This window comes from Mustela putorius, unplaced genomic scaffold, assembly GCF_011764305.1.
Source record: "Mustela putorius furo isolate JIRA1106 unplaced genomic scaffold, ASM1176430v1.1 tig00000992_pilon_pilon_pilon, whole genome shotgun sequence".
Classification (NCBI taxonomy): Eukaryota; Metazoa; Chordata; class Mammalia; order Carnivora; family Mustelidae; genus Mustela; species Mustela putorius.
Window position 1 is genome coordinate 3,241,306 of NW_025421526.1, and position 143,794 is coordinate 3,385,099.

Consider the following 143,794-nt stretch of genomic DNA (forward strand, 5'->3'; position numbering starts at 1 on the left):
CTGGGAAGAGTTCTCTCCTCCTTGGTTTCTGGAAGTAACTGTATAGAAGTGGTATTATTTCTTAGCTAGAAGTTTGGTAGAACTTAATCAGTCAAGCCATCAGGTCTAGAATTCCCTTTGTAGAAAAGTGTTAAAGTACAAATTCAATTTTGTAATAGATATTTGCCTATTTATGTTTATCTATTTCTTCAAGTAGATTTGATAGTTTGTCTTTGAAGAAATTTACGTGTTTCATCTAAGTTGAAAAATTTACACATAAAATTGTTCATAATATTATTTCTTTTTAATAGGATTGGTAATGATATCTTCTTTCCTTTTTTTTTTTTTGTATTGGTAACTTGTATTTTCTCTTTTTATTTCCTGTTCAATCTGGTTTGAAGTTTATCAGTTTCATTGACCTTTCCAAAGAACCAATCTTTAATTTTATTGATTTGGCAAAAATCTTTTAGATATGATACCAAAAGTATAATCCATAAAATTTAAAAAATTTGGTAAACTGGATTTTATTAAAATTAAAAACTTTGCCCCAACAAAAGGCACTGTTAAGAGAATGAAAAGACAAGCTAGGGACTTGGAGTAACATTTATAAATCATGTATGTGGTAGAAGACTTATATCCAGAGTATATAAGGAACTCTCAAAACTCAGTAAGAATATAAACAACCCAATAAAGATGGGTAAAAGAAAGTGTCTCCCAACAGATGAATGGGTAACGATATGATATACATATATATATAATATAATAATATATTATATATATAATGAAATATTAGCCATAAAAAAGAATGAAATCTTGGCGCTCCTGGGTGGCTCAGCTGTTTAGATATCTGACTCTTGATCGCAGTTCAGGTTTTGATCTCAGAGTTATAAGTTCAAGCCATGCTCTGGGCTCCAAAAAAATAAAAAATAAATAAATAAAAATGAAATCTTACCATTTATGATAACATGGATGGACCTAGAGGATACTATGTTATGAATTAAGTGAGACAGAGAACGACAAATACTGTGTGACTTCACTTATATGTAGAATTCTAAAAAAGAAAGGAACAAAACAAAACGGAAACAGACTCATAGATACAGAAGCACAGCTACTGTTGGTTACCAGAGGGGAAAGGAATGAGATAGTAAAAGGGATTAAGAAGTAGAAACTTCTAGTTACAAAATAAATTATCATGAGATGTAAGTCACAGCATAGAGAATATAGTTATAATATTGTAGTAACTTTGTATGGTAGCAGATGTTCACTAAACTTATCCCAGGGATCATTTTAGAATGTATAAAAACATAGAATCAGTAGGATATACACCTAAAACTAGTAGGATATTGTATGCCAATTGTACTTCAATTATAAAAAGAAATACTTATTCCTTCTAAATAAACTTTCTAACAGAAATGTTTCTAAGCCTTGAAAGAAATCTAACAAGGCCTAATGGATAATATAGTCTCGTCAATCTAGCTACGTGACCTTAGTGAGATGAAGATGTGTGACCTCATGTTTTTCCTCTGCAAAATAGGAATACTAATACTACCTTGGAATGCTGTAAAACTTAGAGTTTGTGCATATTAATCAGCACTGGTATATGTCACCTGTCTGGCATAGGTCCAGGTTCATAGTAAGTATTCAATCGGTGGGAGCCATCAGGAGTTTCCTATGCTCCTCATCACTGTGATTCCTTTATCCGCATACGCCTCCCTCATGAGACAACTGGCTCCTCTTCCTTAGAGGTAGACCCCATGCCTTTAAATTAATTTCTGTGTCCTTATCCCCACTCCAAGTTTACCTTGTACTATGCTTTTTTCTTGTCATTTCAATAATGAAATCATTTTTTCTTTTTTCATTTCTTTTCTCATTTCAATAAAATTTTCAATAAAATTCAATAAAATTTTCAATTCAATAAAATACTCATTTCTTTTTTCATTTCAATAAAAGTTGCCTAAACTTACTCAATTAAAAAAAAAAACCGGCAAATGATCTGACAGACACTTTACCAAAGAAGAGATATATAAGCATATGTAAAGATGCTCAATATTTTTAGTCTTAAGGAAAGGCAAATGAAAACCACAATGATAAGCCACAGCCCACCAAAGAGAGGGTTCGAATGAAAACAGCCACAGTAACAAGGGCGGGGGAGGGGGACCCTCTCTGGCGGGGAGAAGGCAGCCTTGCAGCCACACTGAGGAGCTTGGCCCTTTCTTACAAGGTTAAACATACAGGGACACCTCCTGCCCCAGCAATCCCACAGTCAACGTCTTTACTCAAGGGAACCGAAAACTTTTTTTTACACAAGATTTGTATACAAACACTGACAGAAGTCTTACTAATAATAGCCAATAACTGGAAACAGCCCAGACAGCCTTCGATCAGTGCGTGGGCGAAAAACCGTGCTGTGCGTCTGGGACCGGCCACCGCTCAGCAGTAGGAGGAGGAAACCACTGACTCGTGCGGGACCCGAGGATCTTAAGCAGATGCCGCCAAGTGAAAACCGTCAGACCTAATAGGCTACATTTTCCAGGACTCCCTTTCTGTGACGTTCTGGGAAGGCAGACTCTAGGCCCTGATGTGATGAGGGGTTGGCAGGAACTGGAAGTCAATGATAAGGGACACAGCACAAGGGAATTCTTCAGGGGAGGGAACTGTTCTTATGTTGCTGAACTGACAGGTACACGACCTTATGCAGCTTCTAGAAACCCACAGAACAATACACCCCAATCAGAGAATCCTGTTGTATGTGGGAAGACAACTCAAGATAAAATGCAAAATGTTGGCAAGTGATTTGAATTGCAGCACAAATTAATCTAATTCATTACACATGAGTGACCACATTGAAGGGTCGGGTGAGAAAGGAGCTGACCAAAGCAGCTTTGGAAAACAGTGTTTAAAATGGTTTTTTTTGTTTTTTTTTTTTTAATTATATTTTCAATTCATTAGTCTTTATTTGGGGGAACTTAATTTATCTATTTTTAATTTAAATTCAATTAATTAATATATACTGTATTATTGGTTTCTGAGGTAGAGGCCAGTGATCCATCAGTCATGTAATACCCAGAGCTCATTACATACACTGTCCTTCATGTCCATCACCCAGTTACCCCATCCCCCACCCCTACCACTCCAGCAACCCTCAATTTGTTTCCTATGATTAAGAGTCTCTTATGATTTGCCTCCCTCTCTGGTTTCATTTTGTTTTATTTTTTCCTCTTTTCCCCTATGATCCTCTGTTTTGTTCTTAAACTCGACATATTAGTGAGCTCATAGGATAATTGTCTGAAAAACAGTGTTTTGACTGGATATTGTAAGGCTAAACAAAAAAATTTCCCAAACACTATACTCTAGTTGGTAAACTTGTTTCTGTGCGGTATTACTGAAATGACTTAGACTACTGGACAGCCATCCTGGTTTTGAACAAGTGAGTACCTTGTAGATAAAGCCAGCCGGGCTTCTCACTGGTCCAGAAAAGTTATAAATAAGCAAAGGGTAATGCTAGAAGGAAACCCATAATGCTGGCTTGGAGTGGAGCATATCAATATGAACTTGTGTTTGTTTTGTTTTTCATTTTACACACAGTTAGGTAGGGGTGGAAATAAACATAGATCCATGTGGATAAATGGGTTAATAAACATACATACATTTCCTACTCTGTCCGCTGATAGGACCTAGAAGCAGTGACATCCCAGTATCAATGAGCACAATCACTTGGTTTCTAAATACCATCCTTGCATGAAAAGAACCACAGCTCTTTGCAGAAGGAGTTGATCCTAGTGTCAGGATATTTAAGACAAGCCTAGAGCATCTTATAATGCCAAAGCTCCTAAAAATACATAAGTAAAAAGGCCCAGAATAAACACAATGTGGTATATCCCTATACTGGAATATTACTCAACCGTACAGAGGAAAGAAACTCTGATGCACACTGCAACATGGAAGAACCCTGAGAACATCACGCCGATTGAACCAAGCCAGGCACAAAAGGACAAACTGAGTGATTTCACTTATATGGCGTACCTAGAGGAGTCAGTTTCAGAGAGAAACCAGAATGGTGGTCCCAGCGCTTGCCAGTGGAGAAATCTAGGGAAGGTGGGTCTTACTGTTTAATGTGCATGTAGTTTCCGTTTGGGAAGATGAAATCGTTACAAAGATGGACGAAGATGACAGCTGCACAACATACTTCATGCTACTGAACTAGACAGTTAAAAATGGTTACAATAGTAAATTTTATGTTATGTATTACAATTTTTAAAAATGAGTTTATGAAGCAACTAACGTGAGGAGTGACTTTAGAAAACATTTTGCCAAAGCTTATGGCAAAATTGTACTGATTATATATTTAAAATTCTACTAAAAATAATAAATAATACTCAAATTCCAGCCTGAAAAAAGAAAAGATACAGAAGTCAATCTGAAAAGAATACCCAATGGCTAAATATGGAGCAATTTGAGAAAGGAGATAAGTAATGAAAAGACTGAATTTTATTTTATTTTCTTAAAGGATTTATTTATTTAATTGAGAGACAGAGAGGCAGAGAGGAACTCCCAAGGGGGCTGCATGCCCAGTGTGGAGACCAAGTCGGGGTTTGATCTCAGCACCCCGAGATGATCTGAGCTGAAATCAAAAGTCAGACACTTTACCGACTGAGGCACCCAGGCAGCCCGTTTTTTAAAAAGATGTATTTGAGAGAAAGAGACTGAATTTTAAGTCACAGAATAGAATAAATATCCATGAATCAATACTGATATAAAAAATTGATTAAATAGTAAATAAGTGGCAAAGAGGGTGCCTGGTGGCTCAGTCAGTTAAGTGTCTGCCTCCAGCTCAGGTGATGATCTCAGGCCCCGGGACCGAGGCCTGCATCGGGCTCTCTGCTCAGCGGGGGGCTGCTTCTCCTTCTCTCTCTGCCCTTCCCCTGCTTGTTCTCTCTCTTGCTCTCTCTCAAATAAATAAATGCAAAGAATAGAGTAAACATCCATGAGGCAATACTGATATAAATAATTGATTAAATAAGTAATTAAGGGGAGAAGAAGGGAAGATTTTTCTCTACAAAAGAATTCCGGTTAATCAATGTATAAGTAATAAGGACACTGTAAAATGTCCATTAGCGCATCACAGTAATAATAGCTTCCAGCGAGAACCACCGACGAATGTTAAATTAGTGGATAAAGGTTCGAGGGAAACGGCATATATATACAAAGTATCAGTGTGTCCTTCCAGACGCTGTTAATCAGAAAGGGAACGAGCGGGACTTGACAGTGGAGAAATCTAGTAGACATGACCTTTCTCAAGGGATCAGAACTAACACTACAAGCAGTGGGACATGGGACGTGTGTGCGCCTGTGTGCTGAGGGAAGGGCGCGCACCTCAAGGACATTCTTCCCACAAAGATTCAGCCTCACTCTAGCCACGCGAAAGTATCAGTAAAACGACATGGAGCCATTCTATTAACCACCGACTAGTATCTGAGGACGCGTAGCGAGGTTAAAGAAAGGGACAGGGAAGACTAAGGAGCAGTCACAGATCGAAGGAGAAACTAGAGAGACACAAGTGTTGGGTGAAATCCTGGATCAGACCCTGAAACGGAAAAAGGATGTTGGCGGAAAGACTGGTGAGACGCCACTGGGAGCTGTATCCGGGTTTAGCAAGGCCAGCGTCTGCGGTTCGATCGTTTACTGTGACTCTGCAGGATGTGACTGACACGCGGGAAGCTGGGTGACGGACCTCTCTGCTCTATCTTCACAACTTCTCTGTAAGTAATAACTTATCTCAAAATAAAAGATAAAAAAAAAAAAAAGAAGACTGAAAATACCAAGTCAGGGCAAGGATGTGGAGCAAGGAAGGAATATAAATACAGCCCCCTTGGGAACTTGTTTGGTGCTAATGAAGGTGAAATCCTGCACAGCCTACGGTTTAGCAGTTATACTCCTAGGTATGTAGGATAGAAATTCATCCATCTGTGCACCAAAAGACAGGAATGGTCACAGCAGCATTATTGTAATTGCCAAGAATATAAATAATCCAAATGCCCATCAGCAGAAGAAAACAAAACAACGTGTCCTCATATGTCGGAAGTGAAATAAGTAGACACACAATGTAATCTTGAGCAAAAGAAATCAAGTATAAAAGGCTATATACTTTTAATTCCTTTTACATAAAGCTTAAAAACAGGCAAAACTAATATATACTAAGTCTGAAACCAAAGAGTTTACAAACCGGAATGATGGTTACCTTTGGGGAGAAGGGAGGAGTAGTAACTTGTAAGGGTCACAAGGGAATCTTTCGGGGGGCTGCTCATATTCAGTTTCTTGGTATTGTGATGATGACACAGTGTTGTTATTAAATTTATTATGACTTTGAATTTTACCCTTTGATTTGTATACTGTCCTACATATCATACTTTCAGAAAAAGTTTTAAAGATGAAGAAGCAAGTATATTGTTAAAAATTAAACAACTATGATGCATATTGAGTGCCTTCATTTGTACTGAAGAGATTTGCAAGACTGGAGACAGGGAAACCAATCTGGACACCTTTTCATGCAGTGTAGGGACGGGTAAGATGAAATAGCTTCGGAAATGCCACGGAGATAAAATTGCCAAGATTTAGTGTTTGAAGGTGGCTAAGAATCTGGAAATTTGGGGTCGCCTGGGTGGCTCAGTGGGTTAAAGCCTCTGCCTTCGGCTCAGGTCATGATCTCAGGGTCCTGGGATCCAGCCCCACGTCGGGTTCTCTGCTCAGTGGGGAGCCTGCTTCCTCCTCTTTCTCTGCCTGCCTCTCTGCCTACTTGTGATCTCTGTCTGTCAAATAAATAATTAAAATATTTAAAAAAAAAAGAATTTGGAAATTTGGGCACCAAGCCATAAAAAGCTAGTGAATTTTTTGTTTTTGTTTTTGTTTTTTTTTTAAAGATTTTAATTATTTATGAGAGAGAGAGAGCACGAGAGGAGGGAGTGTCAGAGGAAGAAGCAGACTCCCCACTTAGCAGGGAGCACACTGTGGGGCTTGATCCTGGGACGCCAGGATCAGGACCTGAGCCCAAGACAGACGCCTAACTGTCCAAGCCACCCAGGTGCCCCTGAATTATTCTAAATAGGGGAAGAACATGGTGGAAGTGATATTTCTGAAAAGAGTCTGTGTGCCACTCGCAGCATATGCTACCTTCTGTTATAACCAACCTATTTATAACCATGCCTCAGCCAGTAAGTAAACCACAGGCCTTCTGATGGGAAGGACCTGATTCCATACTTCCTTATATATCTGGGGCGTAACTCCACGCCACACTTCCGTTGACTTATTGTCATCTGAGAAACAGTACGATGATGAGATGGTACTAGACAAGAAAACATTTTAGAAAGTATGTGAAGAAAATTATGTTAAAACTCTTACTCTTGGGGGCAACTGGGTGGCTCAGTTGTTAAGCATCTGTCTTGGGCTCAGGCCATGATCCCAGGCTCCTGGGATCGAGCCCACATCGGGCTCCCTGCTCAGCGGGGAGCTTCTGCTTCTGCTTCTCCCTCCCACTCCCCCTGCTTGTGTTCCCTCTCTCACTGTGTCTTTCTCTGTCAAATAAATCACAAAGTCTTTAAAAAGAAACAAAACTTACTATTAATTTTTAAAACTCTTATTACATTAAAAACTCTTATTTACAAGAAATATATAAAGAGATATTTATTTTTTTTAAGGATTTTATTTATTTGACACAGAGAGAGTGAGCACAAGCAGGGGGAGCAGCGGGCAGAGGCAGAGGGAGAAGCAGGCTCCCCGTGAGCAAGGAGCCCATGAGGGGTCAATCCCCAGATGCCAGGGATCATGAGTTGAGCCCAAGGCAGCTGCTTAGTGGCTGAGCCAGGCAGGACCCCACGCAGCGATATGTCAGTGACCTAGTGAAGAACTATCCACTGCGCAGTGCTAGCTCGTCTTATTGTCTGTGGTGAAGCACGAGGGACACTCAGAAATAAAAAAAAAAAAAGAAAAAGTAATGACACAAGGGAACAACTAACTCTTGGCCATCATGAATATTTATAATTGTTTTGTCAACGTAATCCTATTTTCAGATATGCCTGTAGAAAGACTGAACGGAGACAGCAGGATTATTATCTACAGATTGAGCAGCTCACCCGGCCGGCCAGCTTCAGAGGTGCGAGCGCAAAGACCCCAGCGTGGAGGATGTCTCGGAGCCTCCTTCCTTCCGAGTTACATTTCACGCCTGCTTTTGAGTCCAGTGTAAGTCGCACTTTCTCCACGAAGCCGACGCCAGGAAAGAAGGCCGGATGGTGGCGGGAGCGAGAAGGCACGAGCTGGCGACACTTGTCACCTGGCATTTAGCCATTTATTCAACAAATACTCATCAGGTCTCTCTCCGCGTCCTTCCATGTCCTCCAGGCCGAGGCAATCAGCCTCAAGGGCGCGGGGTCAATCTCCCCCACCTTTCCGGCAGGGCACACAAGCCAGGTCAAGGTCAGGCTCAGCGGCAAGTGACAGTGAATGGCACGGGGTGGGGGGGGGGCTGCTGGCTGCGTCTGGTGTCTGTCCTGTCTACCTCCCGCGGTGACCTGTGCCTGCGCACGGGCCACTTGGGACCGCGGCTGCCGCTGGGTGCGGCCGGAGGCGGTGCTCTGCCCCCGGAATCCAGGCGTGAGGAACGAGCAACTTCTGGTCGTGTCCCTGAGAGAAGGAACATGCCTTCCTCTTCTTCTCTTTCCCAGTGACTGGGATGTGAATGTGACAGGTGATGGTGCCAAAGCCAGGTTGGGTTTTGAGACAGAAATTTTATTGAAAGTGACAGAACAGTGAGGTCAGAGGAGCATAAATCTGGTGCCCGGCACCCCTGAGCCTCCCAGGGCAGAACCCTGCATGTGGGGGAGAAACAGGTTTATCTTGCTTCAAGCACCGCCTGTGAGCGGTTACGTGCGCACGAGTGCAAGTGATATGAATCTCGAACACGACAAGCTGTCCCTGTCTGTAGGGAGCTCGCGGCCCAGCGTGAAACTGTCGTCTGATGGGCGCCAGGGGAGAGCTGGCCCCCCGGGCGTGTCGCCCTTGAGGGACAGCCTGGTCTATAGGGACATCCTGTTTTATGTGGCATGGGAAGGAAGCCGGGTGATGTGCTGTCTGCTCAATCGTGCTTTGGAAAAGCTCTTCTCAGGCGCCTGCGGGGCTCAGTGGGTAAGCGTCTGCCCAGGGTCCTGGGATCAAGTCCCGCCTGAGGCTCCTGCTCACTGGGGAGTCGGCTTCGCCTTCCATCCTTCCCCCATTCATGATCTTTCTCTCTCTCTCTCTCTCTCTCAAATAAATAAAAAATCTTTAAAAAACCCCATTCTTCTCTAGGCGTCAGTGACAACACCTTCCCGACATTCCTCCTTCCATGGCGAACCCTTCTTCATCCTACCTCCCATGCCAGCTGGTGACGGTTGGCCTTCCCCGGGACTCTGGTATCTTCTCTCCCCCGGTGGTCCCCTTCGTTCCCCTCTGCCCGCCGGCCTCCCGGGGCCACCTGCGCGTCTCACAGTCCTCTCAGGCGGATGATGCCCAAACGTGAGCTCTTCTTTCTCACTCCAGCCTGCCCCTCCCACAGGCTTCTCCCCTTCAGTGATGGTGACCTGCATCCAGCCGGCTCGTGCCTCCTCAGCTCACTGCCTCCTTCCCGCGGCCGCCCATACCCAACAGATCCCGGAGCGAGCGGGTGTCTCCAAACCCTCAGCTCCCCCCGCTTCTCTCCGGCCCCACTGCTGCCACGGCTCCGCGCCCCTGTGAACGTCTCTGCTCCTGGACGGGGCTTTCCAAGGGAGCCTCACCCCCTTCCTTCTCCCTCTGCGCCAGTCTCCACGCAGCGGCCACGGCCGTCCTCTAAAGGCACCAGTTATACCGCTTCAGCGTCCTTCTGGGGACCATACCCAGTGTCATGGAATCCCAAATGCCTAACATGAGCCTCCGGCCGACTTACCCAATCTCATCTCTCGACAGTCACCCTTCGCTCCCCATAGCTCAGCTCCTTTTGGCCTCACAGCTGCCACCGCTGGGGGGAATGGGGTGGCCCAAGCTTTCCCGGGCCATCGCCCACTTACCTCTCACTACTGCCTCCAAGGCCCTCTGCACCCTCCAATCTAACTTAGGCCCCTCCGTCTCTCTAGAGCTCTTTGGTTCCCCCCCTGAAGACTGCTGTTCGTTCCCCAAACCCACTCACCCGGTTCTCCCGCTGTAACTGAACTGGGCTGGGCGTACAGCTGCTCAGTGGAACTGTCTTCCTCCGTTGCATCCAGACGTAGACATGGGACCGTTTTAGCCAAGGGGATGTGAGTGGACGTGCTGCGTACGAACTAGGACTTCCCTTTAGGTAACTGGGCATGTACGTCCCCATCCCATATACTGGGACTGGTGGGGTCTGAAGTGTTCATCTGGGACCAGAACTGGAATCCATGTGTTGTACGGCTGGTGGGACTCAATAACAGATGAGCCACATGTGGCTTTATGTGGCCAAAAGGACTCTGCAGATGTGGTTAGGTTAAGGCTCTCCAGAGGAGATCATCCCGGATGATCAGGATGAGCCCAGGATCACCACCAGGGTCACCACCAGGGTCCTTACAAGGGGAGGCACAGGAGCGCTGAGCTAGGAAGGCAAGAAGCAAACCGAAGCGGCAGGGAGATTGGTGCCCTCTGAAGCTGAGGGTAGGGTCTGTGAGCCAGGGACGCCGGAGCGGCCCCCAGAAGGGGGAGAGATGAGGGGCTTCTCTCCTCAACGGCAGATGCAAGATAGCTGCAGATGCCCGGATTTTAGTCTAACGACGCCCATTGTGGACTTCAGACTTCTGGGTAGTAAGTTTGTGTTGTTTTGATCTGCTAAGTGTATAGCAACTTGGTGGAACGGCCAAGAGAAGCTGATGGGGGCACAGGGAGGGGCATCAACTCGGTGCACGACCCCCTGGGAACCCAGAAGGAAGGCCCAGTGGCGGAGATGCGGAAGGCGAGGAAGGGCCGGTGCAAGCCTCAGGGCTTGAGATGACCGACTGGATGACGGCTCTTATGCAGGCGGCACTCGAGGGAGACATGGCCCCGAGACAGGGATTTGGAGGAATCCTCAGCATTCTGTGACTGAGCGAAGGGACGAGGTGAGCAGGCACAGAAACAACACGTGAGAAGAGAAGGGCCTAGAACAAGACGCAAGTGGAGCACAGAAAGGCGCAGAGGAGGACGCGAGCGTCAGCCCAGCAGCCCCACCCACCGGGGGACACCCGAGCCCGAGCGCGCGCCTGAAACTGCGGACAGCACCAAACCCTACAACACGACAACACACATTTAGGATGAAGTTTAATTCGTGAACTAGGCCGGGCTGAGAGCTCGCCCACACTGACCAGCACTAACGCAGAGTGATCGCGACGACAGCACCGTACGAAGGTCACGGGAGCGTGGTTTCTCCTCCAAAATACCCCACTGCGTGGTACTGGCCCTTCTTCTTGTGATGACGGGAGACGAGGAAACGTCTCGGGTCGAGATGCGGCGAGGGGACAGCCCGGCCCGGGTCGTAGCTCAGGCTCCCAGGAAGGAGAAGCCTCGGCTTCCAGACCTCGGGTGGCCTCCGCAGCAGACACTCGGGGGAGCAACGCTGCCGCCGCTAAGGGGGACTGTTGTGCCCAGCGTCGCTAGCGGGTGGACGGAGAAACGCACATGACACCGTGTGCATAGAAGGGAACTCCTCGGCCCTCCGCATGGGAGCAGAGATGTTTCCCAGTGTCTCCGACCCAGGAGGAAGGTCCGACCCAGGAGGAAGGGCCGGCCCCGAGCCAGAGCCCTGACGCTAGACGACGCTGGCTCGAGCGCGGACGCTTCCCCTGAGCCGTGCGATGTCCGCCAGGTCACTTAACCTTGCTGCGCGCCGGGTTCCTGGCCGTGACCCGGGAGCGGAGCCGCAGCTCCTGGCGGCTGCCCGCGGGGACGACGGAGCGAACGCGCGAGCGCCCGAAGGCCCGGCCGGGGAGTCCTACGAGCGTTGCCATTACACGTGCCGGTCGGTCTCGGTGTTTTAGAACAATAAAGTCTGCAAAGGCCACGAGGGCCACAAGCGCTCTACGGAGGAAACACAGACCCGCGGGGGAGCGGGCAGTGGGAGGGCGGCGCGGGCCGGGCGCGGAGGACGGGCCGGCGGGCCGGGCGTGCAGCGGCCGCGCTCGGGGCGCCGGCACTCAGGGAGCGCACGAGGCACTGCGCGGTAGGATCGTAAAACGGCTGAAGGGTTCCCCTGGCTACTCGCCGGTGACCCCGCGCAGCCCCCATTGTTCTTCGCCGGAGAAACGCGGAGGAAACGCGCGGCTGCCGCGCGGCCTGACCGCTGAGCCGGACGAGGAGCCGGGGGTGCTCGTGCCCGCGTCCCGGCAGACGGTGCCTGCGTGGGCTCCGGTACCCGCGGCGCCTGCCGGCCGAGCCCCCTGGTTCCGCCTCGGTTCTGGCCCTTGTCCCCACACCAACACCACGCGGAAGGCGGAGTCACGGAGAGGGGCCGAGGGCGAGGCCCGGGCTGGACTCGGGTCTGAGCAGCGACGGCCGCGCGCGCCCGGCCCACGTGCGTCCGTCTGCGCGCTCTTCCCGCCCGCCGCCCGCCGCGTACCGCGCGCTCATTGCGCCGCACGTGACTCAGCCTCCGTGCCCCGCCTCTCTGCGGCGACCTCTGGGACAGCCTGCCGGGCCGGGCGGTGGGAAGCGCACAGCACACCCACCTCAGGGCGGCAGGGAGCGGCCGACCAGTGCTCGTGGGTGCACGTGCGCCTCTTCTCCCTCGTAAAAGGCGAGGCGCGGCCAGGAAGAGTTCCCGCCCTAACGCGGCCAATGAAAACAACATGCTCTGCTGTGCTGACCCCTGCGGCCACCCTGTCCTTTCCGAAGCAGAAACACCGGCGCAAATCTCTGGATGAGTCGGCTTCACTGTCCCCATGAGGCCACCCCCGAGCCCCTGCGGTCTAAGAGCTGCCCTTTCTTCCTCCAGTTTCTCGCTGGTCTCCATCCCTCCTAGTACACGCAGGAGAGAATCGGAGCCATGGCAGACCATGTGTTTTGTTTTGTTTTTTGTTTTAAGATTCCTTCTTTAAGAGCCGGACAGAAAAGAATGATATTCTGTTATCATCGCTACCAGCTGGGTACCTTGGGAGCTGTCCGTTCCAATGAGGCAGTAGGAGGTCACACTAGGCCAAAATGTCTCCTTCTCCAACAACCCACCTTCGTCTCCTGCATTTGAAATTGCAGCATTTACTGCCTTCAATCGTTTCTGCTTTTCCGCAGAAATATTGCAACTGGATTTGGCCTGAAGCTAATGTAATCCAAGCTTCTGGGACCCTTCCTGGCCTCCAGGACTTCGCATTTGTAATTTGGTTAATTTTTCCTCAAGAGGGACCTCAAATTCTAAGGCTTCGGGGCCTGTGGAATTCTCATCAATATGATTTCATGGCTAAGAGCCTTAAATCCTAGAAATAAAAGACTTCCCTTCCTTTTATTATTTAGTAATTTGGGGTAGGTCACTTTAAGCTTCAGCCTCGGTTTTAGAGTTGCGGAATGGGAATTGGGAATATGATCTGTATCTTTAGGATTACGGTAACGTTAGATGCCCGGAAGCAGTTTCTCATGCATAAGAAACGTTCCGAAATGTTGGCTGTCATCATTGTTGTTGTTGTCGCCTGAACAGGACCGTAAGCTCCCCGAGAGCAGGGTGCGGCACCCTGGAGCCCATCACAGGCTGGTGGCCGAGGGATGCGGCCTTCCAGCGCCGGCGCCCGCGTCCCCACCTTCTCACCGCGTCTAACCAGAAATGCAACTTTGGTTACGTTCTCGGTGCGACACACACGGTTACCTCCTCGGCGACGCGCCGGACACTCAGTGGCCCCTTCCCACCTGGAGAGGCTGATGTAGCCCCGCTGCGTCCCTGCCCGGTGAGTCCCGGAACCCGCTGTGAGCCCGGCGCGCCGGCCCCTTCCCTCTCCGGGGTCGGCCGGGGCCAAGGTCGGGCGCGCGGCGCCGAGGGCTCGGGCGTGCGTCAGCGCGTGTTTGCGCCTCACGAGCGCCCGGCGAGCGGCGGCGATGCTGCTTCCCGGTCGGCGACCATCTCCGCCCGCCGGTCCGCGCGGGAGCCGGGTGCGCGGGAGCCGGGTGCGGGGACGGAGCCGCCCGCGCCCTCCCCTCCGCCGCGCGCTGCGCCCGCAGGCCGGGGCCGGGGGTCCCCCGGGGCGCGGGGCGGGCGGGAGGCCGGGAGGAGCGGCCCCGACGCATCCGCCGGCGCCGCAGGAGGCGGAGCGCTGCACCTGGCGGCGGGTTCTCGGGCCTGACGCGGGTCCGGCCGGCCGCGAGCTGCGCGCCCCGGGCCGCGGGGAAGGAAGCCGGAGTCCGCGCCGGCGCTGCGCCCTGCTGGCCGCTGCGGGTCGCCCCTCCGCACGCGCCCCTCGGCCGCGCCCCGCCCGCCGCAGCCCCCGAGCAACCCCCGCCCGCCCGCGATGGCGCGCGCCGCCCCGACAGCCGCCGCCCCGGCGCCCCGAGCCGCCGCCCCGCGCCGGGGGGAGAAGGCCCCCAGCGTCCCGCGCCTCTGAGCGCCGGCGCCGCCCGCAGCAGGTGAGTCCGGGCGCCGCGCGGGGAGGGGGCGCTGGGCCGGGGAGGGGGACGCGCAGCCCCGCGGGAGCTTCCCCCGCGGGGGCGGCCGGCTCGGAGGGCGGGGGCTCCCCTGCCGCGCGAGCACCTGCTGCGGGGGGTCTCGGAGGCGCGGCTCCGGGCGGGCGGGCGGGCGTGGGCGGCTCTGCTCCCGGCTCGCCCGCCCTCCCCCTCCTTCTCCACCCCCTGGCTTCTGGGTCGCTTGTCATCCCCATGGGGCGCTGGGGGGGCTGCGGCGGGCACCCCGGGCCCCGGCGCGGGCGGCACTTCCGCAAACGTAACTGCGGCAGGAAAACAAAGGCGCTGGCGGAGGGGCCCCGCCCGGCGCCGGCAGCTGCGGGGGTGCGGGCGCGGGTGCGGGGACAGGGCCGGGCCCCCCGTGCAGGCCCTTCTCCTCCGCGCTCGCCTGGCGCCCTCGCGGGCAACACCCTCAGGGAAGGGGGAGCGAGAGTCTCGGGACAGACCCAGTGACAGGCCCGGGACCGCCTGTGCGCCGGGAGGACTGAGGGCGCCGGATCCCGCAGGTGAATAAACAGGAAAACTGCCTCCACCCTCAGCCCCGGGCCGCGCGGGCCTCCGCGCTTAACCGAATCCTGCTGTGCTCTGACATGTCCCCAGAGCCCTTTGCGGATACTAATGGGGGCTACCGGCCTTTTGGGGTCCTAGTTATTCCCCACCCCCCTGTAATTTTAAGTGGGAAGGTGAAAAATTGGAAACGCAACTTACGCCTCATTTCTCTTCCTCGGAGACAGACAGACGGATTAATTCTGCTTACAGCAGGAACACGGTGCATTTTGCTTCTCCCACACACATTCAGGACCACAGGCATTTCCTTTTCGACCAAAAATATTTAATAAACACCTTACAGAGCTCCTGGAACAGATAAAACCTCGCCTGATAGTTGTAGGAAAGAACCTTAAAGTGTTGAGGTTCTGGTAACAATTGCTGTCTAGATGCGTGCGTCCTTGGGTATGTCACATCTGCCCCGGCCTCAGTTTCCTCGCATGTAAAAGGAGATGGTTGGATAGTATGGTGGCCGGGTTTCCCCTTCGCTGTTCTAGAAGTTAAGGATTTTGTGGAAATCTAACCTCTTCAATATAGAGGACTACAAGGGATGGGGGGACAGACAGTGGGCCGACAGAGCTGTATTTAGTAGACTTCTGGGGTCGGCAGAGCATCCCTTCCCCAGGGACACGGAGAGCTGGCCCGCTGAAGGCGGGTGCATCATTGATGGCCTCGCTGAGTAAAGGGAAAGGACAGGAACCCTAGTCATTGTTAAGACTGGCTTTTGACACTTTGAGCAGCCGGCCATTAGCAGACGTCAAGACATTCTCAGTTATTTCGGTAGCCAGATGGCCTGTGTTTATCACAGGTTGGAAGTAGAATTTAGGACTGCTTAAAAGCAGGCTGGGACGTTGCTGTTGAGCCCAGAGCAAGACACACAGTGAGTAGGAGAGAGGATCACGTTTCCATAATGCATTAAAGCTACTAAGCATGTTCCAGTAATTTATTTCTAAGGCCCTTTGTGTTTCTGTATGGATGAGGCCAACTAAACCGTAAAGTAGAACAGCAGCAAGGTTTGCACGTTCGGTGGAAGGAGGCCTGGGACCCCCTAGTCTGCCTGGATTGCTGACAGTAAGAAGGCACTTTCTGAGCACTTACTATGTCCAAAACACCATCTTACACACTTAATTTCTCAGTCTCTGTGAGAGAAGTCTTTTCCCCAGCACTGAAAATGATGAAAAGGAAGCAGAGAAGAGTTAAAGAATTTACACAGACCACATCATCAGTGAGAGTTAGATGGGACCCCATGTCTCTGGCTCCAAAGCCTAGGAAATTTCCACACGGTGTTCCTCCTTCTTCAGGACCCATTGGGCCTCACTACCCAGGCAGATTCCCTCCTTCACTTTTTGACTTTGATAGTTAACCACCTTTCAGGGTCCATATACTCCATATGTTCATATCCATGTCAGATGATCTGTAATGTGCATTGCACGCATTTTCATGCATATATACCTCTTTGTTCTCACCATTTTTAGGTTGAAGGCAAGTGTGAGAAAAATGAAAATAGCCAAAGATATGTTTAGTACTAGGCCAACAGGTTTTTTTGGCTTTCTTTTTTTGATATCCAGGAAATCTTGATTTAGCAAGTTGTCGGTGAAAGGGAGATATGCAATAAATGTAAATATGTCTGTTAGCCACCTTGACGCATTGTCTTGGGAAAAGTCAAGACACAGTAAGTGAAAAGAGGAAACAGAAAAAGATATTTAGATGCATGTACTTAAACATGCACGCAGGCCCTTGTACAGCTCGTTGTCCCGAAACCGTTGACATCGACGGCGTGAAGGGAGCAGGTGGGCTGCGGTGGAAGGAGAATGCTTTTACTTTTTTCCTCATGAAGTTATGTTTGGACTGTTTTTTAAGGGTCTGCCTTAGCCTGATTTGTTGCCCTAAATCCCAAATGACACATTTATGTAGTCATTAGCCTTGTTGTTGATTTCAGTAACATTTCTTTCCTAGCTGCTTGTCCCTCTCTATATTTAGAAGACGGTTATTTACTATTTTGTAAAATTGCACTGTCTTAATTTAGATGACCGGGGAGCTTTAGGAAACTCTCAGAGTCCTTTGTTAAAGCAGTGATTTCCTGGTATAGAGCCCCAAGGAGAAAACCAAACCCAAACAAAATAACCTAAATGTGAAACACCTATACCTCGAGCCTATATATCATATGTATTTGCTATAGATGCTGCAACTCGTCTTGCTAGTTTCTGGGCCTAAGTAGGTCCCAAGCAGACCCACAACCCTACCTCAGCACCGACAAAAACCACGCAGAGTGTTGTATTAAAAGTAGCCTCCATCTGCCTTGGTCCAAGGTAATGTAAATGCGGCTGAGTCGAGGAAGTGCAGAGGGGTGTCTGAGGCTTGGAAATGTGAATGAGAACCTGCATTGCCCTAGGACCTGGCGGTCCTGCTGCATTTGAGGCTGGGGGGAGGGTGGGACAGATGGAATGAAACTTAGGCTCAGAGCGAACCCCATATCCCCGAGGGAAGAAAAGGGATTGGGTAAAGGAGTGCTGAGACACCTTTTTTGACATTTGTTCTCGTGTGTTTGGGAAGGGAAGACAAATCCAGGGAACATGTCACAAATAGGAAACAGGAAAGTCCAACTTTTAATAAAATTCAGGGGAAATCTTTTGATCTGAGACTAAGAGTGGGACTGGGGGAGAGTGGGAGTCTGGCCCTCATGAGTCAGCAGTGGCCAGAGGAGCTGCGCTGTGGCTTTGTGGAGGATAAAAGGAGAACTAGAAAGGGGAACTGGTGTTGTCTCAACAAGCCTGATTTATAGGTTAATCGTGCCAAGGGAAAGTGAGTAAGGAGCCTGGGGTGGTGGTGAGCTGCCTGTGTGGCTATGTAGAGAGACCTCTGCTGCCCAAACAGGGGCCCTCTGCCCTCCTCACGGCGCCTCAGAGTGGGCCCTGCCGCCCGTGGGGTGCTAAGCTGTAGAGGACGTCTGGAATCCAGAACAGTGGAGGAGCGGGTCCCTGGGAGCCGTGTGGCAAATTCTTGTCTCATAACTGCATTAAATGCTTTTAGGGACCAGATTGAGAGAACACGCTTGGGCCCAAGGTAAACAAGGTGTCTCTTAACAGAGCGAAGTCTGGAGCCCTTACCCTAAGCATTAAGCAGAACCATATAAAGGGACACGCACACCGTCCACGATTTAACAGGATGTACTGTTCTCTGGTCCGGCACAGTCAAGCTTCTGTGTGTGGCTGACGGAGCTAACAGGGAGAACCTTCTTGATTCTGTTTCAGAATAAGTTCTGTGGAGCTGGGTTTAAAGAACCAGTGAAACTCAGATTCACCTTTATGAGGGAGTTTGAATAAAATATTTTATTGTTATGCTTTCAGGGGGTAAAAATGACACACGTTTTAACTTACTGTATAATCAGGTTCCTTATGTTTTGAAGGCATGACATCTTTTAAAAATTATTTTTTATTGAGGTATAGTTAACATACAATGTTACATTAGTTTCAGGTGCATAACGTAGTGATTTAACACGTCTATAGTTACACAGTGGTTACTACAATAAGTACTAGTTACCATGTGTCACCCCACAAAGTTGTTGCAATATTACTGACTGTACTCCCCATGCTGTACTTTTCATCCCCTAGTTTCACAGGAATTTATACCTCCCAATCCCTAGCCCTTCAACATGCCTCCCCTGTGGCAACCACCAGTTCTCCGTGCATATAAGTCTGATTCTATTTTTTTGTTTATTCCTTCCTTTTGTGTTTTAGATACCACATGTAAGTGAAATCATATGGTATGTGTCTTCTTGTCGGGCTTACTGCACTTAGCATAATACCCTCTGGGTCCATTCATGTTGTCGCAAATGGCAAGATTTCATTCTTTTCTTGTGGCTGAGTAATGGTCCGTTGTGTGTATGGACACCACCTCTTCCTCATCTGCTCATCAGGTGGTGGACACGCGGTTGCTTCTGCAATTTGGCTATTGTAGGTAATGCTGCAGTAAACAGATGCGTTTATCTTTTCGAATCTGGTTTCATTTTCTTTGGGTAAACACCCAACAATGGAATTACTGGATCCTGTGGTAATTCCATTTTAAATTTTTTGAGGAATCTCCGTAGTGTTTTTCATAGTGTCTGCACCAATTTATAGCTCATCAGCAGTGCACAGGGGCTCTCTCGCTATCATGAAGATACACAGCACTTTAAGGGTATCTCAAAGCCCTTGTAACAGGCCTTTCCTTTGTCTCTCCAAGTAAGTGGGATCAGCCCAAGATAAAGCAGACTTCAATTTAGCAACTCCCCGTGACTTTTCAAGAGCTCCAGGATCAAGGGTGTCCTGATTGTAACTCAAATGCCCTCTTTTTAAAATTTTTTTTTTTAAAGATTTTTATTAATTTATTTGACAGAGAGAAATCACAAGTAGATGGAGAGGCAGGCAGAGAGAGAGAGGGAAGCAGGCTCTCTGCCGAGCAGAGAGCCCGATGCGGGACTCGATCCCAGGACTCTGAGATCATGACCTGAGCCGAAGGCAGCGGCTTAACCCACTGAGCCACCCAGGCGCCCCCTTTTTAAATTTTTTTAAAAGATTTTATTTATTTATTTGAGAGAGAGAACATGAGCAGGGGCAGGAGCAGAGTGAGAGAGGAGCAGGCTCCCCGCTGAGCAGGAGGCTCAGCCCCAGGCTGGATCTCAGGACACTGGAATCATGACCTGAGCTGAAGGCAGAGTCTTACCATTAATGGACTGAGCCACCCAGGCGCCCCATCAAATTCCTCGGTTTTAAAATAATGCCTCTTCTGTATTTTATTTTATTTTTTTCTTAAAGATTTTATTTATTTATTTGACAGACAGAGATCACAAGTAGGCAGAGAGGCAGAGAGAGAGAGAGGAGGAAGCGGGCTCCCTGCTGAGCAGAGAGCTCGATGTGGGGCTCGATCCCAGGACACTGAGATCATGACCTGAGCCGAAGGCAGTGGCTTAACCCACTGAGCCACCCAGGTGCCCCCTCTTCTGTATTTTAAAAGTGATTAATGCTCATTGAAGGAAAATCCAGCAAAGTAAAAGAAAAAACTGAAGTAACGCCTGACTTCTCAGAGATAGACCTACTGGCATGTTGTTCTTATTATCCTCAGGTTTTTTGCCAAACATACTTCATATGAAGTACACAAACTTGCAGGTAGAACTCTTGCAGTACACGGGGGTTTGTGTCCTGCCCCTTTTCACTTAGTGCGATGCAGAGTAGATAGTGAGCATTTCTCCGTATTCTATTAACGTCAGTCTATTGAGTTCTTTTCTGCTCTCGTTGGATGTACCACACTTCATTTAACTTTATTTAACTGCTCCTGTCCCGGACTGCCTCCTGTACTTCAGTTTGGTTATTATGAAAAGTGCTGAAATAAACATCCTTATACTTAAATTGTTGCATTCTAGAAAGGTTTTGCTCTTCTCAGTTAACGAAGTCAGCACTGAATATTTTCATTTTCAAAAGCATTGGTGTAGCGTGTGTGTATTTGTACTTTAATGGGCTCGGCGATCAGTCTTTTTCTGAGAGAAACTGATAGCTTATGTTAGCTGTCTATCGGAGTTCTAACAGCACCAGAAACAAGTTAGGTTACATATACTGGAATGTGCGTAGGATATAAAGTATTGTTTTAGATGCTAGCATGTAGGGGATGTAAATAAAAATCAGAGACGGGAGCCCATGTGCTTAAATGTACTTTAAATCTTGAGATCTATATTTTGATCTAAATTATAAATTCATAAAATATGTGCCTGAGTACTTCTAAATTTCTGTTTAAAATACCTTGTCTTGGGGCGCCTGGGTGGCTCAGTGGGTTAGGCCTCTGCTTTCGGCTCGGGTCATGATCTCAGGGTCCTGGGATCGAGCCCCGAGTTGGGGGGGGTTCTCTGCTCAGCAGGGAGCCTGCTTAGCCCCCGCCTGCCTCTCTGCATACTTGTGATCTCTTTCTCTCTCTGTCAAGTAAATAAGTAGAATCTTAAATAAAACAAAAACAAAAAACTTACCTTAGGGGTGGCTTATACTTTCCTTAGCCTTCTTAACCTCCTCAGTGTCTTAACAGTGTTGGAACAGCCAGGTAAGAACAGCAGTCATTTACTGAACAAGCTTGCATCAAATACCCCTTATAAATATAACATCATTTTTCATCTGTATGCCCACATGCACATAAGAGCTCTAATGTAATGTTTTATTACTAGTACCTGGAGTTGTGTTTTTATTTTTCCTTATAATTCTTATTTTTCCACAATCTCTTTTCCTGTGTTCCTAGTATTTTTAGATCTTGAACCCATACTCCTATGTTAATATATTTAGAGCCAGCTTTTTTCTGAAAAGATTTGGAAAAAGAAAAGTCTGTATGTATAAAACAGATTCACTTAACAAGGTTTAAAAATAAACCAAAAAGCATTTTAATAGAGTTATAATTTGTCTTTTTTTAAACTAATGCATCTTCTCTATAAATTGCTCCTCAAGTGTAGCAAGCAAAGATTTATTGAGAAAAATCTTTCGCTAAAACTGTAAGCAGATCACTTCTTTCAGTATCAACCTTTTAAAAACCTTTTGTTTCATGCTTTGAAAATATGTCTGAGATTTTCCATGTTGGCTTCTTGGCAAAGAAACAAAGGTTGCATTTATATTCATTGAAACAGTAAATCATTTCATAATAGAGATTGATAATAGGGAGGTAAGTGTTGACTTGCTGAGGTGGCCAGGTTCCCTGTGGTCTGGGCTGGGGCTGGCCGGGTTCCACCTGCCCCCTGCGCGCCTCTCTCTCTCTCTCACCCTGTGCCTCTTCTGGTGCCTGGAAGCTGTGTGAAGACTCCGTTCGGTGTCAGTCGATTCTCCAGGCTCTCACATGGGAATAACAGTGCTTGTAGGGTTCCCTGTCGGAGAAAAGCGAAGAAGAATTATATTGACATTTGAAACTGAGCAGGCGGCTTCTGGGTGAATATGTGTTTAGCTTTCAGAGACTTCTGGGAAAGACTGCACGGCCCCCCAGGTGGGAACCCGTGGCCCGGAGGACCTGAGGGGCTGGGACGGCACGCGGGCCGCTGCGGCTGGAGGGGAGTGACAGGAGCGCTCTGGATGGGCCTGTCTGGGGAGACCGTAGTCGGTGTGCCAGACTGCAACACAGGATTCCCTCTGGTTTAGAAGTGATGCACTCGGGGGCTGGGCACCTGCTGGCCCGGCCGATCTCGGGATTGTAAGTTTGAGTCTTATGTTGGGCGTAGAGATTACTTGAAATAAAACCTAAAAAATAAATAAATAAATAAAAGGTAGGTACTCTGTGACACCCCCGGGGCTCCAGCCCTGCTCACGGAGTGGCTCAAAGGGAGCCCTTGCCAGGCTCCAGCGGCTGCTGGCCGGTGAACGCGGGGACCCTCTTCCTCCTGTACTTGTGCTCAGCTTCCTCCACTGCCTTTGCTTTCTGGCTGGTGCCGGTGGCTCAGGGAGGGGCTGTGCGGGGTCCTCGTGCACAGAGCTCCCGGGGCCTGTCCCCACGGGTAAAGCAGCACGAGCTCCTGCACGTCCACTGGCTCCCGCCCGGCTCAAACACCCACTGCTTTCTGCTCCTGCTGGAGAAGCTCACGGGATCGAAGTAGCTTAAAACGAAATTCTGTTCCTGGTGTGATTTGAGCTGCTCACTGACTCCTCACACTGGGCTTATGAATAAAGGCGTGGAAGGAAGCCGGGTTCTGGGCCCGTTTCACATTGGCCCTGCAAGCTCCCGGCCCAGGCCTTCACCAGGAACCCAAAGCAGACAAATAGGAATTTGCCTCCATGATGCTCGCCAAGGTCTAAGGCCACCAATTTTTGAATCATATTTTGTGTGACTTCCACAAAGTGAAAGTGAAAATCCACCCGGCTTACTGCTGAGCCACATTTAGGATTAAAGACTGTTTCCTCCCCCACAACCACACCCTCGAGAGATGAGAGTAACTGGTTCTTTCCTCTCTCTCAGCTGTGGAGGGGAATGCACTGGATTTCAGCTCCTGTCCCTCATGGTTATATAACTGAAATGTTCCTACAGGTGGCTCTATTCTAAATGAATAGGTATTTCTGGCTGGGAGATACCTGATTACCATTCCAGTCCCTAAAGAACACTGTGTCCTCTTGGGAGCCGGTGTGCTGCTCCTCACCTCCACACCCCCACCCCCGGAAGAAACTAGGCTGACGATGCAGAAATCAACAGGAACGTGAATTCATTCTTGCTTTCTCTAAAATAAATTAATAAATCTTTAAGAAAAAACGAAAAATGCTTTTTCACACATTATTTCATTTAAGCCTTGGAAACCCTCTTGGGTTTGTGTTTTGATCCCCATGTTACAGTGAGTAAAGTGAGGCTCAGAGAAGCACAGATCCGTCGAGGCCAGGAGAGCACCCGGAACTTCTCTCTGCACTTCCTAAGTTTAATCTCTGTCACATTAAACTTCAGTAAAACATCCATCAGGCTCCAGTATATGCCATCAGGTGCTTGTCAAAAATAATCTTTATTGTGAGCTTAGAGGAGTAAAGGGAATATGCTTAGTACCAGATCCCTCATTCAAGTAGTTTATAATCTAGTCGGGAAGACAGGAAATACCTATAAAAACAATCAAATCATCCACAAGTCTGCCACAGCTCAGGTGTGAGAGTCATCAAAGGAGTTTCTTTTATTTCCAGATGTTAATAAAAGATTGTGTTAAGTGCAATTCATAGAGACTATCTAAAGCAATTCTAGGGTCACTCGGGTCCCGGGCTTAGTCGGTTAAGTATCTGCCTTTGGCTCAGGTCATGATCTCAGGTCCTGACCCGTCTCTCCTCCTCCGGCCCTCACCGTCCCCACTGGAGCTCTCACTCTCCTTCTCTCAAATAAATAGTCAAATGTTTTTTAAAAAAGTAATTTGATCAGGGCGCCTGGGTGGCTCAGGGGGTTAAGCCTCTGCCTTCGGCTCAGGTCATGATCTCAGGGTCCTGGGATCGAGTCCCGCATTGGGCTCTCTGCTCAGCGGGGAGCCTGCTTCACCCTCTCTCTCTGCCTCTCTGCCTACTTGTGATCTCTCTCTCTCTCTCTCTCTCTCTGTGTCAAATAATAAAAAAAAAGACCAGTACACTAATATAAAAGATCAAATGTTAGGAAATCCTTAGGGGTTTCTGTAGTAAAATACTGCCGTTCTGTTTCCTACTCTAAAGCTATAATGATCTTCATAAAATACAAACATGGCCATTGTATTCTAACTCTCCGGTGGCTCTCTGTCGCGCCCAGAATGAATAACACCAAGAAGTTCCCCCCATAGATCAGGTGCCGTAAGAGTTCCGCGTTACGCTTTTCATCCCCCCCCCCACCCAAATGGAGAAGTATTATTAAATTCCTCATTTTGTAGATGAGGAGACTAAGAGAAGTAGCTTCCTCAAGGCCACAACTAGTCAGTGACAGAACCAGGATCCCAGTCGCTGCCAGTCTCTCATCCCCTACTCAGCCACCCCTTCGGGGCGTGTAAAAGGCCCTTCCGGATCAGGCCCTCCCCTGCGCCTCCTCCTGTGGGCCACTCTCTCATCCTTGGAGACCTCCTCATGGCCCCTTGAGAGATGCCTGTGTTAGCTGTGCTTGCTCCTGCTTTAACAGACAGCATGGCGCCCTGTGGCTGTGGTCGCCCTCTCTTACCACTGGACTGGACAGCAAGGACTTGGTCTTCACCTTTGGAATTACTGATCACCAAACACGCATCCCATCCAGTGGTTGGTGCTAAGTTTATATTTGTTGGGTTAAAGAGCCTCTTTAATTTTCAGTAGAAGTCTCTAACGTGGTAGTCTGTGTTTCCTCCTGTCACCTCTTGGTTGATTTCTAGGGCCTCTGTGATCTGTTCCTGAGTGCTACCCTCAGGTGCCCCTCGGCCCCAGCATCAGCATTTTCAGGCTCTCCTGTGGTCTCTTCTTTTCCTCTATCGTGGAATAGTTTTCCCATTCATCATTGCCCAAGGCAAACCCTACACATCTTTTGGGGTTCAAGTTAAGTTCTTCATTCTCTTGACAACATCTGTGTGAAGTTCGGGCTCTCTGCTCTGCTCGAAGCTCCAGAAGCACCGCATTGTTTGTGACTTTTCCCGTTAATTACTCTGTGCTCTGTAGCTTCCGTTATTCTTGTCACTTGCCATTTAAATCCTCGTGTTTTGGGGTCATCTTGTCAACTGTAAAGCAAGCCTTTGAGGCCCAAGACCATGTTTTGGACGTCCCTGTCCAGTAGCCGCACGGTACCTTAAGACACAGCCCCGCACAAGCTGTCTGGTGTGAGCGTGAGCTCGGCTTCCTGCTCCCTGCTCGCTCGGCTCCCGGCTCCCTGCTCGTGCTGGGCTCCTCATTTTCCTTCTCTGGGGCTCGCTGGCCTCATTGTGAAGTTGGGAAAATAATCTGACCCCAGAGAACTGTTGAGATGATGACATGAGTTAATACATTTTAAACCTATAGCAGCTATTCCTTAAGCCTTGTTGTGTTGTAGTTAGTAGTAACTGTGATGCTAACATAGCCCACTGAGCCCTTATTAAAATACAAATATGTCATCAAGATGGCCAGCCAGGAGGTATATATTCGCCACTGTATGAGTCAGGTTGTTTGTCACCCAGCAGACAGGTTTTGCTATGAGCCTGGGAAAGGTCCACCAAGAATAACTGGGAGGCACTTTCTGGGAGGAGTTTCCTTCCAAGGGGAACCATGCTGGCAGCAGCTGTGTGGAGCAGTGAGTGACTGGAGGGCTCAAGCGGGACCTTGGGGGATCTGGCTGGGCTGACAGGACTAGAACCAGTTTGGCTCTTTTACAACTTGGTTTAGCCGTAGAAGAGCCATGTCAAAGTGCTGCAAAAGGAAGAAGGAATCCAAAATAGTCGTTCACCTCTGTGGACCTTAATGCCCTTGTGGCTTGGGTGACTATTACAAAACCAAACTTGTGTTTCTTTTTCATAACATCGGCTAAAGGTCTAGCAGATGCTCAAGCAATCATTATGGGAAAAAGATCTGTTGGAATTGACATTGAATGCTAAATAAGCCTCTGAGGGAAGCTCTTTCTGGAAAATCTGGGGGGTGAACTCAATGTTCAAGATGCAGTGGCTGAAAACCAGGACTGTCGGTCTCGTTTGGGTGGTTTCTCTGCGTCTGTATCACTAATACAGTGCGGCAGTAGTTAGAGACCTGCCCTGCTGATCACATCGTGTAAAGGCCTAGAGAATGGTCGGTGACAGTTGACAATGTAGAGCCGGGTCTCAGGGTTCCAAGTGTGGATTTTCCCATTTTGCAGCCTCTCTACTGGTCTCTGAGCAACATCGAGCTGTGACAGAAGTGGTGCCGAGAGGGGACTGGCCTTTCTGTGTTAGCCGGTCACTGCTTCCTCTCTGTCACCGAGAGTCATGTTGCTGCTCTGTTATAGTGTTTGTAAATCTGGCCTTTGACAATTGCTACTCCAAGTGAAATATTCAGGTTTAAGGTGTTTTTCCCCCTGAAAAGCTGAGTCCAGTTCCATACTCATGTATTTGTGGATACTCGGTATAGGCTTGAGTGGTATCCAGTTAAACGCAAAATGGTGGTAGCTATCAATTTTAGCAAGAATTATTTCATCACTGTCATCAGTAATTCAGAAATACCTGCTGATTGAATGACTCAGTGTAATTACCAGTGGAACGTGTTTCCACGTTTAGAAGGCTGTGTTCTATTTTCCCAGTGACGGTGTTGGTTACTATCATTAGAGAGTGCTCGGTGAGAAAAATTTTTGGCTTTTCTAATAAATAAAAGCCCTTCTTATCCAAGTAGTATTAACTGTAAGTCTACAGTACAGATTTCCCAGAGAAGTTCATAAATTTAATTCTGTGTCTGAATTGAAATGTCTTCTCTCCTTTTTAGAAGTTGCTTTTTAAAAAAATCTAAAAAAAAAAATGCTCAGAAGTTTAAACAAAAGTGTTAGCTCAATGAGTTCATATTGTTAGACTACTTAATAAACAGTACCTCCCCTTGGGGCAAACAGATAAAGTACTTCATCCAGCATATAAATATTTTTACTGCTCTTTATACTTGCTCTATCAATCCTTATGGCGAATGAAATGTAATCCAAGTCAGCCAAAGCATGCCCTACTTTAGGGCATATTTTAATTTTATTAAAATACAGAGTTTGTTTTGGCTCATTTGCTTCTTTTTGTCCCCGATCCCATGATTGTACAGATGACTGCATGTGAACTGTATTGTGTTACTGTGTTTTTTTAATTAATTAATTAATTAATTTTTTAAAAAAATTTTATTTATTTATCTGACAGACAGAGATCACTAGTAGGCAGAGAGGCAGGCAGAGAGAGAGGGAGAAAGCAGGCTCCCCACTGAGCAGAGAGCCTGATGCAGGGCTCGATCCCAGGACCATGAGATCATGATCTGAGCCGAAGGCAGAGGCTTAATCCACTGAGCCACCCAGGGGCTCCTAATAACTGTGTTTAAATGTGATTGTTTCGGTTCCTTTTCCTCAAAATCAAAATATAACCTGAAAAATATTGAGACTAAACATTAGTGTCCTGAACTGAAACTAAAAGTTTTTGTTTGTATTTTTAGAATTAAAATTCCTTTTTAAAAAAAATTAATTTATTTATTTTCAGCATAACAGTATTCATTATTTTTTCACCACACCCAGTGCTCCATGCAATCCGTGCCCTCTATAATACCCACCACCTGGTACCCCGACCTCCCACCCCCCCCCGCCACTTCAAACCCCTCAGATTACATCCAGTAACTCTTATAAGAATTAAAATTCTTATAAGAGTTACTGGATGTGACATTCATACAAAGGTACTGCCCGTTATAGAAGACATTCCAGTAACTTTGCATTTGTTGGTACTTAGAGAACTACTTAACATCTGCACTCATGGAGTAAGAAATTTTTCATGGTCTTATGATAATAAAAAAATCTTGACTAAGATGGTGAGGAAAGAGTGGTTTGGGAGAAAGTCGTTCATCAAGATTGTAATCGACGGTCGAATGGAAGGTATTTTGCAACTTTGAGTTAGCATTTGGGCATGGGTTCTCAGCATCGCTTGGACAAACCAGAGACTTAACGCCCTTTTAAAAGGACTTGGTGTCCTTCTGTGACCTACTCGTTAAAGACTCAGCAGCTGATCTATGGAGGATAATTAATTAAAGCCCACCTGATTGGAGTTCAGGTCGGAATTCATTGTGTACAATTCTGAAAACTGTTTTTTGTCTGGGGTACAAGGGCATGGTAGCTGCTTTTAACTATTGTCTTCTGTAGAGATAAAGCTTGGAAGACGGCACATTTCCTTTTTAGTCTTGAGTTTTATTTTTTAAAGCAGAGAGGCATGCACCATTTTTTTTTAAAAAAAGAACAAGCTTAAAAAGCTTGTTTAAAAGTAAAACAACAACCAGATTCTACCTTATCGCTGATTTGTCCCCTGTCAGAGGCAACTGCTTCCTCTGCATTTGGGGCTGCTGTTGTGATACTCACCTGTGTATTTTGAAATAGAACGCTTGTATTCTTGAAATCTTCATTTTTGAGTAAAAGCATTAGCTGCTGTCTTCTCACCGTGGAAGCTACGGAGTTAACTCTTCTCTGCTGCCCCAACTCTGGGTACCTGCTCAGCCGTCTCCTTCCGCATCTTCCCAGTGTGCTGATGTGGCAGTTTCGGCAGTTCTGTGAGTTCGGACTGTTTGCATTAGTGTATGACTGTAGTCACAGCTGAGACTTGGAGCAAACTCGGATTATTTTCTTTTCCTGTGCAACCTTTTGTTTTCCTGTGATGTTGTGCTTACTTCGCTTTCCCTGTACTTACACTAATTCACCCCTAAACTCCTCCATCATCTGTGTTTCCTCCTGGGACATTCCGATGTACTGTTCCTGTCGGCGTCATCTCGCTGTCCGAGGCCATCTGCGAGCCTCCCACGCGCCTCCCGCTCCACCTGTGGCCCTGGGGCTCTGGCGCGCGGCTGTCACGCGGGACCTGCAGTCACCAGCGTGCCTGTGTCCCTTTGCCTCTCTCCCATGTCAGGTCTTTTGTGTCCTGTATCCCCGTCTTTCTCTTGATTTCATCCCTTGCTTGGTGGCAACCTGAGAAAGGACAAAGAAGTGGTATGTTCCTTGAGAAATCACATAGGTTAATGTCTTCACTTCACCTACGAACCTGAATACGATTTGGCTGCCCATAGCTCCCACCGTTGTTGTTGAGAAATCTGAAGTCATCTCTGGTTCCCGATCCTCTGAGGTTCCCGATTCTCTGAGGCTTTGTGGGGTCATGTCTGTGTCCCAGGGCTCTGAAATCTCCACCCTGTGCTTCGCCCTGGGTCTGTTTTATTCTCTGTGCTGGGCCCTCAGTGCGTCCTTTCAGTCAGATAATTTATAGCTCTCAGTTCTGAGAAATTTCTTTTGGATTAAAAAAATTTCCTTTTCTTCCTTTTCTCTATTTCCTCTTCTTGGAGTTCCAATTTTTTAGATAGTTGGCCTTCCGGATGACCCTATATTCGCCTTGTCCTTTTTCTCCTACTTTCATCTCTTTTCTTTTTTTTCGTCTTATTTTAAGAAACTTCTTAAGTTTCATTCTTAATTTCATTAAACTTTTCTTTCTTTCCAAAAAAAGAAAAGAAAAAAATGATATACCCATTGAATACGTCCATATGTTAAAGACCCAGATCAAAAAATCATAAAAATTCTTAGTACCCTAGAATACCATGTAGTCACTACTTTCCCCAAGGAGAGCTACTATTTTAAAAATTAAGCTTTTTGTTTTGTGATAACTGTGGATTCACATACAGTTGTAAGAAATAATACTGGCGGCCTATGTATCCTGTGCTCACTTTTCCCAGGGGTAACATCTTGCACACATCTTGTAGTACAACACCACAACCAGGGTACTGACACGAATATGGTCAAGATATAGGATGATGTATCACCTCCTGAGTGTCTCATGTCTCCCTCTTGCGGCTGCCACCGCTTTCCTCCTGCCTCTGCTCTCTACGGACCCCCCCCCCATCCTTTACGCGCTCTCCATTTCAGTAATTTGTCGTTCCAAGATTGATATGTGAATGGAATCATAGTGTGTAATCTTTCAAGATGGGCCTTTTTTCATTCTTCACAGCCCTCTGGAGATCTGTTCAGGTGACTGTATGTACCAGTAGTCTGTTCCCTTTTATTGCTGTGTTGTAGTCCATGGCCTGGATGTGCCACGACTTGTAGAACTGTCTCTCTGCTAAAGGACATCTGGTTATTTCCAGTTTGGGGTATCACAAATAAAGCTGTTAACAGTATTTGTGTCTTGTGTTTTGTGTGAACTGTTTTCATTTCTCAGGTATAAATGCCCAGAAGTGCGATTGCTCAGTCATATGGTCGTCATGGTTTCGATTGTCAAGAAACTGCCAAACTGCTTTCCAGAGTGGCTCTACCATTTTGTGTCCCCACCAGCAATGCATGAGTGAGCTGGTTTCTTCCTCTCCTTTTCAGAATTTGGTCTTGCCACTATTTTTACTTTAGCCTTTGTTACACATGTGTAGTGGTATGTTTTTAATTAAATTTACATTTCCCTAATGGTTAATGACAAGGGACATCTTTTCCTATGTTTATTTGCATCTGTGTATCCTGTATCTCCTCTTTGGTGAAAGGTCTTGTGTCCATTTTCTAATTGGATTGTTTGGATTTTTTTTTTTAACTGTTGAGTTTTGAGAATTCTTTACATGTTCTAGATACTAGTCCTTTGTTGAATGTGTCTTCCAAACATTTTCTCCTATTATAATTTGTCTTTTCATTCTCTTAGTAGAGACTTTTATAGAACAAGATTTTTAATTTTGATGAAGTCTGATTTAACAATTTTTCCTTTTATGAATCATGCATTTGGTGTTAAGTCTAAGAACTCTTTGTCTAGCACTAGAGCCTAAAGATTTTTCTCCTAGTTTTTTTTTCTTAAAGTTATGTGTTTCTACATTTTACATTTAAATCTATGCCCATTTTGAGTTATGTTCATATAATATTCATATAAGGTGTGAGACTTAGATTGATGTTCATATTTTGCTTGTTGATATCTAATTGCTCTGGTACCATTTGTTGAAAAGGTTATCTTCCCTCATTAAATTGTTATTGTGGGTGCCTTGGTGGCTCAGTTGGTTAAGCGACTGCCTTCAACTCAAGTCATTATCCTGGAGTCCCGGGATGAGTCCCACATCCAGCTCCCTGCTTGGAAGGGAGTCTACTTCTCCCACTGACCTTTCTCCACTCATGTTCTCTCTCATTCTCTCTCTCTCTCTCTCTCAAATAAATAAATAAAATCTTTTAAAAAATTAAGTTGTTTTTGCATCTTTGTGAAATATCATCTTGACATATTTATATAGATTTATTCCTGGGCTCTGTGTTCTGTTCCATTAATCAGTGCGTCTGTTCTTCTGCCAGTGCCACATAGTTGTGATTATTCTGTAGCTGAAATAAATCTTTTTTTTCAAAGTTGCTTTAGCTGTTCCTGTTCCCTTTTTTTCTATAGATTATTCATAGGGAATCTTCTCTGTAGCTACAAAAACATCTTGTTCAGATTTGGGTAGGGATTGTGTTAAACCTGTGCATAAATTTAAGGAGAATTGAAATCTTTGCTATGTTGAATGTTCTGATTCATGAACATCATTTGTCTCTCCTTTTTTTTCTTTTAAGTGGGCTCCATGCTGGGCCCAATGCAGGGTTTGAACTCATGACCCTGAGATCAAGACCTGATCTGAGATGAAGAGTCAGATTCTTAACCAACTGAGCCAACCACACGCCCTGTCCATTTATTTAGATTTTTATTTCTTTCATCAGCATGTGTAGTAGCTTTCGGCATGTAGTCCTTTGCATTAACTTATATTTAAATATTTCTTCTTTCTAGTAGATTTTGTAGATTTCCTGGGACTTCCTATGCAGACCATGTCTGCTGCAAATAGATACCATTTCTTTCTTTTTGATTTGTATACCTTTTGTTTTCTTTTTTTTCCTTACTGAAATGGCTAGAGCTTCCAACACTACATTGCATAAGACTCGTAAGACCAGATGGTCTTGCTTGTCTCCTATCTTAGAGAGAAAGCATTAAGTGTAATGTTACCTATAGATTTTTGTAGATGATCTTTATCTAACTGAGGAAGTTTCTCTCTATTCCTATTTTTCTGAGACTTTTCATGAATGAATGTTTAATTTTGTCAAAAACTTTTTCTGTACTAATTAATAGGATCATGATACTTTTTTTTGTTAGTTAATATGGTGGATTTACATTGATTGGTTTTCAAATACTGTAACCAGCTTTGTATCCTTGGAATAGATCTCAGTTGGTCAAAGTGTACCATTCTTTTTATATATTGCTAAATTTTCTTTTCTAATATTTTAGTAAGGATTTTTGTGTCTATGTTTATAAGGAATATTGTTCTGTAGCTCTCTGGTGTTTGGGCTGTTTTTCTTATGGATATAAGATTTTGGGTTGACAATTGTATTATGCCACTTTCTTCTGATGCACACGGTTCTGATGAGAAATTTGCTATCATTTTAATTGTTTTTCCTATATTGGGAAATTGTGAGTCTTGTCTCACTGCTTTCAAGATTTTTTTTCTTTGTCTTTGGTTTCCAAGTTTGACTATGATGTGTCTTGGTGTGGGTTTCTCTTATTTGGAGTGCATTCAGCTTCTTGAATCCGTAGGTCTTTTGCCAATTTGAGAAGTTTTCAGCTTTTATTTCTTTGAGTAATTCAGCCCTGCCCTTTCCTTCTCCTTTCAGGACTCTAATGACATGACTGTTCAATCTTTTGTTATAGTCGCATAGGTCCTTAAGGCTCTGTTAATTTTTTTTTCCAGTCTGTTTTCTTTCTGTTATCAGATTGTGTAATTTCTACATTCTGTCTTTCATTTGGCTCATTTTTCCCTCTCTCCTCCATTCTGCTGTAGAATCCATCTATTGAATTTATTTTATATTTTGGCTATTGTCTTTTCAAGTTCTAAAATTTCCATCTTGTTTCTCTTTACATATTATATCTCTTTCTGAGACTTTCTATTTCTATGCTTCAATTTTCTCCTTTCTTTCTTTTCATTTTTTAAAGCATGTTTTTAATTGCTTTTTGAAGCATTGTTTGAAGTCTAACTGGTTCTTGGTATGCATTATTTTTGTTAAAACTTGGAATTTGGGGTATTATGTTATGAAACTCAGGATCATATTTAAGCCTTCTATTTTAGCTAGATTTTTCTGACATGCTCTAGCAGGTGATTTGGAGATATTGCCTCATTACAGCTCGGTGGATGTTGAAATCCAGGTTCCCCACTCACCATCTTTTGGGTGAAGGAGCTCCTTATTACTGTGAAGTAGAGATGGGTGTTCTGGCTCACCATTAGGTATCCACTGACACTTCCCTGGCTGGGAGAAATAGGAGTGCCTCATTACTGCTTCCTATGTGGTTTCCACTGATACCACAGTGGGGGTGGGGAGAGGAATCTTGTTATTGCTGGGTGGTGGGAAAAGTTATGAGTCTCTACTAGGCCTCTTCTGATACCACCCCGGGTAGAAAAGTAGGGATATCTTGTTACTAGTAGGTGGGGATGTAAGTCCAGGATCCCCCAGTGTTCCCCACTAATGATGTCTTGGGGACATGACCTCATTACCACCTAGCAATGATGAAAGCCCCAGCTCCCTACTTGGTGGTCTCTGATATCACCTCAGTTTAGGGGTTGGGGTGCCCTGTGATAGCTTGGTGGAAATCTAGGCTCCCCCTGTAGCCTTTGCTGGTGGGGGCGGGAGTTAAGACACATTATCCCCCAATCCCAAATCCCACCCTGTGCTATTTGGCTGGAGTAGAGCTGGTATTATCTAAAGTTTTCTGTTTTTCTAGGCTGCAGTTTTCCTCATCCTTTAGCCAGAGAGGACTTCGTGGGGTTTTTGTTTGTTTATTTGTTGTTGTTTTGTTTGGTTGGGGGCTTTATATTGTTTTGTTTTTTGGTTTGCACTCATTGGAATTTCCAAGTCCTTTAGCCCCATTCATCCCCATGTTGTTCTTTGGGTAGAAAGGTCCCTAACTTGTTATAGTTCCATAGGTCCTTGAGTTCTGTTAATTTTTTTTTCCAGTCTGTTTTCCAGCTGATTTTTCCCAGCCTTTTCTGTCTATCTCTCAAAGTCTTCTGTATTTGTTTTCTATATAATGTCCAAGATTTTTAGTTGTACTTAGCAGGAGCAGTAGAAATAGTAGTACTTAATCTCTTTGGAAGCAAAAATCAACCCTGACTTTTAATACCACAAATTAGTTTTGCTTGCTTTTGTAACTCTATATAAATGCAATCATATGGTATATGTTCTTCTGCTTTTTGCTTTTCTCAGTCCATATTATGTTTGCAAGATTTATCTCTATCATTGTGTGAAACTGTAATTGTTCTTCTTTTACTGCTGTACAGTATTTCATTACATGAATATAGCATATTTTATGTATTCTGCTATAGATAGGTTATTCCCAGTTTTGAGCTATTAAAATTGTTCTGCTGTGAACATTTTTTTAGATGTCGTTTGTTGAATATATTACTATTAAATAAACATCGAGGAGTTGTCATCAGGTAAACCTTCAGGTTTGGTAGCTATTTCCAGTTATCAAAGTAGTGTATCAATTTACATTCCTAACAGCAACCTATGAGAGTTCCAGTTGCTCTACATCCTCACCAACACTTGGTATTATCTGTCCTATTATTTTAGCCATTCTGGGAATATGTTGTATTATTGCATTCTGTTTTAATTTGTTTTTACTGCTTGTTTGACTCAAGCTGAGCATGTTTTTACATATTTATTTTCCATTTGCATAAGCTCTTTTGTGAAGTGACTGTTTAAGTCTCTTACTCATTTTCCTATTAGACTACCTGACATCTTTCTATAGATTTTTAAGAATTCTCTATATATCTGGAGACATTCTTTTGTCAGATATATATAATATTCATCCTCACCAGAATACCTTATTTTACTCTTTGGCGTGACTTTTCCATCTCTAATATTGCCTTTTGATGAAAAGAAGTTTTTAATTTTAATGTAGTCCAATTTACTTTTTCTTCCTTAAAACGGAGCAGTCTTACATCCTATTTAGTAAGTCTTCTTCTATGCTAAGATCTTCAAGATATTTTTCTGTTTACAGTCTATCAGGAGTTGATTTTTGTGTATGATGTGAAGTAGAGGATCTGTTTATTGTTGTTGTTGTAAGTAGTCACCTTAAATTCTTCTTTTACATCATCCCTTACTTTATCATTTATGCTTTTTTCCCACAAAAAATTTTCTTTCAAGCATTCCTTTTCTTCCCCTTCATCCTCTTTTTCTTGAAAAATAAGTATTATCTTATTTTTGTTTCATAGTTGCATTTCTTTTCCTATTTCTGAAAATAATATATTTAGGAAATATTTTCCTCCTCACACAGCTCCTATTTTCTCCAGGTTGATTTTTTGTTTTTGTTTTGTTTCTGACTTTCATGGAAGGTACTCTCTTCAGACATCTTACGGTTCTGGATGGCTGCCCATATTTAGTGGCAAAACTCCATGACTCTGAACTTCCACATAAAGTGATTGGGTGGGTGGTTTAGTGGGGGAGGCTTTGGTGTCGAGATCCTCAGAGAACCTTACAGTTTCCTGCCTGGAGGATGATAGCCTTGCCAGCCTCTGGAAACCTTGTGAGGGAAGTGGGATGGGGGTTCGGGGCAGGGCTAAGATTTGGAATCAGTATGTATGTGTTCACTTAATGCCCTGTTTGCAGTACGGTACCCCTGCTCTCAACTCCAGCTGTTTCTGTACGACAGCAGAACCTGTTTTATTCTCTCCAGAGGGAAAAACACTCTAGTTGTCTGGTTTGACATGTGGAGTAGAGAAGGGCACTGAATGATCTTAGCTGGAGTTCAGGCTTTCAGTCAGCTCCATTAGCAGCAGCCTCCCCTTCTTGCCTCTACACACACACACACACACACACACATACTTCAACCTAATGTGACCAACCCATGAGACTTTGAAGGATTCAGAGTAATAAATTCTGTTACTGGCTTTCCCCACTGTCAACCAAGGTTTCAGTTTTCTAAGATCTACTAAGTTATTTACCAACGGTCTAATTATATTCTGGCTTCCAGAATCTTATTGCTCCATTTATGAACTCTTTAATTCTCTTAGCTTGGATTATGACTTTAAAAATGTGTGTGTGTGTGTGTGTGTGTGTGTGTTTATTTTAGTGGAGTTTAGGGAAGAAAGTCAGATGTGCTCCATCTTTCGTCTTCATTCAGACGTGTCATACAACTTTTATACACTGTAAAAACAAATATTTCTTTTAAGTTTGAGCTCAGAAATGAAATTAATTTAGAAAATAAGTCCAAAGGAGAGTTATTGTTCTTTTCAGATGATGAGATGGGATTGGAACTGCTGATGTGGATAGGGAGGGCATGAATGCTGGAAGAAACGTAAGTCTAGAACATTGAAAAAAAATCAGCTGGATAGCAAAAGACAGGATTTTGCTTTTCTTTGAAGTTTTGTGGGGGAAAACAGATTTTCCTTTACACTAAAGAAAACATGACTTGGGAACGAGATGGAGTTGGGGGTGGCACAACTTTCGGAATACACTAACTTCCACTGAATTGTCTACTTAAAATGGTTAATTTTATGTTGTGTGAATTGTACTTCAAATAAAACAACTGGTTAAACCTAAAAATAAGAAACACATGAACATTTTAAAAACTTAAAGCTACATTGACGCTTGTAAAACAACTACGTTGTGTTTCAGTGCCTCCCTAGCGGCAGTTTTTTAAAATGTTTGCAGGCCTGGTTCTGGAAGATTTTCAGCAGGTTAGTCTTTGTTTTGGGAAAAAGGGAGAACAAGATCTGCTCCAAGGGGGTAACAAGTGAAGTTATTCCTCTCTGGTATAGAAGGTGAAGGGAATTTCTATGTATTTAATGTATATACCTCCCACCTCAGAATTTGCTGAGTGCAGCTGGAAAATCTGGATGCCAGCAAGACCTTTGGACTCTTTAATTATCTATATAGTGGAAGAAAGGGAAATTCTGATGGAATGTGGCACAGTTCCTATAAATTTATGCCATTGATATATTGTTTATCTTTCATATGAAACACCCAGTTTTATAAGAAGGTTTAATAGCATTTCATTATCCAGAATGTAGCATTTGGCCATTGATGGTGGTGCATTAGCGTGTGCAGCTTAAAGCCATGATATTAGGGTTTGGACCTTCACTTTGCTACTTCTGAGTTATTGAAGCTCACCATGCCTCATTTTTCTCTTCTGTAACACAAAGAAAATAATAGGGATATTGAGATAAATATGAATTAACACATTTAAAGATTAAGTGTTGCCCTGCACAGAGTAAGCACTTAGTGAATGGTATCTGCTGTTGTTTTCTGATGTTGTCTTAAATTTCAATCCATAAAAGCACACCTAGAGAAACGTATGGAATATATACAACATAGAGAAACGTATGGAATATATACAACATAAAGACTGTTTCCTTACCAGGATACCTTTGTCATGGCTGTGGTGAGCACCTCCAGGTACAAACGTGCAGCTGACTCCCTCTTTCTCATCATATTTGTGGTTGTAGTTGAAAACTTATTTCTACCCTGCTACAGAAGCTGAACGGTTTTAGCTACCTTTATTTTCTAGAAGCTCCACGCTTCAAATGTGCAGTGGATTTGTTTGAAAAGTAAAACCAAGAAACTGTAAATACTATTTATTTTCAATTTTCTATATTTGGTTTAGACATAATCCCTATCATTTGTACACTTTCACCAGGAATCAATGAAAAGATTTGAGAATGAACCTGAGCTATAAACCTGCCATTAGAACATGTTATTAGTCAGTCAGTGGCCACAAAAAGTATTTGATTCTTTGAAAACTGTTTCTCTTTTTTAGTATTGTGTGGCTGTAAGTGATAAATAAGAGAATTTTCTCTCAACATTATTATTTTTAGCTGTAGTTTGAAACTCCTCAGCTTCTTGCAAGATGAAATTCTGGGTTTAAATGTTATTTTCATACTAAGCCATCTTTAAAATTTTACTCTGCAGATCAGCAGTCGAGATTCTGAAGGTCATAAAGTTTCTGATGGTGGTGGTAAGCCATGGCGTCAGATGATAAAGTCGCCATCTTAACCGATGATGAAGAGGAACAGAAGAGAAAGTACGTGCTCGCTGACCCCTTTAATGGTATTTCCAGGGAACCAGAACCACCTTCCAATGAAACGCCCACCTCCACAGAAACCAACGCTCTTCCTGAGGAGGAGATAGACTGGATAGAGAAACATTGTGTCAAAATAAACAATGATCTCCTTATATCCAAGGTCTTCTATTTTTTCTTCTACTCTGCATACGGCTCTCTTTATCCACTCCTGCCGGTGTACTACAAGCAGCTGGGGATGTCACCCAGCCAGAGCGGACTGCTGGTGGGCATCCGGTACTTCATTGAGTTCTGTAGTGCCCCCTTTTGGGGTGTAGTTGCAGATCGCTTTAAAAAAGGCAAAATCGTCCTCCTCTTTTCTCTTTTGTGTTGGGTGTTATTCAACCTGGGCATTGGATTTGTCAAGCCTGCCACCTTGAGGTGTGTACCAAAGATCCCCCCAACATCTCATCCCACTAACTCCAGTCACCTGCTGACCATCCCGCCAACCAACTCTTCCCTTGCCACGTCCCCACGGATGCAGGAGAAGAGGGCCCTGCTCCCTTCCACCTGGCCAGTGAGAGCGGAAACGGAGCCCAATGTCACAGAAACGGTCATCTTTTCGACAGCTCCGAACAAGACCAGTGGGCCCACTCTGCAACCTCAGACAGATGAAATTACGGATCATATTACGGACTTGACCTTGAGTCCAAGCACAACAATGCCTGCCTTCCTGGGAAACACAACCAGAGAGACAACCACCACTGTTGTCACCACCACCAAATCTTTACCGTCCAGTCAAGTCACTCTTGTTTACGATCAGCAGGAAGTGGAGGCTATATTCCTGGTGATCCTGGTCGTCGTCATAATCGGAGAATTTTTCAGCGCCTCTTCGGTCACCATCGTGGACACGGTAACGCTCCAGTACCTGGGCAAGCACAGAGACCGCTACGGGCTGCAGCGAATGTGGGGCTCGCTGGGCTGGGGGCTGGCCATGCTGTCTGTGGGCATCGGGATCGACTACACGCACACTGAGGTGCTCATCGACGGGAAGGGGTGTAGACCCCCCGAGTCCCGGAACTACCAGGTCGTCTTCATCGTCTTCGGGGTTCTCATGACCGTGGCTTTGGTCGTCGCCACGCAGTTCCGGTTCCGCTACAACCACTTCAAGCCCGACGAGAGCCAAGGGAAAGAGGAGATCCCTGCGGCGGACAGGAGCAGCTCCACCGAGTCCTCCGAGGGGACACCCGCCGGCCCGGGCCGCTCGCCGGCCTTCAGCTTCTGGGCCTTGGTGCGGCTGCTGTGCGGCGTGCGCTACGGCTCGGTGCTCTTTGTTGCCTGGTTCATGGGCTTCGGCTACGGCTTCGTGTTCACCTTCCTCTACTGGCACCTGGAGGACCTGAACGGGACCACCACCCTCTTCGGGGTCTGCTCCGTCCTGAGCCACGTGTCTGAGCTGACGGCCTATTTCTTCAGTCACAAGCTCATCGAGCTCATCGGGCACATCAGGTAGGAGCGCGCTTCTCTCGCTGACACCCCCCCCCCGCCCCGCCCCGCGCCCCTGCGGCTGCCCCCGGCCTTCTGCAATGACCGCTCCCGGGAGCGCATCTAGGAAAATCGGTTTGTTTGGGGCCAGGGCTGGAGTGGGAACCTGGCTTGGTGTAGTTCTTCCTCCTTCAAACGGAAACTAAAGGAAGGAAGTAACGAACCTACTTGGGTGACGTGAACCCGACACAAGATGCTGCCTCTGGCTGCGCACAGGAGGCTCGGGTCACTGGCTTTGGTGCAGGAGCCCTAATTCAGGGAGCTGGACTGGCCTCCAGCCTGGAAGGGCCCCTGGTCCCGGGCATCTGTGAAGAAGTTTTTGTTTGTTTGTTTTAAAGATTTTATTTATTTGACAGACAGAGATCACAAGCAGGCAGAGAGGCAGAGAGAGAGAGGAGGAAGCAGGTTCCCCGCTGAGCAGAGAGCCCAATGCGGGGCTTGATCCCAGGACCCTGAGATCATGACCTGAGCCGAAGGCAGAGGCTTATCCCACTGAGCCACCCAGGCACCCCAGTGAAGCAGGTCTTAAGTGGGTAGAGCAGATTCGGTTCTTCCAGCTTCAGTTCTCGTCCGCCTCCCGCCGACGCAGATCGGGCTTGGATCCGTGGTTGATAAGGATGTCAGTCGTGTCTAAGGAGGCCGGAGCCGCCATAATCGCTCAGCCATGATGCTACCCGAGGAGATTCTTTGTTTTTTTCCGACTGTTACATCCATCTCCGCATTTTTGTCTGCCATGAGCACATGGGACATGTGAAAATCTTCCTCTCACCTCAGTTTCCCCTGGCATCTACCAGTGCCCAGTGTTTCTTCTGTGATGTTGCTCACTTAACGTTTGTCTGAAGTTGACCATACAGTACCTTGCTTCCTGTCAGTCCTCCTGCTTTGCGGTCGGCTGGAAGGCTTAGACCCAGCTACCGTTGAGTGCTCTTATCTCAGAGAACAGCACGGCAGGTCTCTCCCTAAATTTGAAATCGCTGTAACTGAAAGAAAGCAACCATGTGTATCTGTGTGTGGTGATGATCAAGTCGGTCTCTGGAAAATTGAAGGAATAGATACGGACAAGATTTAAGAAACAGTGATTTTTCCCCCTTTCCTGTTGACTGAAGATTTTAATTAATTAATAACTTACATCATTTGATTTAATTTAAAGCTTCAGCCTACAATCACTCTTTTTCCTAAACAATCATGAATATTGTTTTCTTGTCTGGTTGGTTTTGCTTCGGGAAGCTGTGTCCTCCTGCTTTTGTTTCTCAAGTCTTTGACCCCTTTGTTGTCACTAAACAAAGTCAAGCATTGTGTGGATGGTTCCCAGACCCACAGGGTCCCCAAGGCACAGTCAGTGGAACCAATGTGAAAAAAGAGTCTTGTAATATCAGGGGCTTGGAATGTCCTTCAACTTTGTCCAGGTCATGTTTACATTCTCTGAGCTTTGTGGATTGACCATGATGCATGTAGACATTTCTCTTCAGTTCAAGTATATGAGGGGCTCCTCTCCTCAATGAAGCAGGTTTTTTAAAATAAATATTTTATTTATGGATTTGTCAGATAGAGAGAGAGAGAGAGAAAGCAAGCAGGGGGAGCAGGAAGCAGAGGGAGAATGGGACTCCATCCTAGGATGCTCTGATCGTGACCCGAGCTGAAGGCAGATGCTTGATCAACTGAGCTACCCAGATGTTCCTCAAATAAGCACCTTTAAAATCAGTCATTTGTTCCCAGAAAGGGACTCAGGTCTCATAAGTGAGCAGAGTTCCTAGATATCATGGTTTAATCAGTCACTAGCATTAATTGAGTACTGACTGTGTACAGAATATGAATATACATTCTATTTTCAAAGAAATAGTTAGGCTCTTCTTGTGCGCTGAGAAAAGGAAGTCTACTTTTTGTCTTTGCCTTTTGTCTGAGGTGTATATTTTCATGATAAAATCCTAGCAGTTTTACTAGTAATTTTGGTAAGTACGTGAAACTTATATTTTTTTTTTCCTTTTTCTCCTGAGCATTGTTAATTACTCATTGTTTAAAAACCTACAGCTCAGGGGCATCTGGATTGTTCAGTTGGTTAGGCGTCTGCCTTCGGCTCAGGTCATGATCTGAGAGTCCTGGGATCAAGGGCCATCACTGGACTCCCTGCTCAGCGGGGGATTCTGTGTCTTCCTCTTCCTGTGCCCCTTCCCCTTGCTCGTGTTCTCTCTCTCAAATAAATAAAATCGTAAAAAACAAACAAAGAAAAAAACCCTACAGCTCATTCTACTTTAATTTTCTGGTTTTATATACAGAAAACATCTTCATTTTGTTACTTAATGATGTGATGGAAGAAAAAGGCTCTGTGGTCACATTGTTGTCCCAAGGGTCTGCTGGGATTCCGTCAAGTTGTGGTCATTTATCTCTTTTGGATTTTAATTCTGTCCATTGAACATATTATCTGAACTACTTTTAAAAGATTCTCTTAGTGGGACGCCTGGGTGGCTCAGTTGGTTAAGCAGCTGCCTTCGGCTCAGGTCATGATCCCAGCATCCTGGGATCGAGTCCCGCATCGGCTCCTTGCCCGGCAGGGAGCCTGCTTCTCCCTCTGCCTCTGCCTGCCATTCTGTCTGCCTGTGCTCGCTCTCTCCCCTTCTCTCTCTCTGATAAATAAAATCTTTTTAAAAAAAAAAAAAAAAGATTCTCTTAGCTGGCCTGTGATTATGCCCACTATTCAAGCAGAACAGGTAGGTTTCTTTTGGTAAGAATTTGGGGAGCCCAGTCAGGTGGTGGCGATTGAGATTTGAGGCTTTGAAGGTGTGATGATGACCATCTGAACTTCTCACTGGAGCACAATCAGACATTAAAGAGTTGACAAAGGGAAATTATCTTTCCATGATTGATAGTCTTTTATGTTTCCCTTATAGACTCATAAGGAGGGATCTGTCTGTGGCTTTTATGTATGCATGGATGGTTTTTCAGTATTCTGTGACTGTTTTATTAGGAGCTTGTTTTCAGGAGTCAGTGCTACCATAAAAATTAGAAATAGCCTCATGTGGTCAGAAGTAGATTTGCCACAACTTTTTAAATATGGATTCATAAGAAAAAATTATACCAGAAAATAGTTTTTTAAAATAGCATGTCCAATTTTGAAGTACTTAGTATTTTAATAGTTACACAGTTGGGGCCCAGTTTTTCAGGGAATAAACTATACACACACACATGCAGAGACACATACACGCACAGAGTAAATGATTTCTGTTTTTGATCTTTGATTTTGTCCTTCTCTGGAAAGTGGCTTTCTCAGGCAAGTAGGATAATGCTCAGTATTTCCACGCAAAAGGTAAATTTCTTTTGATGTGAAATCACGAGACTTTGAAATTTATAGCAAGTATATTTGTAGGCTAATTTATGTAGAGATGATAATTAGACTTATTTAACTAGAAATGTAAGTGTATCTTAAGGGTATATTTATGCTGCTGAATGTTTTAACAGTCATGAGTAGGGTTGTGGTCAAAATGCATTACAGTTAGTCATGTGTAAATTTGTAAATCATTACTATCGAATGTTGCACCATCATCTATTATTTGATTGAAATTTATTTATATTTTAAAGGACACAAAAATCTATTCAGTCAACTTGACTTTGCCCTAAGATTCTTATACTCAAGGTCAGTTTTGCCATGAAGATATTTACTGATGGGGTAATAGATTAACCACTTTTAGCCATTAATTACTTCTTAATAGTAGCTAAGTATCCCAATGAGCTAGCCGGTCAGCTTGGGAAAGAAGGAAATATATGACGCAAATATCAAAAGGAGGAAAACAAGTTTTCCTAGTGTGGGAAGACTGAGAACAGAGAACAAGATACTGGACTACCCGCTGAGGTCACAGGGAAGTGGGACGTGACATTTTGTCACTGGAGGAACAGCAATCGGCATTATAAGGAGGAAGAAATTTTGCTGTTGGCACGTTCAGGGACGGCTTCACAGAGAGGGGGAGTTTGAGCCTGCCACAAGGGATCTGGAAAGATCTTGTTCATTTACTTATGTTTTGCTGATTCGCCTCTCCATGCTCTTACCTTGGTTCCGTGCCATATTAGCTGACTACCACAGGCTCGAAGCTTAAACCCTATGCCCACGGGATAGTGATTTGCGGCAGTTCAGACTGTGAACATGGGTAAGATCAACCAGGAAATTTTGTGGTCAAAGAAGAGAAATGGGCCGAGGAAAATCAGTTATGGCTGTCTCCAGATTGTATTCCAAATATCTGATCTTGCTGATGTGTTGGTCTGTGCTTTATTGCTTGAAGTAGGTATTCTCATGCTTCAGCATGTTTTGTGTTGGGGGAAGGGTGTGGTACGGTCTTTACTGTCACCTTCTGCGCATCTTGCTTCAGGAGGAACTGGCCTCCTGAGCTCCCCTGCGTGCCATCAGCTGGGCCGGTGCCCTCTGTGAGTGCTGATGAAGCCAACCCGAGACTTCAACAGCAAGAGAGGAAAATAGAGGGAGAAGGAATGTAAAGAGCAGAAAGGGAAAGAAAAAGAAAGAAAGAAGGTGCTGCTTCCTCAAGGGGAAGCTTTCTTCTTGCCCTCCCTGCTGAAAGGCTGTGCCGCACAGCGGCTCCGAGTGCAGGCTGCAGGCACATCGCCTGGCTCAGAGCCTGGCTTTGCCTTTTGGAACTGCGGGGCCTTGGGCAAGTTATAGAAGTTTTTGCATCTCTGTTTTTGTCACCTGCAAATACGGAAACTGTTAGTACCTACCTCTTAGTTTTGGGTGTTTTTTTTTTTTTTTAATGAAGATGAATGAGATAAAACATGGCAACAACTTAGTACAGTGAATGGCATATATTAGGAGTTCAGTTGATTTTTTAAAATTATTACTACTTTGTTAATCTTCAGATATATTATGTTGCAGTAAGGGCCACTAAATATGAGAAAAACACAGGGACTTAATACAATATCATAAGTGTACAGACCATTAAGGATGCAAAGTGAAAATGTGATTTTCAGAACTAACATTCTTTGTCAAAGACGACCTGGTCAAATTGAGTTTTTCTCCCCATGTTATGTGACTGTGGATTATTATAGACTCCTTTGTGCCATTTTTTAGAGTTGTGAACGGCCGGCATACAGGGTGGTTACAACTGTTGCTGTCGTTATATGTGATTTCTGTTTTTTCTATTGCTTTCCCTTCAAAGAAAGTGATACCCATTTTTATAAGAAAAGCCTTTAGGGGAACTGTTTCAAACAAATACAGATTCTCACTATTAACAACGTATAAGCCATAGAATCCCAGAAGTAGAGGAATTTATGGTCAAGAGTTGAAAGGCAGTGATTTGGTTCTTACAGTCCCTTGAAAAGAGCAACTTCATAAAGGGAGATGTCAGCACATGACATCTGTCAGGCTGACTTGCTGGTAACCGCGTTACGTTAATCGGCAACTCACAGTTCAGAACAAAAGGCCAGCACTGTGGGGCAGTGCGAGTGAGTGCAGGGCTTCTGGATATTGGTGTCGAATCTGGTTTCTCTTTTCCCTTTGGTTGACGGAGGCACTGAGTGGAAGAGAGCAGCTCTCACTCCGTATAAGCTGCACCCTGGGGTCGCACACAGCCGCCGTCCCCAGCTCACAGGCTGCGGGTTGTTCATTAGGGTGTGCACCGGCGACGGCAGAGACCGCACCCGCAAGTTCATTACCGAGCCAGCACAGTGGAGACGAGGCTGCCGTCTGGGGCGCGCTCAAGTTAGACATTCTCTATGGCCTGAAGATTGCATTATAAAGTATACACCTATCTGGAAAAACACACACATGCAGAAAGACATGTTCGTGGATGTTTACTTGCTTGTCCAGCTTCCTAAGTGGAAAAGAGAGAGTCTAAATGCCCATCAGTTGGAGAAAGAGTGTGTTTGCTACAGTGTAATCCAGAGTTTAAAAGGAAGGGACTAGATCAATATGTCAATATGAAAAGTTCTTAAAAATATGTTGAATAGACAAAAAAGCAAGTTTCAGAATGAGACATAGCTTGGTACATTTATGCACATTTTAACAATGCATATTAAAAGTCATATTTAGGTGGGTACACCTATGTGCATGGAAAGACATTCACATTTGGAGAGGAAAAACTTCATTTCAAATTCATACTAGCTCTTGTTTTCTGGACAGGCTGCAGGAAAGAGGGGACTGGGATTGGGGATGAAGAGGATAAAGAAAACCTCCACTTAAGCTGCAATATTTCATTTTTTTAAGGAAATATGGAAAAGTTCTCATAATTTTCCATTCTTGGCACTGGACATATGTATTGCAGAAGTTTTCTTTTGGATTTCTTATTGGAAAATAACTGAAAGCTTGTCTACTTATAGTGAATCTAATATAATTATCCTCAGATAGAAGAATTGTGTGTGTGTGTGTATGTGTGTGTGTGTGTGTGTAAACTATAGAGACATATATCCAAATACATCAGACATGGAGAATTTGTACCATATCGTACCATACCAATATGGTACAAATTCTCCATATATACACGTGTGTGTGTGTGTGTGTGTGTGTGTGTGTGTATGGCCCATGTGTTTCCCCCTAAGCATAAATATAAATGACTAAAAATCTACTTTACTTAAGTATCGTGGCCTTGTGTTTCTTTAAAATGAGATAGGGTGCGAATTTATAGTATCTTATTGGGAATTAATATCAAAGTGCCCAACATCCCTGATTTGGGCAGTAATTATATTTCTTTATATATAGAAAGAAATTAGGGTACCAGAAAGCCGCATGAGCTCCCAAAGACCGTCCTTCACCGCAGGCGGCGAGTCCAAGTACGGTGTTCGCTCTGGTTGTTTCAGTGTCTGGAGTCATTCAGTGTCCACTTACCGCCTTTTTTGTGTGGACAAGTCAAAAATCAAAGTAATCTTGCTAATTATGTTTCTACTTATCCACGGAAGCATTTGGTGGACTGCAGTTATATGATTGTATGGGGTACTCTGAAGAGTGGATGAGAATGGAGATTCCCTTGGAAGTTTGCCTCATAGCACACCTGTCCACAGCCTTCCCAGCTGGAAGGCGGAACCCCACTAGGTTCTTGTTTCTGATGCATTAAGCATCTTTTCCTCACCTTTTCTCTGCGGAAAACAGCATCTCTGCACAGTAATCTGTAAGCAAACAGTAGCTTGTTAACGTTCCCTGGAAAAGATAACCCGTAGACCGACTCTCAGGCGTGATGAAGAAGAGTGATGTCCCATGCGTCTGGGCACTGTGTCCCCCTGCACCGCGCCATGGGGGGCTGCTGCGGGTTGAGTGTGGCGAGGGGTCCCGTGGACTCATGGCAGCTGGCCATGGGCCTTGCTGGATCCGTGGCATCTTGGCCAGACTTCTCATTCCACTTAGAATGAAAAAGAGATGGGAGCACGTTGGTTCAGCCTCGGCTTCAGCCACCTTCTCAAGGCCTGGTGGGACGGCTGGGTGGTCCGCTTGCTGTCCCATGTCCTTTTACTCCTGTGCCAGTCCGCCTTGAAGGGGCGTGCGTGCGTGAACACGTGCACATTTGATCTAGGTTCGAATCCCACACTTAGCATGCATCTGACCTTGGATAAGTCTTTTAGGTTCTTCGTTTATAAAATGGGGTTGGGGGCGCCTGGGTGGCTCAGTGGGTTAAAGCCTCTGCCCTCGGCTCGGGTCATGATCCCAGGATCCTGGGATCAAGCCCTGCATCGGGCTCTCTGCTCGGCAGGGAGCCTGCTTCCTCCTCTCTCTCTGCCTGCCTCTCTGCCTACTTGTGATCTCTGTCTGTCAAATAAATAAATAAAATCTTTAAAAAAAATAAAATGGGGTTAATAATTGCACTAAGCTTCACAGCAGTAGATTAAATGAAATAATGGCTGGCGACCCTGAGTGCTCAACCATTAGCTGACTCCTCCAGCGACATTTATGAAGCACACACTCGGTGACAGGCACTTCTTCTAGACCCTGGGCAGACAGCAAGTGTGTACTAAGACAGAGGCTCTCCTCGGACTAACAGGCTGTTGGGGAAGACAATAAGCAGTGAACAGGTTATTTTATTCCCAGTGCTGATGAGTGGCGTCAGGCAGAAATGATGCAGGAGGGGGCCTCACGGAGTGACCGAGGAGACACGACTGCTTTAGCCTGGGTGGGCTGGGAGGCTTTCTCTGAGGAAGTGACATTTGAGCAGGGTCCTGACTGGAAGCCAGCAGTAAAGACGTGGGGTACAGGGGACACCACAAGTCTGAATGGTATGAGGCAGGGTGAGGCCTCACGGGAGGTCAGCAAGGTGGCCAGGGCTCCTGCAGTGCCTGAGGCCATGGTAAGAGCTGGCATGGCTATGTGTCCAAGGGAAGTGCGAGCCATTGGTGAGCCTGAGCGGCGGGTGACAGGAACAGATTTTGGCTTTTTGGTGTTTATTTTTTTTTTCTTTTTTCCCCAAATGCCAAATGGGTAGTGAATCTATCATCACTATTTACTTTGCTCTAGTTTAGAATGGACCCATTTTACGTCATTCTCTGAATTACAGAGAAATCGAGTCATTTTCTTCCCGAGCCCAGAGCTGGTGATGACACACCACCTCTGTTGACTTATGCTTTCCAACCATCCAGATGAAGGGCTCAGGGTTTTTAGGTTTTTGTCTTTTAAGCAACTTCACAATTTCAGAAAAGCCAGACAATCTAGAGGATAAACAAAAAAAGAAAATTAAAAATTAAAAAATCTCCAACCTTAACAAGAAATACAATTCCAGCTGGTATGCTGTCATCTGAGGGCTTAGTCCAGAAAAGTGGTTAGAAAGGCGCATACTGATTGCTTTACCTCTGAGCCCTCCTTTAACCCTTTTGATCACCTTCTGGGGCAGGCACTGGTGTGTCTGTGACAGGGAGGAGGGATTCCTAGTGGTTCCTTAAGTTGCGGACTGTGACACTGCTAGTAAATAGCGGAGGTAAGACTTGAACCCAAGCCCCTCAGACTCCAGAGCCTGTGATCTCAGCCACTTTATTTATTTAACTAGTTTTGATCTCAGCTACTTTGTAGATTCATGGGCACAGGGCGGGACAGCAAGTATTTTGTCCCTTGATGCAACCCAATCTCACCTCTTATTCTAGCCTTTTTCTATTCTGAGACACCAGTGTCCAGTACAGCTTTTTCACCTGTCTCAAGCACTTTCCCGTGTCTTGCTCGTAAGATCTCCATTCCTCTAAAATGCCCCATTCTCTCCAATTATTCCTTTCACTCCCCCAATAAAATTCTCATCTCTCCAGACCAGCGGTCTTCCAGTAGTGTGAGGATGAGAGTAATGCAGAACACACACTGAATGCAAGTGGCAAAAACGAACGTTTCTAAAGAAGACTGTATCACATAGAGTTAATTCACGATTAAATATTATGTTTGCACAGTGTTTTCTTGAAGGAAGTCTTTAATAAAGATCAGGTTCTCTTCTAGGATATAGTGTTGAACAAGATACCCAAGGCAACTCTCTCATGAGGATCACATGGCATGGAAGACCACGAAACAAATGAATGAAAATGTTGATTGCTACAGAAATGTCAACTTAGACACTTAAGATGTGGGGAATGGGAAAAGAGTAAAGCAAATGAATGTGAAAGTTCTTTGGGGCAGGTGTCAGTATAGATGGAGCAAGGGAGAAGTTATTTTATGAAACAGATGCCAGATCAGTGGTGGTGCCACTCCCCAAGGGAGGGACCCCAGGGCAGGGGAAGAGGATTCTGAAGTATGGAACTTACAGAAATCTTAAGAGCGGTGGAGATGCCATTGGGAAGTTGCATTTGTAAATCCAGATCTTGGAAGAGGGGACAAGGCTGGAGATGTCTTTTGGGAAACATTGACGTGGCACATAGGACAGCAAACGCCATCCCATGATTTGAAGTTTTCTGCAACCATCTTCCGCCTCTACTTCCTTCCCTTCCCTTCAGCTAGTCAATCCATTTCGGGAAATCATCTACCCCAAACAAGGAAACTGTTACTATCAGTGTTACCTCTGGAAGCGATGTCACAGAGCAGGACTGTTGAAAAGAGACAAGTTCAGTGCTTCTAGGATGGGGATGAAAATTATATCCTGAAGTCAGATCAGTAGTCTTGATAAATATATCCATAATATTCTGTTGAGGTTACTCACTCAGAACTCAAGACTTTCATCCTAGAGTGAGTGTCCATTAGAAGCGGCCCATTTTACATCATTTTCTGAATCACAGAATCCCAGGGGGGGTGGGTGGGAAGGGAAATATTGGCTAGCAACCCTGAGTGCTAGTGGACCCTCCATTTCTGTGTGACTGGAAAAACACACTGCTGGAGGGATGGTGATGTCCAAAATAGCCTCTTGGCTTAGGTGTGATTTTTCTGTGCCTAGGGCTTATTTGATAAGTGCAATGTAAACTAAGACAGCACACCAAGATAAGCAAACAAATCAGTTATTATTTTTCAATACACATGACCGAGCATAGCATTATTTTTTCATTGCCTTCTCTCAGGAATGCTTATAGCTGGAATATACATTATGCAGCAGAGAAGATTCTTCTATCTTTTAGAGGGAACCATTTTCTTCTTTCCTAATTAGGCTAAATCAGAAAATCACTTTTTCCATTTCTAATTTCTAGATCACCAATAAAAATAAAGGGAAACTATATTATTGTAGGCTTTTTAACTTATAGTTTTCATAACTATTTTTATTAGTACAACCACAAAACAGTGAAGTTTTGCTTTTCTCATATTACAGTGGCTGGATAGAGCTGGGTGTCCTCCATTGGTAGAAAGACCATGTTGGCTCCCTGGGGCTCTGGGGCGGAGCACCTGAGAACCTGCAGCCAGGCTTCATGGAGCCCCAGGGTGGGTTCCTAATTGTGTCACAGAGCGTGGGCATTAAGAACAGGGAAGCCTGTTGCTGTGGACTGGATTGTGTCCCCCTGAAATCCATGTGTTGGAGCGTGATGGCATGTGGAGATGGAGCCATCAGGTGGTGACTGAGGTTATGTGAAATCATGAGGGTGGGGCCTTCATGATGGGGTTAGTGCCCTTATGAAAAGAGACACCAGCAAGCTTGCACTGGCTCTTTCTCTCAGCCATGGCAAGACACAGTCAAAACCAGTATTCCTAGAGTAGTTGTCTCCTCATAGCGGCTTCCGGAGAGGTACTTCAGGGATCTAGGAGTGGAACAGATCAGGGATCCTTTCAACCCGTCGGTGGGCTAAGCCCATCTCAGAGATTTCCCAGGCTCGTCTAGAGACCCACAGTGGTCAGACTGACCCAAGGTGGAGACTCTTAGCCCCTGTCTGCCCTCCCCTCATAGTCCTGTTAGGGGTGTGTGGGGGGTGCTGCTCCCTAGTTCCTGTTCCTTGCCCAGCCCAAGCCAGAGAGTCAATTTCTGAGAATTTGACTTCAAAGTCAACTTGCTCGGGGGCAGAAATCCTGGCTCACCTTGTGTCCTACATCAGCAAGACACCTGAGCTCTCTCAGGCTACCACAGTAGAAATGGGCTTTTGTCCCATTTTATCGCATAACAAAATTCTGCTTCTCAGTGAACTTTTCTTTTGTGATCCAGGATATGGGACAGCTGTTGACTGGCATTTACTTTACTGCTTTTGTCTTATGCCTTTTGTCCTCATGACTCATCAAAGTTTAAAATGTTAACCGTCTTCCAAAGCCAACTCAAACATACAACCAACTTCCTTGATCCAAGTGTACAGCTGTCACCAGACACAACCACGCTGACACTGCCAGGCCCTGTCGCTGTCCGTCCAATGCAGAGGTGCTTCTTGGGCCCTTGTCTAGGTCTGACTTCATGCACGAACACAGCCCCTTGTTATTATCGACCAAAAGAGCCATCAAGCAAGGGGCGGGGACCTTGGCCTTACACTGGTCCATGGATGTGGCCCTATTCTGCCTCTCCGAATCTCTGTGTCCTTCTGTCTGTGAAAGGATTGGACTTGATGCCTTGGCTTCTTTGAGATCTGACTTGATGGGTCTTCTTTCTGCTGCGGTTGGTGTTAGTATGTAGAAAACCACGCAGTGGACCTCACTTCTCCTTCCCCACCCCCACCCCCGGGAGGACTCAGACTCCCTATTGGAATGGCCTTTGCTGATAGGTCACAAATGTGCACCAAGCCACTCGTGCACACTCATCCCGGCCACGGCCTGACCACAGACTTTGTCAGAGATGAGCGACGTGGGTTATGAGGAGAGTCACTGGGAACTGGACAGAGGGTTTTCTTTCTGGAAAGCCAGTTGACTTGAATAGAGGTTAGAATCCTCAACCCGGGACATTTTTACGGTCTGGCTCTGAAAGAGGGTGTCTGGGACTCGGATGCCCTTACTGACATATTTGCATTTAGTCAGTGGTAGTTGCCACGTCTGCACCGTGTTACCCGGTTTCTCTTTACACGTTTATCTGGCCTTTTCCGAGCCGCAGAGTGTAAGCGCGGCGGTCCTGCCGGTTCCTGACGGGAGTCTGTCTCCGGGGGTCTGCGCTGCGACTCCCGCGCCTCAGCGCCGTCAGGCCCCGCCGCCATGCAGCCGCCGAGCCGAGGCGCCCGCCCGTGAGCGGTGCCGCCGAGCCCGGGAGGAGTAAACCGCGCCCAGAGGACTCGAGCGAGCGCGGACAGACAGACGGACTGACTCTTTCTGAGGGCGCGGCCTGGCTCTGGCTCTGGAGGCCCAGGGCAGCCGCCCCGCCCTCAGTTCCGCTCTGACGTACGGAGCCCAGCGCTCTCGAGCACGACGTTGGCCTCTTTACCGAATTGTGCTGGAGTTTTTGGTAACCTCGGAGCTGGACGTCATTGTGTGGCCTGAGCTGTGTCCCCCCAAAATGCACAGGTGGAAGACCCGAGCCCCGGGACCTCGGACGGTGGCCGCATTCGGAGGCCGCGTCTGTCAGGGCGGCGGAGTGACGTGTGAGATGACGTTGTGACGTGAAAGGCGGAGTGACGCCGAAGCCGTGGGTGGGTGGGGGGACCCCAGGGAGCGGACAGGTGTCCCCTGGGGGGGGGGAGCCTGGGCCGCGGTCACAGAGTGGGGACATCGCAGGGCTCGGGATGAGGAGCCGCGAGCGGCCGCGGGAGCGACGGTCCAGCCTATGCGGTGACCGCAGGCCGCGGCCCCCGGCGCCGCGAGAAGTCGGTTCTGCTGCGCCGGTCCCGGCTGCGGTGCCGGTCGCGGTGGGACCCGCGGACGGGCCCGTCGCACAGGCCTCGCTCCGACCCCGTACGGCGCCGCCCCGTCACGGCAGGCGGTTGTTGAGCCTTCATGCGGCCGCTTCTGTCGTCGGAAGCTGCTCCTCGCGGGGCGTCAGCGCGGGCTCTCCCGTGGACGCGACAGAAAACCCGCTTGAGCAGCTCAAGCGGCGCCGGGGCCACGCCGTCTCCCTGAGAAGCCCGCGAGCGGCCACGGCCGAGTCTCACCGGGGTCTCGGGTGCGCTCAGAGCCCGGTTGCTTCTCCGCGGGCTTCCCTGACGGGTCCGGCATCAGGGGCGGCCGAGCGGGTCCCCGCAGCTCCCTCAGCGCCGGCTTCGCGGCCGGGAGCGCTCCTGCTGTGGCGACGGCTCGCGGGGGTGACGCGGCCAGTCCCTCCTCAGCCGCGACAGCCTTGGCTCAGCCGAATGTCCCCTCGTTCGGCCTTGCCACCCCGGTTCGCTCCCGGGTGTCCCGCAGAGCGTCGTACGCCTGACGGTTCTTTCCCCTCGTGGTTCTGCTCCTCCTCATCTCCTCGGCGATTCTCTTCCTGGGCGCCGCCTCCTGCTGCACTCGGGCGGAAGCCGGGCGAGACCGTCGCTGTTACAGGAACAGTAACTCCTCCCGGTTGGGTGGTTGGGTCGTGACTCTCCCTCATCCTGGATCTTGATGAACACGTTTAATTCTCTCAAATTGAGCTTGGGGCCCACGAAAACTCTTGAGGCCTTTTTCAAAGGAACAGTTGTACCGAATGTCGGTGACTCTCGTCTGGGAATGACAGGGTTTGTGTTTGACACGTATGTCAGGTCATCCTACTGGAAATGTTTCAACAAAAATTTATACAACACGTGCGCCTGTGTGTGTTTGATCACTGACTGTTACTCAAGCGGAAACTGTAATGAAGCAGCATATTGTGCTTTCCGAGGAGTTGGGTTCCATTAGTTAAGGTTCTGTTTTGTTTTGAACATCCTTATTTTTCTACCTAGAGATACACACAACCTAAGAAAAAGTAGAGAAACTAGAGGAACAGCAGAGAGATGTAAAGAGGGCCAGGACCCGTGCAGTGACCAGACTGATGGCTACCATAGTTAGGCTCTTAGCTTATCAGGCACTAGGAAAGGAAATTTCTGAAGGCAACAAAATAAAGAATAACTTAAGACCAACAGAGGCTCAGACTTCACTTTCACTTTTTTTTTCCTAACAGAAAAAATGGAAGCATTGGTAGCTGCACAAAACATAGGTAAATAAATAGGCTTTTCCTCCATTCACTCTTTGGACACACTATGTGGTTCTTAACACTCTGTTGTACAAGGATGAGCATAAGCCCACTGTACATACTTAATGATGGAAGCTGAGGAGCTTGGTGTCTATTGGTGATCCCCTTGGCGGTGCTGTGGTTGGTATGGGAGTACTGTTGGCTCTTTGAGCTTTGCGGCATGGACGCTCACTCTTAGTCTTCTAGTGAGGTAGGCCGGTGGGTACCCAAGAACACCTCCTTGTGCGCATGTGTTGAAGATCCATTGTGTGATGCTTCAGGAGGCCCCACATAACCAAACCACAGAGAACTAGTCATTGAACTACTACTTGTTCCTACAAATGACTTAATATGTATCTTCAACTATAGCCTAACATTAATCACAAATGGTGCCAAGTATGGGCGTCCTTTTTTTAAAATCCTAGTTCTAGGTCTTTTTTGTAGGTCAATTCATCCTTTCACATGCCCATCTCTTATATACATACACACACACACATAAAATTATAGACATAATACATGCACGGAGCATGTCTCATTCACCACATATCCCTGGCACTTAGCACAGTGTATTCAAATATTTGTTGAGTGGTGTTCTATTTAAAGTATTCATATTTTCACTCTAGTTGAGGAATATTTATTGAGTGCTTCCTGTATGCCAAGCTCTGGGGATCAAATTCAGCCAACATTAAATGGAATTGACTTTACCCTGCACGGAGCATACATGGCTGGAGGACAGAGAGCTGAGCAGAGCACTGTGCCAAATAGGCTACAAAGAAAGATGTTTCCTAATGGAATCTTGTTTCTACTAGAAGCTTTGATTCAGAGGTTCCCATTGTGTTATATATTATACTTTCTGATGAACCAAGTGGCCCTTGAAGCAAATAGGCACTTTTCTTAAGACTCTCTCTACAGAATGCCACTTCCTTTGTCTAGAAAGAATACAATAATGGCGATGCTGATTATTTCATGTGCTTTTCTTAACTATATGTTTATGTGGTTTACTCACACCCCATCTCACAATAAGTTCAAAAGATAAAAATAATACTGAATACTAGCTAGGATGTCATATTGTTTTTAAGCCAAAATAGAGACTCAGATAATATCCCTTCAGGTTGGAGGACTATGGGTCAAACTCCATACATCGTTTAGCGTGGTTATTTATAACTACATGAAACATAGTGACTGATCTCTGTTCATTCTTTGAGAAAGTAGATAGCGCATGGGAAAAAATTCAGGAAGTATTAAAAGATACCCAGTAAAGTCTCTCTCCCACCCATGGGACAGTTTTCCAGTCCTCCTTCCTGGAGACAATCATTGTTACGAGGTTTTAGTGTTATCTTTCCAGAGATATTCTGTTCACATGTAGGTGCATACATGAATGTGAAACGCTCCTTCTCTGACATAAATATTAGAATGCCATACTTAATATTCTGTAGTGGTTTTTAGCTTGCTTTAGATGGCAGTGTCAAGGAGTTAGAGTTGGCAGATTGATAATAAAATGTAACGTATTCAAAATTTAAATATTATAAAACAAAAATACAAAAGAATTTGCTAGTTTTTGATACAGGGTCAGATTTTTTCTTTGAAAACAATGTTGCTGGTTGGGGTTAAACCAAATGTATAATCTATGATTTCTGTTAGTGTTGGTATCTTTTTTATTTAAAAGATTTTAATTTATTTATTTGACAGACAAAGATCACAAGTAGGCAGAGAGGCAGGTGGGTGGGGGGAGGAAGCAGGCTCCTCACTGAGCAGAAAGCCTGATGCGGGGCTCGAGCCCAGGACCCTGGGATCATGACCTGAGCTGAAAGCAGAGGCTTAACTCACTGTGCCCACCCAGACACCCCAGTTTTGGTATCTTTAATGTGGAAAATGAAGTTAAAGGTACTTTCAAAACAACCCGAGAGCTGAATTCTTTTAGTTTTTTATTATTTTAACCCAGATTTTTTATGATCTTTCCTATGTCTAATTTGACAGTTTTACCTTTTAAATCTTGATTATTATATAATTATCAAAAATACATAACTGCCCAGCAAAGGAAGCAATCAACAAAACTCAAGGGCAACATACTGAACGGGAGAAGATATTTATAAATGACATATCCAATAAAGGGTTAGTATCCAAAATATATAAAGAACTTATACAAAATACCAAAAAAAAAAATCACATAATCTAACCAAGAAATAGGCAGAAGTCATGATCAGACATTTGTCCAAGGAAGGCATACTGATGGCCAACCAACACATGAAAAGATGCTCAACACCACTCATCATTAGGAACATGCAGATCACAACCACAGTGTAGTCGCCTCACACTTGTCATGATGGCTAAAATTGAAAACTCAAGAAACAACAAATGTTGGTAAGGAAGTGGAGAAAACAGAACCCTCACATACTGTTGGCAGGAATGCAAACTGGTGCAGCCACTCTGGAAAATAGTATGGAGTTTCCTCAAAAAGTGAAAAGCAGAAGTGCCCTATAATCCAGCAAGAGGAACAGCACTTCTTTTTGCCCCCCCCCCATGTCATTAATTTACTTAAGATTACATCGTGTTACCGTAGGTTCACTGAGCTCTTGAGCAAGGCAGGTTCCTTTTGAGGACAGAGATAAAGACATCTTCCTAGTCTTCCAAGAACTCACAAACTTCTGCGCACAAGGTGTAGACTGTGTCAGATAGTCTAATGGAAACAAATAGTTTAATAGTATTAACGGAAGCACAGAAGGAGATAGGATCAGTTGCTCCTAGAGACATTTGGAGACATTTCTCAGAGGGGATGATCTCTTTCAAGAATGGACTCTTAGAATCACAGATACCAGTGCCCAAAGTTGTGTTGAGGACAGGTGTGTTGTTGCTCTGGCACTTCTAGGTAAGCACTTGGTCTGAGCATGGGGGGTGGGAGCTCCTGCCATATGTTGTTCAGGTCCCCGACTGTGGCCATGTCTTCTTCCCTTTATCTGGTTGCTTTTGCTACGGTTGGGGCATGAGAAGAGTGTACCCTGATGGTGGCTTGGGTCACCTTCTTAGAGTCAGAATTCCAAAGAATGCCAACTATGATCCTTTTTTTTTTTTTACTTTTTTTTTTAATTTTATTTCTTTTCAGCGTAACAGTATTCATTGTTTTTGCACCGCACCCAGTGCTCCATGCAATCCATGCCCTTTCTAATACCCCACCTGATTCCCCCAACCTCCCACCCCGACCCCTTCAAAACCCTCAGATAGGATCCTTTCAAAGCAGTGAGCCATGGGAATGGAACACAGGACAGCAGGAAAGGACATGGAGAGAACAAGAAGAGGGAGGAAGGAGAGGAGAGTCCAGATAGTGATGGTAAAAACCTATTCTGCTAGACAGGGCAGAGAAATCCTGGCAGGATGTCCACAGTAATACTGATGGAGATTGGTTGGGAAGAGGGAGATGGATTTGAAAACACATGAGTTTTCTAGACTGACATTTAACTCTTTGAAGGCCTAAAACTTATCTTCTAATTATTTTCTAGAGAGTTTGGATATATTTTTTCCTACCTTTTTAAAATCAATGACTGTGGGAAACCTCATCATCTTAAGGTCATCAGTATCAGTTGGTGGTCATGCTTGAAATGAGTTTCATTCTTGGGGAGGAAGATAATGCTTCCATGAAGCTCCAAAATCTTGACTGTAATTAGCAGCTTACGTCTGCCTGGTCTAGAAAGACATCAGTAACAGTATCTGAAGGAGTCTTTTTTTTACTGACAAGTTTCTATAGACTGTGAAAGGATGATCTTGCAATAATGGAACCCATATCAGGGTGAGACCATACACTGTTTACCACACAGAAAACTGAAGTCGATTCATACGCGAGGCAGACTGTAGACTCTGCTCCGAGTGTCTGATGTAAATGACCAATTTTGTCTCTTTAGGAACTGCAAAACTCCAGCCAGTGCTTGTCCAAGTGCTTTGTAACCTGTTCGGAATGTTCTCTGAATCTTAATTTGTTGCTCATGTATCTTTGTTGCCCACTGGGCCCATAGGCTACACTTCCTCTGCCCTGGAGTGTGTGCATCCCCTCGGGCCTTGAACACGGCGGCGTGGAACCGCCAGGCTGTCTGCAAATACCCGCCTTCTGATTTTGCTGAAGACAGTCTTCATCCAGAGAATTTTGTCTTATTTACGGGCCTTTCCTTTTTGGGGAGGTTTTACGTTTTTCCAGGAGAGGCTTTGCAAAGGCTTGCTGCCAAGTCATTTAGCTGAGAATGGGATCCCTTTATGTCGTATGGCTCTTTTGTCTCCCAGAGCTGAGCATTGTCTGGTAATCCTGCTTGGATCTTTCTTTGAGGCTCTTAGCCTGTGCTGTCCCTGGAAGAAAGAGTAGTTTCCCGATTGGATCTGAACTGCAGAAGGTCACTCATCTCTTCATAAATCCTGGACTCTGATTCTCCTTGTATCTTTCAGGCACCCTCTGTCAGTTTTTCTCGTTGTTTCTCTGCCTGTGATGTCCTTCCCAGTTACCTCTGTCTAGCTAGTTCCAGCTCGGTGTCCGGGCACCCCCAGGGATAGCTAAGAGTCTCTCCTTTGTGTTCCCTAGTGTTTTGTGAATACCTTTTAGTACTAAATTATCTGCTTACATTTCTCTCTGCTGTACTGTAAGTTCCTTGAAGTCAAGGACGAATTCTCTTCATTTCTTATTCCCCTTGAGTACAGCATCATGTATGATACATAATGGTGTCTCGATAATGTTTACTGAGCAGAAATCACATTCGTTGTGGCTTAGAGAGACTTTTGGGGGGAGGGTATTCAGGCATATTATACAAGGGCTAAAACTAGACAAGTGGCCTCATAACGAATCTACACTTTGTAGGGCATTGCAGAGTGGCTCTCAATGATATCTGCCAATACCATGAATTGTAGTTATGTAAGAAATCAGAATCTCCTTTTGTATTTTTGCTCAAATACAGAATCAAGGTATTTGAAGAGTATTTGACAAGTGATTTGCATTTTCCATGGTGTAGTTGTTTTGTGCTTCTTACAATTGTGTTCCCCCTTTTTATAGTAAGTTCACTTACACCAAAAACCTGTCCTAAAATTGCCTTTATTTCTTGCTTAATTTTATACTTAAGGAATTCCTGTTGTGATATAGGAAAGCAATGATGTCGTCTTTGGACTTCTTTATTTTAGGGGTTCAGTAAGTATCTGTATCTCACTGAGAAGTGTTTTTCAGCCTATTCTTGATATTTCCAGACCTCTCAGTGCTTAGGAATATTCTAGGACTTTCAACAAGTGCTCTATATTCAGTGTAAACACTTTGATTGTCCAGAAAATGATTAGTAAAACATTTTAGATTTCTTTTTATTTGAAAGTCCTTAATTTCATAAGTGTGCATGAATTCATTTTCTAGGGCTGCAGTAACAAAGCACCAACTGGATGGCCTAAAAACCAGAAATTTATTTCCTTACGTACATTCTGGAAGCCACAGTCCAGGATCGAGAGGTCAACAGGTTGTATTCCCTCTGAGGGACTTTCCTCCTGGCTTGCCTTCTTCCCCATCTGCACCTGGTCCTCTCTCTGTGCCTGTCTCTGACCTATTTCCTCTCCTCTGACCAGGACACCAGTCATATTGGATTAGGACCCACACGTACGACATCATTTTACCTTAATTACCCCATTATAGGCCTCATCTCTTTCACAGTCACTCCAGGGTACTGGGGTTTCAGACTTGGGACTTCAACATAGAAATTTCATAGGGACAAAATTTAGCCCATAACAGTGAATAATGTGGCAGTTTAAATATCGTATTCAGGTATTAAAAGAGATTCTTAGGTTGCTTAAATACTTCTAGGTGACTATTTAATAAATACACACCTACCTCTTCCCTTTCCATAGATCAAAATGTTGCTTTCCTTCCTGCTCACAATTTTGCCCTTTCTTGATGCCACTGGCTGCCCCGGAGTGGTTGGTGAGGACGAAATGCTAGTGCTCCTCTCACTCTTGTCAGAAAACAATCTTATTTTAGAAAACTATTTTATTTTAATAATGTAGTATATAATATGTACAACATATAAAATCTTGTGCTCGAATCCTGTTCTTTAAAATGATGATGGTGATGGTGATGATGATGGTGATGATGATGGTGGTGATGGTGGTGATGCCGCCGCCACTGCGATTTACTGAGCACCTGTTTTGAGTGAGTCACTGTATGGGAATCATCACAGCCAGCCTGCAACTAGAAGTGATGATCTCTGCTTGAAACAGGAAGAAACTGAGGCTCAGGGAGAGGAAGTAACTTGTCCTGGAAGCTTCGGTTCCCTTGTCTCCTGTAAGGCATCTGTTTGGTCCTGAAGGACTATCAGTTCTGAGATTAGAAATGCGGTACAGAAGTGAAAGATATCAAGCTGATAGTCACCTGGCTTCTTGGTTGCAATCTGAGACCCAAGGGTCCCAAGTGTTACAGACTCCAGTGACTGAATTCCACATGGTAGCAGTTCGAAGGCACAGCACCACGGACCTCTAGAACGGGGTTGATCGACTTCAGATTACTTTTAGGCTAGGACTTGTGGATTATGGCCTGCAGTTATCAGGATTACTGATTCAGAGGTGGTCTCAAGAGAAAGGTTCAGGATATTCAGTATGAAGGAAGGATATATTATCACAAGGAAGATGTATTATCACATTTTTAAAATAATGGGATTATGGGAAAGTATTAGTGGGAGCTGCTTGGAATGAGCTAGACCCGTGGTTCTTCATCCTGGCTTAGTATCAGAAAACCTGGGAGGCTTTCTAAAGGACAGTGCCTGGGTTCCAAGCACAGAGATTTTTATTGAGACTAGCATGGGCCTGGACATCTGTTATTTTTAATAGTTACCTGAGTAAATCTGACATAAGCCAAAGTTAACAAGAACTAATGAGCTAGATCAGGGGTTAGCAAGGGCCAAATCTGACCTGCTACCTGTTTTTCTATGGCCCAGAATTTTTTTTAAAAAAAGAATGGTTTCTATAATTTTAAGTGGTTGAAAAAAAATCAAAGAAAAATAATATTTTGTGATGCATAGAAATTACAGTTGTCCAGCGAACAACATGGGTTTGAACTGTGCAGATCCACTAATACACAGAATCTTTTTCAACTATAGTACAGTACTGCAAATATATTTTCCTTGTGTTTTTCTTAACATTTTTCTCTATCTTATTTTAATAATGTAGTATATAATATATACAACATATAAAATCTGTGTTAATTGACTTTATGTTATCGGCTGGGTTCCAGTCAATAGTAACTACTTGTAGTTAAATTCTGGGGGTTGTCAAAAGAGAGATGCGGATTTTCTACTGTGCAGGGTGACTGCGTCCCTGACCCCTGCCTTGTTCAGAGGTCAACTATGAGATTAAAAAATTTCAATGTTCATAATTCAGATTTTATTGGAATACAGCCATGCGTGTTCCTTCATGTATACAGTGTCTGTGGCTGCTTTCACGCTACAGTGGAAGGCTGAGTAGTTGCGAGAGACATACAAAGCCTCAACTGCTTATGGCATGATCTGGCCATTCATAGGAAATGTTTATTGACCCCTGAGTTAGGCTATGTCAAGATCATCAACAGAGCTAGATTAGAACTGAAAAAGAAGACATCGGTTTGGGTGACTTGTATGTTTTTGTGTGTGTTTTGCACTTTAACGTCCTGTGGGCTTGTTGTGTTGCTTCTGTTTTCTAGCAGCAGGACCCTTGTTGATGGATCCAAGCTGGTTTGTTCAGAAAGTCTTTTACCAAACAGGGTTGAAATATACACTTTTAAAAAAAAAATTTTTTTTAAATTTTCATAAACATATAATGTATTATTAGCCCTAGGGGTTCAGGTCTGTGAATTGCCAGGTTTACACACTTCACAGCACTCACCATAGCACATACCCTTCCCAATGTCCATAACCCTACCACCCTCTCCCTACCCCCCTTCCCCCAGCAACCCTCTGTTTTGTGAGATGAAGAGGCTCTTATGGTTTGTTTCCCTCCTGATCCCATCTTGTTTCATTTATGCTTTCCTACCCCCCAAGCCCCCCACATTGCAGCTCCACTTCCTCATATCTGGGAGATCATATGATAATTGTCTTTCTCCGATTGACTTATTTCACTAAGCATAATATCCTCTAGTTCCATCCACGTCGTCGCAAATGGCAAGATTTCATTTCTTTTGATGGCTGCATAGTATTCCCTTGTGTGTGTGTGTGTGTGTGTGTGTATATATATATATATATATATATATATATATATATATATATACCACATCTTCTTTATCCATTTATCTGTTGATGGACATCTAGGTTCTTTCCATAGCTGCTATAAACCATTCGGGTTCACGTGCTCCTTTGGACCACTACATTTGCGTCTTTGGAGTAAATACCCAGTAGCACAATTGCTGGGTTGTAGGGTAGCTCTATTTTCAACTTTTTGAGGAACCTCCATGCTGTTTTCCCAAGTGGCTGCACCAGCTTGCATTCCCACCAGCAGTATAGGAACCCTTTCTCTGCATCCTTGCCAGCATCTGTCATTTCCTGATTGGTTAATTTTAGCCATTCTGACTGGTGTGAGGTGGTATCTCATTGTGGTTTTGACTTGTATTTCCCTGATGCCAAGTGATGTTGAGCACTTTGAAATATATACTTTTTTCCTTAAAACATACCAGTAAAAAAAACATAGTGTCCACAGAATATGACAACCCAGAACTTTTCAATACTGAAGTTCCCCTAAATCCTTTAAATACCCATTTCCTCCCCCATCTCTGCCCCTCAACCCTTTTTTCTCTTTCTCCCATCCTTCTGTTCCGTATTTGCAGGTGATACCAGCTGGATGCCTTGAAGCTTTCAAAGTTGGGCAAAGAGAACCATGTTTGCTGGAATAATTTTAATACAAAAATATAGTTGAGCAAGATGAGGAAAATACCACTGACTATCCTATTGGCTTATTTCTTTTATCTTCGAGTTTTCACCCACTTGAACTTAGAAAAACCTTAACCTAACCTTAACGCTTAGGAAGAGTAACAGAAAATGGAAAACAAACCTGAAACAGAAATCCCCACCATCAGGTTGCGTTTTGTGCAAAGACACAGCCACCATTTGCTTCCAAGCCATCTCACTCAGCTCAGAATGGGAGAGACCGTAAGCCTGTGCTTAGAGGCATCACTTAAGGCCTTTTTTTTCTCTCATAATTTTGGTGGTAGTGTTTGTGAGGGAGGAAGCAATGTTGACATATATTCATCGGTTCAGTCAGCATATGGTATCATGGATTTATTTTTAAATAATGAAGATGCATCCGTTGAACTAATAGGAAGAAAGTATTTGATTTCCAGATCGTTTATTATTCATCATTGGATGATAGTTTTTGATGACCTTGAGAGTCTCCTTATAAAACTCCTTGGTGTCTTGGGTATTGCATGTGGGACCATGTTCATGTTCATGTTCATGTTCTCGTTTCTGTCCTGCCCTTCCCCTATCATCATGAAGTAGCTAAAGCCCCTGGCATGTTTCCCCCACGGCCGTCTGGAAGGAAGCCAGTAAAGTCATTACAGATGGCTGTGTGCCCAGACTATCTTAAAAAAGCATCGATTGTGCTGCTAATTCAGTTTCAGGAAGGGTGATGTTCGCTTTTATATTAACGAGTGTTTTGAAAAGACTGAGGGCAGATATGTTGGGAGTAGTTTTCTTCTCCTTGGAGGCCATGGTTAAATTTAGTTGTCCTTTAGCTTCCCGGCTCCCAGGTCCGAGCACTGCTGGCTGACGGAGGATGCGGGTGGGAAATGTATGTAATGTTGGTGTGTTTTATGTCTCATACGGGGTCTCAACTTACTTCCCTTTGCTTGTTTGTGTTCAAGGGTTCTTTACATTGGCCTGGCCTGCAACACGGCGCGCTATATTTACATTTCCTACCTGGAGAATGCCTGGACTGTTCTCCCCATGGAAGTTCTTCAAGGTAAGCTAACAACTGGAATTAGAATTATTTTTCTCCCTGACTGAGCTAGGACTATGTAAACCTTCAGTGACCATGAGCATCTGACTCTGAAAGGAAGGGCAGACCTGCTGTTCTGTATGGTTCCAAAAGGTTCAGGAAGAGGTGACATCAGGGGGCTGGTTCTTCAGTGACTCTGAGTGGCTGTTTGTGCAGCCAAACAAAGCTGGGTTGTCTACGCCCTTGTGATTAAACAAAGAAGGAGGAACTCAAATGAACTCTAGGTACAATTAAGCCTATACGTCCAAAGGTGGTTTAAAGTATAAAAGACTGATCTTTTAAAGACTTTGGTGTTTTGGTGTTTGTAGGTTAACTGTACATGCTGAAAACAGGTTGTCATAATTATTTTGATTCTTCAGCTTCTTTTATCACATCTAGTGATTTACAACTAAAGGTTTATATTCAAGCTGTTATTTTCCCATGAACCTTTTAAATCTTTGCTCAAATGCCCTGACCAGGGTTCTCTTTGCTTCACTGGACTGATTCCCTTCAACAGATAACAGTGAAAAAAAAATTTTCTCGGAGGCTCTTACCATGGGCTTAGGAGCAGTAAAAACTGGGATTTCTATCCAAAGCTCATTGCCATATTAGCTCCTATAATCTTTATACTAATCTTTATACTGAAGACCCTTGTTAAAAGCTTGGCTGAAGCATTTGGTGGTTGGTGTGATGATTACAATGAAAGTTTAGGCCAAGATTATCCGAGTTGAGGCCTTCTGGGACAGCCTAGGCTCCAAATCATTAATTCTCCTGAGTAGTCTCTGATTATATACAGTTTCATTAGCTTTATAGGTTGCCATTCTCACTCTCCCCTAAACCTGAGGAAACAAATATAGCACAATCTACATAATTTCTCATCATGATCTCTAAGAGGACTCATTATTGTACATCTGAACAAAAGGTACAAAATGCAAGCGCATTCATCAAATCCCATTGTGGCAATTAAAAATAATTATCCTTATTGAAAGGAGGTATAATTTTTATTCACATGATAATTATAAAATTAAAATATATGCATATTCTAAAGATGCTATTCTCAGGCCTGATCCAATGGTATAATTGGTGAAAGGAGATTTTGTTTAAAACAGAAAATGGAAATTTGTCTTATAATAAATTATTGTTTATAATGATTAGAACTCTGGAAGAGTCTTGAGGTAGAGCACGTCTCAGCACTGTGTCGCTTAAGAAGAAAAAAGCACTAACTGTGGACCGTAGGAAAGAATTGTGCAGCAACAAGGTCAATGCAACGCAGTTCTCAGCTCTGGTTTTACAAGGCAGGACCCCCCCTTACTTAACTGCTTTACTTTTTGGTGTCCCACAATGTGCAGATTCTAGATTAAAAAACAAACTCACTAACTGGTGCCCACAGAAAAGATATGGTGATAGTATGTGCATATATGTTTTTTCTCCTTTTAATTTAATATAAGTTAGGTGGAAAAGGACATAAATGACTCAAGAAAAGAGAGCAAAAGAGAAGCTTTTTAAATGAAATGCTTAAAGGAACAACAAAGGAATTTTATAAGAGAAAAAGTTGCTATTACGAATAAAAACACTTTTTCCCTGTTAGTTTATCAAAGATCAATTAAATAGCTATAAGAATCAGGTAGCATGCTGGGAATGTCATAAATGTAATAAAATATAATAAGGAATAATATATTAACTTGGGCCCCAAGGCCCCACCATCTGTGTGGAAGCTGGATGTGTGAACACAGAATTAGAGCAGTGTGTTAGAAGGAGCCAGAGAAATGTGCCTGCTCCCAGAGAAGACGCTCTTTGGGACGAGAGGGCATGGAATGATGAAGGTATTATTGAAAGATTCCCCCTGGGAAGTCACATGAGCTGGATTTTGAAGGCAGCATAGGAATCCACTGTGGCGTCGAGAGACAGCCACAGAGCCATGCGCCAGAGCTAAGAAGCGGAAAGCAGAGTGGCCACTTTGGGGAGACAAAGTATATGTCATGGCATCCACTTCAGTATTTCTGGGTGCCTCAGGGGCGTTAGCCTGGCTTTGGGGAGCTCGCCGGGTTTGAAATACAGACGGGCATCCTGCCTCCTGTGGCAGGCTGTGATTTGTACCTCTCTGCTTCGTTTTATTTCCCCTGTGCCAGCAGAGATCTAGTTACTGATCTGAAGCAAGTAAAAAGGAGTATCTGGAAATACATAGAGTCTCCTTGTCTCCCAAAGGGCTCTGTGGCCACTTCTGAGAGCTCTTTGCGTCTGAGACTGGAGGAGACCGTCTCATTCCCTGGCAGAAGTGAGCGCTTCGTATGTTTGGGCTATACAACGAAAACAAAACCCTTTACCTTTGTTAGACCCATACCCACCCCCTCCCCCGAAAATAGTGGAATAAATCCTCATTCCAGAGATACACCTATGACTGAATAGGGTTGTTTTGCCAATCTAGATTCTTCTACCTTTACAGATACTGCCCACATGACTTTAAAGTCTTTGTGTTTGAGGCAGTTCTACTTAGGATGGGGTAAAGGCAAGGGACCATGATGACAGAACACTGGGTTAATTATAGGACAGTCCCATTGTCATGATACAGCTGCTCCTTAATTCCTGGACTGGAATTATTAGCTGAGTCTCCGTGGGGCGGTGGCTGGGAAGGGGACTTTGGCTCTTTTCATTGACGATCTTGACTCGGAACAGTCAGCACTTCCACTCTTCGATTCCCAACCAGTGCCGCAGCAGACGGTCTTCTTAAAAAAATAGAGGCGAGGTGAGGTCTGTCTCTTCATCCTGTCACCCCCTCTTCCCCCAAACACCAGGAGAACTAGTGTCACCTAGTGGGCTCCTGAAGGGGAGGAGACAAGGATGCACTTTACCCCCCGCTGCCCTGCCCATCTCTTACTCTTCTGGGAGGAAGGACTCCGTGTTCTCCCTCCTTCCTTGGAGCGCCTGAGCGTCGTCTCCGCATCTGTCTCCTTGGGTCACGTTGCTAATAATGAGCAAATGAGGTGGGGATGAAGTCAACGTGCTCCCCTCTAGGCACTAGTAAGGAGGCTCTGCAGGCACCCATGCGGGTCGAGGTGAGGCTACCGGAAGCTCCTGGGAATCCCGAGGAAGCTTCCTTCCCACATGGGGTCTCTGTCACCCGTCGCGGCCGGCGTCGCCGGAGCTCATCCTTCGCGCGGCCCGGCCGGCGCCTGCGGCGAACGAGCGGCTCTGCAGGCCGCGGGCAGCGCGGAGAGCGACGCCGAAGACCCGCCTCACGCAGTTTGTTGGAAAAGCCGCAGTGAGTCTCGGTCCGGAAGCGCGGCCAGTGGCGGGGAGGGGCTGCGCCTGCGCCTGCGCCTGCGCCGTGTCTGCCGAGCTCGCTCGCGAGGACCCGCAGGCGGCTTCTCTGTTGCCGTCGTGCGAGCAGCGCTTCCGCGCACGCGGCTGCGGTGGAGCGTGTCCGCCTCACTGTGTGGACGACACGTCGGACCCGGGTCCCTTCCCGTGCCGGTCGCGGCTGTGAGTCCTTGCGGACCTGGAGAGGAACGTGGTCAAAACCGATCTTGCTGCTAAAATGCGTGTAGGAAACGCGGGCCCGGCCGGGCGGCTGTGACGACGGAGACCGTTTCCAGGTGCCTGACTGGCTCGTCCGAGCCCGGGACGGTGAAGGAGTCTGTGTCGGTCCGTCCCTGCAGGACGCTCCAGCGGACGGAGCCGCGGGAAGATTCTCGCGGAAGATGGTTTTTTAGTGTCACCCGTAGGAGAGCTTGAGCGGGTATTTACGAAAATTCCCTTTTTATTTATCCTCTTCAGCAAGTGAGGACCGTGTTTTCCTTCCCGGGGGTTCTGGAAGGCCGTAGAGACAGCACGGGAGGGTCACTGTGCGGCGCTCACCTGGCAGTGGCGTCCCAGGCTGAGTGGGTCTGTGAACACCGGAGCGGGGAGTTTCCGTCGGGCTTAACCCTTGAAACACAAGCTGCCTGCGGGGGGACGGCGCCCTCCGTCCGCATTTCCGCCGTGTGGAAGTCCCTGGTGCCGTCCGAGTCCCGCCCTCCTCAGACCAGTCATGAGTGACCATAGGGCGGCCTTACTCTTCGCTCGGCCTTGGCTGGTTTGCAGTTACATAACCTCCCGCAGAACCGTTTCTTCGCAACTGGCATTAGTTTGTTCCTTTAAAATCCGCTTTAGATGTCTGCCTCAAGAGCCCTGTTCTGGGATCGCACGCCGCACGTCGCTGTCCTTTCCTCAGCTGCCGTGATTCAGGGGCTGCAGCACTTAACGGCTACCCGGTTATCTTACGAACACTCGTTTTACTTCCTCAGTTTTAACTCTTAAATGCAACAAACACGAACATGCTTATGTTGTTTGAAATCGCCAAAGAAACACGCACAGAGGAAGACCTGCTACCTGATTTCATAGTCTCCTGCAAAATGCCCTGTAATTGTGTTTTCTAATTTTTAGAGCTCTCGAGTAATACAGAAAGTTCTATCTCAAAAATTTATAAATATGTGAGGAAAATTTGAAAACTAGATTTAAAAGCTAAACCTTCAATATAATAAACTTTTTCTCTAGGATATCATCCTTTCTCTACTGCACATTAGTTTTTAAAACACTGCCCATTTAGAAAACGTGTGTTTTTAATCATTTATGTTCCCACCTCATTCTATAAATTACATAATAACTTACCAAAATATGCACTAATCTACAAACTATTAAGTTCTTAGGCCTGAATTAGACTGTCTTGCATTCCAGCTCCCTTATCAATAATCTAAGTGTTTGGGGGCAAGATACTTAGCCTCTCTAAGCCTCAGATTGTTACACTATAGAACAGGCTGATAACAGTATTAAATAGCCTAATCCATGCAAAGTGCTCAGCATATTAGCTGGCACATAGTTAGCCTTCAGTAAATGTCAGATATTATAACAATGAAAGTAAAATAAAAATTATAAATCAAAATCAGGACCAAGGGCAATATAATTTAAAATTAAGATTCTACTCTACGAGATTAAATTGCAGTTATGCATTAAAACCTGGCCGTAAATGACTAGTCATGCACACTGTTCTCAGAGTTATCTTTGGGAAGTGAAAGTTTTACTGTCTTTGATATGACAGCAGTTCTCGCATGAGGCTTGATACAGGGAGATACTGAGCCTGGAGCATACATGTTGGCCAGTCTTGATACTAAACAAACTTTGGGCAGCAGTCTCTTAAAACTACTTCTAAGGCATGCTGAGGGTATGGTGCCAGCATGTAAAAATCACAAGGGCCTGTAAAACATTGTATCACTTACACACCTAAAAAAAAAAAAGCAACTCACTTTATTAAATTGTAAAGTGAAAGGAATTTACAGAAGCTTCGTTTCGTCTGTTCATTTTCCCTCATACATGGGATGTGGAACTCTTCTCCAGCCTTTTCCAGGGCACCTTTTCTCTCCAAATGCTCTCTTCCTCACACCGCAGACCACTGCCTGCTTACTTTCAACATTGTTTTGCTCGGCTGCCCGTGTGTGTCAAGGCCCTGCGAATGTTTGTTCTCAAGGAGCACAGTCTCTCTCTCAGAGAAATCCCAGCCCTTTTCACACACCAGACCATAAACTCTGAGGTGGTTTAAGAAGATGTGCATTTCCTCGTCCTCAAAGCAGAGCAGGGGTCTGGCACATGGTCTGGCTGCGCAGTGAGTCCTGCTGAGTGAACTCAACGAGGTTGATTCTTGAGGGGCTCTTCATTGGGGGAATAAGGGAGCTTCGGATTTTCTCACTGATTGTCGCACGCCCCATAAAGTTGCGTTCCCGCAGGTGCTCCATGCCAGTGGCTGTGGGGTCCACAGTTCTGTGGCATATTCTCCACTGTTTGCGGAAGGTCCGTTGCTTTTGGTGGCCCAGACTTTGGCAGAAACACTTGCTGATTACCTGATGTTTCTTGTTCTTCACAGACACACAGACTCTGCTTCCCAGCCTCCCTTGCAGTTATGTATCACCATTTGGCTAATTCTTCTTAGCGGGAGGTGAGCAGAAACGATGGGTGTCACTCCTAACCCCAGACCGTAAAATCTTCCCTGTGCCGTCCTCTCCTCCCCACTCTGCCAGCTGCATATGGGTACCCAGGGTGACCGGATGTTGAAGGGCATGGTGTCTCTGCAGCCTGGTCCCCGAGTGACCCTATGGAGCACAGCCACTACTGCTCTTGACCCCTACCCATTGAACTTCATTTGAGCAGAAAAACAGAAAACAAACAATATCGAATGTATGAAACCACTAAGATTCCAAGGTTTGTCTGTTACAACAGCTGTCATTACCCTAATCAGTATAGACTCTCTTATTGTGAGCCCAATGGAGCTTTTTTTTTTTTTTTTTTTTTTTTTTTTAGAAAGAACAGTCTCTTTTCACTAGGTTGATTTTCAGAGCTTTTTTAAATCCTAGCATTCGAGAGGCACCCTGAAGTAACTGAAATGTATGCTTCGGTCCGCCAGTGTGTAAGGTTTGTCACAACAGATTCAGTGTTCGGGCACTGTGGGGATACTGATGTTTTGTTTCATGAGCATAAGTCAGGGGCAGAGCAAGAAAAACAAAACAGAACATCCTAGTTCTCCAGTACCTTGTCAGTTCTTACCCCTCCCAGCCGTTCTGATGTGATTTCCTCAAGCCAAGCAGCATTTTACATTACAAAGAGCAGCTGCCCATCAGAAGATATGAACAGACACTTCTCCAGTGAAGACATACAAATGGCTATCAGACATATGAAAAAATGTTCATCATCACTAGCCATCAGGGAGATTCAAATTAAAACCACATTGAGATATCACCTTACACCAGCTGGAATGGCCAAAATTAGCAAGACAAGAAACAACATGTGTTGGAGGGGATGTGGAGAAAGGGGAACCCTCTTACACTGTTGGTGGGAATGCAAGTTGGTGCAGCAACTTTGGGGAACAGTGTGGAGATTCCTCAAGAAATTAAAAATACTCCTGGGTATTTACCCCAAAGATACAGATGTAGTTAAAAGAAGGGCCATCTGTCCCCCAATGTTTATAGCAGTAATGGCCACGGTCGCCAAACTGGAAAGAACCAAGATGCCCTTCAACAGACGAATGGATAAGGAAGATGTGGTCCGTATACACTATGAAGTATTATGCCTCCATCAGAAAGGATGAATAACCAACTTTTGTAGCAAATGGACGGGACTGGAAGAGATTATGCTGAGTGAAATAAGTCAAGCAGAGAGAGTCAATTATCATATGGTTTCACTTATTTGTGAAGCATAACAAATAACATGGAGGACAAAGGGAGATGGAGAGGAGAACGGAGTTGAGGGAAATTGGAAGGGGAGGTGAACCATGAGAGGCTATGGATGCTGAAAAATAACCTGAGGGTTTTGAAGGGGCGGGGGTGGGAGGTTGGGGGAACCAGGTTGTGGGTATTAGGGAGGTCACGTATTGCATGGAGCACTGGGTGTGGTACAAAAACAATGAATACTGTTACGCTGAAAAGAAATTAAAAAAAAAAAAAAAAGAGCAGTTGCCTAATTGGGAAGAAAGGATTTTTCTCTTGCCCATTCCTGCATACATTTATTGCAACAGAACATTCTTTTGGGCCCAGACTGAACAGTCTTGAAATTTGTGTTATAGGAAGACACCAGTGTTGAAGATTATAAGGTGAAGAGTTGTTTGGGGCATATAAAAAACGTATGATCTGAGCTCTTTTTAGAGGAGAAGTAGGTAGTAAGAATACACTTTTTTTTCCTTCTTTTTTTGTAGAGAAAGCAGGAATGGGAGAGGCAGAGGGAGGAGAGAAGGAATCCCAAACAGGCTACACACTCATTGCAGAACCCAGTGTGCGGCCTGATCTCATGACCCTGAGCTTGTGACCTGAGCCGAAATCAAGAATTGGAGGCTTAACTGACTGAGCCACCCATGTGCCCTGAATATACATTTTTTTAAATTGACAGATTATTGGACATGCTTGATATTATCAAAAAACCTCGTAAAGTTGATTCCTATAGTTACGTTATAATAACTTTGAATACGGTTCAAATCCTGTTCTCCTACCCTGTTGTCTGTGTGACTTTGGACAAGGCCTTGAATCTCTCTTTCCTTTTTTGGAAAAATTAGAAAAAAAATAATACTTATTACTGGGAGGAATAAATGAGATAATGCATATAAAACAGCCCAATTCCCAGCAAACTCCTATAATATCATTAATGAAAAAATTTAATATTCGTCATTTCTCCTGGTTCTTGGTTCTTCATATGTAGTATATTCCCAGGCAGCTCAGGTCTTGGTTGTAGGTGCTGTGAAGCTATCTCTGTGTTTCTCTTGGGCCTTGTAGGCGATCCTGAGGGACCCCAGTAACGGTAAGGAAAGACTGAGAGGCTGTTTTTGTGACTAATGTGTTTGGTCTTTGAGAGTCAGTTGTCAGGTAACATATGAGGTTGAATTGCACTCAAACATACACAGTAAGCACCTATTAATGTGAGTTGGTGTTTGAATTGCCATTCACAAATATTAATAGTTTCCTGACAAGGAGCCGACGAGGGGTTAACACATATTTCAAGGAGAGTCTGTTCATGTACCTTTGTTACTGTTATCAGTCGAGGCTAACTTCTGTTTTTCTTAGGCTGTGTGAGCCACGAACCTACTTACTTCATACTAAAAGGTTTAAAAAGGTGTAGCTCTAGTGTGAAGACACTTTTCCCTATGCCACTGAATAAGTCTGTTTATTTCATCAGATAGAGAGTAATCATCTACTACTTTTTCACATTCCTTAATAAAAAATAAAGTGGAAAGAAGCATTTTCTCTTCTCAGCTTTTATCTTTTGCTGTCTTAAATCTTACAGGAAAGTTGTTTGGGGCAGCAAAATTATTAAGACTTTCTTTCTTGCCTTACAAATATGAAAAATGATGGAGAGTTTTTAGTTTCTAGATTGCTTTTTTATTATTTTAAAATTAGAAGACCAGAACTGTAGTAAAAACATTGGCAATATTTTCAGGTAACTAATATGATTATTAGAAGTTTAAATATTTAAGAATAAGAACCACAACTGCACAATTGTTTTATTTTATTTTATTTTCCTAAAGATTATTTATTTATTTATTTGACAGAGAGAGAGATCACAAGTAGGCAGAGAGGCAGGCAGAGAGAGAGAGAGAGAGGAGGAAGCAGGCTCCCTGCTGAGCAGAGAGCCCGATGCAGGACTCGATCCCAGGACCCTGAGATCACGACCTGAGCCGAAGGCAGCGGCCCAACCCACTGAGCCACCCAGGCGCCCTGCACAATTGTTTTATATATAAATGTGGTATTATCAAGCCAATCCCATCTTGTAGACTTTTCAGTTTTGTTAGTTTCTTCTCTAGGAAATGGTATGGATTTTTTATTTATATATTTTGAAATAAGGTATCTCAGAGAAACCGGTTTTTAATTCTACATGTGCCCTGGAAAATATTGGAGCATACAGAGACTTTCATTCTTTTGCTCTTGGTACCAAAGAAAATTTTTTACTGTATGCTTTACTGCATTTTCCTTCAGCTAATGCTCGGAGTTGCTTTAAGGAATGTAGTTCCCAGTTATCTAATTAGTCCCAGAAAGCAGTAAGGAAACTTTAGAAATCTTGACTACAGAGAATCTTCTACAACTGCCACATAATACTAGCCCCAAAATTCTAAGAACAGTTTAGAATCTTTAAAAAGAATCTTGACTTAAGTCATCCTTCTGGAAGATGGATCCTTCTTAATCTTAGAAGACTCAATGTTTTAGAAAACCCTTAGAATTTTGAAGAAAAAGAAAGAAAGAAACCCTATTTACTGCTAGAATTGCATTTGACCTGGAATTATAACAAAAATGTATTTGTCCTTGTTTTGGTTACATAGATAAGTAGGGCCATCTTTGTCTACTTGTAAATCCAGCAATGGAGCGGTCACACACAGATGTAACAATAGATTTGGCTTCACTATTCAAGTTAATTTATAATCATCTAATGTGGTTTCAGGTATTTGATGATTCATCTTTAAGAAATGATTTCCACATCCATGTTGGACTTTACCCATAAATCCAATTTGGAATACATTCATCTTATTTCTTAGAATATTTGAGTTTTTTCCTTAGTGTTGTTAATGGAGAAATATGTGTATCTGAAAAGAAGTGAAATTATCAGCAGCATCTTTAATATAAAGGGAAATATTTAAAAATATTTCCATTGTTACTACTTTGTCAGTATTTATAATTAAAACTCTAGAGGTGCCTGGGTGGCTCAGTTTGCTGAGCTTCCAACTCTGGATTTCCACTCAGGTCATGATCTCAGGGTCCTGGAATCATACCACACATCAGGCTCCATGCTCAAGGGGGAGTCTGCTTGGGATTCTCTCTCTCCCTCTCCTTTTCTCCCTGCTCACTCACTCTCTCTAAAATAAATAAATGTCTTAAAAACAACCTACCTAGGAATCATTCAGTTCTGAGAAAACTGGCAGTACCTAAGGTACTTTGGTTATTTAAACAGTCAGATAAAGCAAATACTTTATTTGACTTCTGTGGAAATTAAATACACATACTATCTGTAACCATCTAGTCCATCTTTCTAGTTAAAAAATAACCTAGTTGAAATGATTATTGAAACATATAAACCTCATAAAAATTATTTTTATGATTTAACTATAGGGCATATAACCTAGGTATCCAGTAAAAAGTGTTTATTCCATTATTGGATCCACTTAAGATCATCTCTAGTCATTTAACTGTATGCTAGACATCGTGAATTTTACTTTGCTGGATATATTTGTATTTCTATAAATATACTTGAGATTTGTACTGGGATACAGATAAATTACTTGGAAATAGTATGATCCTTTGGGTTTTGCTTGTGAAGATGACTTAAGTGGGACCAGAGAAGTGTTCAGATAATTCCCATTCCTTCATAATACTAACACAAGGACTTTTTGAGTACTCTCCCAATCCCAGGAATCCTGAGTTTTTCCAGTTAGGGTGGAAACACGTACTCTTCCCGGCCCTGTATGGGTTTGGAGTGCTGTTCTCTGTGATGCTTCTGGGTGGTTCTTTCCCTGGCTGTGGACAGTCTGTACCCTTGCTTTTGCAGCAGCAAAAATCACGCAGCACTGTGCTGAGATGATTTTGCTGAGCTTCCAACATGCAGATAGCTGTGATCTCCCTCTGTAGAGCTCCCTCTCTGGCATCTGCCATCTCTGGGACTCTCGCTGTCCTGGTCTCTCCAGACTGTGGGCTATCTCTCCTCAACCCAGTTGCTCCCACTCTGCACCTTACAGCTTTTAAACTCTAACCAGGCAATAAGCTAGGGTTGCTCATTTGTTTCCCATCAGTCAGAGATCATTGTTTTGACACCCAGTTCCCAGGGTCTCGGGAACTCTTGTGTCCAATTTTTGACTGTTTCAGAAGGAGGGCAAATCCAGTCCATTGTTTCAGTTCAGTCAGAAGCAAACTAATGTCATATTAAATCTTAAATGAATATTAGTCTTTCAGTTTAGTTTTTCAAAACAGAGGTGTAATAAGATGCTATTATCTCCAAATGAGATTATTTTTCAGGGATCAAGCTCATGATTTAATCTAGGCAGAACCAGATGATTTTTTAAACCCTTCTAGCTCTAAAACCTACTGTGGCAGTATCTTTTCATTACATTTAAAGCCGTGCTGTAATAAAGATTCAAGTTCAGACAATGTGCATTTATTATACCAAAATTATCTTTCATCTCTTATCTTTATCCTTCCCTCCCTCCCAACAAATGGTGACAATATAAGGAAACGGGTATTGAGGCACTGTAAATGGTCTCTACGCTCTTTTGGAAAACAAATTGGAACTATATATTAAAGGCATAAAAATCACTATATGCTTTGAATCAGTAACTTTATTTGTAGAATTATAGCCAAATCTCACACATATAATAAGCTGTATCTCTAGAAATGTTAATCATGGTACTAATTATAGTGGAAAAAATTGGAAATAATCTTAAGTCATAATAGGTGTCCAGCGAGGGGTTAAAACCCAAAATATATAAAGAACTAGAACTCAACAGTAAAATCCCCAAACAACCCAGTTCAAAAATGGGCAACAGACCTGTACCCCTGGGGATAAAAATATATGTTTATCAAAAATAAAAAATTAAAAAAAAAAATAAAATAAAATAAGTTAAAAATCGAAAAAAAAAAATGGGCAAAGGACTCAAACAGATATTTCTCCCAATTAGATACACAAATTGCCAGTAAACATATAAAAAGATTTTCAGCATCACTAGCCATTAGGGAATGGAAATCTAAACCACAGTGAGATGACCACTTCATGCCCGTTAGGAATGCTGTCACAAAAAAGAACATGAAAAATGACAAGTGCGGGGAGTGGAGAAACTGGAACTAATTCCTGTTCCTCAGGGAACGTAAAACAGTGCAGGGCTTGTGGACAGCAGGCGGCTCCTCAAAGTGTTGAGCACAGCATGACCCTGTGACCTGGCAATTCCACTGCCGGGAGTACGCCCCGAACCACTGACCGCGCGGGCTAGAGCAGGTTCGAGCCCCCACATTCACAGCGGCAGCATTCACGAGAGCCAAAAGGAGGGAACAGCTAAAAAGTCCAGCAACAGATGAATGGATAAAATGTGTATCTCCGTGCAAGAGAATATAAAAAGGAGGGGAACACTGAAACATGTTACAACTTGGATAAACTCTGCTAAGTGAATCAGCCAGACACAGAGGACAGGTACCAATTCCACTGGGAAAGGAGGCACTCATGGGAGGTGCCCAGAGTAGTCAGACTCAGAAAAGGAAAGTGCGATGGTGGCTTCCAGGGCTGACATGGAGCTATTGTTTAATGGGTACAGAGTTTCAGTTTGGGATGATTAAAAAAAAAAAAAAATTATGGAGATGGATGGTTGCATACGACTTTGAATGCACCTAATGCTACTGAACTATGCACTTAAAAATGGTTAAGCTGAAAAAAAAACGGTTAAACTGGTAAATTTTACGTTATGCATATTTTACACTAGCAATCAAGTCTTCATCTTTAATAAGTGTGTGTGTGTAATGAAGTATTCCGCACTCCAGGAAAGAGTGGCCTACAGAGTGCTCATCAGACCCCCCCTCTCCTGTCCCTCTGCAGGGGTGACGCACGCGGCCATCTGGGCAGCCTGCATCTCTTACCTCAGCGCGGCCGTCCCCCCCGAGCTGAGGACTTCTGCTCAGGGCATCCTACAGGGCCTTCACCTGGGCTTGGGCAGAGGCTGTGGTGCCATGATCGGAGGCGTCTTAGTCAATTACTTTGGTAAGAATGGCTTTTCCCCTTTTCTCTTTCTTTTTGAAAACTTACGATTCTTCAGCAGCACCTCAGCAAACACTCAGATTATTACTAAGATTGCCAGAGGCCAAACTCCCAGATTTGTACAATCTTACTCACTTTCACGGTAGTCGTCACCGTGAAACCAGGTGCTCAAGTCCTTAAGATGGGCAGCGCCAGCCCGTACCCGTGCCCACTTCGATGACAGACTAATGGGGCGCTACACGGATACCTCAAAGGAGCCAAACGATGAGGAAGCGCCTGTGCTTTGGGGTTGGAGCAAAGTACCCTAAACCTGCTGATCATGATGCTGGAGGAAAGAAAATTCATCGTTATTGCAGAAAAAACTAGCTACTTGCTGCCTTTGGTAGGTCACTGCCTCTCTTGACAACATAGTCTGTCCTGTCCGATCTCCCTGTCGGACACCCCGCAGTGGGTTGGAGAAGAGAGGACCCTGTGCGAAGCATCTGCACTGCTCAGCCACCAGGGAAAGCGGCCCAGGGTGCTGGAATTTCTAGCAGTATTAGAGCGTTGCTGTTCCCGCCGCTGATTAATAGGGCTGCTTAGCAGGTGAATGGTCTTTATGAAGAGAGCACTGCGGAGTTTTATGGTAACAGGCACTCAGAGACAATCCTTTATAAGTGTAGTTTTAAAATCTGATGAATGACCAATCCAGTAGCAGCATCTGGGGCTCCTGGCACCTACCAGACCTGTTGTTCCACTGTATGAGGGCAACGGTTAGTCATCTTCTCTGGTTCGTCCCAAGCGCTGCTGCCTCTGGCCTGGGCTTTGGCATCTGGACAGTTTGGGATGAGGGCAGTTCCTGGAATTATATGAGAGTGCACTGCCTGTTTCCACAGGGGCTGCCGCAACCTTTCGAGGAATCGGCATGGCCTGCCTGGTGATCCTCCTGCTTTTTGCCCTGATCCAGTGGCTGGCAGTGCCGGATGAGGAAGAAGGTAAACCTGTCCATTCTCTCTTACTGGGTCCTAAGGCTGAAGCCCTGGAGAATTCTCTATGTAGCCCTCAGAAACCCAGAGGTGCTAACAGACCCGCCTGGCTAGATTTTCTCAGGGGTGTGCATCAGTGAATTTATGTGTACCACTGTGAGGGAGAAGCTATCTCCCATGTTGAAACGGATGCTGGTCATTTTAAGTAGCTTGGGATTTTCTTGTTTTTGTTTTGTTTTGTAGTACAAGGTAGTGTGGGAAGAACTGGTTTTAAATTCCTTTGGCATTCTAAAGGAATATCAACTTTAAATCACATACATTCGACCAATACAGTAATTTTACTCCTAGGGATGGGAGTGGTATTAATTGCTAAACTTTTACATTCATTTGAAAAACAGTATCTTAAAAGTTAAATTTGAAGTTTTCCCTTGCCCAGGCATGACCCTCATTAAAATTGTCTCATACGAAGGAGGTTATATCAAATATAATGTACAAGTTGAATCAACTTTTTTTTTTTTTTTAAATGAAGAAAACCAACCAGTGATGGAAATACTCTTGCTTAGATCTTGGATCCCAGATCAAGGCTCATCTTTGGTGTCCTATTCTTCTTCTTTCCTTTTTAAAGATCTTATTTATTTATTTGAGAGAGAGAGAGAGCATGCGCATGAGCAGGGGGAAGAGGTAGGAGAAGAGGAAGAAGCAGACGCCCTGCTGAAGAGGGAGACTGATGCCAGAACCTTGGGATCGTGACCTGAATCAAAAGCAGACACTTAGCCGACTGAGACACCCCAGTGCCCCTGGAGTCCTATTGTTTAAGAGGAATTTGCCTCAGGCACCTCAAGTGCTTCTGCTTAGGGAAAAACTAGCTTGTTACACAAAACCCCAGAGGCAGATTTTAATGCTAACAGGTTATACGGAAAGACCAATGCTGATTTTTCTTACTTTAAAAAAAAAAAAAAAGGGATTATACAGTGTTAGTCCAGACCTTTAGTAAAAGGCCAATAGAAATAGCTATTACTGTTTAGATGCTTATCTTTAAAAACTCAGTCTTAAAAGTGGCTTAAGACCACATTCACGATAACCCATGCCCACAGATTAAATTATATCTAAGAGTAATGAGCACTAATTCCATAAACAAATAGTGTATCTATCAACACCTGTAAAGAGATCTGGAAGATAAACATCACATCTGTTGTTCAGTACTTGCACCAAGAGGCCCTTGATACACAGCAATTTAGTTACTAATGTCGCCAAGTACTCTGGAATGGGCTTCTGGGATTGTCTGCTTATTTATTTTTATGTTTGTTTAAATATGTAGAAAACTCTGAAAAATGATTTAAACATGATTTTCTCTCCAGACAAGACAATGCTGGCGGAAAGGATTCCCGTCCCCTCTAGTCCGGTTCCCATAGCAACCATCGACTTGGTACAGCAGCAGGCAGAGGACGTCCTGCCACGCGTGGAGTCCAGACTTCCGCCCAAGAAGACCAAACACCAGGAAGAACAGGAGGACGTGAACAAGCCGGCCTGGGGGGTCAGCTCCTCTCCCTGGGTGACCTTCGTCTACGCGCTCTACCAAATTAAAGAGATGGTGCAGCTGATGAGAGACAGCCGCGCCCCCGAGATACAGCCTCTGCAGGTAAAGGTGCTCCCCCAAGGGGGACTCAGCTGTGGTGCTCCCGCAGCAAGGTTTACGGAGCCTGGGGGGCGACACAGGCAGGCAGACAAGTGGTTGTGGTAGTCTGTGACCAGGGCGTTACAGATGTGGACGCACGGTTTGCAGAGGGAAAATTCTGCCTTATGGAGCTCAGGAAGGCTTCCCAGAGAAGATATTTCTTAAAAGAAAGAAAATAAATATAAGAGATTGTACATTTCTTTAAAATTTCAGTGTTGACAGTTCCAGTGACGATATATGGTTCTTGCCATGGGATACCATTACTTGTGACTCTCTTTAATTCTGAAATTATAGTGAGGACATTATATATGCTAGGACTTCAGTAACTATCTGATGAATTCGTACCCTGAGCCACCGTAGGAGGCTGAGGAATCCTCAGCTTGGGGAAGTGTTGTTTGGCTGGTGGCCTCACGTGAAAAAAATTTTTTTTCCCTCATCCCTAGAGATGTGGTCCCTCCTGAGAAAAGTCAGATCATGTTGCTCAAATGGTATGGGTGACTGTTAACTGAATCTATATTCTGCCTTTGGAAACGATCAAGTGTGAATTCTATGAATAGTTCGGCTGAAGTAATGAGTCTCCTTCCCTGTTTACATTAATCACATCCTTTGACTTGATGAGTCATGTCAGCTCTATATCTAGAGCAGCTTCCGAGGACACAGAGGAAAGACAAAAATAAAGAGTAATTGGATAATTTCCCTTTTAGAAAATTTGAACTACCTTAATTAAATTTATCATGACTTTGTAAACCTAACATGTAGTATTTCCATAACGTAAACCAGATCTGATTGCTCACCCATGTCGTAACGCACCCTGGTCCACGCACGATCTTGCTCATTGTCAAGATTATAAACTCACATGAACATGCTGCTCAGTCAGAGAGGAGAGTCTTGGGGGCGGGAGGAGCGTCTAGGGGACGCCAAGCAGAAGAAAGGACAAGATCTGCTGCGCGAAGGGTGGAGTCTTCTTCACTCGGGCACGCGTCCTCCTTTTCACGGAAGCCTGGCGGGCCTCCGTATCATCATCACATTTGGTTCTGTTACGTTAGGATTACGAGAAACTGGCTGGGATGGTTTAGTTTTTCTTACAAGTAAGAAGGCGTATTAAGATTTCTTTACCTTGTAGAATCCATCACAGACTAAATCACAGAAATAAAACATTTTCTTTGCCAGTCAGCTATTTGAAGTGATGTATAATGACTCAGAGGAAAATGTGTTTTTAAGAACACATGTTCCTGGACTGTGGCGAGGGGGCATCTTACAGATGTGCTGGGGGACATGTGCTGGAGCACGTGCCGACTCACATCCCTTACGGCTGCTGACCCGAGGGCTGCTCCTGATACCCTTCCTTGCACAGATTTCCATCTTGTGTAACTTGTAGTGTACACTTTAAATCCCAAATATTTCATCAGGATTCTGAATTTCGGGACACCTTCTGCTGGCTTTGTCTCTGAGGCGGAGGATGCCTCACTTGCATCTGGCAGGTGGTCCCAGCTCTTGAGTTCTGTGGTCTCAGCAAACGGCCCGAGTTTCAATTCCATGCTGCTTGCTCAGTGACTTGTCACCATGGTGGAGGCTCAGTAGATATTTGCTGATGTAAATTGTCTTCCTCATGATACTAGGCATTTTGGTAGTGATGTTCCTTCATGCACAAGATACGTCTGCTTAAAGTGTTTGTGTTTTTCATGCGGCTTTGGCAGTTGCACATAGGAAAGGAGATGAAAGGTAAGACGTTCTGTCTTTATTCCTCTCTTATTTGTTCCCTGAAGTTACTTCGGGATGATCTCCCCATGTTTCTCATATCTGACTTGAAGGCATATAAAAAATGTTGGATTTACTTGCAAGCAGCCCTGACTACAGAACATCTTCTCTTTTTTTCCTTCCAGGGGACCAGTGAGAATCGGGAAAATTCTCTAGCTGGTGGAGTCCGGCCTGTCCCACGTGAGACTCACTCTGACCCATCTAGAAACCAGCCATCTCCTCAAGCAGCAGCATCTCAGACGCGGAGCAGCCCCACTCACCCCAGCGTGGCCCAGCGTGTGGAGGAGAGGGAGGACCAGCAGGCTCAGCCTGCCGCTGGGGGACACTGAGGGCGCCACTCATCTCACACCCTGCATGGAACCGGGCTCCTCTGCCGGGACAGAGGGAGAGGCTCCCCGAACCTAAGACATGCCTCACCGTGAGAAGCATAGCACTGTATACGCTTCTGAACACCTAAACTCATCAACATGGAAACACACACACACACACAGGCGCTACAGTACATACTGGCAGGAACAGGTAAACTCCCATAATCCTGTGGAACTCGCAGAAGGGGAATGGGAGTTCAGTGAAGACGTCCAGCTCCCCGGCTGGTCAGGTTCAGGACTCTAGGACTTCTTTGCCAGTGCAGTAAGGGTTGAAAGCAGCAGTTACACTTAAGTGGAGGGAAAGGAAGTGTTTCATGGTGAATGCTGATACAGTTTCCCTCTTCTGATTATTTATTCTAATTATTTGGTTCTTAATGCAAACTGGGAAGAAATAAAATATAATTTTGAATCTCTTAAAGAGAACTGTTTCAAAAATGACATGACATATTTAAAAAAGTAGCCAGTTAAAAGTTACTAGCTTATATGCTTTTGTTTAAAAAAAAAAAAAAAAGTTTCATTAGAAACTTGGCATATCTCTAGCAAATATATTTTTATATGTATATGGTATATAATGAAAACAGTCAATTCTTTGCAAAAGCCGCATTGACTACTGCAAACTAAGCTGAGCTTTAACATGCCTTTTGTTTTAAATGGGCTTTAAGACCAGAGGAGGGAATATTTCAAATCAACCAACCAATTCAGTATCCTGTGGCTTGACAGACAAGGGTTTACTAAATATTATCGATACTGTAAATAGCCTCTATCACTATTCAATAATTTTATAGTGATTTGGGCTCTGAGTAGCTGAGGGAATTTAAAAAAAAAAAAATCACTGAATTCCTAAGGGTTTCTTTAATTAAACAGTACTATTTACAAATAACAGTATAAGATTTAAGTGCCTGGGAGAGGGATACAATTTTTAAAAATTACACAATGGGTAAGTTTTTGTTTTGTTTTTGGTGAGGGGAAAAGGTGGTGCACAGGAAGCCGGAACGGGAAGGATGAGAATCGGTAACTGTACTGTCCGATGGCTGACAGAACAGATCTCTGTGCGTTCTTTTCCACGAAGACTCTGTCAGACCCTGGACAGATCAGGGAGAGGTGTGCGCCTGTGAACATCACAGCCACGTCAGAACGGGGTGGGTGGCTCGCGGGAAAAGCTGAGGACGGGAGGAAGCCTCGGGGGAGGGCTGCTGCTTTAGCCGAATGAAGGGCAGTACTGGTATGTGTGATACCTGAGTGAGCAGAGTTAAAGATGAGCAACTCACCTCACCTCTTGACCCTGGTTAGACAGGGTGAGTTGTGAACTGAAGGCTTCTCCGTGACACCATACTTCTGCCCAATACTGCAACTGGGAGAAGAAATTCTATACTTGGATGTCTAGCTTTGCCACAAAACACAGCTTAGAAATAAAATAACGGAAAGAAATAGAATTAAGCAAATAGTTATTTTTGCACTTGAACTGAAACGTACTGTACTGTAAATTACCATGACTCATTTTAAGTGACCTTTAAAATCAGATGTATTTATTATGCTTATGTAATTATAGAAATAAAGAAATGGATGACGGGCTGAACCTCACCTATGAATGTACAGTATGTGGATTTGTGAAACTGACTTTAGGAAGTCAAAAACTTATACTGTGTCTTGTGTTTACAGTTCTGATTTATTCATTTGAAAAGCCTGCTGTTTTGGAAATGCACAGTTGACATGTTGAAATAAAAATATCATTTTTAAAATTTTCTTAAATGATAAAGATGTGACCAAATAAAAGCCCTTTACTCTGCAATGACAGAGACCAAGTCCAACAGGCCTTTGTTATGGAACATTTACTGTGCGGGCTGATTTGGTGATTTCTAGCCTTTTAGGGCAGACGCCTTCATGGGTTTGTGGACTTCCTGACTTGTTCTTACTGTTGCCAAAGCACCATTTGCATTTTATTAATTTTTTAATATGCCATTTATTTATTTACTTTTTAAGTGGGCCCACGCACAGTGTAGGGCTTGAACTCAGGAGCCTGAGATCAGGAGTTAGATGCTCTACTGACTGAGCCGGTCAGGCACCCTTTAAAAAATATTAAAATGGATTCAAATTAAAATTTGAGAATTTCATAACCTCCCTTGAGACTCCCTGGAAATCCCCAGAGCTGTCACAAGCCCGGGCTGATGTCATCGCCGTCTTACTGTCGTCCTGCATGCACTCTCGGCCCGCAGAGAGCGTGAGCGACCCGCGTGCCGAGTCCGCACGGATCCAGAGAGGTTCGCTGCTGCTCAACGGTCCCTCAGAACCCGCAGGAGAACCATGGACGAGCCGCCGCGCTGGCCGGGGGCTCGCGGGAACCCTCAGTTCCGGAGAAGAGCGCGCTCCGTCCCGCGCCCATCGTGCCGCGGCCGCAGGAGTGACCGGCTGGCGCCGCCCGAGTCGCCCTGGTCCGGTGCCGGGGCGGGGCCGCTGGGGCCGCGGGGAGCGACACGTCGGCCGCGGTCCGCTGAGCCAGTCGCGTGGAGCCGGGAGTCCTGGACGAGGAGGGCCGCGGGCACAGTGCCGGGCGCGGGGGGTGCCGAGACCGACCTCCCGACCTCCGACCTCCCGTCCCTCCGTCCTTCCGAGGGCCCAGTGGGGCCGGCGCGGCCCGTCCCGTGTCTCACGGGGACCCCGGGGCCGGCGGAGCCGCAGCGGACGGAGCTCGCCTCGCGGACCGACGTCGCTAAGCCGGACCCGAGGGACTCAGACGCGAACCTGCCCGATGGCCGGGACCCAGCGCGGCCGCTCCTGCCCCCACGTGGGGGCCGCCCTGCGCGTGCGGCCGCGCTTCATCCGGATTCCTCCGTCTCCGCAGATCCCAGAAATCCGGCAGCGCCGACCCCAGCGCGCGGTTAGCGGGAGTGTCCGGCCCGACGCACTCCGGGGACCGCGTGCGGGGAGAGCGGCCGGGTCAGCGCGGGCGGCCGGCGGGGCCGCGTCGCAGGAGTCGGGAAGGACCAGCAGACCCGCCGCTCGGCGTCCGGGGGCCCCGTCGGGCGCGGGGAGACGCGGCCGGTGCGTGCGGGAACCGCGTTTCTCGCCGTCCCGTGGGAGCGGCCCCAGCGAACGGCGCGGGCGGAGGAAGATCCCGGGCCTCGGCGTGAGCGACCGGAGCCTGCGATTCTCCGACGCCGCGCACGACGGAAGCCGCGCCGAGCGGGCTGCGGCGGAGCCAAGCGAGTCCCCTTCAAGGAGGCCGTCGGGCCGCCGCCGCCTGCGGACACGGTGCCGCCACGTCGCAAGCCCCGGAACCCGCCCGCGCCGCCTCGGCCGACTCCGGGAGCGCCGGGCTCGGGCACCCCGCGCCGGCTGGACGCGCGGGGACATGGGACGGAAGGACGGCCCGGGGCGCGGGGTCTCGGGCCCGAGGGCGCGGGCCGTGCGCCAGGACGCGCGGCGGCCGCGGGAGCAGCTGGAAGCCGACGGGCGTCTCGACGGGGAGAGGCGAGGCGTCCGGCCCGGTTCCCACGCGGCTCCCACCGCCCCCGCGGCTCTGGGCAGACGTGCGGGGCAGCCGGAGCGGTGCGGGCCGGGGGTGGAGCGCGGGGTCCAGAGACCAAGTCTGGCCCCGGGTCTCCGCTTCGCCGTTGCGAACCCACGGACGCGGCGCCCCGGGGCCCTCCTCCGCCCGCCGCCAGCGATCGCCGCACCCACCTGCCAGGCGGCTGGGAGAAATGAGGTGCTGGTCACACCCGGTACCACGAGCGCCGCAGCCCCGGGCGAGAAGGTGCGGCTCGTTTCCCCACCTGGGGCCTGGTGCTCCGGGAGCGTGTTCACACGGACACCTGCGCCCGTGACCTCCCAGACTTCAGGGCCGCGTTCAGACGTTCGCCCGCACCCAGCAAGCACTCCGTTCCTATGTGCGGTCAGCCGCCTGCGGATCTGAGTTAAGAGACAAAATTAAGCAAAATATAAATTGAAGAGCTGGAAAATGACAAGTAACTAAGGCAATTCTACGGTGTGCAAGAGCCACAGACAGGAAAGGTTTTAAGACATTTATTGCCCAGTTTCTTTCTTTCTCTTCTAAGGCTGTCAAAAAATGTAAGCAAGAATTTTATAAGCATTTAACAAGCTACATACCTTTCTCTTTGCCAGAGAGCTGAGGATATTACTGTAAACTTGCATTTTGAAAAGGTCAGGAACCTTCTGTTCCCTGGAAAGATCAATGGGGGTCTGGAAAAATAACACATAGACCAGTTCTACTCAATTTAATTCTTTGTGGGGGGGGCTTGATGGAAGGCAGGGGAATGGGTTCACTCTGCCAGAGCTGGCCTGCATCTGCCATCAGATGTCGTCATGTCTTCAGCTGATTAGCCATGTGGCCACCAACTTGACTAACTCTATTTTTGAAAGATGGCAGTAAAGGCAACACAAAGGCATGGGCCCAACACACTGAGGCTCATGCTTTGATTCTATCACTTTAGCTACTATGTCTTTGGCGACCTTCTCTGAGTCTCCCCTCAGCTGAAAAATGTAAATGACGCTACAGCATATTACAGAGTGATCAGAACTCTAACTGAAGAGGCATAGGAAGGGCCTAGTGCAGCACATGATACATCGCTACCAAATGCTGGTCCTCCTCCCCTTTCTCCTTTTGATTGCTGCCTTGTTGGAAAATGGACGAAATCTAAAAAGTGTTAAACAGATTCCCCCAAACAATTTAAGTAAGAAACAAAGAGCAGCTACCCAACTGAATATATCTCCCATTTATCCTAGTAAATATACACTCAACACTCAACCCACATCTCCGTGACCTATTAGGATACACACTCAGGGGTCATTGCCAAAGAGACATAGTTTCCTGAAATAGGTAACTAGCCTCCTGCAGACTTCAACAACATATCTGAACAAAGACCATGCCCAGTAGAAGGGGGTGGAGATGCTGGTCAATGACCCAAAGAATACAAAAACAACAATCGCAGAAGGAAAAGCTGGTAGGGCCTGCATAAAGGAAGGGTGGTCTCTGCCAAGAGAGAGTATCTCGTGTCACATTAGCAACGGTAGCCCCACTGAGGGGGTTGCACTGGACTTGTTCTGGTGACATTAAATATGTGAATTATGTACCGAACTCCCTTTGTTCTTTCTGCTCAAGCAACCTTCTTACCACCATTTGACCTTCATAGGGGTCTTCTGGGAGAGAATCTGCTGGTTTCATCAATTCAAGTGTTTTTAATCCTTATGTCGTTTTGTTTGTGGCTGTGAATCACTAAATAGACAATATGAATTGGCTAGTATGAGACAGGTCTTCCTATGGTACAATGACAAAAATCAGGTTCTAAATCAACAAGGTCAAGACTCACACCCACGTGCTTATGTCTCCAATGTTAGTTATATCACCAACCACGGGGTCTTTCAGGAGGCAGCTTACTCCAGGGGCCACCTACAAACACCTCTGGCTTATGGCAGGCTTCTTAAAATTCTTCATCCATTATGTTATCTCTGCATAACAGCTGCACAAAAAAGCTGATTTAAAAAAAAATTCTACTTCTCTAACTGGGAAATAATCACATACAGAATAATCTTTTTTCTTTTCTTGACACAACTGCAGCAGTCTTAATTCTTTCCCATGTTTAGATACACGAATCATCCATCACCTATTCCAGGCCTCTTAAAGTCTGAAATTTCTTAAATTTCTAGATTTAATAAAAAGGGTAATAAATTCAAGTATTATCCTAAACATCAGATGGACACTCCCCTCTAATTCAGCCCTTACTATTATTGGCAAATTGTACATGCAATTCACAAACCATTTTTTTGTGAAATGTAAAATGTGTTTTAAAACCTTTAAAAATAACATTTGAATGATACAATTGTTTCATCATTGCCACCTAAGCTAAATCTCACCCACACATTTTGGTGTCAAATAGTCCCAACTTGCCAACAACAGTAAGCTTTTATGAGGTACCTCGCATAAGCAGTAATACAAAGGTCCAGTTATGGTCCCTAATTGCACACCTATAGCGATAGGAAGCACGAGGCCAACTTTCAACCACCTGTGAAGGGCAGAGCCATTTTACTGACTGATCATTTACACAGTTTAAAGGCCTTTAAATAAATAACAGATGGGGAAGGAGGTAGGGAAGAGAGAAAAAGAGAGGAAGGAAGGGAGGAAGAAGAGAAGGCAGGTCTCCTATGGGAGTCATCGGTATATTGCCTCCTGGGGATAGGAACAGTAATCGGCGCTGTAATAAACCCCAAATCAAATGAACACAACATAACACCACATGTATCACAAGCAACCCTTGTAATGGTTTAGCTTCTCACAGTGCTCACATAACAAACTGACAGATTCCTGATTTCCTCTAAAATTAAACATGGAAAACAGTATCCTGGAAGACTTGTTCTTTTCCTTTCGTTGTGAGGGTGACACCCAGCCTGACCCATGGAGAGCTGCTTCCTTCTGTGGTCAGCACCTCTTCCACCCTGCATAGGTAAGCCCCAGGGGCTCTGCACGGACAGCCCCTGGGAACCCCAGCTGACGGCTCATGTGTTCCTCGCACAGCACACGCATTCGGTCACAAACTGCCCCCGAGGTGAATGTGGTGAGCACAAGCACGGATACATCTGATACATTTATATCAGGAATAAATTTAATTGTAAAAAAATCAAATTAAACTATAACAAAAATGACCTGAGAACCATTTATAGTTATAAAACATCATCATCACAATCATCATAAATTTGAATGGAAGATTCTTTGGTATTTGAAATCAGTCTCTGGAAGCACAGATTGAATTTAGTGCATTTCACAAAAAATTGCCAAGCTCCAATATTAAAAATACCTGGCCAAAGAGAAACTTGTTAAAACACTGACACACTGTTTCAAAGAGGAAATATCACTGAAAATCAACCTAGAAGTTCCAAATGGGAGCCTTGCCCTCATTCAACAATTTAGAAACACTCTGCTGACCGTGCCTCAGGACAGCCGCTTCAAATTCCCTGTACACCCTCCTCCGAAAATGCTTCTTTCAGTAAAAGGGGAGTCCTCATTCTTCATGAACCTGTCACAGCAAAAAAGCCCATGTTTGTTCTTAAAGTTAACCAGTTTAGCCCATCCTAACCCTTGCATTGTTTTGCCCTGCTCACAGCATTTCTCGGCTCTTAAGTGTTGGCCTTCTCACCCCAGGGTTCAAGTTCACAGTCCCTCATTTCACTCTGGAGAATCAAGAAAAAAAAGATGTGTTCTGTGAAGAAAGATCACAAATCTGTTTTGTAGGAAACTCTTACAAATATATATAACTAAATTTTTAAAAATGGACCAGTCAGCTCAAAATGTCACAGGAAGTTAAATGTCTTCAATTTCAACATACAAAATATTACAGAAAATAATTCTCATTTCTGATTTTTACATGTCCGTAAAAATATTATCAAGCTTTAAAATATAATCTTAAGAAATGTTTCTCTATCACAGTTACCAAACAGCTAACTGTCCATTATTTAAAATTTTTTTTAAAAGTCACCAATATGGTAAGACCCAAGGCTCTAGGGAGATGGCCCCTAGGCCCACCTCTTAAAGTCTCTTAACCCTGAGAATTGCAGGAAACACTAGGGCTGCAGTTCTAGTCCCAGTGCTGCCTCTAAATGGTTTTGGACAAGTTATTTAACCTCCTCAAACCTCAATCTTGCTATCATTGGCATTTTCCAAACTGTTCATAGGAATATTAACCTCATGAAAAAGGGATCTGTGGTCAAAAAGGGATCTGTGCAGTCAGAAACTGCTGCACACAACTTCTCTTGAGGAGATTCACGATGTGCATCAGCAGCATTAAAGGCTCTGAGAAATCCTGCAGCATGTTTGTTCAACTTTGTATCAATCTTAGATGACCTCAGATTCCCTTCACTGACTAGCATTTACTAGCATCTTACGGATCATTCTCTGGAGAACACTGGTCCAGCGGCCGCAGGTCTCTGGCAGCACTTTTACAAAGAGCACGTAGGAAGAGCAAGCCAGTCTTCTGTCACGGGTTCTGAAGGTTAAGAGGGTTAAGATATAACGTCCTGGTATTGATGGGGCAGATGTTCGTGTTCAATGGCTCCTTGAAGATCAACATGAGTCCCTGTTCCTGATGACAGTCTTCACTCAGGGAAAGTGGTAACGACTGTCCCAGAATCTTGATGGCCACCTATAGCACAGTAAGTATCAGAACTCACCAGGAATGAAAAGTCATCTTCAATATAGTTCAGTCTTCTTTTCCAGTAGGACTCCTTCCTGTAGTAAATGCTTTTGCCACTGTTCCCTAGAACAGCTCTGGCCAACGTTAATAGGATCCTAGCCCTTAACCCATTTCCTTGTCCAGAACGGAGTGAACGCACAGGCGGCCATCAGGCCGTCCTCAGGTTAAACAGCTGCTCCTCCAAGAAGGCGCCCCCGAGCCCGTACTGCTCTTCATGCAGACTCATTTCTTCAGGTGACAAGTGGCTTCCTCCAAGAACAAAGTCTGCAAATCTGATAAGTATTTATTTGTTTTAAATAAGGTCAATGTCATCACAGAAAGGTTTATTTGGAAGATAACATGTTCTCTTACTATTTATCCTCCTTAATTAAATTGGACTTTATGTCAATAGAGAACAGCAGTTATACGCTGGATGCAAAAATGGCAGCGGCTTCTAGAGAAATTCAGGGAAAGAACAGAGAAGCAGGCACACTTACGAGCACTGACTGCTGCCGAACATACCCACTCCCATTTGCTCATTCCTTGCCTCTTTCTTACTAGGTTCCTTATTCACGGTTATTTTAGCACATCAATACTTTCCCCTTTCAACGTTCAGTCTGAGGGCACTGTTATTTGGATAAGGCTATGAAGAAGGGGAAGCAGTAAGGAAAAAGATGTTGGGGCAAAGATGTCTCTCTTGTTCAACTTTGAAAATGATCTTCCATACCGGGGACCCCCCACATGGACGAGATCTTTCTGCCCTTCCCTCTCGGAACGTCCAGTAAGTGTCTGTCCTGACATTGGCAGTGGGACGCGACCTGCTACCGGCACCTGCTACCGGCAGGTCTGCTCCTGGTCTGAAGCGCACCTAGGGACCCACCGCGGCGCCCGCACACACCTTCTACCCCACGGTGGGCTGGAGCACGGGGCAGGGCTTACTTGTTGGGGGCCCGGAGTCTGGAGACGACCACCCAGGCCGGGAAGTCTGGCCTGCGACAGGCGCGCCGCAGCTCCTCCAGGGCGCCGCTGGTCTCCGTGTCCGCCTGCTCGCGGTACTCGTCCTCGGTGAGGAACCTGCCCGCCGGCTTGACCGCGGCCCGCCACCGCTTCGTCTTCCTGAAACACGCGGCATTTGGTTGCTGGAGTCCTGGTCATAGCTGACTGCTCAGCTCAATCCTTAAGACTTATAAAAACACGTTTCTTAGAAAGGAGCAGTGACACCTGACTTCCTTGATAGGACACTGGAGCTCTGGGTTCTTACCGTGACCGCGGCACACAGAACATGCACAGCTGGGCCTCGCTGGACATTTCCTCTCCTCCTGGACTGTCCTGAATTACGTTTCTAGGAATTTGAGGCTCAATTTCTGACAGACATATTAATTGTATTTTTCATCTCAGTGACCTTTAACTGCACAAGCAGACCATGAAAAGTCTGGCTCTTTTATGCTTGGTTCGCTCACACTCTCAGGCACTAATGGAAGCAATTGTCTGAGATGCCCTTTTAAGGAGACCTGGTAGAATCAATGACCACTTAGTGCACAGGCCCAAAAAGAGAAGGATCTGCGGGATATCGCCTCCACCTAGTGGTGGAGATCCTGACTAATCCTAGAGAGGAATAAATACTGTACGAGGATCATTTATGTACAATAATTTATAATAAGTCCTCCCTTGCCATATGCGGAGGGGATCATGACTGGAATTTTTTTTTTTTCCAATCAGGAAAGTCCTAAAGGAAAGAATCTCATAAAAATGGCAAGATGATAACACATATGTTTAGCACATATGTTACATTTAACAATGAGTTTTTTTTTAATATTCTTGGGTGGCTTAATAATTCAAAAAAATGAACAAATAAAAATATTCTTGGGTGCTTTAAAATTTAATTTAACCAGAGAGTCCCAAATCTGGATGAGTATAAGAATTATCAGGAGGTGGTTTAAACATATATTCTCTTAAGGGTTGGGACCTTTAAACTTTTGAAGACTGTGTGGCAGTGAAGAGTCAATGCGGCTGACATTATTTCCTTCTCTTTTTCTGAATACCAGTCCGGTCTCCCTCGAGGAAAACCTCTGGCCTCTGAGCAGAAGACTAAGGCATGACTCTGGCTTTGAGGTTTATCACGGAGTCAACAGAAGCAATTCCTTAGCCACTCTGAGCCTCGCTTTGCACGGAAGAACAAAGTGAAAGCAGTAACGTCTACCTGACAGGTCACTGTGGGGATGAAAGCAAGTCCTCTGTGTAAAAGGGCTTAGCACAGTGAGTGGCCTCCAGGGAGGTCGACAAGGCTGACTGAGAGAGTAGCAACCCTACACTAGGGCACAGTCACACAGCTCTTCGTACAACTAAACTACTGTACAAATCAAGGTATTATTCCTCTGGTTTGTTAGTTAACCCGTATGTTCCTGTTTTATCCTGTTGTTCCTCACATAATTATTCACTGGCAAAATGAGAAGCTAAGGAAATTACAGAACATCGTTTTAGGTCACGTTAACAGAGTGTGCAAGTGCGCAGGACCATCACGCAGATGACAGAACACACTTCACACTTGGCGTGGCAACCGGATGTTTGAGGGGAAAGAGGCCCAAATTCTGTCTTGGGTTCCTCAAGCCAAAAGCCTGGCAAAGGGCTGGAGGCTGGGGAAGTGGGGATTGGCCAGCCTCCTCCTAGCAGAGGGACCTCTGGTAATCCCAGTCACTGTCAGCCTCTGCGGCAGGCCCAGGAGCAGCAGCCAGCAGCAGCCCCTCCAACCAGGCCCTGCTGCCTTTCAGCCTTGCCAACATTCTCTACTCAAGAGCCCTGTCCTGTCACTGGTATGTGCTTAACACGGTGACACGGCTACATATGCAGTCCCAGATCCGTAAACTACCACTTACCAGAGTCTCCTTCCTCTCGGCTAGGTTTGCCTCATAAATATTTATTAACTCCCTCACTACCTGAGTCTAGGCCCTCATCACCTCTTGCGTGCTTGGCTGTGCTGTCACCGCCTCGGGGCCTCCCGGTTATACACGGCCCCTGAGCCAGAAGGCAGCTGGGCCACATCCCACCACCCTGGGAGGTTCACGGTCTCCGCTTTGATCCTGACTGCTGAATGTATTTTTATTTCCCGATTAGTTGCCAGCATTTAAACATAAGAATTCATATTCAAATCCATATTCCCAGCTTTTCTAAAAAACAAAAAACAGAAGATCTGGCAAGGCAGGGCCCGTACTCCTCCATGGCAACAGTCAGCTCAAGCTGAGTAGTGACTGCCCCCTTTCTGAGGATGCTGCACCGCAGAATTTCCCACAGTCCTCGGGAGTGCCCCAGCGCCTGACCCCTGCTCAGCATCGCCCCCTCGGTTCCAGCCAAAAGCCACTGGATTCATGAATCTGGTCCAAGCGGCAGGCAGAGAGCTTGACTGAAATGCGTGATGGCTTCCGGCCTCCACTACCTCAGACCCAGACGAGATTCCTTAGCACGGCCTGTGATGCCTCCATAGTGTTGCCGATGCCCCCCGCGCTCACCAGCCTCATGGTGCTACCGGACCGGGCCATCTCCCTGTCAGGAAAGTCCTTTCCACATCTACTCACCTCGCTGTTTTAATTCATGAAGATTCAGCCTAGTAATTTCTTCTTCAGACACTCCCTGGAACCTTCTCTATGTGCCGCAGTCCCTGATCAGGTATATCTTAACACTTCAAAGATACAGAACTGTAAGCTGCTGTCTCAACGAACACACCTCAGGGAGAGAAACTGTCCCTCCGTCTGTGTACCTGACTCAAAAAAAGGTGGTTGGACTCGATGACTAAGGACAGACATAATACAGCTGTGGCAGTGAAGTTCCCTCATCGCTCTTTCTGTATTTTTAAAAGGCTTAATCCTTAGCTTCAAACCTAAAAAAAAAAAAATCCTAAGCATAAATAGTACTTTTCAATCATTTTTCTAGCTCTATTTCATAAGCACAACAAATACCTTTAAAGCAAACTTGGGCCCTAATGAAAGGAAATGTAGAATGAAAGTACAAATTTTAGGCAACCCAGAGTGCAAGTAATTTTGCCACTGGTTTTAGTGAATTCTGGGTGAGCTGTAATTACCTAGTAACTGGGGGCACTTCCCTGAAAGACGAATGAAGACGAGAGATGAGATGGAATTCGACACTACGTTCTCTAGCCTCCTCCGCTCTCAAACCCCCAGATCAAATACAGTTAATCATGAGACGAAATACGACACGAGCAAGAAACTTACCACAACAATAAATAAAACTAGAGCTCAAAATGTCCAATTTACAAGGCAAAAAAGATACGCACCACCTCACGTAACTGAAGGCTTTCAGGGGGTAGCGCAGACTCCTGAAGGACAGGATGAGGACCATGACTGCATAAGAGCACTGGGGCACGGTGACCCCGCAGTAGATCAAGACCAGGGCGAGGAGCCGCAGTGTCCACGCCAGGAGATTTACGCTCCTTTCATCGACAAGGGGCCCGTGTTTGTAACAAACAGCAAAGCTGACAAATCCCACCATTAGGACATAGCCTGTAAAAAAGCAGAAGAACTTGAAAATCTGAACTTGAAAAGCTGTATGAAAAATCCTGGCAGAGCCTTGACTTAAGCTAAGAACATATCAGAAAGACTTCATATTTATGATTTCTTTTTCCAAAGAAGTAAGACTGAAAAACACATAGAGGGATGGTTACTCCTTCCATGTGACACTGCCTTTTGTAATGATTAAGGATATGCAATAATAAATTATTACGATATGTATCTGTTTTTTAGTCCAGAGTCCTCGATGGACCAATGTTCTCATGGTTGCTCTGGTTAGGATTTAAGCCTCAGCATAGGTCACAGCTGGCTACAAACTTTATTTTTTATTTTTACTTTCTAGTTAAAAAAGGAAGGTACAATTTTATAACAGATGGACCCTGCTGCACCCCCCGCCCCCCGTGCAGTGCTCAGTTTCTGCACTAACAATGGTGGGACGATGAGACAGTTCGCATCTCCTCCTGGGATCCAACATGAAACATGCATTTCTCGTATATCCCACTGTGTGTTTCACTCATACCTAAGGAAGCCTCAAGATCGACTTTCCAGTTCAGAAAGGGGAGAGAAGAGCAAGTTAAATTACACCACAAAGGAGCCATGAGAGAAACCCAGAAAGTGGGACGCTCGGTAAGGCAAGGAGACTGGGTATCACTATGAGGAGAAAAGGAATTGTTATGGATTTAAAAAGACTTACGAGACATCGCAGATGCAAAATACGGTTCTGGACTATATCTCCCCTTATACAACCAACCATCAAGCGCACTTAGGAAATCTAAACATGACCTGAGTAATTTATGTAATTATTATTTTTTAAATTTAATTGTTATTTAACTACAGAGAAAATGTTCTTGTTTTTTAAAGATGCTTACTGAACTAGTCAGGGGGACATACCATGATATCTATAACTTACTTTAAAAATACTTTATCATGGGGGCGGGGCGCCTGGGTGGCTCAGTGGGTTAGGCCTCTGCCTTCGGCTTAGTTCATGTTCCCAGTGTTCTGGAATCAAACCCATGTCGAGCTCTCTGCTCAGCGGGGAGCCTGCTTCCCCCTCTCTCTCTGCCTGCCTCTGCCTACTTGTGATCTCTGTCTGTCAAATAAATAAATAAAATCTTAAAAAAAAAAGAATACAGATGATATATATATATATATATATATAATATATAATGATATATAATGATAATGATGTAATGATAAAGTTTGCCATACTTTATCATAGTAACTCCTGGGTGGCTCAGTTGTTTAAGCGGGTGACTCTTGATTTTGGCTCAGGACGTGATCTCGGGGTCGAGATGGAACCCCACAGCTGAGTCCCCTGGCCAGCTACATGCTCAGAGTCTACTTAAGGATTTTTCTCCTGCCTCTGCCCAACGCCCTGCACCCATGCACATACTCTTTCTCTCTCAAATAAATGAATAAATAAATCTTAAATTGATTGCTTTTGTTTTGGGTGGGTGGACTTAGGTGAAAAATTTGGTGCTAAGGGGTTAGGAGAAAACTGATCCTCCAATTCTCCATGATTTCCCAAATAGAACAAATAAATAATTTTAAAAAGCTGTTTGGTTTTGGTTACATGAAATAAAAACAAGTGGCTTCCTAATAGCCTCTCTGTTTCTGAAAATTCAAGTTTTCATTAGTCATTTATATTTAGAATTTCTCACCTTTCATGCTGAATACATGAAGAAAAGGAAAGAGCCACATTTCAGAGAAATTTTTTCATTACAAGTTAGATCCGGCTAGAGCTTAACCACAATTCAATGGCATACAAGCAGTCAAAAGAGACAAACTTTTTTTTTTTTTCTCTTTTGATCATTAGTACAGAAAACTAAGATGTCATAGGGGAAAAAAAAACAGTCTAAAATGAGATCTATTGAACTGAAATCATCAACTGTGGGAATAAAATTTAAAAAGACTTTTAACAGCACTTCTCCTTAGTTCAAAAGGAAAATTTAGACTCTGGAAAGAAATGTATTTCCAAAGAAGGACTCCAGTTGTACTTTTCAGCTTTAGTAACAATAGAACATACTTTTAAAAAATTACCTACCTAATACATATACTCTGTTTTCATGCCACAGCCACTTGAGGTCCTCCATCCATCCGCACACAGCATAAACTGAAGCAAACCAACAACTGACCATTAGAGCCCAAAAGGTGCTGTACTGTGTGCAGAAGAAAATAAATGACAGTTTTTGGTTCACTCTCACAAAAATAGGAGTAAACAAATAAACCCTTTCTATTAGAAACGTCTACATCAAATTGCACCGATGTCAATTCGAGATACTCTCTAAAGTCTTGTTGAAGTTATGGTCCATGAACCAGCAGCATCAGCACCACCCAGGAGCCTGCTGGAACGCAGACTCTCGGGCCCCGTGGCAGATTATGAGTCAGAGTCTGCATTTCAACAGCATCCTCAGGATACTGGAAAAGCACTATTTTAAAGAAGAAAGTTATCTCAAAATGATGCTGGTGTTACAAGCTTTAAAGAGAATCTCTGCAACTCTATCATCATGAAGTACTATTTATCCTCAACTAAGTACAAAGCATTCTTTCATGAAAGGTGTTCTGGGAACTAATAATAATGAAGAAAATCCCCAGATAGAGCCATGCAGCTATTCAAGGCCTTGATCGTTCAGCATCACGGCCTTCTTCAGCTCTGCTAAGACAAGACAGGTTTCTACTCAGCACAGGTCAACCCCTGCCACTCATGGGAAAAATTTATTACCTAAAAGTAAAAAGGTCTCAAAAAAAATTATCACCAAAACTTAATACTTACTTTACAGTATATATAGTAACAAATACAAATGGAAACTCTAGAGAAAGATACCTTTTCAAGTCAGTTTATACAATGTAGAAACACAGTTTTAATTAGGAACTGTCACAGTCAATGTGAGTTAACTTTGATCAATTTTTCATGTCTATGAGATCATGGTTTCCCTCTTCTATTCATTTATACACAGTATGCCCACCTTAGGAATAAACCTTTTCACCAGCAGCAGGACAAAGACTAATGTCATCAGAACACCTAGCACGGTCCCAGAAGAGTAAAAGAAAATAGGACTTCTGTCAAAACAAGCAGATAAAAGCCATTTAAATGTTAAGCAGGACTTTCAGTATTAAAACCATGTTTAACCTGATACTAAGAATACTAAGAAGAAAAATTCAGATGGTACCTTTAATTATATCCTATACTCTTAAAAAATGAAGTCTGTACTTGAAATTTATGGTAAATAGCTTGGCACTAACTCAAAACAAAATGTCTGAGTTACCTTCTCTGTTTAGAATCTGATGTAAGAATTACTGAGCACCTCCTATGTAGCAGACGCTGGCCTGTGAGCTTTGCACGCACTCACAACAGCCCCGTGAGGTGGCTAGCCGGGTCTGAACTTCACAGGGGACGAAACAAAGGCACCAACATATTAAAGACCTTCCCCAAGTGAGCATCTGCCAGCTGGGACTCAGGCTTGCAGCCCGGCCTCTCTGAGTTAACTGACTGACATTGGGTTCTAAAGGCCACAGATTACATGAAACGCACTTAATTATACTACGAGAAAGATGAACACTATGGAGAAGAGCAGGCTAAGAAGTAAAATATTACTAGAAAAAGACTCCTTTTTCATGAGAGAAGTGGTAATACGCAAAATATCAGGTTATGTTTCTCCAAGAGTCAGACACTTGTTAAATTCAACTTCTGTATCAGAGCGACAAATCTTGGAGGCAGCTCGACTCTAACAGAGAGAGCAAGGCATCTGGCATCAGAAACCCGAGTAGAAATCTCAGCCCTAGCAAGAGCAGTCATGTGATGATGAATGCTGGCCTTCTCATCTATGAAATGAGACCAATACAGCGCTGACGCAATCCTTAAGAGGATCAGATTTTCAAATGTATATTAATACATAATACAAAGTAATACAAGTAAAAGCACTCTGAAATATACATATCGTGTGCTGTTACTCAGTTTTTAAAGGCCTTTCAAGCACTATCTATTGTTTGTAAAACCACAGCAGGAACTAAAAGCTAGTGTGGAAATATTTAGCATGGGGTCAAAATTGTGCTATCCTCTTTTTAAAAGGATAAAGGATAATTGACAAAATTAACAAAGTAAAATGGATACTTACTGACTCAACGTCTTTGCATAAAAGAAGAGGAAAACGCCTGCCACAAACACAAGGAAGAGTTTGAAATCTACAACTGGAGTAAAAAAGACAGACACACACGACAAAGGTTTTACGTCAATGTAGTTAGTGAAAGAAGAGAAAACTCAATTTATTGGAATGTCACTCCAGAAAAACAAAATCCAGAAAATCAAAAAAGAGACTTACTGTTTCGAGTCACACTAATTGTATAGACAAATATCTTCTTGACAGGTTTCACAGAGAAGCACATGGTCTCTCCATATGGATTGATGATTATGGTTATTTCATTAGACTCCTTTGGTGTCCAAAAATTATGAGTCATACACTTGATATAAGACAGAATGGTTTCTGGATATTGACAATTATGTCTTTCTGTGATATATACAATACTGAACAGGCCTGAACTGGTAATTTTTACCTATAAAATAAGAACAAACAAATCCATAAACACGTAAGCTCCTTCAAATCATGAGCAGAGGAATGAAGAGAGCCCGCGATAACGGAGGAAGAACACAGTCAGATGCACACAGTTCCGGGGATCCCAGCAATGCACCTACAGATCCATGTTTAGTTCGAACATACTGGAGCACAGAGACTTTGCGAGGTGGATGTTTCTTCCCCTGGGTTGTAGGTGATTTAACTCCCTCCTCTAGCAAGTTGTTGTGGCCAAGGGACATGTGAAAAAGGACAGGAGAAAGCAGCAGGTGGCAAACTACTTGGTCTATAAAGGGGTTTCTAGCTCTACCATTGTGTACTGTGTTTGAGGAAAAGCACTTCTTCTGGATCAGCTGCGCATGTGTAATTCAGGCTTCTCTCCCCGTGCCTCCTGAAGAATCCAACCACAGGTCCTAGTCAAGTCTCACAACAAAGCACCTGCTACAGTACCAAGCAGACACTGACAATCTAGCCAGTGATCATTAAATGACAACTGTGCCGCTGCCTCTGTCTGTCCCTCTCTATTCATACTCTTCTTTGTCCAAGAGTAAGGTGAGCCGGCAAAGAGGGAGATCACCAGCTCTCCGTCTCCGGCGTTAGGTGATATAACCCACTACCTACCCTCCTTTCTCTTGGATTTCAGCTCCTGGCTCACTGCTCTATTTCCTGTCATACTTCTCGGGGATTCAATACGCATAATACACATACCAAACTCCTTCCTATGCTCTGACTCTCTGCATCTTGAACTCCTCCCCTCTTGTACTCTTGCCCTCTGCCGGGCCTCAGCTCATCACTCCCAGGGCCACACCCTGGACCCTGTCATTACCAAACTACAGGCCCTCTATAGGTTGTTTTATGCATTCCACTGGCTGACCACCAACTCCTACCTTTCCAGTAAGCCCCTTATAGGACCTTGAACCCAGGAAGCCTTTGACCTCACCACACATCAAGCATTTTCCCCCTGCTCCTCACCCCTTCCTTTCCAGCTAAATTCCAAGGTCAATCATTATAAATCATTCCCTTGCATGTACCCACCTCCTTTGTGGCGCTCTTGCTTTGTCAGCCCTACCTGCAAACTCCAACCCTCCACCCGTTTCACGCTTGGATTCGGACCACCAAATGGCACCAGATAAACCACACAGCAGTCTGACTTCAAGCCCGAGGGTGAACCTGAAGTGGGACGTAAAGCTACAGGTGATCATACCACACATTCCCTACTCTCTTCAACAAAGATGTCACAGCTTTTCCCTTCTCAACACCAACACCTCCTCCTCACCCTCACTCTTGGCTGAAAATGGAAGAAGACGAAGTCCATAGGCTCCCATCCCATTACCCAACCAGCGGTGAGTACCTGCAGGGGCGTGCTCTGCTTCCTGCCTGTGGGGAGGAACTTTCTGCCACAGAGGAGATTTAAAGGAGATTCAAAGGTATCCTTTAGACTATCCTTTGTCTACTCAAGGACATCCTACCAACAGTCCTGCCCTTTCTACTGGACCACCCTACTGATGTGGGAAACAAAGACAGAAAAATTAAATTTCCTTACTATCTATACCCCACTGGTTAAGTCCTTAAAACAGGCAGAATGACATTCCTCTAGAAACTCAGCTGCCTGGATGTTAATACTTTGCTAAGGGCAAAAGGCAATCTTAGCCCAACACCCAGGATCCTGTAAGTCTACTTTACACACAAAAATTCCTTTGGAAACTTCCTTTATCTCTATCTCTCCAAAATACATGTCGGCAATCATCCCCCAAGCATATGACCCACCAATAGACAACTGAAGGGTCTGATGACTAAGGTTTCATTAGGCAGTAATAAATGACTTCTTCCCAACAACAGCTAGCCCCCTCAAGGTTCTGGAAACCTTGCTTCCAAAATTCCTTAGAGACTTACGCTGTCCCTAATTCCCTCCCAACTTAAGAGTATATAATGGGCCACTCCTCGTGACCCCAGGGTAGCTCTTTCTGCCCAAGGGTCCCGTCCCCAGCTTTAATGAAATCACCTTTTGCACCAAAGAGGTCTCAAGAATTCTTTCTTGGCTATTGGCTTCAAACCTTAACAGCTTCCCTACATCACTATTAGCATACAAACATGTTGATACTTTTCCCATGGGGGGGGGAGCCTTCTATGGACTCCACTTTCCCCAGTGCAATCAAATTCTCTTACAAGGTTACCCATACCTGCAGTCTTCAGTTCTTTTCCTCCCATTCTCTCTTTAACCCTTTTCAGTCATGGAGTGTTTCATGCCCTAAAGGCCGTCCCTGACAAGGTCACCAGCAGCCTTCACGTTGTTAGGGCCAATTCATTCTCAGTCACCACATTTGATCCACGAACAGCACTGAGCACTGCTGACCACTCTCTTCTCCTTGTAACACCTTCTCCGTGCAGTGCTCCTTCTCTCTCTCCTCTGCTGGCTCCTTCCTCCTCCCTATGTGTAAGACTGACCAGGCTCAGCTATTGGTCCTCCAGCTAAACTCACTCCTTAGCACTGTCTACAAACACGCACTGCTGCTGACTTTTTCAGAAAGTAACACAGAAAACATACAGAAGCTAGTAAGACTGCTACCCACAAGGGCTAGATAGGAATAGGTAGAGGAATGAGGGGGACTGACACTTCTCTGAGAATACTTCTGCATAGAGTTGCAATTTAAAACCATATTAATTCCATCCCTACTAATACATGTTAATAAGATCAACTAAGATAGGGAAAAAACCTGAAAACAATAAAAACAAATATTCAAATGGAAATGGCAACAAATAAAACAAAATATATCTCAAATGAATAATATAATCATATTAAAGGAGGTGTGTGAGAATGGGTTAACCTAAGTGATTCTGGAGCACAGTATTTAAACTATACACTCTCACACTAGAGGTAAAACACACTCTAAACAAATACTGACAAATAAATTACTATTCTATCATTAGACAAATAAATAAATATATTGAGAATAATGAAAACTAGTTTCTCCCCATCAGAGAAAAAGTTACAAATACGGCAAGGAGATGAGAACGAACCCAGTAGTATGGAAAATACCAGAACTCGTGTTTTTCAACAAATGGAGAGACAGAAATAGAACGTCCACAGGTGTATGGGTGTGTAAGTTTCTGTCTGTACACATATGACAATGGTATCCCAGCACTAATAAATAAATAAATAACGCTGAATGCTCCTTGAAAAAAATGTATGACTCCAGAGTTGGGCTGAAGAAATTGTAAGATAAGCCTGGAACATCTTGCTTACCAGAAGATGCCCAAATGATAGGCACAAAATAAAAGGACACATGAGCTACCTTAAAGGTGCTCTTACTGGCCAAATCTAGGACGATGTGAACGTCAGAGCGAATAATGAGGTAACAGACAATCCACAATCGTGACACTGTGTGGATACAAACAGACTGGAGGAGGAAAACCTCTTCCTGACTGAAGAGCGCTGATGGATGTGGAAAGAATCGTGGAATTAGAAAAGGACCATTTGATAAACATCCTGATAACTGATTCATGCAAGGATCATCAATGAATGATAAAACTAGGAAGGGAAAACCTGATGAGGGAGGAAAAGGACATCTACATAGTTTCAAATTACCTCCTCAAAATACTCATTTATTAAAAGGGCAAAATGGTCACTTTATAGTGGTAAAACTGTAAATTTCCAGAGACCACCTTACCCAGGTGATCCAAGTGGTGTGTATCATCAGTAATGGCACAAACCAACATCATGTGCCTTCTGATACGCTGTCCTATCTTTTCCCTCAGCCTAAAATATACTCTCTTTGTATAGTACCTTGGTAACTCACGAACTTCATTAACATCTTTCTCAAGTATCCCCTTCTCACCAAGAACTACCCTGACCCCACTTTTTATACTGTAACTTACTCCCCACCTCCCTCACTTTACATTTTCTGTTTTCATGGCACTTACTCATTTTACAATTTTCTTCTCTACCTCCTACCCCTAGGAGCCTAAAAATCATAGGAACAGGGATCTGTTTTAGGATCCTACGATACTAATGTATCCTAAGAGCCAGTAATAGTTCCTAGCCCCTAGGTGAGTGCTTAATAAATATGTTAAGTGCTGAATGATGGGAAGTACTAGGCTATTGAGATTAACTATTATCTTGGCCATCCCTGGGATCAGAGAAGGGCTTGGGATAGAAATTATTTTGGAAACTAGGAGAGAGGGTGTTGTCTTGAGTTGTGTCTGAACGGTGACCACACTGTGCTCACTTGGATACCATATTTCTTTGGAATGGTTTGGAGAAGGGCTGATAAAAAGCATGAAGAGTTAATGTTCCCTTCCACATGCCCCTTTCCCTTGGGTCACTCTATGTGGTTCCCCAGTCAGCTTTCATACTGATACGCTGCTCTATGCCATACAAAAGCTTTTTTTTTTATTCTTGAACTAGAACATTTTAATTCTCAGTTCCTAAAACATGATTTAAATGTAGGCTCTTACCTGCCTAGTCGACCACATATATTTCCACTCCATTTGGGAATTTCGATTGTAGCAGTAACAGTCCGAGTCAGATGTTTTAATAAAATCCATTTCCTTCAGAGTTTTACACCTTAGAACTGAGAGATGGAAAAGAGAAATACTTCCTAAAATATTTTATTTCCAAGAATCTTTTCTTTTATTTCTTTCTCTTCATAAGAATAATGTCTCTAACCAATGAACTTTTCTACATGGTAGTTACAGTCCCTCAGTCTTTCCAGCCCACAGGAGACAGACCAAAAAATTACAGTCCAGTGTCAATTCTCTTACGATATATGGGAGGTACTGTAGGAACACAGAGAACTCCAAGAACTTCAGTCTTGGAGCAGAGGGCAAGAATTGGGGGCAGCTTCCTAGAAAGGGGGAAATGAGAGAGAGCACTGAAGGGGGAGCCGGAGGCAGCGAGACAGAGAAGATAGTTCAGAGGGCGGCAAGAGATGAGGGAAATCACGGAAGCAGTTTAGTCATTCACTGAGGACGGTGTATGGGGACTACACGGGGGCCTTCCGACATCTGCAGGGAGACGCAAGCAATGGCCACCACTTCGCGGAGTACAGACAGCGCGCTGAATGCAGAGCGCCGAAGCCTTCTAGGTAAGCATCAAAGTCTCAGCAGGAAACTGCTGACACTCCCCAGGGTTTTACCGAAGAGTTCGGGAGACTGGGGCAGAGTTAAGACATTAACACCGTGAGCTAAGGCACTGGGAGCTTCACATCAACAACAGCAGGAAGCCTGTAACATCCCTAGGCCTGAAATGGCAAAGGTAGGGCTGGATGTTACTGCAGCTTCTCAAGCCAGGAGGACAGTCTAATGGGATGTGATCCCTGCCAGAATGTGGGATGGTGGGACAAGGGGGCACCACGTCAGCCTCTGTCTCCTGCCTTCCTCGCAGGGCCTCTCACTGGCCAAACACTATGGGAACCAAAGGCCCTTTGATACAGCCCAGAGACATCAGCTTCCAGACACTGAGCAGGGGAGGGAAGGACAAACAGAGCATCAGCAGTTGGACCAGGGAAACAACAGGCACCCAGCTGTGTTTCAGAAGAAGCATTCTCTAAGCAACGTGCAAGTTTAGAGGTGAAGACGGAAAGCAGAAGAACCAAGGAGGTTCCTGCAGCAGCCTAAGCAGGGACCGAGCTGGGCAGGAGGGAGACGAACAGATTAGCGATCCCTTATGACCGGGACCAACAGGCTCTGGAGAGTCATTAGATAAGGGAGCACAAGAAAGGGAAGTTCTGTTAAGTGGAGAGATGGCAAGGCCCTTCACGCCAATACGGAACAGCAGAGAGGATGCAAGCTCGGGCAGGGAAAGGGGGAGGAGTTCAGTCTGGGGCAGAACTAAGTTCCGGTTGTGGGACTATGTGAAGATGGACGGGGCTGCAGCACAGGAGAAATCTGGAGACAGAAGTAGATACGGATGTGTGTCTGTGTGCATAAACATAAACATACGTGCATTTGTGTGCTATATGTAACATTAAATAATGTACAACACAACACCATATACCATAATATACAGAGGAGAGACAGGTGCTTTATTAGAGAGAGTAACTAGCATTAAGGAAATTATTAAGTAATGGGGTTCATTTTATTCTGTGGCTGCCTCTGTATCAGAATTTAAAATGAGGTGAGATGCCTTTTATTCCTCAGTCAGGGTTGGAGGCTATGATCTGCCCTTGGGGATCATGGTCAGGGCTGCCACAAGCTGGCAGGCTTGTTTTCCTGCCTCAGACATCTGTGCTTACTGGGAGCCCCCACTTGGTCTACACCAGGCGTGCTGACCCCCCCAGCCAGACTAGGGTCTGAAGTGGCAGCACCGGGCCGTAGGCCCTGGAGCTCTCCTTGGATAGTGCCAGGTTCTCACAAGCCGATCCTGGCCTGTGTTGCCCCCAAAGTAGCTTGGTGCCCGGCCTGCCCCACAGGCAACACCTAACAAACACACCTAAACAGGTAGTCACCTACCACAGAGATGCCTGTGAGGGAGTGGGGCGCTCACCTCCTGCTCTCTTACAAACAACGGCTTTGGCCCCAGGACATAACACTGGGGAGGACAGGGTGTCCAAAAGTGGGGGATTCGGTTGTTGAAGGGGCATCTGAAGCCACCTAGCTCATTCTTCCCTGCCTGGATTAGTTGGTACCAGCCAGGCCTTTCCATCCATCCACTCCGAGTCGCGTCTCCCATATGTGATCCCCTACAGGAAGTGAGGAGCAGGGTGTGAGTGGGTGCTGGAGGAGGAGCTCTGCAGGCGTCTGGGCAAGGAGGTCAGACCTGACACTCAGTACAGCAGCCACAAGCACAAAAGCCCCAGTTCTTTTATTTTTTTTTTTAAGATTTTATTTATTTATTTGACAGACAGAGATCACAAGTAGGCAGAGAGGCAGGCAGAGAGAGAGGAGGAAGCAGGCTCCTCGCTGAGCAGAGAACCTGATGTGGGGCTCGGTCCCAGGACCCTGAGATCATGACCTGAGCCGAAGGCAGAGACTTTAACCCACTGAGCCACCCAGGCACTCCAAAAAGCCCCAGTTCTAAGGGTTCGCCTTCTCCAGTCTGACAGCTCTGGCCTCACACAGTTGCAAGTGGGAAATGTTCTATGCTGAAGAGCCTACTTCCATCAGCTGACAAAATCATGTTTTAGAGAAGTTTTCAAGTTCTGTTTTTCTTCAGAACAAAAGTTCTGAAAGCATCATATTTTGTTCTAAAAGCAATAAACCACTTTCTGCGGGGAAAACAAATAAAGTAACTGAGATGAAAATCCTAAATTCTTCTGGATCCAGGATAAGGTGTCACCACTGGCTCTGTCAACAGGAAACAGAGAACGAACGCTGTGGGCACACAGAGAGAGGGACCTTATGCCCAACCCCCATCTCCTTCAAGGGAAGTGCCAGCGCAACCTGCTACAGCGAAGATGAGCAAGGACAGAGTAACTAGTAACTAGTCGCAATTTCGTCCACTTCAGGAATAATACTGAATGAACCCACACAGGTCCATGTCCTGCTAGAAGCGTCCTAAGCATTCTGCTGGAGAAAGTGCAGACAGACCCGGGGAGAAGACGCAGCGTGCCCACCCATGTGACCACACGAAAGTCACAACAGAATCCAGTATTTTCCACTGGGACACTGTCAAGTCACTTAATCTTTACTCTTAACATGGTGAGGAAATGCATATGTTTTTAAATATACGAACAAATTTGCTGAGTTTGAGAGTCTGAGATGCAAACACAAGAGTCTGAGAGACAGGTCTCAAAGAGGCACGTGAAGGAAGGTCCAGAGGCCCTCGGCATAGAGGATACGAACAATTAGAAACGCATCCCCAGCATGGCCTGTTTATAAACAAGACCAAAAAGAGAATGCAGAACCAGTGCGACCAACACAGAGCACCCCATGCTGAGGCGAATTCTCGGGTATATCTGAGATGCAAGGGACTCCTGGCCACGGCCTACACAGGGGAGAGGGCACTCCTGGCCATCCAAGGGCCGCAGCCAGCTGTAGAAAAGACCATGTCAGAGGCAGAGAGAGATTTGACAGAGAGAGATTACAAGTAGACAGAGAGGTGGAGGGGAAGCAGGCTCCCTGCCCAGTAGAGAGCCCGATGCGGGGCTCGATCCCAGGACCCTGAGACCATGACCGGAGCCGAAGGCAGAGGCTTTAACCCACTGAGCCACCCAGGAGCCCCTGTTAGGCACTTTTCTTAAGGGTGACTCCAGGGCTGCTGCCCGCATTGCCTCTCCCGGTAGGCCCTACTGCTTCAAGGAACCAGCCCTGTAAGAACAGGGAACTACTCCTCTTGTTAGCTGTTTGAGGGAATAGCCTCTTTCTGGGACCTGAACTTGGCAAACAAACACTGCCCTCCATTGAGTTTTTTTCTACTTGGTCCTAAGACCATCTCCTAGATCATGTGACATCTGTAACTTAAGAGCAAGACGGTGTAATACAGTGCGATAATTTGAATATAGAAGTAAATGCTTCTCTGTCATCCAGGCCAGTCTCCTTGCACTTGGATTACTGTAAAAGCCTGGTTTCCCTGCTTCCAGCATCACCCCTATGATGCTCCCCTGCAGCCCATTCTCCAATCGGCATATAGATCATTTAACAACATCAATCAGAGCACATCATTTACCTGCTGAAAACCGAGGACTTCAGGCTGCAGCCTCCCGTCCAAGGACCTAGGACCTCTGACATTCTCTCCTCTGCTCTCTTCTCTCACTGCTCAGGCCACACCAGCCCTCCCGCCCTCAAGATGCTGAGACACTCCTGCCTCGAGTTTTCCTACGTGCTGAGTCCTTGACCTGCAATCCGCTCTCCCCAGCTTTTGGCAGAGCTTGCTTCTCCTGATCAGAGGTTTGCCCGAACGTCACCTTCTCGGGAAGGCCTTCTCAGACCCCACTGTCTAAAATGGCACACTCCAACCCCTTTCACCCACTTTCTTCTCACTCTGCTTTATTTTTTCCTCATACTATTATTAGTTTATACTCTGTCTCTCCATAAAGTTAGGGACAGCATGTTCATTACCGGATCCCCAGCCTTTAAATATCTGCCTTTTGTATGTAGGTTATAATTTGAGAGTGTTGGTGGGTCATTTGGGCATGCATAGCAGAGACAATGAAAGCCTGGCCAATCTTTGTAAAAGGCTGCCCAGTACCAGTCAGCACCATAAAAGGAGGTGCACTCTGGCCTTCCCCTTGAAGCAACCTGATGTAATCAGACACCCCATCCAGCCTGGGTCACATCCCACCTACGGAACCCACAGGCTACAGCTCCCCCTCACCCCACCTCATCATCAATATACCTTAACTACAGGGTTGAGAGCTGTAATCCTTACCATCCCTTGGGCTAGGGACCTTCTTTATCCTTCCCGGACAGAGAAGAACAGAGAGAAGCAAGAAACAAGAAGCTTGGTTTTGTTTTACTCGTATATGGTACATCAGTGTATCCTGCACAAGGGGCCTCTCAGTTAGACCAAAGTAACTTGCTCCGAATTTCTCCTCAGTCCTCTACAGGATTAAGCAAAGTACAGACGGAGGTAGGTTGCTCTGGCAGGGATACCCACAGAAACACTACTAAAGGCATGTTGTGAGGTGCTCCCCTGGAATTCTCCAGAGTGCCTCTGACTTTTGAGGTGAAGCTGATGTCAAATTTACACAACACATGAGACAACAGACGGTCTTAGCATTTCATGGTGTCCTCTGGCTACCCTCATTATTACTAACTCTCTCTTCAGAGATGAACTTCATTCAGTTCACATAAGAGCCCCTAAACATCTAAGGAACTAGAAACAGCTACAAGAAACCACAAATCCAGCTTCATGGCAGTTCATGTAAACCTTAAGCCAAGGGCTAGCTGGGCTAAGCATAAAGCAGTGACTGTGACCTCAACACTGTTTATCTAGGCTTCTTCTAGAGACATTGTACTATTCAGTTTTTACTTCCTCCATCCCCACCTGAGGGAGGGAACAGAAGATGTAGCAGCTGGATGGCTTATCTGAAACCTATCAGCTGCTCGAGCTCTGAAGTCTGGGAAGTGGCCTGCCGTCTGCGGGCATCATTTATTCCGGGGCCTCAGTCTTGGCTCGTTCATTCTGTCAAGATGGAACTTCCTAGAGGCAGATGTAGGCAAACCCAAAGATATCACAATGATACCAACAAAATCCTCTCACAATACAATTCAGAAAACAAAAAGGAATTTCTAGGGATTCAGAAAAATGTAATAATAACCATTCATTTGATCAGACTCAAGAACAATACCTGCCCAGGGACAGCTACTGTTTCCACCTGAGGCTGAGTATGTTTCTACCCCTAGAAGGTGCCCCATAACGCTGGTATTCACAGCCTCAAACCTGATTCCAGATCTAGAGAAAGATCTGCAGGGCCAGTCCTGAATGCCATCCTTCCTACGCCTACCCCCAGCAAGGCTGCGTCTCAGCCATGACATGATCATCACCTTCTGTAACTCCCTGCAGTCCTCAAAAGGTTCTCTCGATTCTGCAATAAAACGGACTTCTGATTTTCTGGACAGTTGTGCCCAGACTGCTAAGACAAAGCACAATTATTTACATTACCAAAGAATTTGAGTCAGGGTGACCTTACCCAGTGAGATTCCTTAGTTCATTTTAAATAGTACTCAATTTATAAATATTCAATTAATCTAATTTAAGACTATATAGCTTATATAAAAAAGGGACAGATGGGTTATCATTGCTTTAATAAATTACATTTTAAATTACTACTTTGTACAGCTTTTGTCATTTATTAGTTTTCCTAAATGTAAAAGAACATATTTAAGTTAAAGAATTTAGTCATACATAAGGTAAAAATATTCAAAACTTCAGAAAAAGGCAGGTAGTACTTAAGCCTACTTATAGAGTATGCTAAAAATAAAAAGCACAAACACTTCTCAAATTTCAGCAGATCTTAAACAACTTCCAACATAAAAATATTCCAGCAATGTTCCTTCGAAAAATTTAACCTTCATATGGCCCTCATATGGGAAGAAAATATCTTCAGATGAAACTATAACAGAATAACAAAATCACTTATTAAATTAGAGAGCCCTTTTCTCCATTTGGCCTATTACTGCTTCTCTTTTGGGACAAGAAGAGGGAAAAAATATAAAAATTTTTAAAAAGCAAAAACCAACAAAACTTAGCTCCTGAAAGCTCAAAGGAAGGATTTTTCTGGGTATTATTTGTGGATTCACATTTTCAAAGGAGTTAGCATGGAGCACCAAAATTAGAAGGTAACTTCTCTATTCTATTAACCCTAGTTTAACCAGAATTGACTATAAATCTTGATTTTTATTTCTCCAAGAATGTGCATAGAAAATAAATCTGAGGGGCGCCTGGGTGGCTCAGTGGGTTAAGCTGCTGCCTTCGGCTCAGGTCATGATCTCGGGGTCCTGGGATTGAGTCCCGCATCGGGCTCTCTGCTCAGCGGGGAGCCTGCTTCCTCCTCTCTCTCTGCCTGCCTCTCTGCCTATTTGTGATCTCTGTCAAATAAAGAAATAAAATCTTAAAAAAAAAAAAAAAGAAAATGAATCTGGAATTAGCACATACTGATGCACATTCAGGCCGATTTTAACTTCAAGGACTGATTTTTCTTCTCCTTAGATGAATTTGAAAGCTGTGGTTTCAAATGGGCCATCACTACATAGCCCAAGCCTGGGAACTCAACACAGTGGCCTGAACTACATCATAAGACAGCACATGGTTTCAAGGGTCCTCAACCTGGGCTGCAAACCATGAGTAAAATCTTTCAGCCAGCCAACTACCTGCCTCTCCTGTCACTTGCCTCCGACCTTCCTCCAAATAGGGTGACAGAAAGCTAGCCTGGCGCTGGATGTTCTCTATTTTATGGAAGTGTGTGTGTGCATTCAAGAGAATTTTACAACAATAAAGTATCATCTGATCCAAGCTTCTCATGTTATAAATGGGCCCTATTATGAAAGGAAGTCCCAGCTGTTTGATCTCAGTTCATAAAATCACTTTTACAGCAGCAATGTTCCTTAGACATAGTCTAGTCCAAGGGTTCCAAAGTGGTGTCACTGGCACACCACAGGATCCAGGATGCTCCACAGCCTGTCCCATATAAAGCGTATCTGGAATGGCAAAAGCTGCTGTAAGTCTTCATTCGTTGCCATTTTTCTTGGCTCTGCGCTAGAATTTTATCAACTCAGTGTACCTCCTGCATGTCTCGGTGGAACAGTAGTTCTGACATGCATCTATGTAGCTCTCTGGCTAACAAAACAGAAGTCATAGTTAACACCAAATGTTGTAACACAAACATGAGAAATAGCGGGTTCACAGAAGGAAATAAAATGGTCAAGAACATGCTGGAAATCATTCCACAATGGAAGAACTTTACCGTATGATGAGAAAACAATGGTCCATAAAGACTATGGGCCCGGACCAAGGTAATTCTAGGAGTGGGTGGGGGCATGGAAGGAAAGTGTAGAAGTGAAGGTTCTGGATGTCGATCCGGGCCTCCTTACAAGTTTCTGGCTGCTGCCATGCTCAGAAACCCTCCGTCTCGGGCGCGTCTGTGATTCATCTGCTCGCCCGTGTCATGGTCACACTGCTTACTACTGAGCCTGCCTTTCCCCATCCATAAAGCGGGTCTCTAACGGTACTTGCTCTCAGAGGACCATCACCCGCACTGGACAAGATAACGCACTCGGAGCACTTTCAACACTGCAGACACCTCGTGAGCACTCAGCCACGGAGTGCTGGATGACCACCGTGCAGAGCAGTCGCCCAAAGTGGAAGTCACTGCGCGAGTCCCTGCGGCTGGCAGCTCCCCAGAATCCGGCCGTCGGCCCCATCCTTAGACAAAGAACCGCGACCTCGCAGGAGCAGGGCCTCTGCCCAGCAGCAAGACCAGGCTTGGCTGCCCCTGCCAACAGAGGTGGCCGAGGACATGAGAAGCTGGTGGACAACAGCGCCAGGAAACCTTGACGGGACGTGGTGCGGGGGTGGGGGAGGGGCTCTGCGCGTGGTGAGCCGCAGCTGCCCCTCCGCGCGGGATCCCGGGAGCTCCCCCGCAGGGACCGCGGCGGCGCCCCAGCTGCCCCCCTCCCTCGTGCCCGCGTCCCACCGCGCGCCGACCTCGCAGCGACGCCGCGGGACACGCAGTATCGGGTCACGCGGGACCGGCCGCGGGTCCCGCTCCAGGCCGCAGGGCCCGTCCGCGGAGGAGTCGCGGCCTCGCCCCGGAGCCGAAGCCATCGCCCGCTCGGCCCGGGTCCGCAGCAGCCGCCCCGGGAGAAGCACGGACGTTCCTCCGCGAGCCTCCGGGGCCGCGCAGCTGCGGGGCCGCACACGAACCACCGCACTTCGGTCGACGGGGGAACCCGGCGAGACGCGGAGCTCCGCCGCTTTGCTTCTGCTAAAACCAGGAGAACGTGCAGGTGCGGGGCGCCCGGGGGCCTCAGGCCATGATCTCAGGGTCCCGGGATCGAGCCCCGCGTCGGGCTCTCCGCTCGGCGGGGCGCCTCCTCCCCGCCCCCGCCCCGCCCGCCGCTCCGCCCGCCGCTCCGCCCGCCTGTGAGCTCGGTCTGTCTCTCTGTCCAGGAAGTAAATAAAATCTGTAAAATGTTTTTAAAAGGCCAGATGCCGCCCGAGACACCGGGGAGCCCGAGCAGGCGGGAGGGGGCGGGCGCCGGCTGCGCCCCGCGGTGAGCCCGGAGGAACGAGGCAGCGCCCGCCGGCTCCCCGTCCTCCGCCCCCACGACGCCGCCGGGCGCGGGCGGAGCAGCTGCGGGGCGCGGGCTGCGCGAGAGCCGGAAGCCGGGAGCCCGCGCCCGCCCGCCCGCCCGCCCGCCCGGTTACCTGAGAGCGCGGCCGCCGCCTCCTCTCCGCGCGCGGCGCCTGCGGGCGGGGCGGACAGCGGCGGCAGCCACAGGAGCAGCCACCAGCGCCCCGGGGGCCGCCGCATCCCGCCCCGGAACCAGGGCGGCGGCGCGGGCCGCGGCGGGCCGGCTGGGCCGTTGGCAGCGGAAACCGCGCGAGGCCCGAGAGACGAGGGGGCGGCGGGGCCCGCACGCGGGAAAGGCCGAGACCCCGCGAAGCTCCCGCGGCCGGGGGTGGGGCGCAGGCCGGAGCCGCCCCCCGCCCCTCCCAGCCCCCGCCTCAGGGCTTCCGGGCCTCGCTGCCCCGGAGGCCGTCGGGCGCGCCGCGGTCCCGGCAGTCTCCGCGCGAGGCGCCGGTCGTGGGGGAGGGGGAGGGGCCCCTCGAGTGTGGGCTCTGCCTCAAACGTCCTCGACCCGTGCGTGAGCTGCGGGGTTTTAGGGCTGAATTCTCGGACTTGAGTGACGCTCTGTGAAGAGGAAGACCGTGGAGGAACCCCCTTTTTGTTTTACCAGTAAGAGTTTATTTTCCCTGTTTCCTTTTCCGTTGCTGTGAGACAGCAGCAGGCGCGCTCGCTGCCCCAGGACGCGTGTCCGAGCGCCGGGGCGCCCCGCGGCAGAGGCTGGGACGTGCCTCGCCCTGCGGCCCCGAAGGCCGCCGCCGCCCGCGAGGATCCGGAAGACGGTGGGCGGTTGCCGCGGGGTCCGGGCGCAGGAAGGGGGGTCGGACGGGCAGAGCGGGTCAGAAAGTCCGGATTTAAAGTCGTAAGTACGCCGCGGTGACGGGACGCGCGGTGTGACACGGTCGCTAACGGTGACGCTCGCCCGAGAGCTGCCGAGGGTAAATCACCGACGTTCTCGTCGCGCGGACGTCCTGGAACCGCGTGAGGTGACGGATCCCGACTTAGTGACGTTCCGCGGCGCGTGTCAGTCACACGGCGCCCCTGCAGCCGACGCAGCGTCCTGTGCCGGTTACGTCGCAGCGAAACTGGAGAAAATACCTGAGCGGCCTGAACGCCGATGATTAGCATAGAATTCGCAGACTTAAGTAGATTATAGTGCATTTCCGTGTTTCTGGAGCACAGATCTTCCTCAGGCCCCGAAAATCCATTCATGTGATTCACTATCTCAGACGAAGCACTGACTGGAACAGAAGTTCCTCTCCTCTCTCCTAACTCTGGTCTGCTTAGGTGCCTTGGAGAAGCCAGTGGTGACAGAAATCATCCCCTAAAAATAACTTCGTTTTCCCCAAAGGTGTAAGCAGGACTCCCGAACCGGGCTTTCCCTGCTTCAGCGTAAGATTTAACCATTTGTCCTCAAATCCCTTGCACCATGTGGACGCCCGTAGTTGGCTTTGGGAGCTCCGAGATCTCTTTGTAAGGAATTCTTGAAGGGGATGAGTTTTACACATAAACCGTTAAACTTCCACCTGTGTGCCCTGAAGACTGTCTCCAGGGAAACAGCTGAGCTCTTGACCCAAGTGTGAGGTGTGCACGTGCCTCTTGCACACAGCTTTTCCCCCTAACCACTTCGATTTTGATTTAGCCTCATTTGAGATGGCATGATGGAAAGTAGCTAAAAGAAACAGGTAGCTCCGTGAAAGACAAACACGCGGTCCTGCAGCGGTATCTGGTAAAGGGCAGGCAGCAGTGTAATGAGTTAATATTTCAATTGCTGGGGCGCCTGGGTGGCTCAGTGGGTTGGGGCCTCTGCCTTGGACTTGGGTCATGGTCCCGGGGTCCTGGGATCGAGCCCCACATCGGGCTCCCTGGAGCTCAGCGGGGCGCCTGCTTCCTCCTCTCTCTCTGCCTCTCTCTCTGCCTACTTGTGATCCCTTTGTCAAATAAATTTTTAAAAAAATTGCTGTTCATGTAGCAGGTCTTTAGTGAGTATCTGTAAAAAAGCTAACTCAAAACACCACATTCCTCTCTATAGGAGAGCAATACATCTTTTTCCAGAGATAACAATCTTGGAAGGTGGTAGTTCTGTCACTGGGGGACAGTCGTGAGACCACATGTAAGGTCCCCCAAACCTTTCTCTGATATGAAGACCTTAAGCTATTGGGGAACGAGCATAAAGCACTACAACCACGGGGCCGTGGCGAAGACTCTTACTTCTGGTGGAGAGAGAGAAGGGCAAACTCTACTCTGCTCCTGGGGGAGCAGCAGGAAGCACTGGGGTTCCGGGGCCTGAACTGAACTGACAGAGTAGAGGTTGGCAACTTCTGGGAAACCCTCTTTCATTGAAGGCATACCAGAGAAACAAGACAGCATTTGTCAGCAATGGTAAAAGGAGGAAAAAATACTGAAAATGCCCCACCTTTACGGCCCAGGTACATAGGACTTGCCTAAGAACAAAGCTGACCAGCAGAAGGGAGTACCCTCTTGCCCCACCACAAACCAACACTAGCAACAAGCAGCCTTACAAGGAAGAAGAAGAAAGTGGAGACAGATCTCTCTGGAACCCAGGCATGCAAGAACTGCTGAAAGCTAAGGGACACTCAGAAAAACTTCAGCACCCCAGTTTCTACACTAAGAACAAGGTAATAGCATAAAAATTAAAATCCTGTGGTACAGTGCACCTGGGTGACTCAGTTGGCTAAGCATCTGCCATCAGCTCAGGTCACGATCTCAGGGTTCTGACATTGAGCTCCAGCTCCCTGATTAGTGAAGAGTCTGCTTCTCCCTCTCCCTCTGCCCCTCCTCCCTGCTTGTGCTTGCACTCGCTCTCTCTGTCAAATAAATAAAATCTTTTTAAAAAATTCATGTGGTATAACAAAAGATTTATTGTTATTATAAGAATAGAACCCAAATTCAGCTCACTTCCTGACTAAATTGATTTAATCACCTACATTTCTAATCTGACAGAAGAGGCATACTCATTTCTTGGTATAAATATTTTTTACTTCAGTTTTTACTGTTCTTCTACAAAGATATCCATTATTCAATAAAAAATTACAAGATACCTAAACCAGAAAAGAAAAAAAATCCATTGTTTAAGAGCTTAAAGCAATCAACAAAACCAGATTCAAAAATGACTCATATGTTGGGCTGTGATTAATATGTTAAAGGATCTAGTGGAAAAGGTAGAAAACATGAATATATAGAAAATTTCAGTAGAGACTTGTAAATTATTACAAATGTGAAATGGAAATGCTAGAAATTAAAAAGCACATTGTTAGAGATGAGTAATCACTTCAGTGACCTTAGCAGAATACTGGATATAGCTGAGGGAAAAAAACAGTGAACTTGAATATAATAAATAGAAATTATCCATATTGAAATAGAAGGAAAGAATTTTTTAAAAAAGAAAGAACATGCAAGGTATATGAAATAATATAAAGTAGTTTAATAAACACAGGTTGGAATCCCAAAAGGAGGGGAGAGGAAGAATGAGACAGGGGAAATACTTTATGATATAAATATGAGAATTTTCCAAAATTAATGAAAATAGTAGATACAGACAAAATCTTAAAGACAGCCAGAGAAAAATGACACACTGCAGAGGGCTAAAACTTACAGCAGACATCTTGTTAGAAACTACATAAGTGGGCTCCTGGATGGCTCAGTGGGCTAAAGCCTTTGCCTTTTGCTCAGGTCATGGTCTCAGGGCTCTGCTCAGCAGGGAGCCTGCTTCCTCTCTCTCTCTCTGCCTACTTGTGATCTCTGTTTGTCAAATAAATAAAATCTTTAAAAAGAAAAAAAACTACATAAGTGACATTTTTGAAGTAGAAGAAAGAATACCATCAATCCAGAATTCTATACCCAGTTATATCTTTCAAAATCTTGAAGACAAATGAAGGTTTTTTAAATTTCATTTTTAAACTTTCACTATAAAAAAGTTAAAAGACATTCTTCAGGCAGGAAGAGTAGTATAGCTGATGGAAATTTGGGTCTACATAGAGAAATAAATAGCTTTAGAAATGATGAAAGTAAACATAAAAGTTTTTATTATTGTAATCACTTTAAAAGATGTGTCTAAAGCAAAAATAGTTGCAATGCACTGTGGGACTTACATGTAGAATTAAAATGAATGACAGTATGACAGGGAATGAGAGGAAGAAATGGAAGTATACTACCATAAAGTTCTTTCACTATATTTAAAGTGATATAGTAATCATTGAAATTAAACTGTGATAAACTAAAGATGTATGTTGTAAACCCTAGATCACCCACTAAAATCTTTTAAAAAGAGGTATAATTAATAAGCCAATAGTAGAGATAAAATAGAACAATAAAATATTCCAAAAGAAGGCAAGTATATCGGATGGAGGGGGAGGGATAAGGAACAAATTGACAAATACAAAACAACTTTAAAAATGGTAGGTCTAAATCCAACCATATAAATAATTACATTAAATATAAATGGCTCAACATCTAATTAAAAAGTAGAAGTTGTCAGATTGGATAAATAAGCAAAAGTTTATTCACATGCCATTTACTAGAAATATACTGTAAATTTAGAGATGTACTTAAATAGGTTAAAAAGAAAAGGATGGGAAATGATATGTCATAAAAAAAATCAATCAAGAAAAAGTTGAGTGGCTATATTAATATCAGATGAAGTAGGCTCAAGAATAAGTAATATTGGGTGCCTGGGTGGTTCAATGGATTAAGCCTCTGCCTTCAGCTTGGGTCATGATCTCAGCCTGGAATTGAGCCCCGCATCAGGCTTTCTGCTCAGCAGGGAGCCTGCTTCTCCCTCTCTCTCTCTGCCTGCCTCTCTGCCTACTTGTTTTCTATCTCTCTCTGTCAAATAAATAAATAAAATCTTAAAAAAAAAAAAGAATAAGTAATAGTACCAGTAATTCAGTAGGTCTAGGGTAAGGCCTGAGATTCTGCATTTCTAACAATCTCACTAGTGGTCTGAGGACATCTTAAACAGCAAGTTCTTAAAACACCAAGCCCATAAAAAATTGACAGAGAGGGCAGATGGAAAGAATCTAAGTTCAAATAGTTTGGAAAATACAGCTTACTGTATTATCCCTCAAAGACATTTACAATGACAAGTAGTATCTTAAAGGCTTAAAAATTCCCGTAATAAAGAAATTTGCAGTAGGCAGCCTTTAGGATGGCCTCCAATGATTTCCTCTATTTCTTGGTATTCATGCCCTTGTATAAGCTCCTCTCCTTGAATGTGGGCTGGAAAAACTGACTTGCTTCTAATGAATAGTATATGAAAACCATGGGATGTCATTTCCAAAATTAGGTTATAAAAAGACTGCAGCTTCTATCTTGACTGTTCTCTCTCACTTTCTCTGGGATCATTCTCACTAGGGAAGCCAATTACCTTGTTGTGAGACAGCACTGTGGAGAGACCCATGTGAATGAGATCTTCCCCAACAGAGCTTTGAGATGTTTGTAGTATTGGTCCATGCCTTGATTGTGGCGCTTGAGAGACCTTAGAACCAGAACCACCTAATTAAGCTGTTCCTATTTTCCTGACCCTCAAAAACTATGATATAGTAAATTATGCTAGGTTAGTTTTTACCCTACTAATGCTGGGTATTACTAGTGCTACCTACTAATGCTACTAATGGTGTTTCCATCATGATCTCTCCTGGATTGAGGAATCCTGGGTGAAACATTTGGTTTACACATACACAACACCAAAATTTAAGCCTGATAATTACTTTTCTCAAATAAAATACATTAATAACCCAGGCATACACAGTTTAGAAAACACTACACTTAATCTTTTGTGAAGTCTTATTTCAAAGTCAGACTTTAGCTGTGTAAAGAGCTTTAGAGGTAAGCACCACAATTAAGCTTTCTAGTAATAACGGAAATGAACCAACCCCCCCCCCCACCACCACACACACACAAAACCCACCAAGGAGAAAGAAAAGGAGAAATACAGAAAGAAGGAATTAAGTGTGGTCAGACTCACAGGTTCTTTGACATCATCATGGAACATTGCTTCCTTCTCAGCGAGCAGATGGGATTAACAAACCGTGATTATTGCAAGGTATTATTCTTAAATTACACCAGCATTTTTTGGCATCCTTCTAGAAGATGAAATGTACTCAATCAAATCAAACCAAACCAATCGAAAACAAAACCCCATGTAAACAGGGCACCAGCAGAATCTTCCGAATGGAAGTGGGTCAGTGAAGTGAGAATGTTGTAGTTGGAATCACCATCAAACCATCAAACTTTGCTAAGAGGATGCAAAAATAATTGCCACTGGATAATAACACCAACCCATAAATTTCTACACCAAAATGGGTGATTGAAGAAGGACAAAATTCATTACCTCTTGAAGCAGTTGCCCAGTTGTGCTACAGATCTTAGCTGTGGACTTCTGGCAAACAGCCCATGTCCACCTTTAAGATGGAATGAAGCTCTGTGGCTTGGGGGATCTGGATGCCCAAAAGAGTGAAGAAGTTGGCACTTTTGCCAGAAAGCTATTGGTGTGGGTAATAAGTAAATGTTTAGCATTGTGAATGCAGATTCCTAAGACAAACCCTCTGAAGACTGATTCATCAGGGGAAAGCCCCAAATGTACCTTTTTAATATGTACCCGAAATGATTCAAAATCATTTGAAATAAACTTTGAGTTTTACAAGTTTCATGCTTGACAGAAAGTAGCTTTTTCAGCAAGTTTGTAACCACAGCTAAAATATTTATGTATTTTGTGTGATTTATATTGCAATAATATGATATATTTTTTGAAAAAAAAAGTTTAATAAAGAGCTTCCTTAATATTATTTTAGTGACCTGAGTTTTTTAATTCCATTTGACTATCTCCACATGGTGTGAAAAAGATCATAATTCAATTTCCAGCCTCTGCATTTTTATTTCTCGAGTTCTTGTTCTTCATAACTAATTAAGTTTCTGTAACTGTCATAGGGTTATAATCAGTCATTATGAATCAGATGTAAAATTTAGCTCATGTCAGAAATTATTTAGGAACTTTCACTTGGTTTCTAGGTAGGTAGAACATTTAATTAAATCAATTAGAATAAAATAAAGGTCTACTACTTTGTGTTCTTTCATAAAGAAAGAATTAGTCTGTTACTGCAATGATATCTGCCAATGCTATAAAGATTATAGAGGCTATAGGTCATAACGTCTTCTTTTTTTAAAATTTCCATTTTTGGCCCTATAGCTCAGGGGTTAGAGCACTGGTCAGGGGTTAGAGCACTGGTCTTGTAAAATTTCCATTTTTGAATTTTACATAAAGAGAGAGAGAAAAAACAAACAAATAACAGCAGGCTGTTCAAGACCGCTCCATGAAGGAAAAAAGTAAAAATAGAAATTGACTCGTTGGATCATGTTTTTCTTAGCATGTTTCATTTAGGAAATACTTTGAAATTGACTTGCCATATACTAGTTCCACAATTTTAGTAATAATTCATGTCAAAACTAAAAGAGAGATAGCTTTTCAGTATAAGTGATGATAGGAAGGATTAGCATAAATGTAATTTATAAGAAAGATACTATGTCCTCTATACTAAATTAACTAAGCACGTTGTAAAAAATAATTGGTTAAATTCAATTCATATCTTTCCATTCAAATAGAAAGATGTGGAATTGTTTAAGGTAGTGGTTGTCAAATTTTGGTGTGGGTTAGAGTCCCACCTCCAGACATTCCTGTTCAGTAGGTCCAGTGTATGACCTGGGAATCTACATTGGTAATTAAGGTAAATAGTTTTGACTATACTGCTTTAGTGGTGAAAAAAATATTCAAAAGTGATTTGTGGTTAGTTGGTGATAGCTAGAAAATAGTACCTAAGGGGAAAAATGGACGTATTTGGTTAATCTGAAAAAAAGGAGATTGAAGAATTACAGCCTTCTAAGAGTTAATTTAAGGAACCGGTTATTATGTTTTCAAAGAGAAGAGAAATCTTATTATGTTATTGTGTTTTCAAAGAGAAGAGAAATCTTTCACCTGGACACTGTCCAATGCTACCATTCCACATCACCTGATTCCTAAAGAAATTCTATCGAAGTGTTCTTTGCTGCCAACACACCCTTGGGAAGTATTTTTAATCAGCCATTCTCTACAATTAATCTAGGTCTTTTACCCCTGCTGGAGTAACTTCTATTAAAATGATTATAGTGAAATAATTATATTTCCATTTCTATTTTTCTTTCATGGAAAGTGGAAAACTGCAGATATCCTTTTAGTTTAAGTTCCTTTACTGTCTTCATTAATCATGTATTGACAATGAAGAAGATTTGTGTACGATTCAGGAGCTCTTCAATTCAGTTAAAACAGGGATTTTCTCTTCTTGCTTTCAGTTCTTGATCATGCACTTATTTCAGAATGTCCTGGTGGTCACAGTCTACCTGGAAAATTCTTTAACCTATTTCTTTTCATGTGTTTTTGGAAAAAACTCAAGTATTTTTTAAAGGGCATGCAGGGACTTGGGCGATGATAAGTTTCAGATTCTGTTCTTCTGCTTGTATGTTGTCTCTGTCTCTCTCTCCCTCTTCAAATCAGATCTAGCCTATCTCTGTTGCCAATATTGCTGTCTCTTTGCATTCTCTATCTAGAATACATACCTTTGGCTAGATGCAAGTGTATTACGGAGTTGTTATAAAGATTTTTGACTCTCATTTTTCCAGGATGTTGTTGTTGATCATGGGAGTGGAAAGAAAACGTAAGCAACTGTTGGGAAGAAATTTATAATGTTTTATAATAAAAATATTTTACTTATGGAGAAAATTGACATGAGAGTCTATTTGTCCTGAATGGTTTCTATAACACAATCATAATTTCTAGGTTAGTCATGTGTCAGTGGAGGTTATGGAAACTGGAAATAGTTCATGTCATATACTTCTGATTTTTGCTAGTGTTATTAATCCTATTTTGCCTGCAAAGCCCATCTGCCTAAAATTACATATATCTTGCTAACATTAAGCAAAGTCTATAAAGCTAGATTAAAAAAATATTATTTAGTATATTTCAGTAACTTTCCCCCACACTTCTTCGTATTTCTTTGCAGGATTTATAGGCCTTGTCCTTACCGACAGGGTCAAAAATTCCATCTGTGTCTTAAACAATGAAAATATTTATTATGTCATATGGAAGTAAGTCCCAAGGCAGGTTAATTTAGCAGCGTAAGCATGCTATCAAGGCCTCAGACTGTTTTCAGCTTTCTACTTCACCAGTCTTAGCTTGTGGGATTTTGTCCATAAGCTTTTCTCCTCATAACCGAAAAGGGCTGCCGTTTCCTCCAATACTGGGTCCTCACTGGGTCTTCATGCAACTGTGACCCAAGGCGGGGGTACTAACTCTACTTTCATCTCCCGAATAGGGAAGTGAAGTCATTCTTCAAAGCCCTCCCCTTTACCCTCTCAACAGACTCTCTTGCTGGTCCTATCAGTGACTGGTCCAACGTACCAGGGTGGCTCCGTCAATTAAGTGTCCGCCTTCAGCCCAGGTCACCATCTCAGGGCTCTGGGAAGGAGAGCCACATGGGCGCCCTGCTCAGCGAGGAGCCTGCTTCTCCCTCTCCCTGTCCCCCACTTGTGTTTGTTTTCTCTCTCTCTCTAGGGCTTTCTCTTTCAAATAAATAAGTAAAATCTTTAAAATAAAAGAAGGAGGAGGAGGAGGAGGAGTGACTAGCCCCTGCTCTCGCTGAATGGGGTGGCATAAGGATCTGGCACTTTCAGCCTCCGTGGTGGGAAGGGTATGTAGAAGGCAAAGACTGGAAGAGCCACAAATGGGAAAAATCATTACGGTGATACTTCTGACAGCTCCCCAAAGCCTCCAGAGGCTTCTGAAAATGGCAATTGAAATTTATGCCGACTTAATAAGCGAGTTTTATTCCTAATCCTAAATTTCGATAAATGTGTTTTGTTTTAGAAACTTACTCACTGACTCGGAATGGGAGTCGCTTCTGGGTCAAGTAAGTGGTCCTCCCATTGCTCCTGCTTCGTAGACTTACCTGACACTCTAGAGCACCGAAGTCCTAACTAGCAAGTATTTCCTAGTCTAATAATGACAGAGAATAGAATTAGACAAAGGAGTATGGGTTGTAACAGAGGAAGTAAAGAGACAGTAATTGGAAGGGCAGAAAAAGAAAACGGTAAGGGAGAAAAGGAGAGGCAGAGTAGACTGAGTGGTGGCTCTACTGGATGGTCTAATGTGAGAGGGTTGGGTTAACCGGGCCACTCGCCCCACTTGGAAGGACAGGCAGGGTGAGCCGGTAAGACTCTGCGGGAAACAGAAGCAAAGGAGGAGGGCGTTGACTCCTTCAGGCATGCATCCTGCAAGTTAGAATTTGTCTGTCCTAACCAGGCTGCAAGGGTGTCCTTGGAAATGCATGTTCATATAGGCTGGCACTCCTTTTTCTTTCTTCTTTTCACTTAAATATATCTTGCATAACAACAATGCTTAAACTCATCCACCTAACTATTTAAGGCTCTTAACTTGTTTCAGCAATAATTAAAGCTGAACCCACGAAATATTTCCTGGATTTGTTTGGGATGGAGAGGCTACTCTTCCTGCTTTCCATCTACCCATTTACCTGGTTCTTTATTGTCAGATCCTATTCACCAGAAATATTATTCTTTTCAACACTTTATCAATCTTGAATGATACATGAGAGAATCTTTTTGAAATTCTCCCTTTGTTGTGATAGGTATACTTTATGTTAAATAGGTTTTGTTGTTTTAGTCCTTACATCTATTATAAAATCAAAGTATAGAAAGCAATACAAAATGAATGTGTACCCTAATTAATTATTTATCTTGTAGCCAACTCCCCAAATTAAAAAAATGGAATTTTCCAGCTATTCCAGAAATCCTCCATGTCCTTCACCAATTTCAAATCACATACCTCCCCCCAAAGTACCCATCATCCTAATCTTTATAGTAATTATTTCCATGTGTTTCTTTACAGTTACATGGCAGACGCACACTCCATAAACATTGTATTTCTGACCACTAAATATTTTTAATATATCCTTTAAATCTCATCCTTCCACCATGTGGAGGTGTTTTCATACTCATGGAGCCATGCAGCATGTTCCTGTGTCCTGGGTGTGTCCTGAAAACTCGCAGCTAGATTCAGAAGCGTCACTAAACTTGGGTTTTATCTCTTTGGGCAAGATGATAAGTTGTGCTGTGTTCTTTCATAAGGAGGCATATGATGTCTTGCTGATTCTCTTTTTGTGATATTATTAACTGTTGATGTCTGAATCCATTAACTCCCTGGGAGGTTGCAAAATGGGGATATTCAAATTCCATTGTTTTTTCACTTATTGGTTGAAATACTTTTATAAGGAGATACATGTCCTTATCTATTATTTGATTACTTAGTGATAAACAGTTCATAAAGAAAAGGTAGGACAAAGTACTTGGTTCTTTCCTTCTATTTACCAGTTTTTAAGAGAATATTTTTTTTTTCCTTCTCTGAAGGTCACTCTTTTTAAAAAAGATCTTATCATAAACTCATGATTTCAACATATTTGGTAAGTTTTCAACCAATAGCAATTACTTCTCTTTTGAAGCTCATATTGTCCTATCTTTGGCCAATAGGATTCTTTTCAGTTTGGCTTCTGAGCCCTTTTGAATACCATACTAATTTTGGTAACTTCTTAGATATTTGGTATCAGCTGTCCAGGTTCATCCTGTGCTTGTCTTGGCCCAGACATGGAATCAGTCATGTTTCCAAGAGTCCTGATTTCTTCTAAAATTTCAAGATCACAATCCAGCTCATGTCTGTTGCTCTGGGGATGCTTGTTTCTGGGCCTTTTCAGTGGCAAAGCTAGGAAATCCATCTATCTATTGATAATTACACCTGCAGACATAATTTTACAGATCGATATGCCTACTATACTGATATTTTCACTTAAAATTCAGAAATTACGGGGTTTTTTAGTTTGCCTTTTTTTAATGCTTTTACTACGTCTATATCTCTTTTCCTCCATAACAAGATTTCTGGTTCCCAAGGATACAGCAGATGATGGAATTAGAACATCTCATAGTTACTCATCCATATTGTACACGTGTCAGGCTCAGAATAACAACACACATATTATGACCACAATATAATTACAAAGAAGAATTTAAAATATTTTTTATATGCTCTCTCCACTCTCGCTCAGTTTTTTATTGTTGTACTATTTCTACATTAGGCAAGAATATAGTTTTTACATATTTATTTCCCTTAACTCTCCTTTAATATTATTTCTTCAGACAACTATGTTTTACTATATGCCTTTAACAATTTTGTCTGAAATTCACCCCCTACTGGATTCTTCAGGAAGGACTAATGAAAACAATATTCTCTCAGATCCTGCATGCTGCTAACTGTTGTTCTGTGACTTTTATGGTTGAAAGTCAGTTTTGCAGGATATAAAAATTCTTAGTTCACACATTTTATTTCTTGTGTCTCTTAAATATATTCTTTCATTTCCTTCTTGCATAAAGCATAGCTGTCAAAAAAAAAAAAAAAACCTGATGATAATCTAGTTTTTTACCCTATAAGTTACTTTGTGGCTTTCACTGAATACTCCATGAAATATTTTCATTTTTTTAAAGTTCACTCATTTTACTAAAAATATGTCTTGGTATTGATTATTCTAGGTCAATATTCCCAGCTACATAGTGTGCTTTTTTAATACATAACTTCACATTGTTTCTTATTTAAGGAAAGTTCACTTCAGTTATTTGTTTTGTCCCTTGTTTTGCATCTCTTCTTCAAAGATTCTGGTTACCTGTGTTTGAATCTTTTTTGTCCATCTTCACTATTTGTCACTTCTTCTCAAATGTTTTTTAACATATTTTTTAAACATTTTGTCCTTTTTATATGTTATTTCTTTTAAGACATAACCTCTTTTTTTTTTCAAGATTTCATTTATTTATTTGAGGGAGAGAGAGAGTGAAAGAAAGAAAGTGTGAGAGGGGAGAAAGTCAGAGGGAGAAGCAGACTCCCCTGGAGCTGGGAGCCCAATTCAGGACTCGATTCTGTGACTCTGGGATCGTGACCTGAGCTGAAGGCAGCTGCTTCATCAACTGAGCTACCCAGGCGCCCAATGCATAACCTCTTTTGTGTTCCTTCTGGTTTAGTGTTGCTTTTGAATTGGCTTTTTTTTTTTTTTTTTTAACTTCTGATTATCTCCTGGGTTCTGCCACCTCAGTGGCAGTGTTTTTAAAATTTTCAAAGCTTTAACAGTTTTGATTAATGTTTTCATTTCATGTCTTTTATCATTTTCTTAATGTATTTTGGCTTATCTTGAGATAGAAAGTTTCAGTTTATATTTGTTCTATATATCTCTTTCTGGCATAGATATTATTCTACTAATTATTTTTCTTAGATACTTTGCAAAGGATATAGCCTCAATACTTTTTTGTTTCTCACCTTATGTAAAAATTGTCTTCTATAACTTTTAGTAGGAGATGTGGTTTTGAGTAAGCTTCTCCAACTTCACAAATTCCCTCTTCTGCTATTTTCATGTAGTTAAGAAGGATCAGCTTGCTTTGTGAGATTTCTTGGTCCTGTTGCCTCCTCCCAACACACTTTTATTTGGGTCTCCTTCTATCTTTATTCTGTTGTCTCTGTCCAGCCCAATTTTTACTGCACTCTCAACATTTCTCTTCTGTGGGACACTCTGTCCTTTGAAGGGAGCTGTGGCAGGTCAGTTCTCCAGAGAGTTCATAGGACAGACACGGCTTAAACACCTTCAGGCTTTTTCCAGGGTCCTGGGATCGAGTCCCGCATCTGGCTCTCTCCTCAGCAGGGGGCCTGCTTCCTTCTCTCTCTGCCTGCCTCTCTGCCTGCTTGTGATCTCTGTCTGTCAAATAAATAAATAAAATCTTTAAAAAACAAAACAAAACACCTTCAGCCTTTTTAACAGACATGGTGCGCTCACCATCTACTGAATTGGGCGAAACCTACCTACATTTTCCAGGAAAATAGTCGTTGCTATTTTGGGTTTCTCCCCTTCTCAAGTCTGTCAAAATCTGTTACGCTTCACTACTTCTCTCTGCTTTTCCTGCTCAGATGCTGATATGATCCAGGTCTGTGGCTGTCGGTTTGTCCTTACTCATGTGCATTTTGAAGTCTTTGTGGATGCCTCATTACCTAGTGTCAGTGTAGATATTGTCCATGGGTTTTTTATTTTATTGGGTAGTTCTATGTGTTTTGATGTTGAGATTTGGATTGAAAATTACATTGCTGCTGTAATCCTCTTCCTAGAACCCACCAGCTAGTTTTAAAATATTCTCTTCTTTAAGTAGAATCTACATTTTAAGAATTGGAAATGATAAATTGCTAATAACTTCCCAAGCTGTGATAATTTTATTAGAATTTCAGCAAAGCTTAGGGTTACAAAATCCTCTGAGAGCTTTAGAGGTATGTATTTTTCAGTCTACTTCCAACACAATTAAAGAGAGAAAATTTCTGTGTCCTCAAGCCAGTTTAAAATATAAAGTGTTCCAGGTATTAATGGAAAACTTTGGTGCAAAGCAGGTTATAAGCTGAAAATAATAGAAGTAAAATTCTTCTTGCTGTGTAAGAGGAGGTGTGTTTACAAGGTGTTTTCACATATATTATCTCATTTTATCCTCAAAATAACCTTAGAGAGGTATTGTTACTATGAGCCCTACTCTTCAGAAGAAATAGAGCTTAGAGGACTTGAGTGACCAGACTTTAGCAGGGAGGAGCTACATGCAAAAGGTTTACTCCTCCACCGAGGACTCAGCTTTGGAGAGATCCCTGTGTAGCTTGTGACAGGAATATATGGCCAAGGACATAGATATATCATATTTAAGATTTATTTATTTATTTCTTTTAGAGGGACAGAGAAAGTGGGGGAGGGGCAGAGGGAGAGGGAATCTTTAAAGGGACTCCTTGCTGAGCGGGGAAACTGATGCGGGGCTTGATCTTCTGACCCATGAGATCATGACCTAAGCCAAAACCAAGCATCTGATGCTTAACCAACTGAGCCACCCGAGTGCCCCATACCAGTCACAGATTTCTTGAGGACCCATGGGGTGACAGGTGCTGCGGCTGGATCTCTCTCACAATCTGATTAAGAGTCATGCCTAGCGCCTCAGAGCCTGTAAGTGACAGAGGGGCACCTGCACCTCAGACTCTACACCCTTTGGTTTGCTTTTTTTCCCGCTGGCTAACATCAGTTTCAGCAGCGTGCTTTGTGTGACCTGTGGCACATTGACCTCCATGTGACATCACTATAGCTGTGTGTCATTGGCCAGGAGTAACTTCGGTTCCCGGGAGACGTGAAAGGCCAGTGCCCGAACATTCACTGTGCTCGCAGCGGTGCTTCTCCGACGTTTACAGGACAGTCCTGTTCCAGACCTTCAGGGAGTCTTTCATTACCTCCTAATATTTCACCTTAAAATTCATGCAATTTTTGAATTTGACTGGCAATACATTTTGTGTTTGAATACAAAAAGAGGATTTTCCATACAACTAGCTAGCAAGTAACATTGCTATAGGGGAGGACCTAAGCTGTTACTCCAGTGGTTCTCTTAGTCCCTCCTGGCGTGTAACCATGTATTCCTAAAGTTCCCCAATTCGAAAGCTTGACAGGAAGTGGAGGGAGTGGGCTGCCACTCTGTCATGGGAATTTTAAGATTTTGCTGAATATTTGAACTTTATTCTCTATACACTAGCAAGGCAGTGAAGCAAGAAACTGACCTGGTCGATTTTGTGTTTTAGAGGAATGGCTTTGAATTTTGGGGATTATCATGTATAGTAATACATTTTACATGGTGATACACATGCACAGTATATATATGTGTGTCATATATGGTGCATATACATATGTATATATATGGGAAGTATATAGGTATATAGGTAAAACAATTCATTAAATCGGTTGCACGACCTATCATAGAATGCACCTCGCAATTTAAAAAAAAAATATTTTGGTGGCAATATGGAGGAAGGGAGACAGCAAGACCATCAAAGTGCAAACAGGTCAGTATAATCAGGATACAAAGCAGGGCAGTGGCCATGGGGATAGAACTAGAGTCCACAGAAATTGGTTATTAATTGCCCATGAAAGTGACTCAAGGTTTCTGGTTTGACTGAATATCCATCCTACTTCCTGAGACAAGGGAAAAAAAAATACAAGTTTAGGAAGGAAAAGAATAAATTTCATTTGTAAGTGATTCTGGAGTAAATGCAGGACGGGTGTGTAGCTGGGTAGGAGAGCTGGAGCTCGGAAAGGGGACGTGAGCAGGAGAGACCTGGAACTCGAGCACAGGCGTCTGTCTGAATTGAAGGCAAGGGAATGGGGGCAGGATTGCCAGGATGCATGGGAAGAGTCAGATGAGAAGAGGACCAAGGCCAGAAGCCTGAAGAGAGCACCTTCGTTTACAAGAAGGGCAACAGGGCCCCTGAGTGGCTCAGTTGGTTGATTTTGGCTCAGGCCCACGATCTCAGGGCCATGAGGTCGAGCCCCACATGGGGCTCTGCGTGGGGCTCTGCGCTGGGCGTGAAGCCGGTTTAGGATTCTCCTCTCCCTCTGCCCCTCCCACCCTGCTTCCACAGGCACTCCTACTCGCTCTCTGAACAAACAAACAAATGGAAGGCAGAAAAAGAGGAGCCTGCAACGGAAAGTGTGACGTGGACATAGAGCAGAGGATCACCTGAGCCGGGGAAGAGAATTTTCAAGGAGGGCGTGGCCAGCAGTGCACAATGCCAGAGGAAGGTCCAAGATACCTTTTAGCGATTGGAAGGGCTACACCTTGAGAGGTATGAGAATTATACCTCGAGAGATAGTAACACAATGGGGCAGTCGCTTAGGGAAGCATTCAGAAATGCTTAGCAGGGAAGCATCCTGAAAACGACAGGTGGTCCTGGGAAGTGGGTGGAGAAGGGCACCCTGATCCCTGATGCAGGCTCTGGGAGTAGGGGAGGTTTGGCTGCTCCAGGGAGGCAGCCGGCACCCAGAAAACACAAACCAAGTTGCAGAATCGTCTCTTCGGGGTCCCAGGGACCCGTCACCAGTTACTGAAAAGGAGGATGGTGACAATGAGGCAGGAACTGAGCCCGAAGGGGTGACCTCATAGCCAGGTCTCCAGCTGTGGCTGAGGTGCAGACGAACGCAGCTACCCACTCTGGGGCATGCTGTGTGGGCCAGACCCGGGACTGAGGGAAGAAGGTTCAGAGCAAAAGGAGAAGTCGGTGACTCAAGTGCTGAGTCCAGGGAGTGCTCAGACAAGAGCTGGGGGCGGGGGGTCTGTTCAGCCCAGAATGAGTTGAGGCAGGAGGAGCCTGGAGGTGGGGTCAAGCAGTTTCTGGGAGCAGAATCAGAGGCAGGTGAGGAATGCAGTGGCTGCGGGCCAGTGGCCACCATCAGATCACACCTGTCCCTCCGTCCCTCACCTGCTGCATGCACCTCCCCCTCAAGTGCTCACTGAGCTGTTTCGAGCATCTCGCCGTCCTCTCATTTTCAACATGTTGAATAAAATGCTTCTACCTACTCATTTACTATTGGGTCTTAGTCATTTTCTCTTTTTGAGAATTATACCCTAGCAGTATACATGATTCAAAATTAAAGAATATGTGACATTTGCTCCCCATTACTGATCACCTTCTTTTAAAAACAAGTTGGACATCTGGATTAAATCTTTGAACTTCGGGACGAATATGCCATGTGTTTGTGATAACTGTGGTTTTAGGTGATATTTTCTCTTTTAATTCAATGCGTATTTGTTGAGAGCCTACTTTGGGCAAGGAGTTTATATTTCATTTCAAACCACAAAAATACTAAATTCGGCTGTTGTGTGGTAGTGCTGTGGATTTATTGTGAATTTGGTTCATTCACGTGGCTCATTGTTACGATATGTAGGAGGCACAGCCATTAAGCTGACTTAATCCTGTTAACTAGAAATTCAAGGCACAACGTTCTGGGTAGACTTAGAGATCTAAATATCACTTTTCATATTCCACGTGATTCTCAAGTACTGAAATACTGTATTTGTTTGTTATAATATCATTAGTATTTTTTTTAAATTAGAAATCTTAATCATTTATGTGACAGGTATCCAGAGAATTTAGACCTTGCATTAATATTGCAAATGGAACAGAGCTGTACTCGTTAAGAACATTGTAATGCTTTTTCCAGGAGGATTAGAAGTTGCGACTGGGCAGGCAGAGAAGGGGATGTACCCAGACCCCACTGCCACCATTTTCCCGGGGGCTGGGTCCTCTCTGCCCCTCAGAATTGTTCATTTTCTTGTAGCCTGTGTGAGGCGATTCAAGAAGTAAGAGAGCATAATCTCTGCCTTGAACCACCGTCCTCTCTCAAAAAACACTTGAAAGCAATGTGTTAACACAGAATGAAGACCATAGGTACTAGATTGTTAGGGCTGCCATAGATCTGGTGGCTTAAACCACAGAAATTTATTTTCTCACAGTTCGAGAGGCTAGAAGTCCAAGATCAAAGGTCAACAGAGTTGGTTTTTCTGAGGCCTCTCTCCTTGAATTTTTTTCTTTTTTTAAAATTCAAATTCAATGAATTAACATACAATGTCTTACTGGTTTCAGAGGCACAGGTCTGTGACTCATCAGTCTTATATAACACCCAGTGCCCATTGCATCACTTGCCTCCTAATGCCCATCACCCAGTTACCCCATCTCTCCATTCCCTCCCCCCAGCAACTCTCAGTTTGTTTCTATGATTAAGAGTCACTTAAGGTTTGTCTGCCTTTCTGGTTTCATCTTGTTTTATTTTTTCCCTCTCTTCCCCTATGATCCTCTGTTTTGCTTGTTAAATCCCACATGTCAGTGAGATCATATAACAATTGTCTTTCTCTAATTGACTTATTTTGCTTAACATAATACCCTCTAGTTCCATCCGCACCATTGCAAATGGCAAGATTTCATATATGATGACAGTAGTATTCCAGTGTGTGTGTGTGTGTGTGTGTGTGTGTGTACACATATATGCATACCACATCTTCTTTATCCATTCATCTGTTGATGGACATCTAGGTTCTTCCCATAGTTGGGCTATTGTGGACGTTGCTGCTATAAACATTCGGGTGCACGTGCCCCTTCGGATCACTACGTTTGTATCTTTAGGGTAAATACCCAGTAGTGCAATTGCTGGGTTGTAGGGGAGCTCTATTTTTAACTTTTTGAGGAACCTCCATGCTGTTTTCCAGAGTGGCTGCCCCAGCTCGCATTCCCACCAACACTGTAGGAGGGTTCCCCTTTCTACGCATCCTCGCCAACATCCACCATTTCCTGACTTGCTAATGTTAGCCATTCTGACTGGTGTGAGGTGATATCTCATTGTGGTTTTGATTTGTATTTCCCTGATGCCGTGTGATGTGGAGCATTTTTTCATGTCTCTGTTGGTCATTTGGATGTCTTCTTTGGAGAAATCTCCTTGACTTTTTAGATGGCCAAATTCTCTCTGTGTCTATACATGGTCTTCCTTCTGTATCTGTCTGGGTCCTAATTTCTTGTTTTGAGGAGACTAATAAGATTGAATAAGGGCCCATTCATAAGACCTCACTGTAACTTAACCCTTTAAATGTTGTATCTCCAAAAACAGTCACATTTTGAGGTACTAAGGGTTTGGACTTCAACATATGAATTTGGATCGGGGGGGGGGGGGTGTAGGACAAAATTCAGCCCATAGCACCAAATATGTTTCTTTCTTTCTTCCTTTTTTTTTTTTTTTTAAAGATTTTATTTGAGAGAAAGTGAGAGAGAGAAAGAGTTAGAGAATGAGCCGGGGGGGGGGGGCAGTGGGAGAGAAGCAGGCTCTATGCTGAGCAGAAAGCCTGATGCAGGGCTCAATTCCAGAACCCCAGGATCATGACCTGACTGAAGGCAGATGCTTAACTGATTGAGCCACCCAGGTGCCTCTAGTTCTTAAAAATCAAATATAGGCATTTAAATATTCTACAAAATAAATGTCAAAATACCACTGGTACAAATAACATTACAGCTGTTCTTATAATGAGTTCAGTTCGTTAATTATTTTGTAGGTAGCTTTTTCTATTTTAGTGGCCCCTAGTCTTGGAGGCTACTAACTTTATTTTTAAAAAAAATAAGAGGATCTTAGTTTTTCTTTTACTGTGTAGTTATTGCTGCTCAACTGTTTCATCTTACCCTTGACTGGATGTCCTCAACGCACAGAAAATTTCTGCATGAAAAGCTAGTTTTTTAAGGATAATTAAAGGACATCAGTAAAACAGATGAGAAAGACAAGAAATCTTTGAATTGGGCTTCACTAGGTTGACTGAAAAGAGAAAATCCAAACAGCCCTTCCTCCTTGGGAAGTTCCGTCAGAGGCACACCCAGCAGGCCTGAATTAGCTCAGAGGGAAAACACAGGCAGAGACCCGTGGAAATGGGATGTAAACTCATTAGCTGGCCCTGGTCTGATGAGGCTCCTTCCGGGCGGGAAGCTGACACTGGCAGACCAAGGAGCATGAACCAAGCAGGGTCTCCAGCCCTCCTCCCAGACGCCCGCAGAAACTGCAGCACCAGGGTGGGCTCTCGCTGCTCTGCGTCCCACTCTGCCTCCCACATGCCTCTCTGTGGGGTCACAGACACTCCGCATTTGCTTCTGGAGGCTGCTACGGCTGGGGCCGGTGCCCTTTCCGCCCATCTCCTTTGCTGATGGATTGACTGCTTCATCCCACGTTCCCGCGCTCCCGGCCCACTGCTCCTGCGCCCCGACTGTGTTTAGCTCCCGCAGAAACGAGGCTTGGCGGCTCGTGAACCTGAGCTCGGGATGGTCTTTACCCTGATGTCACGGGACTTTGTGCTTCAGTGACAGACTTTAGTGGAGACGTTGAAAAAACCCCGAAGTACAGTTTTAAAAGAAACTTAATATAAATGCCTCTGGGTAACAAATAAGGGAAGAAAAGTGCCCCTTTCTTCCTAGGGTTGTCAGCCTGGTGTGAGATGGAAAAGTTGAGCTCACCCCAGCGCCGAGCCTTCAGCTGCTCCCTCTCTCCGCTATGGCCATGACTCTTGCTCACGGAGGCAAGTCCGAGATCATCCTGAAAGCTACAAAGGAACAGAAACATTCTTCAAAAAGGACAATTTTTAAAATTCAAAGGGACTACCTGTAAGATGGCATTATCAGCAAGCTTTGCTTTTTTAAAATCAGAATTGCTAACGAATTGTTTTCCAAAGCTCTTTTCACCATCCTGTGGGTATTTTCCTGAGACACCCACGTTCATGAAATGGCGTTGTTTTCTCCTTGTGGCCCCTCATCGCCCACACAAACCCGGCCTCCTCCTCCTGGCCGACTCAGGGGCCCAGCCTCTTCCCACACCAGTGCTCAGTGACCCGGGGCCCGGCCCCGACCCCCTGCTCTGTTCTCCCACAAATCCACCTCCTCACTTTCTCTCCTTATCCAGGTAGACATTGTCATACGCCCACTACTCAGCGGCCAAACCACAGTAATGGCCTGGGGGGGGGAAGAAAAATGCTGCTTCTAATGACCATTATGGTGTGGTGGTTTTTTTTTTTTTAATTAATAAGCTCTATCCACAAAAGAGTAGTTGAAAAACAATTCTTTTATTCTTATTTTTCAAAATTCCCTCATATACAATAATTGGATTTTCTATTTTTGAGAACTCTACCAAAACGTACATGCACTTTGCATGTTGTAACATTTTTCAGTGGGAACAGATGCTCTTTTGTCCAAATTAAAATGTTTTACTCACATTTTGAAGTGAATGAGTGTACCAGTGAGACCATGGCTCCCTGGGATGGTTATTTGCAGAGACAGTGTCTGAGCTACAGCTGAAATCGATAGGCACCTGGCGAGATTAATTGGCTGTGAATTATGCCTGAGCTCTTCCAGAGCCAACACTGGAAACAAGGGCCAGCCCACTCATCAAGACCCAGCTAAGGACGCCCCACTCTGCGGGGCTAGTGCTGGGGAGGCAGAAAGGCCAGCCTCTCCTACTTATGTGTGTGTGTTTGACGATTTATATATTTTAGAGGGAAGGAGAGAGAGCACGAGCGGGAGAGGCAGAGAGGGAGGGAGAGAGAACTTGTAGCAGACTCCACGCCCAGCACAAAGCCCCCTGCAGGGTTTGATCTCATGACCCTGAGATCATGACTGGAGCCAAAACCTAGAGTCAGACGCCCAACCGACTGAACCCCCCAGGGGCCCCTACTTATGTGTGTTTTAAGGCCACCAGAAAGGCTTTCCCCGTCATCCTCACCCTTACGTGCTATGCCTTAAATTCCAGCATTAAAGAGTCATTCCCGAACCTTCTCAGTATTTATAGTATGAAGAATTAGAAAGATCCTGGATTTTCTTCCATTCATGACAACTATTTTCATGTTTCTATAGAGTTCAGATAATATACTACATGATGTGATGGAATTTATTCTGCAATATCATAGATCCTCTCTTTAATAGGAAAAGTGACTGTAATAGCAGGTTTGAATAAGGAGTGCACGATTGAATTTGCGCTGGTAGGGTTTGCTTCATTTTCTTGTTTGGCTTTTTCGCTGTTAGAATTGATGGGAACTCCTTAAAGGAAGGCCAGGACCATTTCTTTTTCATTACTGTCTCTGAGGTGTAGCGCCATAGCTGACATACAGGGGCACTCAGTCCGTGACTGGAAAATTGCTTCCTGCCCCTGGCCATTTCTCTTGTCATCGCTAAGACCCAGGGACACTTTTACTCCACTTTATATACACTACTAATTTACCCTTTATTTTGAGAACGACGCTTTCCCTTAAATTTTCACAACACTGCATCTGTTCTTTATGTATTCATACTTGCTCTCTTGTACCCTGTTTGATCTCAGAGCTCTTCACGGCTCTTGAGGACTTTCAAGTTACAGCTCTATTGGATCTAACTTTATATCCTCACATAGAGCAAATCTCCTTACAGGAAAAGCTCCTTGCATAAAAAGATGCAAGCAAGAGGCAAAAAGCAAGAGACAAATACCTCCCTGTCCATCCTGCGGCCACAGCGGTGATACGACTGCCACTAAGCTTCTAGTCGCTGGCTTCTAGATAAGATGGTAAATGAACCTAGGCATCTGTCTCCTCTCCATAGAGGCCAGAAGAGGGGATAGGAATAGACGAGGGGTGGTGGAGGGCTAACTGGCCTGGTGGAGATGAAGCTGCAATCCGTGCGAAGTGAGGCGGACTGAAGATAAGCAAGGTATTTTGCCTTGGAGAACCAGAAAGAGGCTCAGGCCTTGGGGGTCACCCGATTTGGTAAAGTGGAAGTAAGGTGTGCCATGTAAAGCAGGAGGTAAGTTAAAAGCTTAAAAAGGAACAGGCAACTACTCTGTACCCTCAGTCACAGAAAATCAGCACCCAAGGCTACACCCAGGCTATCCCTCAGGAGGAGATAGAAGGTCTGTTTCCTGGAGACACTCAGGAGTTCAAAGGCCTGGGCATCAGAGAAATCAGGCCTGGTAGACGACATGGATATAACATGGAGATTAAACAGTGAAATGAATTAGAAGCCTACTTTGGGAATGATGGGATTATCTGTGTCCTCTCCCTGCCACACAATCAAAGAACTGTTAAACAAGCAACTAGCCCTTAGGCCAGTGTTTTTCAAACTGTGGGTTATGAAATCAGTTATGATTAGTGGACTATGAAATCAGTTTAATGGATCATGACCAACATTGCCATGGGTTGAGTTCCCCAGGAAACAGACTCTAAAACTGAGTTATGGATTCAGAGTATTTATCGGGGCATACCCTTGGAATCAACATCGGAAGAAGGAAACACAATCCGACAAAGGGAAGAGTGGAACTGTGACTCAACGCCCAGTGACCTCTTCAGCTTTCAGCCATGCCCATGGGCAGTACTAAAGTTACAACTGCTCTACCGAGTTGTTCCAAGTCAGGCCCAGATGGCCAGGTTTTCAACCCCCTCATCCTTCATTTAGAGGATAAGGTCTTTTGGAGATAAGGTCTTTAAAGGGGTGATCAAGTTAAAATAAGGCCCTCAAGAGAGAACTCCTAATCCAATGTGACTAGTGTTCTTATAAGAAGAGGAAGAAAGCCTAGCGTAGGCAGAATAAAGGTTATATGAGAACCAAATGAGAAGGTGGACACCTGTGAGCAGAGAGGCCCCAGGAGAAAACAATCTGCTGACCCCTTAACCTTGGACTTTTAGCCTCCAGAACTGTGAAGAAATAAATATCTGTTGTTTAAATCACCAGGATGTGGTACTTTATTATGACAGCCCTAGCAAATTATTATATCTCCCCACATTGGATGTGGCCACCCCAAGGAGAATGACCTTGGGCAAAGCAGCTCTCTGCACGCCCTGAGGGGCTGACACCTGAAGACTGGCTCTCAGCTCCACTCCCAGCAGCTGGCCAGCCAGTCCTTTGCGGGGATCTGAATGGTACAGTCACAACGTCCGTCACAAACATTAAAGAAAAGAAAGTGCAGTAGACAAGGTAGAAAAGACATGTAGAAAAAGGAAAGATTTTTTTCCATGAATTTTTTTATCTTTATGTTTATGTACGTGTGTGGACTGGGATGTGATGGAAAATCACTTCTTACTGTCAAAAATGTTTACAAGTCACTTTCCTTGGCAAGAAATTAGAGGAATGTTTTCTGAAAAGCTAAACTGACTCAGAAAAGAAACAAAATGTTTTCTCCACAATCCAAAAGTGAAGTCCGTTACTCTGTAACCCCATCCGCCCACACGGAGTCTCTCATCAGCTTTCAGAAGCCTGTTCTGAAATGTAAAGGGACAAACAGACATGTCAGGCAGCCTCTAACCTAAGAGAGGGGACTCCGTGAAAACAGGAAGAGTGCAAGAGGAAACAGTAGCAAACAGAATCTTCATGTGCTAATTTATAACATTCATACACTAATTTATAACCTCAAAAATTATGAGATTTTATACATAAAAACAGAATGCTATGAAAATGAACAATCAAGGAAAACAACATAAGAGGGCTCTTAGAAATTAAAAATTCAACTATTACAAAAAATTTCATAGACGAATCAGAAGATAAAGTCCAGGAGATTTGTTGAAAACAAGTAAAACATGAACAGATGAGCAATGAGAAAGCAAAGACATGAGGTTTAGAGATTCCGACCAGTAGGGACAATATCTGACTAGAAGGAGCCCCAGAAAAAGAAGAAGCAGAGAAAAACTTATTCAAGAAAGTTTCCAGAACTATAAGGATAAGTCTCAAAATTGAAAGTGCCTACAAGTATGCAGCACAACAAACGAAAACAGGCACGTTACTGAGAAGTGTCAGCCACTGGGGATAAAGAAAGAACCTCAAAAGCTTCCAGAAAAAGGAAAACAAATGACTGTTCAGGAGGAATCAGGATGCAGGAGACTTCTCGACCACATTGTTGGACTGGGAAAGCAGCGGAGCAACGCCTTAAGAACTATGAGGAACAAGTGTTTTTAACCTGTAATGTAATACCCAGCCAAGTTATCCAAGTGTGAGGGCAGAATACACACATTGTCAGATACAGACGGACTCAGGAAACTTACCTCTTGTGTATCTTTCGTAGGAAGCTGCTGCGGGGGACGATCTAAAAAACAAGAAGGAGAAAGGCATCAGATGCAAGAAATAGGGGACTCGACACCCGTGAGCTGAAGAGAACCCACGAGGTCACTGTGAAGGTGTCTTGAGTGCAATAGCTCCGCTCGGAGCCAGAAGAGCAACGGGTTCAGATTGTTGCAAGAAGACAAACGGCTGCAGGAAGGATGTCGCCAAGAAAATGAAGAAATTTATAGAAACTTTCATAAATATGAGTGTATCGAGAGATTTACATTTCTGGAACAGAATAGGGAATTGGGTTTAAAAAATTTTTTTTAATTTAAATCCAATTAGCTAACAACTACATTTTTTTTTTTTACTTTAATTCCAGTCTGGTTAACATACAGCGTTATGTTGGTTCCAGTGTTCAGTGCAGTGACCCACAGGTCCGCACACGACACTGAGCTCACCAGGATACGCGTGATCCCTGTCCCCTCGGCAATCCCCATCACTCTTGTCACCCACCTCCCCCACCTCCCCTCTGGGAACCATCAATGTGTTCTTATCGTTAAGAGCCTGTTTCTTGGCTTGTCTCTCCCTCTTTTTGCCCTTTCCTTGTTTTGTTTCTTAAATTGCACATGAATGCAATCGAACGGTGTTCATCTTCTCTGACTGACTTTGCTTAGCACAAAGCTCTCCAGCTCCACCCACATTGCTGTGATATAACCGTATTAGGAGAATTAGAGGAAGGTGTAAGGGATTAAATCTGTATCTTCCCTAGGAGGGAGTCATAGACAATATAAGGAACTTAGAAAAATCAAGAAATAGCAGCAGAAATGTGGAGATAAGTACTGGATGAAATGTCTGAAAGAGTTGACTGTGGTGGCTTTTGGGAGTGGAAATAGAACCAGATCTGCAGGCTAGACAGGGATAGCTGCTTTTTTTCCTTTAGACTTTGAAGAGATATTTAGCTATTGAAACTCTGTGCATTTATGACTTAGGTGAAAACAGACACAATTTTAAAAGAAAAATGACAACATAGGCATATTAATTTTGAGATACGGAGGCAACCGTCTTAAAAGCTAAAGGGAAAGCTCAAAAGTGGGTTGCTTTGGAGGATAGCACTGGATTTGGTCTTCACTGTAAGCCTTGCTCGATTTTGTAGACTTGTGAGGAGGTGACATTGGAGAACAATTTTAAATAAAAACAATTAATCTGCAAAAACGAATCTAGACATGTAGAACTTAGGAAGAGTTTTGAGTTTTAGCTCTGCTGCTTGCTTGATTAAGTTCCTAATTTTTTAAAATCTTTAATGTCTTCCTTACAAAAGGTAAGGGGTTCAGGAGAAAACACATTTGGAAGCTCCTGGTAGACTGAAAATAACCAATAAAACTTTCCTTCCCCCTTCTTACAGATAAAACCAGGGCATGAGTTTTCAGTAGTTTTCAGCTCATTCTTTGAAACCCCTCTCTTTTCTAGACTCATAAGGTCCCTTCTATTACACCTTGAGTGTGACAGAAATACCCAGTGTATATGTGCATAAAGAAGTCATTTTTTAAAAAATCATAAGTGAAGGGGCACCTGGGTGGCTCCGTCGGTTAAGCCTCTAACTCTTGATTTGCGGCCCAGGTCATGATCTCAGGGTCGTGAGAGGGAGCCCGTGTTGATTCTCTCTCTCCCTCTGCTCCACTTCCTTGGGCCCTAAATGTTCTCTCTCTCTTTAAAAAAAAAAAAAAAAAAAAAAAAAAAAAAAAAAAAAAAAGTTAAAGATCCTAAGTGATAAAAGAAATGCCTTTGTGTAATCTGACTAACCTTATGACCCATCCGTTATTTCAACACTAAAATGAAATATATAGTTTACCCACTTGACTTTTCTCATGCCTTAATAGTTTTTATATAGGTTCCAGATTCAAATTTTATCTAAGAGTAAACAGAACCAATCTATGCATTGTGGAAAGACATTAAAGCTGGGTTGTGGTGAACATCTTAGGGGTGAGGAACTGAGAAACTGAGCCTCACATTTCCTGGGGTAGGTAGGTCCCCGCATCAGTGATTTTGGCCAAGAGCAGCCTGACAGTTTCATATAGGACTGTACAATTAGCATGGTTTTGCTTTGAGTGCCATGTCATGGAAAAGGTTGGGAAGTACTGCCTTAAACAGGTGCCATAAGAATCATTACAAGGTTGGACAGTCATTTAGTTAGTCTTTTTTAGTCGCTTCCTTAGTAAGTTTATAAGAGAAGTAGTTAAATTCGAATGTCTTTAAATGATTTTTTGATGCCCCCCAAATCTGGATGGAAATTACTTAACATTAGGTTTATGTAAAAGTTTGGATTATTAAAGTTAGCTATAAGTAACTTAATTCAAGTTACTTATTCATAAGATATTCGTTTCAATAATTAGATCATTACTCTGTCCTGTAAGAACTCTGGAGAAAGTTAGCCCAAGGCTAGCATGCTGGTTTCATCATCATCAAAGACCTGGCTGCTTTCAGCTTTTGGCCTTACACTGTTAAGACAGGAGTCTCAGCTCAGGGATTGCAAATGAGTATATCCACACCCCAAAAAGTAGGATGGAGAAGGAGAAGGGTGTGCCCTCTTCCTTGTACAAAGAATTCCCAGAAGTTACCATCCTACTTCCAGTTAGGTCTCACTGTGAGGAACTTAGTCACATGGCCGCATAGCTGCGAGCATGGTTGCAAACTGTGGTCTTCTAGCTGGTCGGCAATATGTCGAGCTTAAGACAGGAGTTTTACGAGTTAGAGAAGAATGATTATTTGGTTGGCAAACAGCAGCCTTCACATGTTTCAGTAACTGCCATGTGATTAATTTCTAACAAAACCATCTCTTGAGTAGTTATTTAATATATACTGCAAGAAAGTCTGACATAATCACTAAGGAAGACCAATTAGCAAATTCATTATTTGAAGTCTTGATCACTTATTTTTTCTGGATTTAATAATTCATGATTAAGACACTGTAGCTGGGGATAAAAGCACAGATGCTGAAGTAGACGGCCTGGCTTCCATTTATTAGTTGTCGAACCTTGAGAAAATTGCTTAAGTGCTCTGTGCCTTCGTTTTCTTTTCCATAAGGTGGAGATAAAAATATTAGTACCTATCTAACAGAAATTTGGAGGCTTAAATCAGTTAATACATGTAATGCACTTATTGTCTGGCATATAGTAAGTACTCAAAAATGTTAGTTATTAATAAATCTTTTACTTAAATTAAAATCTTTTTCTTCCAAATCATCCATGGCTTTAACAACCATTAAATTCTTTTAATAAGAATTTCCAGGTATGCAATAATTCCCTGGTCTTGCATTTGTAGGGACTTAAAAATGGTGGTCCCTGGAGTGAAACCGTAGAGTTTTACTTGGACTAAAAAATGTTATGTTCCATAGTAGCATTAAGAAGCCTCTGCCTTTGGCTCAGGTCATGATCTGAGGGTCCTTAGATCAAGCCCCACATCGGGCTCTCTGCTCAGTGGGGAGCCTGCTTCCTCCTCTCTCTCTGCCTGCCTCTCTGCCTGCTTGTGATCTCTCTCTATCAAATAAATAAATAAACTCTTAAAAAAAAAAAAAGAATAAGAAAGGAGGGGGCACCTGGGTAGCTCAGTTGGTTGAGCATATAACTCTTGATTTCAGTTCAGGTCATGCTCTCAAGATTATGAGACTGAGCCCTATGTCAGGCTCCACGCTGAGCATGGGGTCTGCTGGAGCTTCTCTCCCTCTGCCCCTCCTGTTCTCGCGTGCTCTCTCTCTCTCTCTCAAATAAGTAAGTAAGTAAATAAATAAACCTTAAAAAAAAAAGGAAGAGAAAGCTGTTAGGTGTCGGTCACACTGAATCATAAGTGGTTTGTCTTTCTCCTCCCTCCATCCCACTTCTTCCTTCTAGTGGACTGTGTGGACGACGGCCCACCCCAGCACCCCCAGCCGGCGGGTCTCCTGCTGCCACAGGCCTGTGCACATCCTGCCACCCTTACTCCCCGCACTGCAGCACGCCCTGCCCCGCTACGTTCCTTCCAAGTCATGCTCCCTAGTAACTTCTGGCTATTTAAAATTGCAAATTGCCCAGATTGGGGCAAAAATGTCATTTATCTGCATATTCCTATTATTTTCTGTTTTTTCCCCCCAGATTTTCCTCAAACATTTTCACAAATATGAGAGGATCTATTTTCCCTTCAGAAAAACAATATTTAAGTGAAATTTTGGTGAGTAGTTGCATTAAGACTATGCTAAAATGCTTTCTCATCTTTATTAAATAAAAAATATATTACGGAAGTTTGAGAAAAATAAAGAACTCATACTTCCATTAGTCTTTGGCTTTAATGTTTGGCTCCAAGACAATTACTTCCGCGGTTGCCATTCCCTTTCCAGTGGGAAGGGATGAGGCGTGGAGGGGTGCCTGGGGCGGTTGGTTCCGTGTCTGACTCTTGATCTCAGGGTTGGGAACTCAAGCCCCATGCAGGGCTCCACACTGGGTTTTATGCTGGGTGTGGAGCCCACTTGAACAAGTAAAGACAGAAGGCCTGGAGGAGACCATGCACCTCGGTACATCTCTGGGCAAACGTGGCAAACTGCATATCCTCCTCTTGCTTCTGTTTTACTGGCAAGAACCTACTCAAATGACAAGATCTGGATTCCAGAGTGGCTGGGAAATGAGGTCCACAGCTGGGGTCCCCCTGACAGGTTAGAGCTAGAGGTGGGGCTCTGTTACCGAGAGAAGAAAGGAGAGAAGATGCGTTAGCAGTCTTCGCCATGCAAATGTGTCGTAGAGTTGCAACATAGTAAAAACAATCTTATTTTGCTTTTTACTTGACTTTATATCAAAGCTTTTTCTACATCACAACATGATCTTCATAATGACAAATGAGAAATAGTTTCATAGTAACGTATTGAATGTCTAATCAATAAATTCTTTAACTCATTCCTATTATTGAAAATATAGACTCTTTCTAGTTCCTCTGTGTTATAAACAGTGTCACAATCGATCTCTCCAGGACTGTAATTTTTTCATCTTTTTGACATGATTCCCTGAGGATGAATTCCCGGAACCAGGATTACCAGGTCAAAAGAGTGTGTGAACAGTTTATGATTCTTAATGCTTTCATTCCAAACTGGTTTTTGAGGAGGCAGTACCAAGTTGTTCCCAAAGGAAATGTGCACTTTTTTCTTCTATGAA

At 44.6% G+C, this 143,794-nt stretch overlaps 2 protein-coding genes and 1 non-coding gene across 21 annotated transcripts; 2 read left to right on the plus strand and 1 right to left on the minus strand.

Moving 5' to 3' along the window:
* Positions 1-13,785: 13,785 nt before the first annotated feature.
* MFSD6 (major facilitator superfamily domain containing 6) lies at positions 13,786-83,935 on the plus strand. Of its 10 annotated transcripts, XM_045086493.1 has the most exons (8): positions 14,443-14,571; positions 38,176-39,772; positions 64,019-64,116; positions 77,203-77,364; positions 78,237-78,335; positions 79,685-79,965; positions 81,699-81,723; positions 81,885-82,027. In XM_045086493.1, the coding sequence occupies exons 2-8, from the start codon at positions 38,229-38,231 to the stop codon at positions 81,893-81,895; spliced, it is 2,220 nt and encodes a 739-aa protein (XP_044942428.1). In that variant the 5' UTR covers positions 14,443-14,571; positions 38,176-38,228; the 3' UTR covers positions 81,896-82,027. The 10 variants fall into 10 exon arrangements, with proteins under 10 accessions (XP_004763457.1, XP_044942428.1, XP_044942426.1 ...); XM_004763400.3 differs by lacking the exons at positions 14,443-14,571; positions 81,699-81,723 and adding an exon at positions 13,786-13,898 and having other exon boundaries at positions 81,885-83,935; XM_045086491.1 differs by lacking the exon at positions 81,699-81,723 and having other exon boundaries at positions 81,885-83,935.
* Positions 83,936-83,941: 6 nt separating this feature from the next.
* NEMP2 (nuclear envelope integral membrane protein 2) lies at positions 83,942-113,711 on the minus strand. 10 transcript variants are annotated; one of them, XR_006608509.1, is made up of 10 exons: positions 105,840-105,858; positions 103,845-103,960; positions 99,141-99,372; positions 98,937-99,009; positions 97,788-97,881; positions 96,866-96,980; positions 94,590-94,815; positions 91,244-91,420; positions 87,452-90,597; positions 83,942-87,357 (listed from the first exon to the last, which is right to left on the minus strand). XR_006608509.1 is itself a non-coding variant. In XM_045086503.1 (10 exons), exons 3-10 carry the CDS (start codon positions 103,932-103,934, stop codon positions 90,474-90,476), a joined length of 1,131 nt encoding a protein of 376 aa, XP_044942438.1. In that variant the 5' UTR covers positions 103,935-103,960; positions 109,315-109,470; positions 109,815-110,721; the 3' UTR covers positions 83,942-90,473. The 10 variants fall into 10 exon arrangements, 8 of the variants coding, with proteins under 8 accessions (XP_044942438.1, XP_044942439.1, XP_012917328.1 ...); XR_006608508.1 differs by having other exon boundaries at positions 83,942-86,033; positions 86,232-90,597; XM_045086503.1 differs by lacking the exon at positions 105,840-105,858 and adding exons at positions 109,315-109,470; positions 109,815-110,721 and having other exon boundaries at positions 83,942-90,597.
* On the plus strand, positions 105,511-105,614 carry LOC123393707. Its single transcript, XR_006608521.1, has one exon.
* Positions 113,712-143,794: the final 30,083 nt, after the last annotated feature.

Excerpts from the sequence above, each read along its gene's own strand:
- MFSD6 (XM_004763400.3), top strand. The coding sequence starts at position 38,229 with ATGGCGTCAGATGATAAAGTCGCCATCTTAACCGATGATGAAGAGGAA. Across the intron at positions 64,117-77,202 it reads CCCCATGGAAGTTCTTCAAG|GGGTGACGCACGCGGCCATC; the intron begins GTAAGCTAACAA and ends GTCCCTCTGCAG. Across the intron at positions 78,336-79,684 it reads AGTGCCGGATGAGGAAGAAG|ACAAGACAATGCTGGCGGAA; the intron begins GTAAACCTGTCC and ends TTTTCTCTCCAG.
- NEMP2 (XM_045086504.1), bottom strand. The coding sequence starts at position 113,302 with ATGCGGCGGCCCCCGGGGCGCTGGTGGCTGCTCCTGTGGCTGCCGCCG. Across the intron at positions 99,010-99,140 it reads AATTAGTGTGACTCGAAACA|TTGTAGATTTCAAACTCTTC; the intron begins GTAAGTCTCTTT and ends TTTTTACTCCAG. Across the intron at positions 94,816-96,865 it reads AAACAGAGTATATGTATTAG|GCTATGTCCTAATGGTGGGA; the intron begins GTAGGTAATTTT and ends GCTTTTTTACAG.